At 41.6% G+C, this 144179-nt stretch overlaps 3 protein-coding genes, 2 long non-coding RNA genes and 3 pseudogenes across 16 annotated transcripts; 2 read left to right on the top strand and 6 right to left on the bottom strand.

Moving 5' to 3' along the window:
* The first annotated feature begins 13130 nt into the window (after positions 1–13130).
* Positions 13131–14054, top strand: VN1R4 (vomeronasal 1 receptor 4). The gene has a single exon (NM_001167544.2). The coding sequence runs from the start codon at positions 13131–13133 to the stop codon at positions 14052–14054; it is 924 nt and encodes a 307-aa protein (NP_001161016.2).
* Positions 14055–15186: 1132 nt separating this feature from the next.
* On the bottom strand, positions 15187–16108 carry LOC104002585 (serine/threonine-protein phosphatase 2A catalytic subunit beta isoform-like; annotated as a pseudogene).
* On the top strand, positions 19464–20339 carry PANTROV1R-PS254 (vomeronasal 1 receptor panTroV1R-ps254 pseudogene; annotated as a pseudogene).
* KRBOX5 (KRAB box domain containing 5) lies at positions 56120–105830 on the bottom strand. Of its 12 annotated transcripts, XR_010152587.1 has the most exons (6): positions 104728–104862; positions 96262–96388; positions 95661–95756; positions 65130–65264; positions 58791–59670; positions 57467–58166 (listed from the first exon to the last, which is right to left on the bottom strand). XR_010152587.1 is itself a non-coding variant. In XM_063797794.1 (5 exons), exons 1-5 carry the CDS (start codon positions 105594–105596, stop codon positions 59651–59653), a joined length of 387 nt encoding a protein of 128 aa, XP_063653864.1. In that variant the 5' UTR covers positions 105597–105830; the 3' UTR covers positions 56120–59650. The 12 variants fall into 12 exon arrangements, 11 of the variants coding, with proteins under 11 accessions (XP_063653864.1, XP_003315127.1, XP_063653865.1 ...); XM_063797794.1 differs by lacking the exon at positions 104728–104862 and adding an exon at positions 105588–105830 and having other exon boundaries at positions 56120–59670; XM_003315079.5 differs by lacking the exon at positions 104728–104862 and adding an exon at positions 105601–105827 and having other exon boundaries at positions 57467–59670.
* On the bottom strand, positions 103489–104877 carry LOC134808804 (uncharacterized). The gene is made up of 3 exons (XR_010152589.1): positions 104760–104877; positions 104601–104651; positions 103489–104520 (listed from the first exon to the last, which is right to left on the bottom strand). It is a non-coding gene; the product is annotated as an uncharacterized LOC134808804 (long non-coding RNA).
* A 1215-nt stretch (positions 105831–107045) lies between the features above and the next one.
* LOC134808802 (clustered mitochondria protein homolog) lies at positions 107046–113542 on the bottom strand. Its single transcript, XM_063797797.1, has 5 exons — positions 113527–113542; positions 112965–113109; positions 112545–112578; positions 112000–112108; positions 107046–111098 (listed from the first exon to the last, which is right to left on the bottom strand). The coding sequence occupies exons 4-5, from the start codon at positions 112079–112081 to the stop codon at positions 110728–110730; spliced, it is 453 nt and encodes a 150-aa protein (XP_063653867.1). The 5' UTR covers positions 112082–112108; positions 112545–112578; positions 112965–113109; positions 113527–113542; the 3' UTR covers positions 107046–110727.
* Positions 113543–113733: 191 nt separating this feature from the next.
* LOC134808803 (uncharacterized) lies at positions 113734–118500 on the bottom strand. The gene is made up of 3 exons (XR_010152588.1): positions 118326–118500; positions 115697–115908; positions 113734–114844 (listed from the first exon to the last, which is right to left on the bottom strand). It is a non-coding gene; the product is annotated as an uncharacterized LOC134808803 (long non-coding RNA).
* A 615-nt stretch (positions 118501–119115) lies between these two features.
* Positions 119116–138268, bottom strand: LOC129137293 (pre-mRNA-splicing factor RBM22-like; annotated as a pseudogene).
* Between the last annotated feature and the right edge of the window lie 5911 nt (positions 138269–144179).

The following is a 144179-nucleotide window of genomic DNA, read 5'->3' as shown; positions in this document are numbered from 1 at the left end:
CTAAACGAGGAAATACCATGTTAAGAAAAAAAACAATGCTCTGGTTGCAGTAAGGAATCAGATTGTAGATGAAGATAGCATCAGGGTACCAGTAGAGAGGCTGTTGTGGTACACAAGAGGAGTATAAATAATCACATGGAATTCTCTCCTGGAGCTCCCACAGCTATCAAGTTCCACTTAAGAAGTAGACAATGTAGACCAGGCGTGGTGGCTCACACCTGTAATCCTAGCACTTTGGGAGGCTGAGGCTGGCAGACCACCTGAGGTCGGGAGTTCAAGACCAGCATGGACAACATGGTAAAACCCTGTCTCTACTAAAAATACAAAAATTAGCTGGGCGTGGTGGCAGGCGCCTGTAATCCCAGCTTCTTGGGAGGCTGAGGCAGGAGAATTGAACCTGGAAAACGGAGGTTGTAGTGAGCCAAGATCGTGCCACTGCACTCCAGCCTGGGCGACAGAGCAAGACTCTGTCAAAAAAAAAAAAAAGTAGAAATATGTCACTGATCGTTTAGAGATCATCGTCCTTGAATTTACCTAAGAGAAGGCAAAACCTTCAAATGTCTGTGTAGCTATCATTGGTAGGAACAATCATACTCTAGAGCCAAAACACTGAGAGTGGGGACCTGCCCTTCTAGGCTATGTTTTACTTATAGGACTCCACAGAACGAGCAGGGAGAAGTCGTATTAATTTTTTTCCCCAACAAGGTTTAAAAGTAAGTCCTGTGTGACATCATCGAGCCATGGAAATTCTGTAATTAAAATCCGAGCCTCGCCGGGTGTGGTGGCTCACGCCCGTAATCCTAGCACTTTGTGGGGCAGAGGCGTGTGGATCACTTGAGATCAGGAGTTTGAGACAAGCCTGACCAACATGGTGGAACCCTGTCTCTACTAAAAATACAAAAATTAGCTAGGCATGGTGGCATTTGCCTATAATCCCAGTTTCTCCGGAGGCTGAGGCAAAAGAATCGCTTAAGCACGGGAGGCAGAGGTTGCAGTGAGCCGAGATCGCACCAGTGCACTCCAGCCTGGGTGACAGAGCGCGACTCCATCTCAAAAAAAAAAAAAAAAACAATCTGAGCCTTAAAGTCTACAAGGAGGAGGACTTTGCTTCTCAGTATCATTTTTCTTTCTTTCTTTTTTTTTTTTGAGACGGAGTCTCGCCCTTTCGCCAGGCTGGAGTGCAGTGGCGTGATCTCTGCTCACTGCAACCTCAACCTCCTGGGTTCAAGCGATTCCCCTGCCTCAGCCTCCCAAGTAGCTGGGACTACAGTCGCGCGCCACCAGGCCCATCTAATTTTTGTATGTTTAGTAGAGACGGGGTTTCACCATGTTGGCCAGGATGGTCTCAATCTCCTGGCCTCGTGATCCACCTGCCTCAGCCTCCCAAAGTGCTGGGATTATAGGCGTGAGCTACCGCGCCTGGCCCTCAGTATCATTTTTCTAAAGGGAGCCAGGAGCCAGGTGCATGACTTCCTTCCCGTGGTTGCCCGCGGTCCTGAGCGGTTAGTGAGCCTGGCCAGGAGTGACTCAGGTGCGCACATCCTCTTCTAAACACAGCCAGAAGTCCATTAGGGTTGAGAATTATCATGTCATTTTCCATCACAAGATTTTTATCAAATCTATTTAAGAATATTTTTGTTTGATTAAAAAAAAAAAACCCTTTTAAGTCCAAAAACGAGAGTTTCAAAATTGTAGTTGGTAAAATACAACGACGTCACGAGTGCAGTGGTAGGGGAAGTCCCAGGATTTGAGCGCAGGAGCCACTCACAGCGCGTTCCTGGCCTGCGGTCCTGTCCTCGGGCTGTGGCCTTTCAGGGCTCCCAAGGCTGCACAAAGGCTGTCTTCCCAAGACAAGGTGGGGGCTGCGGGGCCGCTCCTGGACGGAAGCGCGGCCTCCCTAGGCCTTGTTTTCTGTTCCTAGATGTGAGTTCAATCCCACTAGAAAGGTCGGGTTCAAAAGGTTTGCCAAAGCAAAGCTGCAAACTCTTCCACTTCAGAAGCACACCCCTAAATAAGAAAAACAAAAGTCGGGGGGTATCCTTTTGAGAGCAAAGGAGCGAAGACGTGACGTTATGTGACAATTTAGGGTGGTCTGTACAATTCACCCACCTCGATGCCGCCGAGCGCCCTTTAACTCACCTGTGGGAACTCCAGCATGTCCCGGGCGGCACCCAAGGGCGCCCCCATAGCCCATTGCCCCAAAGTCCCCCAGCCAGGACGCTGTCACCAGGGCCCGCCCCTCTCGGGAGTTCCCGCTCCGCGACTCCCTGGCCGGAGCCCAGGAGCAGCCAGGCCCAGGCTGCGTCCCCTGCGCGTCCCCGCGGAGGTCCAAGGGTCCCCAAGGCCCAGGCCCCGTCCCCGGACAGCCCCGGTGCCCCAGGACCCCCGGCCGCAGCTCACCTGGGACCAGCCGCCCGTGGAGCCACCCCTCGCTCAGCCGCCCCCAAGTTCCCGCAGGAGGAACTGGCCACAGACACGTCCGGCCGGCAGCCGCCGGGCTCCTGGGACGCGCCCCGGGGCCTCGCTGGCTGGGACCCGCCCAGAACCTGCTGCTCCACCGCCGCCCCTCGGGCCCCCGGCGCGCTGCCCTCCCTCGCTGCGTGCCCCCGGCTGCGCTTCCCCGGAGGGCCGCACACCGCCAGAGCCCAGTGCAAATTAAGGAGATTCCGATTCCGGAGCCTGAGGACGCCGCTGGGGGTCATGGGAAGGTCACGCTGTTGATTCTGGTGATGGCTTCAAGAGGTATTCAACTTCATCACATTTTGCACGTTGAATATATGCGGTTATTGGTATTCCATTTTACCTCAATAAAGCTGCTTTAAAAAAATTCTGTGCATGTTGTTTGGCAGACTTTAGGAAATACAGGACTGTACATTCCTAGCCATTAGTATATTGGGTCAGAGGACAAGTCCATGTAAAATAGTTAGGTATATTTCCAAATTATCACCTTAAGTGTTTGAGCTAATTTTTTTTCTTTCTCCAGTAAGAATTTTTTTCTTTCTCATTTTTTCCATGGACTGGCTCAAGGTTATTAACTGTTTTTTAACAAAAAATGTTTAATTAATGCTAACCTAGTTGGCAAAAAAGAAAAAAAAAAGATGATCTAGTTTTTTCCATTACTTTCATGGTAAATGAGGGTGAACATCTTTCCATATCTGTGGTGTGGTTTCCCACGACTGTCATTACAAATGACCGCAAACTTGGTAGCTCAAAACATCATCAATTTATTATCTTATGGTCTGGGCGCAGTGGCTCATGCCTGTAGTCCCAGCACTTTGGGAGGCCAAAGCAGGCAGATCACCTGAGGCCAGGAGTTCAAGACCAGCCTGGCCAACATGGTGAAACACCGTCTCTGCTAAAAATACAAAAATTAGCCAGGTGTGGTGGTGGGCGCCTGTAGTCCCAGCTACTAGAGAGTTGGAGGTGGGAAAGTCGCTGGAACCTTGGAGGCAGAGGTTGCAGTGAGCCAAGATCATGCCACTGCACTCCAGCCTGGGCGACAGAGCAAGACCTTGTCTCAAAATAAATAAATAAATAAATAAGCAAACAAATTTATGATCTTATGGACTTACAGGTCAGAAATCTGAAATGAGACTCACTAGGCTAAAATTAAGTTGTCCTCTAGGCTGTGTTCCCCTTGGAGTCTCTGGAAAAGAGTTCTTTCTCTTTCCTCTTGCATTCTATAGAAGAACCCACATTCTTTCACTCCTGGTCCCTTTCCAGCTTGAAAGCCAGCAATGACCACCAGGTCCAGTCTTTCTCACATCACACCAGGCCGACTCTCTCCTGCATCCTTTCACTTCTAAGGACCCTTGTGATTTTGCTGCACCCACCAGGATAGTCAAGGATAATCTCTCCATCTCACAGTCAGCTGAATAGAACCATAATTTAACCTGTAATGACATGGACAATTAACAAGCACTTTAAGTTGTGAGAACTTTTAATTAGAGGGATATTACTCACTTGGAAACTGAGGCTCACAAAGTTGCCAAACCGCATGGCCAGTGTGTAGGTATTTATTTCTTACACTTACTGTTTCTTAAAAAATAATTCATTACCAGATGGGAAAGATCAAGATTCCAATGCCCTTTCAAAGCTCATTAAGGAAAAGTTTTATGAAGGCCTCTGGTACATGCCAGGAAACTCACAGGAGATAGTGCTGCCTCAGATGCCTTAGAAGACAATGCTGCCAAGAACACGTCTAGCATTGAAGCCACACACAGTGGCTCATGCCTGTAATTCCAGCACTTTGGAAGGCAGAGACTAGAGGATCCTTTGAGCCCAGAAGTTCAAGACCAGCCTGGGCAACATAGTGAGACCCCATCTCTTAAAAAAAGAAAAGAAAAAACATCTAATTTTGTTGATTCCTCAAAACTTCCTGGCACAATTTGAACTAATCCAACTACCTGGACTATAATGAATTTCAGGGTAACATTAGTGAGACGTAGTGAAGAACTGAAGTCTTTTCTCTCAACCCAGTGTCTTGAGAATAGCAGGGGAAACTGATTCCTGTTTAGCATGCTAGATGAGTCAATGAAGGAAGGGTTGACTGTGAGATTACAAAAACACATTTTCTAAAGAATTGTAGAAAACCAGGATCACAAACTCATTCTGTAACAGAAAAATGAAGCACTACTGATTTACAGAGGAATTCACAACTGGTGATGTCTCTTAAATTAAGAAACTTAATAGGAACTCCCTCATCGAGGCACGCTCTGCTTCAGCTGAGGAATAAATTAGCCAGAGCCAGATGGAGGAAAAGAGAACTGATGTGGTAACTGTTTGGACTTCCAGGAAGGCCAAAAGCTCTCATGTTTCTTCCACCAAGAGGACTACAATGAAGAACTCAACCATCAGTGAAAGAAGAGTCTTCTCCAGAAATCTGATTGGAAATGATGACACAAATACCACCATCAGTCAAAGTGGGACCCTGACTTGCTCATGGTGGTACCAGGTTAGAATCATGGCAAAAAGCAGGTTGTAGGTTTCACATTACATAGTTTGGCCCATGGTTTCCACTGCCAATACTTTGGGAGAGAGGTAAACTGGTTAGGTGGGAATGAGTTAGGTGCTGAACTGGTTAGGTGGAACCTTGGTCTTATTTCCTGGAGATGTGACATTTTGGGGGCCTGTTCCTGCTGTGACTGGCACAGCAATCAGGACTTGCAGCCACCAGAGGGTCCCAGGGCTGAGGAGGAGACAGGGGCCTTGCGTATCTGAAGGTCAGCGTCTCGGCAGCGTGGCTACTTGCAGGAGGGAGGAGCTTGCTCTGGATCCATTCGAGAGAGACTTGTCCCTTCCCCCTCTTCTGCCCCACCCCTGGGCCACTTTCCTGTCCCCTGACTCCCACTTGACTTTGTTTTCACTAATTGGAGCTTAGCTCAGAAAATGGAGGGGGCTGAAGTTATAGGTTATGGGAGGGGAAATTTAAGTTTGGGAAGACAGAGGCTCCCTTGATTGGCACTACCAGCCACATCTGCAGCCACATGAGGGTCTCAATGCTGGGGCAGGGGGCAGTGAGACTGGCCGGGAACCTGAGTCCCCCGGGGACTCGCAGACACCTGCCCCACACAGCCTGAGTGTGCTGAGGGAGACCCAGCCGAGATCAGCTGTGCTCCTGGGTAGGTGAGAGCAGGCCCTGCAGGGGGCCCAGTCCACCCAGGAAGGATGCCCAGAGTGGCTGAGTGTGCACCTCCCTCTTCTGCCTCTCCTTTTCCGCTGCAAGCAAGACCGGGGGTCAGGAGTTACAGGTGCCAGAGTCCAGAACGGGCCCCTCCTCCCCAGCAATGTGGGTGGGGTCAGGGGCTCAGGTCAAATTCAAGGAAAATCTTCAAGCCACATGGTATAGAGCCAAAGCTAAAGAGGCCGCCCTAATAATAGACAGCAGCAGCCCCTTACAGATATGCTCAGACTCATAGGGTCTCAGAATGCAATTCTCCACAGTAGAAAGGACATCTGCCCTGACAGAAGACTGCACTCCTTTAAGCAAATACAGGTATATCCCAGTAGATAAACTGGGGTCATCTGGCCCATTATTTAAAGGTAGACCTGTATGTTCAGATTATGTTAGTGAAATAAAATTCATGACATGAACATTTTCCTTGGAAAGAAACATCCTGTAAGTGGCTCCTGGAGCCTAAAACATCCTCTGGAACTTCCTTGAGGCCATGTAGGTCATGACTGCTAAAATTATGATGAGAACCAAGTCTTATTTTCCTACAGGAAAATGGAACAAATGGAGACAAAGCCCTGGGCAGCCCCATTGCATGTTTCAGGAGGAAAAGTAACATCAGCTAGGGATTAGACTTTCAGATATTCTTTCCTTTAAACTAATTGTCTTCAAATTCTTTGTCCCATCCCCCTAAAGAATCTTTGTGTATACTCCCACACAGGTTTTGTAGACACTTATTTTTGCATCATACACTTAAATCATAGCAAAGGATTTTAATTGTGGCGGGATTCAAACACATTAAAACACCGCACGGCCAGGCACGGTGGCTCACGCCTGTAATCCCAGTACTTTGGGAGGCCGAGGCGGGCAGATCGTGAGGTCAGGAGATTGAGACCATCCTGGCCAACATAGTGAAACCCCGTCTCTACTGTAAAAAGTAAAGTAGAGGTTCCTCTTCAAAGACTTTCCTCCCCATCTAATTAGGAATAAATAGTAACTTCTCTTAGAAGCAAAATGTATTCAAAGACTTGTGCTAACATTCTTAAATATCTGCTAGCTGTAATAAGGAAATCAATGTACTTTATGTTCTTAGCTCCCACAATTTGCCTAAATATTTGCCCTGGCATGCTTATACTGGTCCAAGCAAGCATTAGGTCATATCCTGTTCCTCTTCCTTATTTGAAGGTGTTTTTACCTTTCTCAGCATTCCACAAGTTACCTCCTCCTTCCTTTGTTCTCCTCTGCCTTTGCCTCTTTTTAAAAGTTCTAAGTTTCTAGCCAATTGGGACAAATACAGAATGTGAGGTCCCATTCCAGCCAGTGAAAACCGGACACAGCAGTAGGGTGGACGCGTCAGGTTATAAATGACTTTGTCTCCTTTGTTCAGTGTACTCTCGTGGCAAAACTGCCGGCGAGTGTACTTTTTCTGCAATAAATAAAAATGGCCTTACTAAATAAATTAAATTTATGTTCAAGTGCTATTTCTTTACGGCACTGGGGAACAAGCATTTCAAACACTACTAAAAATACAAAAATTAGCCGGGCATGGTGACGTGTTCCTGTAATCCCACCTACTTGGGAGGCTGAGGCAGGAGAATCACTTGAACCCAGGAGGCGGAGATTGCAGTGAGCTGAGATCATGCCACTGTACTCCAGCCTGGGGACAGAGCAAGACTCCGTCTCAAAAAAAAACAAAAACAAAAAACAAAACTGCATATCACTCTTTTCAATGTGTCCAACACAATATTAATGGGGTGGTGATTTGGCCCTGACCACCATACATATATAAATATATATACATACACATATATATGTGGGTGTATATATACACACATATATATACACACACACACACACACACACACACACACATATATATATATATATATATTTTTTTTTTTTTCTGAGGCAGAGTCTCGCTCTGTCGCCCAGGCTGGAGTGCAGTGGTGTGATCTCTGCTCACTGCAAGCTGCGCCTCCCAGGTTCACACCATTCTCCTGCCTCAGCCTCTGGAGTAGCTGGGACTACAGGCGCCCACCACCACACCTGGCTAATTTTTTTGTATTTTTAGTAGAGAAGGGGTTTCACCGTGTTAGTCAGGATGGTCTTGATCTCCTGACCTCCTGATACCCCTGCCTCAGCCTCCCAAGGTGCTGGGATTATAGGCATGAGCCACCACACCCGGCCAACCACTATATATTTTTAAAAAAACCAAACAATTGCCACAATTTCAGAGCCTGTTATTGGTCTATTCAGAGATTCAACTTCTGCCTGGTTTAGTCTTGGGAGGGTGTATGTGTCCAGGAATTTATCCATTTCTTCTAGATTTTCTAGTTTATTTGCGTAGAGGTGTTTGTAGTATTCTCTGATGGTAGTTTGTATTTCTGTGGGATCAGTGGTGACATCCCCTTTATCAATTTTTATTGCGTCTGTTTGATTCTTGTCTCTTTTCTTCTTTATTAGTCTTGCTAGCGGTCTAACAATTTTGTTGATCTTTTCAAAAAACCAGCTCCTGGATTCATTAATTTTTTGAAGGGTTTTTTGTGTCTCTATTTCCTTCAGTTCTGCTCTGATTTTAGTTATTTCTTGCCTTCTGCTAGCTTTTGAATGTGTTTGCTCTTGCTTTTCTAGTTCTTTTAATTGTGATGTTAGGGTGTCAATTCTGGATCTTTCCTGCTTTCTCTTGTGGGCATTCAGTGCTATAAATTTCCCTCTACACACTGCTTTGAATGTGTCCTTACCAACCAAAAAGAGTCCAGGACCAGATGGATTCACAGCCGAATTCTACCAGAGGTACAAGGAGGAACTGGTACCATTCCTTCTGAAACTATTCCAATCAATAGAAAAAGAGGGAATCCCTCCCTAACTCATTTTATGAGGCCAGCATCATCCTGATACCTAAGCCGGGCAGAGACACAACCAAAAAAGATAATTTTAGACCAATATCCTTGATGAACATTGATGCAAAAATCCTCAATAAAACACTGGCAAACTGAATCCAGCAGCACATCAAAAAGCTTATCCACCATGATCAAGTGGGCTTCATCCCTGGGATGCAAGGCTGGTTCAATATACGCAAATCAATAAATGTAATCCAGCATATAAACAGAACCAAAGACAAAAACCACATGATTATCTCAATAGATGCAGAAAAGGCCTTTGACAAAATTCAACAACCCTTCATGCTAAAACCTCTCAATAAATTAGGTACTGATGGGGCGTATCTCAAAATAATAAGAGCTATCTATGACAAACCCACAGCCAATATCATACTGAATGGACAAAAACTGGAAGCATTCCCTTTGAAAACCGGCACAAGACAGGGATGCCCTCTCTCACCACTCCTATTCAACATAGTGTTGGAAGTTCTGGCCAGGGCAATTAGGCAGGAGAAGGAAATAAAGGGTATTCAATTAGGAAAAGAGGAAGTCAAATCGTGTCCCTGTTTGCAGATGACATGATTGTATATCTAGAAAACCCCATTGTCTCAGCCCAAAATCTCCCTACTCCTGTTAACCTCAGCCTCCCGATTAGCTGGGACTATAGGCATGTGCCATTACACCTGGCTAATTTTTTATTTTTAGTAGAGATGGGGTTTCACCATGTTGGACAGGCTGGTCTTGAACTCCTGACCTCATGTGATCTGCCCACCTCAGCCTCCCAAAATGCTGGGATTATAGGCATGAGCCACCACCCCTGGCCTTTTTCTTTTTTCATTTCAAATTGTTCATGGATTTTTTTGTTTATTTTTCATAGCAATACATTTTTAAGATCTTCAGAACACAAGCACATGGTATTATATTGGGGTCAAACTCACCATATACATTTCTTTAAAGATTATTGACTTCCCAATACTGTTGAATTCTCCTACCCAAACATTTGGTGGCATTATTTTTCATTTGTATAAATCTATTTTCATGTTTTTCAGAAATCTTTCCACCAATTTCTTACTAAATTAAACACAATTTTCTGTAGAATTCTGCCAATTTTTTTTGCATTGATGAACATAGTCACATGACATTCTCATTCAATTAATGTGATTAATTTCATCAATGAATTTCTTAATATTGAATCATACTTCCCTTTATAAGATAAAGGGCAATTGATTATGCATCAATATACTGATGCAATGGTTTCTAATATTTAATATTTTCACTCTTAAATTTGCATGTTCTATTTGTCTATAGTATTCCATATGGCTAAATCTAGGCAAGGTTCGAGTATCACCTTTATAAACCCTTCCTAAAAACTATTTCAGGAAAGATTGACCACACTATAACTCTTGAGAAGTTTAAGTAGCATTGGTTTATGGATTACTTTATCGGTAGAATTTCCCTTTCAACTACATAAACTTGGTGTTTGTGTGTGTGTGAGGAAATTCCTTATTAAATGTCTTTGTTTCTTCTATGAATATTGCTCAGTTTAGAGTCTATCTCTATTGAGTTACATTTTGATAAAACATATATTCCAAACACACACACACACACACACACACACGTACATATGCAGTCTACATGTGTGTATCAACTTGCATTGAATTACACAGATGTCTCTATTTTCTTGGTCAATATTGAACCTCACATTCTTCCTGGCACTGTAATCTGTTGACAAATACTTCTCAAGTTACTTGTGTGATCCCATTTCTCTATTTATAATTCAATGATTGTTCATTTAAAGAATTTGGGGAGTAACAGAAAATGAGAGTTTCAGCAAAAACACATCCCAGGAGGCACAGAATCCAGCACCCACCGCGCTTCATTGTCATCCCCTTCTGTCTCAGATTCCGCATTTTCTGCTTCCTCCAAGATAGCCCCTGTCTGCCTCAAAGGATCATGGAAAAGCAGAGCCTCTCCAGGCACTGCCATCTCTCTGGAAGTGCTGCAGAGAAGTTGTCATTGTTTTTGGTAATTGTAACTGGGACAAAGGTTTTCAAAAATATTTTCAGTTCCCCAAGTGTGTACTGTCATTGCTGCCACAGGTAAAGTATAATTGCAGTGCGGTGGGGAGGTGAGGTCGCAGGGTCCCGAGCCCATATCTCAGACCTGGTCGCCTCCCTCCACACACTCCCTGGCCGTCCTGACAGTCACTGGGTTCCACAGCCCAGCAGCAGGGAGGTGCCTGGTGGGTGTGTTACATTTTGATCTGTGAGAGAGCACCTGTAAGGCTAGGAAGTTGTCAGGAGGTGGGGTAAATGCTCTGGTGTGGAAAGAGGACTCCACTGGGCCAGAAACTGACCAGTGTCAAGGCCATGTGGGGAAAGGAAATAATGGCTGGGTCATGGGCTAAGTTGTGGAGAGGGAGCAAAGTTCTAAGAGCATGAGCCAGTCCCCAGCTGCACCTCACTTAACAAAATCCTCATGCTTGTCATTGTCGGTTTTTGATGGAAGAAGACAAAAATCTGTTTTTAATTTTTTTTTTTTTAAATTTGAGATGGAGTCTTGCACTGTCACCCAGGCTGGAATGCAATGGTGCAATCTCAGCTCACTGCAACCTCTGCCTCCCAAGTTCAAGCAATTCTCCTGCCTCAGACTGCTGAATAGCTGGGATTACAGGCGCTTGCCACCACGCCCGGCTAATTTTTTGTATTTCTAGTAGAGATGGGGTTTTGCCATGTTGGTCAGGATGGTCTTGAAGCCCTGATCTCAGGTGATCCGCCAGCCTCGGCCTCCCAAAGTGTGGGGATTACAGGCCTGAGCCACCGTGCCTGGGCCCCAAAATCTGTTTTTGTTGATCCTTCTTGTCTAAGATCTCCTTACCTGTTAAATGGGAAGAATGCATTTTTTAAAAAAGTTTCCTAGAATAATTTGGAAACTAATCCGCTAGTTGTTCTATCAATTCCACAAGAATCAGAAAGATTTCTAGGATGAGTGGAAGCATTTCTACAATTCCTTCATGCCTGTGATAATGTATAAGATGTAGCTGATTAAATTATCTTATTCTTCTCAAAAGTATTAAACATAGGGCTTTAACCTACTCTGGACATATAAAGTACCTAATGGAGACTGTGATGTGTGGTGACAGGAAACATCTGGTCTCTGAGAATGACGAAAAGACCATATTCTTTCGTGAAGTCAGGGGAGGAGCGGTCAAGGAAAGGTATCTTGATGACCTTAGGTTTTCATATTAGAACAAAAATCATGGACTTCAGTCGTTTTCTGAAGTAAATTATTTGGTAATATTTACTCTGTCTTCAAAAATGTTCTAAAGCCATTCTTAGGCTCAATACTCATCTTAGTAACACTTAATTCAGTGAATAATTTTCCCTACCTCGAGTTTTCTTTTTACATAATAGACTTATATTTTAATATATCTAACAATTCTGACATTGAAATAATTTTTTTTTTGAGAAGGAATCTTTCTCTGTCACCCACGCTGGAGTACAGTGGTGGGATCTCAGCTCACTGCAGCCTCCGCCTCCGGGGTTCAAGCGATTCTCCTGCCTCAGCCTCCCAAGTAGCTGGGACCACAGGTGCATGCACCACCACGCCCAGCTAATTTTTGTATTTTTAGTAGAGATGGAGTTTCATCATGTTGGCCAGGCTGGTCTCGAACTCCTGACCTCAAATGATTTGCCCACCTTGGCCTCCCAAAGTGCTGGGATTATAGATGAGAGCCATGGTGCCCAGCCTGAAATAATTTCATTTGATATTTTTGTATTCATAAACAAATACTAAATTTATCTGTAATTCATGACAACCTGTTTCTCCTTTGCACTGTTTTATCTCCTACTCATGTCCCTTGACCCCTTGCTTAGCAACAGTCATTTCTGTATCCTTCTTGGTTAAGATGAGAAAGAATCTTCTTTTTTAATTTCAACATGAAATCATTTAAGCATTCAATAAATATCATTTGGTCTTGTATGATTATTCTTTTAGGATTATACTAAATCAGTGCATCTATATTCTACTTGGATTTCTGAATCATTATAGGTGATATTTGCTCATGAAATAAGCACTTAGATTTAAATGAGAAATTGCCACAATCAAAAATTAAGAAAAAACTACATCCAGGTTTAAAGAAAGTGACAATATATACAACATGAAATGTGTGAAGCATTAAAAAAACATACTATGTCCAAGGGTGAGACACACAGTGATTAAACACATTGTCCAATTTTGATTCTGCCTCTTACAAAGCAGTTACTTTAGAAAATTCATTAAGCTTCCTTGTGTAAGATCTTCTTACCTGTAAAATGGAAATAGTAAAGCACTTATACCACAGAATTATTGTAAAAGTTATATGCAAAACACTAATATAGTACTCTTCTCATGGGGATGCATATGTTCTTCTTTTTAGAGCAAAACTCTTATTTAAAAAACAGGGTCTAATAAGAAAATGTCTAAGTTGGAAACAATGGTAAGTGGACAATAGTGGATTTTATTTGCAAAAGTGAAACTTTATGTTTCCACACAGGGTTCTCTCACTTTGAATGTAATTATCAGTCACTGAAAAATGACAAATGGCCTCCAAGGATTTTGCAATAGGCATGATCTTATCTCAGATCATGGTTGGATTCCTGGGGAATTTCTTTCTTCTTTACCACTATAGTTTCCTTCATTTCACCAGAGGTATGTTACAGTCCACAGATCTGATTCTCAAGCATCTGACCATAGCCAACTCCTTGGTTATACTCTCTAAAGGAATCCCGCAAACAATGGCTGCTTTTGGGTTGAAAGATTCCCTCAGTGATATTGGATGCAAATTTGTGTTTTATGTTCACAGAGTGGGCAGGGCTGTGTGCACTGGCAATGCCTGCCTCCTGAGTGTCTTCCAGGTCATCACCATCAGCCCCAGTGAATTCAGGTGGGCAGAGCTGAAGCTACATGCTCACAAATACATCAGGTCTTTTATCCTGGTCCTGTGCTGGATTCTGAACATGCTGGTAAATATTACTGTTCCTCTACATGTGACTGGCAAGTGGAACAGCATAAATAGCACAAAGACAAATGATTATGGATATTGTTCTGGAGGAAGTAGGAGCAGAATTCCACATTCATTACATATTGTCTTGTTATCATCCCTTGATGTTTTGTGTTTGGGGCTCATGACCTTGGCCAGTGGCTCCATGGTTTTTATCCTGCACAGGCTCAAGCAGCAGGTCCAGCACATTCATGGGACCAACCTCTCCCCCAGATCCTCCCCTGAGTCCAGAGTCGCCCAAAGCATCCTGGTCCTGGTGAGCACCTTGTGTTACTTTACTCGCTCTCCTCCATCTTTACATATGTCTCTTTTTCCTAATCCCAGTTGGTGGCCGTTGAACGCCTCTGCACTGATCACTGCCTGTTTTCCCACGGTCAGCCCCTTTGTGCTCATGAGCCGCCATCCCAGGCTGGGCTCTGCCTGCTGTGGAAGGAATCCACAGTTTCCTAAGCTGGTCAGATAGTTCTCCGATTTATGTGGATTGTCTTCTTTTTGTATAATGAATGGCCGTTTGTTGATTTCTTCCTGCAGGTTAAGGACCACAATGGGCAGTCAATTGCAGTGTATGTAAGACTCAGAATCCGTCTTTGCCCTTCAAGGATTTTTCATGTATCATAAACAACAGTTACAGATGAAATGTTTTTGCAAAGTGCTTTCATAATTTTCATTTTGTTTGTAATTTCATAATTTTCATTTTGTTAATGTTGCAATGGAGAAGTTAAGAGGCAAATTATTAATTAAAAATGGGCCTCTAATAAGTTGGAACAATGCAACTTTAAACCAATTAATAAAAAATGTCATAGAATTAACTGGGCACAGCAGTGTAAGAAAAGTTTGATGAAATAAAGAAGCTTAAGTAATGATCAATGAAGAAAGTGAGAAGAAAGTCATAGTTCATGTCCTTTTTTGTTTTGAATTAATCTTCATTTTTTCCTATTTTCAAGTTGTAAAATTTTCTTTTTGTCCTTGATAATTATACTTTAATGAGACTAGTTTTGGTTATTTTTTAAAAATTCTGTCCCTCTATGATTTTTCTGATGTGTAGATCCTGTGTTCATGCTTCTTATATTTGTTCGTTTGAAATGAAAAGTTTATTTGCTGACTACACCAAATAGGATGCAAGCACTGTCATGACAGAAATATGCAGCAGATCAACATACAACAGTAATTTAGTTTAAATGAAGGGAAATCTCTAAATGTTACGACAACGTACTCCCAAGAAGAACCCTTTCTTCAGTTAAGTTAATTATACATTTCAATAAAATAAAGGGTAATGGATTAGTGGAAGTTAGCTTGTGAATTTTTCTTAAAAATAAAACTCCAACTCTATTAATCCATGCTAGTTAAACACTGTAACTAAAATTTCCAAATAAGCACAAAAGGAGATGAAGCAATTAGTTACCTTTTCTGCTTGAACAGTCCAGAGGAAAATGGTTACTATAAATACAGCAGGCAAACTGTTAGAGTGACCTATCTAGAACATAGTGTACTAAATTTCAGTCTCAAATTGTACTAAATGCTCATCATTAGTATGGCACATTTGGTCCATGATGTGGTTTAACGCCAAGACAGATCCCAATTTGTTACAGAAACACATAGATTACTGTTGCTTTTTGTTTTTAAATACATATATTTTAATAAGCCAGGTATACTTCCACATACAAAGGCAGGTTTCCCAGGAGAAATTTATAGGAAGTAGTCTGGGGTGTGCTGTGTAACATGAGGCTCGCCACAACAAGGTGCTGGGTCAAACTGAAGGAAGGAATATCTTAAAGCGTCATCTAATTCCATGATCGCAGCCTGGTTACCACAACAATAACAGTAATTGGGTGCACTGAAAATAGTAACCACATTCTGATCATGACACCAATGGTATCCCTCCATTACAAGCTGGTGGGCACGAGAAACCAGTGTGAGACCATTGGCATGGTTAAAGGTTTCAGAAATGTCTTGTCCAAATGTGTAGCCAGCACACAGGGTGAAATACCCCATCCACCACGATCATCTGGATCTGACCGTAATAGATCATACATTGGGCCCTCATGAGGAACTTCCTGTAAACGACCCAGGGCTCTTATATGATCCAGTGTGTATATGGATGGAGACAGGCCACCATGGAGGCAGAATATCTGTCCATCTACTAAAGTTGTAAGTGGAAGATAATCAAAGAGATCTGTAAAGTATTTTCAAACATTGGCATTCCCATACTTTCGCGGACATTCATCATAAAAGCCATATACTTGGGTAATTTGTTGGCTTTTGTGATTTCCTCTCAATATTGTAATGCGTTCTGGATAACGAATGCTACAAGAAGAGTCACAGTCTCCACTGAATAATATCCTCTGTCTACATAGTCACCCATTAATAAGTAGTTTGTATCTGGTGATTTTCCACCAATTCTAAAGAGTTCCATAAGATCATGTAATTGACCATGCACATCTCCACAGACAGTAACAGGGTAACGAACCTCTTGCACATCTGATCCTTTTGTTAAAATTTCCTTTGCCTTCTCGCACAATTTTTTGTGGGAGGAGAGTCGTCCATTTCAAATATTTTAAGGTAAAAATGGACGCAGTGGTCTGGGTGGAGTGAAATGAGCACAGGACTGTAGAAAGAGGTTTTCGTTAGAATTTGACTCACAGCCGAGGAATATGAGACTCATCAAGAAAACTGCCTAATTTTCGGGACCCTGTGAGGGTAGAATATGCTGTATTAGCAATAATCCCAATTAGCCTGTTCAGAAGAAATAGGCATCAGGGTGGCCTCTGGGAAGTGAATCTGGTGGAACCAGTCACTGTCCCTGGAGGAGACGACGCCAGGGACTCTGGGGAGGCTTATGCTTCCCTTTTTCTAGGGAGTTGGTGGTAATTGCTGCCTTGAAATATTCAAGGAAGCCAATTTGAAAGAATCATAAAACAAATGGGGTAATCATGTAGGTGAAGTGAAAAATTTCCACAGACATTTTCTTATTATTGTTAGGTAAAGCAGGTAAAATGTCTTGAAAATTCAAATATTTGAAAAATACAATGCATAAGTTTGGCCTAATGGACATATATCGAAACTGGGCTATGTGTTGCATTACTCAGCAATATAGAACGATTGAAATAATGCAATCACAAAGGGAGATTTAATGAATGTAAAATATTTTAATCATAGAGATTAACCTTGCCACTATTAAATATTTTTAAATAGCTTATGAAGCAATTTTAAATACTAAACCTAAAAACTGAGCAATATTCCTAATTAATATTTAGAACTTTTCAGATGAAAAGACAATAAAAATTCTTCATATTCAAGTTGTACACTGTATTTGTTCAAAAGTAGTTAGAGAAAATTCAATGGCTGCAAATTCAAATACTGCAATAGACGATGCCTGACAATATGTGTTTTTGATGTCAAACTCTGAAATTAAATTATAAAAAGAAGCTTAACCTTGGCCAGGCGAGGTGGCTCATGCCTGTAATCCCACCAGTTTTGGAGGCTGAGGTGGGCGGATTACCTGAGGTCAGGGGTTTGAGACCAGCCTGGCTAACAGGGTGCAACCCCATCTCTACTAAAAATACAAAAATTAGCCAGGCGTGGTGGTGGGCACCTGTAATCCCAGCCACTTGGGAGGCTGAGGAGAATCGCTTGAACCTGGGAAGCGGAGGTTGCAGTAAGCCTAAATTGTGCCACTGCTCTCCAGTCTGGCCAACAGAGCAAGACACTGTCTCAAAAAAATAAAAGAAGCTTAGCCTAAATAATGTGTTATCATAAAGTATAATGTAAGTAAAAAATTTAGAATAAGTATTACATGGAATAGAATAAAATAAAATTAATGATAAAATAGAGCTTACTGCAATGTTAATAAAAATGTGAAAAGATATACTTAATATTAAAAAATAAACAGTATTTAAAACATCATGGAGATTTTTAAAAAGTCTACATTCTAAGACAAACAACTTTATGCTAATAAATTAGAAAACTTAGAGGAAAAAGTGATTTCTGTCAAATAATAAGATTCATAATACATACATTATGTCAAAACTTAAAACTAAGCAAGCGTAAGTCATGGATTTGCATGTATAATTAATATACAGGTATACAAAATGATTGAAAAGAGTTCATTTCAGAAATACAGGACATGCCAATGAGAGAATCAGCTCATATTATGACATATGACATGAAAAATTAAATGGGATAACAGCATTCATTGAGTAAATCACTTCATGCCTTTGTAATTTTTATAAGTAAATTAACTTAGAAAAATACTTTACCAGAGAATGTTTTAATTATTGGTGATAACAATGCATGAGGATATTGCAATAAAACATAAATGGCCAATGAGCACATGAAAAGATGCTCAGAATTCTTATTCATTAGGGAAATTCAAATCAAAACCACAATGAAGTGTTAATTCACACCCACTAAGATGGCTATACTCAAGAAGACAGAGAAACAGAACTAATAGAATGAATATCTACATCTGTATATCAAGGTTTACATACTTTTTCACCCACGTGTGTGTGTGTGTGTGTGTGTGTACAGAATGAAGCCATTTACAGTAGTGTCTCAGTAGAAGGCCTTCCCCAGCCCCCTCCAGGTTCTGGATTAGATAACTTTTTTTTTTTTTGAGACAGAGTTTCTTTCTTGTTGTCCAGGCTGGAGTGCAATGATGTGGTCTCGGCTCTCTGCCTCCCAGGTTTAAGCAATTCTGCTTCAGGCTCGCAAGTAGCTGGGATTACAGGCACCCACCACCAGGCCTGGCTAATTTTTTTTTGTATTTTTAGTAGAGACAGGGTTTCACCATGTTAACCAAGCTGGTCTCGAACTCCTGACCTCAGGTGACCCCCCACCTTGGCCTCCCAAAGTGCTGGGATTACAGGCGTGAGCCACCGTGCCCACCTTAGAGAACGTTTTGCTCCTGCACTCATTCCAGTCCAGCACTGGTCCTTGTTCACAGTGTGGTGCACCTGCCTTTCACCTAGGGAAATGGAATACATTACCTCATCAACACCTCTTTGTCAATCTCTTGTCTCTGCTCTGCAGACTTTTGAGCCATGATCTGAGGAGTGAATGTGATGGGTCACTTGGTATCTGACAACCCAACACCTGGGTCTGCTCAGGACAGGCCAGATCCACATGACATCACCCCACTGTGTGAACACACAAAGGGAGGTGGGGTGTGACTGTTCAGGTGGGATTAGGGTGGTGGCCAGACATTGATTGGCCTGCTCTCAGCTGCCAGTGTTACCTTTGAGTACCTCCTGAACATGGCTAGAGGTGATGATATTGAGGGCTGACCCGATGTCAGCAGCTTCAGAAAAACCTATCATTCAGGGTTTTCTGGTGCCAGAAACATAGGAAATTGGGATCAGCAGGATAACATCTAGTTCTCTTTAGTGTCTTCAGCCAAGTGAGCTGGGGAGAGATTGTTTCTAGAATGTGGGTGCCTGGTTTCCAGTGTTCCAAGTTCTGTTGGGGTCTATTGTCAAGGAAGTGTTGTCACTCTTTGGGGTTCCTTACCTGGGGCTACTCCTGAAGGGATCTTCTACTGCCCTCAGCACTCCTGGTTCTCGAACCTTCAAGTGACACCGCTGAGTGTCCTGGGTTTCTGACTTGAAGGCAGCAGATAATGGGAATTCTCAGCCTCTATAGTTACATGAGCCAATTTCTTAAAATGAATAAACATTTATTAAATATTAATATGTATAAATACATTGCATGTATTTATTTTAAGTAAATTAGAATAATTTATTAATTCAATGATTTGAGTTATTTAAACAATTTAAATTGGTTTTGTTTCTCTGGAATACCCTGTCCAAGAGGTCATGTCATAATCACCTGAATAATCTGCAGGTGCAGGAATCACTTTGTTCAACGATACTCAACCATGATGGATTGTTTAGCAGAAGACAGACTGACACATTTGACTCTGTAAATTCTGGGAAACTCTCTTCTTTATCATTATGTCTCCCTTTTCCTCACTGGGTGCAGGTTAAGGTGCACAGATTTGATTCTCATGCACCTGATCATAGCCAACTCCTTGGTCATTCCCTCTAAAGAAATCTGGCAGACAATGACATCTTTGGTTTGAACACCTTCAACGATTTTTCATGTGAACTTCTATTCTTCCTTCAGAGACTGGGCAGGGGTGTTCCTCCTGGCAGCACTTGCTGCCTGAGTGTCTTCCAGGCCATCGCTATTTCCCCAGGGACTCCAGTAGGGCAGAGCTCAGAATAATAGTTCCCGAGCTCATTGGACACTTGATTCTCTCATGCTGGATCCTAAACACACTAGTAAATAATTTTCCTCTTTATGCGTCTGGCTATAACTCAATGCAGCCATCACAAGGAAAATAGATAATGGATACTGTTATGCCATGATTCGTGTCAAAATCTCACACTCCCTGTGTGCAGTGCTGTTCTGATTCCCTGATGTTTTGGATTTGGGAATTATGGCTTGGGCCAGAGGCTCCATGGTTTTCATCCTGCGCCGGCACAAGCTGCAGGTCCAACACACTCATGGGACGCACCTGCCGCCCAGGTCCTCCCCTGAGTCCAGAGTCACCTAAACCATACTGGTCCTGGGGAGCATTTATGTATGCTTTTACATCGTCTTTTCCTTTTGTCAGTTTTTGGCTCCTTTTATTCCTCTTAGGCGGTGGCTGGTGAGCATTTCTGCTCACAATGGTGTGTGTTCCCCAACTCTCAGCCTTTTTGTTTCCATCAGCTGTGACGCTGGTGTCTCCAGGCTCTGCTTTGCCTGACACAGAATACAAAATCTGCTGATTTTATCATTTATATGCATATTGTGTACTTTTGCACAATGTCCAGTTGTTTACTCATCCCCCACAGAATTATAAGCACAGTTGTGAAACTGACGTTACAAGGGATTGGTGATACATGCAGAAAAACACCTACATATGTCTAACTGTGTGGGGATAATCAGACTATGTTTGCTATTCATCAAGCAATAATATTGGAAGATTATACTTTAAGAAATGTAAAAATAATATTAATTACAATGATGTTAAACTACTTTAACTGTATTGTCTTTTTTATCTGATATATCACCATCTTCACTGATTAATTGGTTAAAATCACATATAATGTATCTTTACTTCTTCTACTTTAATTTTAATTGGTTAAAATTACATATAATGTATCTTCTAATTTTTCTACTCCGAGAGATATATAACTAAAACATAAATACATATAAAGATTATGTTTATGTTTTAGTTGTATCTCTTGGAGGAATATCTGATTGAATATAGTCAAATAATATTTGACTTTGACAGGCATAATTTAGCTATTTATGTTTAATATTTTAAAGGTCATATTTGGCATTGGATATACCAACTTTCTGTATTCTTCAGAATACCCATCGTCTTTTCTGATTCTTCCTATTTTAACATCTTCTATGTTATACATATATTTTAAAAATTCATAGTTAACTCTGTTATTTGGGGGTTATATCAGTAGATCTTACTTTTTAACAGAGGTTACAACAAACTTTAAAATATTAATCATGGTATAAAGTTATTTAATACTTTCAACCTCCACTTTGACAACATTAAGGCATTAAATTACTAATCCAGCCAGGTGAGGTGGCTCACGCTTGTAATCCCAGCACTTTGGGAGCCCAAGGCAGGAGGATCGCTTGAGCTCAGGAGTTTGAGACCGGCCTGGGCAACACAGTGAGACCCAGTCTCTACAAAAAATTAAAAACTTAGCCAGGCATGGTGCCACATGCCTGAAGTCCCAGCTACTCAGGAGGAGGCCAAGGCCATGTGTTTCACTGTCTTGCCTAGGCTGGAGTCAAATGGTCACACCACTTGACTCCAGCCTAGGCGACAGAGTGAAACCCTATCTCAAACAACAACAACAACAACAACAAAAATCACTAATCCATTTATGTTCCCTCTTTGTGTTTTAATTGATGGTATGTATTTTTTTTAAAAAGTTGGAATAGTTGCACAGGCCATGAGTGCACAACTAAATGAAATTTCAACAAAGTGAACCCACCTCTGTGTGCATGCCTTAGGTTGCAAAACAGAACTTCATCAGACCCCAGCCACCTCCTTGTGCCCTTCCCAGTCACTACCCCAGGAGTAACCATGACTCTGACTCCTAACAGTATAATTTATGTGTACTTTCAACTATTTGTATCTTATATACATGGAATCATATAGCATGACTTATTTTCTATGTAGATTTTGAATTCCACATGTTTGGAAACTTATCTGCCTGATCGCATGTTATTGTGGTTCATTCATTAGAGTGGGTGATAGAATTTTTAGGTTGGTTGTGGTTTTTGCCCTCTAAAGTAATGGCATCATGTGAACATCAAGCAATGAATTTAATCATGCCTTTATAAATGTACATGAGTAGTATTCATGATGGGGCTATTAGGAATACTGGTTGTTTTTTGTCTTCCACGTTGGAAATAGCAAAATAGTGCATAGAGAGGCACACTGAGCTTTTATTCAAGCAGAAATATGAGAGTTCACCAGAGAAGCATAGCTAACTTCAAATCCTGAGGAAGGGAAGGTGGGCAAGCAGCTTGGGTGGTGGCATTCATCTGAGAAAAGTGAGTGAATCCCTAGTATGTGAAAGGGACAGAGAGTCTCTCTGAGTGACTCACATTTTTCACTGGGGATATGTGGAACTCAGGACATGGAAAATATTTTTTTTCACTTTCAGTTTGAGGAAGAGTGTCAGAAACTTCAGGAAAAATATCATAGGAGGGAACGCTGGGGCCCTGACAATCCTCAGAAACCTCAAAGTTCCTTGTACAATCCGTTAGCATTGTAACCTTATCAAAACTTATTTATTTTTTTTTTTTGCTATACAGATTTACCTTTTATTGGAGCTTTATTTTGTTACAGGTTGTAAGAAATACATTGTTGTTTTAGCCTTTGTGATAGGAACATCATATTCCCAAACCCCAAGTATTAATGATGTTATCTCTACTGTAATTTTTACTGCTTTTTAACCCTCTGCTGTAGTCTGAATATTTGTGTGCCCCAATCTCCAAATTAATATGTGGAAACTTAATCCCCCCATGTAATAGTATGAGGTATGGGATCTTTGGGGAAGTGAATAAGCCAGGAGGGCACCATCCTCATGAATGGAATTAGTGCCCTTGTGAAGGAGGTTGAAGGGAGTGCCCTTGCCCCTTCTGCCATGTGAGGACACACCATCTATGAGAAATAGGGCTCTCATCAGACACCAAATTTGCTGATGCATTGATCTTGAACTTTACAGCCTCAATAGCTGTGAGGCTCTCTTAACTGTGAGGCTCAAATTTCTGTTGTTTAACTTTGGTCTGTGTCTGAATTTTTAGCTACAATGGTCTATCAGTCTTTTCATCAATCAAGATGTCTCATAGGGATGGCCAATCTTATTTTTTTTTCCTTAGAGTTTTCTTGGCTTATTTGTGTTTGCATCTGCAAGATTTTTTCCCCAATAACATGCCTACCTCTAATACCTAATGGTATCTGTATTGGAACAAAATTAAATTAATAAATTAGCTGAAGCACAACTGATGTTCATAATATTTTTTCGACCTAAAAATGTGGTGTAATTTTCCATTTGCTTATGTCCATATTTATATATTTTAGGTACTTTCTATGGCTTTTCTTATATGCTGCTGAATGACTTTTGGGTGAATAATGAAATTAAGGCAGAAATCAAGAAGTTCTTTGAAACTAGTAAGAACAAAGATGCAACATATCAGAATCTCTGGGACACAGCTAAGGTAGTGTTAAGTGGGAAATTCATAGCACTAAATAGCCACATTAAAAAGTTCAAAAGATCTCAAGTTAACAACCTAACATCACGACTGAAAGAGAGAAGCAAGAACAAATCAGCCCTAAAGCTAGCAGAAGATAAGAAATAACCAAATTCAAAGCTGAACTGAAGGAAATGAAGACATGAAAAAGCCATTTAAAAGATCAACAAATCCAGGAGTTGCTTTGCTGAAAAAATTAATAAGATAGGTCACTAGCTAGACTAATAAAGAAGAAAAGAGAGAAGATCCAAATAAACATATATTGGAAATAATGAAAGAGATGTTACCACTGACCCTACAGAAATAAAAATAAACATCAGAAATGCCTACAAATACCTCTATGCACACAAACTAGAAAACCTAAAAAAGATGGATCAATTCCTGGACGTATACACCCTCTCAAGACAGAACCAAGAAGAAATTAATTCCCTGAACAGACCAATAATGAGCTCCAAAATTAAGTCAGTAATAAATAGCCTACCAACCAAAAAAAGCCCAGGACCAGATGGATTCACAGCCAAATTCTACCAGATGTACAAAGGAGAGCTGGTACTATTCCTACTGAAACTATTCCAAAAAATTGAGGAGGGAGGCCTCCCCAACTCATTCTATGAGGCCAAAACCTGGCAGAGACACAACAAAAAAGAAACCTTTAGGATCAATATCTTTGATAAATACTGATGCAAAAATCCTCAACAAATAGTTGCAAACCAAACCCAGCAACACATCAAACAGCTAATCCACTGGAATTGCTGGAACCCAGGAGGCGGACATTGGTACAACATACATAAATTAATAAATGTGATTCATCACATAAACATAACCAAAGACAAAAACATCATTATTATCTCAATAGATGCAGAAAAGGCTTTTGATAAAATTCAACACTGCTTCACGTTAAAAATTCTCCATAAACTAGGTATCAAAGGAACATACTTCAAAACAATTAGAGCCATCCATGAAAAACCCACAGCCAACATTATAGTTAATGGGCAAATGCTGGAAGCATTCCCTTGGAAAACAAGCAAGAAACAAAGATGCCCACTTTCACCACTTTCACCAGTGGGGAAGACATAGGCCATCTGGGCGGCCATGGCACAGGTTTGTACCATAGCACAGAGTCCCCCTGGAGCCAGGGTGAGCTCAGACAGCTGCTCCCAGGTCAGCAGAGAATAGGCCTACTGTTCCCACACCTGGGCTGTGTTGTGATAAATGGCTTCAGATGGAGTGTGCAGAGAGGTCACCAGGCTTTTCTGAAGTGGCAGTGGGTGGTCTCCTAGAGACTGAGATCTGGGCCGCTTGCTGTGCCCGGTGTGGGCCTCTGGGGGTCCCCCACAGCAGGCATCATGGGTCTCCTCATTTCACTGATGTGTACAGTGTCAGAGAGGCCTTTGATTTCTTTTCCAAAGTCAAGCAGTCCTTTTGCACTTTCGGCTCATGTCCTTGATGCTGTCCTGAAGAGGAAGCATGTGACTTACCACAACAGCTCCCATGGATGCTCATTCCCAGAATGTCCCCATGCACCTTCAGGTTAACCCCACTTGTCTTTCCTCCTCCTTCCCTGCCCCCTCTGTCTCCCTAAGGAAGGGAGGCTAAACCCCTCCTGGGACCCCAAATGCTTTCTGGATGTCAGGATCTCTAAAATCCTCTCAGCCACTGAGAAATCCCTTTCCTGCTCAATCTCTGTATAAGTAACCTGCTTCTCTGCCCTTTGGAACAAAAAAGGAAGATCCTACCTGCTCTATCTTGGCAGCTGTCCATGGAATGGATTTCTCTCTTCCTAGAGTTCCCCCATCTGAGCTGGACTCTGATTCTGTGGATAAAATGGGAGTTTGAGTGACTGCCTCCAACTGAACACCTTAGGCGCTCTAGTCCATCCTGGACACACCAGAGCTGAGGTAGCCACCAAAACTTGGTTCTTCTCTGTTCTCCAGAGTCCAAGATTTATAAGAACCTGGATGCCAAAGAGCTCCCAGTTCCCTTCCCAGAGGAGTCTGTGTTTACCCATCCACTATCTCTTCTCACCTTGGAAGAATCACATCTTACATAATTTAGCAGTGCTGCTTCTGACTTTGAGTTTAGTTTCCTTGGAATTCTCCTCATTTGAATTGGGCTCTGATCTCAGTGCAAAAGAAAGTTTAGGTGACTCATCTCTTCCTAGGCACAGAGCTGCAAAGTCTGTACTTGACCCATATTTGTGGGTCATTCTCTCAATCAAGGCTGTTCACCAGTGTCAAGTGTGAATGGGAAGCATAGAATTCCAGGGGATGATAGCCATATTTCTGAAATCTCTCTGATGACTATAAGTCATTTTCCATTTCTAATCTCAAAATGAAACCCCACCAAAGACACAGATCAGTATCCCTAATTCTACCCCTCTTGCCAACCTCCATAGGAATAGCCAAAGGCCTTACCTTGCCTTGCATGTGGCTCTTACTGGAATGAGAAGAGAGTGTCTTATCTTTTCTTCTGATGGTCTTTCCTCCTTATCCAAGCCCCTTTCTGTAAAGGAGACCTGTTGGAAAGAAGGTGGGTCAATGGGGCATTGGATGGAGGGGCAGTGGGAGTCTGGTCTTCAGTTCCCCATCCTATGGTGAAGCTCCAGTGAAAGGTGCTTGCTCTCTCTCTCACATGCCCAGAATCAGGTGCAGGTTGTTCTTGTGAACCTGCTTTTCTAAGCCCTTAAGCTGGACATGGGTCAGTCCTATTGGCTGAAGAGACTGCTACCTCCTGCCACTCATCATGACCTCAGTAAGAAGTTTTTCCATCAGTGAATGCCCTGGGGACCTAGATACAGATAAGGGGGAGACTTGCAGAGCCCCATCATCATGTTAATAAGCAGGAATTCAAAGCTGGGGACACAGGAACAGGAATGCAAGGAACTTATGCTTATCTGATTTGTGCTCCAATACCCACCTAGAAGTATTTAAGACCCTGCCCAGATTTCAAGATGCAGAATTAGACAGACCACATATTGACATGTGTATATATATTTTGCACATGAAGAAAATTATATGTAGTGTTAAAATTGTACACACAGATGTTATAATTTCTCAAATGCTTGGAAATGACAAATATCAAATTGTAGTTCATTATACTAGATGTAGGCATATGTGATAAGATAATAATGCAGAGAAAAAATAAACATCAAATAAAATATCCTTTCCTAGCTTGAAAGTGGGGGAGATGATTAGATCAAATGCGACTGCATTGGACTGATTAGATCATATGTAAAGCTAACCCAATCAACTGAATTTTTGAGGCAGCAAAAAGTCCAGCTGAAGAGGGAAACTCTCCCTCTACCTCATTCCCCTTCAGTCACCCTGGGAGCCCCACTATGCTCTGTAGAGTCTGCTCAGCATGCATGATCTAAGCTGATCCATTCAGCTGGATTATCATCATTAACCTTGCATGCTCTGGTTCTTTCTCTTTGTGTTTCTGTTTACAATAAGTTGTGGATATGACTTTGCATTATGAATTGCAAGACACCTAATTGGCCACTTGTCTGTTTCTGTCCTGAAAAACCAGTACTGAAATCCAAAAATATATCCTCACAAGAACCTCTGAAAGCCACCTGTGATTGCTGCTGACTCACTGACCTCCCTGCTCCTCAACCCACAGAGAACATGCAAGAACTGACAGATTTTAGGACACATGGCCAGGATCAGGAGGTGCCCAGTGAAGTGCTGTGGTGGGACCCTGTTCCCAAACCCATGGGCTTAAATAAAAAGTAGACGCTGAAAGCAAGAAAGCCCCAGCAACTTCTGACTCCAGGACCCTTTACTAAGACTGACAGAAGGAACAAAGCAAAAATGAGATATCTGAAGGGTTCAAATAATCCTTGAACACTGGAATCTTTGGACATCAGGATTCCAGTGTCCCCTCCTTTACTTTTTGTCCACAGCCTTCTCCTGGCATAAATAGAGAAACTTAATAAAAATACACAAAGGGCTCAGTATACTCCCAAGTTCCTCAACTCAGAAACCCATTCTATTCCTGAAGGATCATTGCAGGCAGGTGTATGGGGCTATCTTGAAACTGCATATACAGGTCAAATAGCAATAGAGTCCAAATCAAAGTACATCTTGATTATACATTAAAAAAAAAAACCACAGAGGCTGCCTGTAGTTGGAAGTTGGATCTGAAATGAGACCAGGAGAATCCTTGGTAAAGTTTACAAGACCTTTAATGCTTCTTTCACTCCAAAACACAGGCAAGGACCATGCCCTTTTTCCCATCCCCCAGGTGCAGACGGGAAGTTGAGACACATACAGACACTAAACATGGTTTGTTCTGCAGCAAGAAGGTTTTCAGAGAGAGATGCTTTGCATAACTTACCCAGGAAACCTGAAGCATCAGCAAAACTTAAGTGTAATGAGATAATCTTATTACTCTGAGGGTATTTTCCCCCCTCGTTTCCTGCTCAGTTGTTCTTCATTTGACTTGCTTTGCTTCTATGAACATTATCTTAGAAACCCAGGATAACCAAAAAGATTCCTCACATATATGTACTTTTCTTTTTGTTTTGTTTTGTTTTTCTATTATTTATATGTCCACCACCAACATGCTAGTGTGGGCATTTCTATGCACATTTTCAAGTAGTGTCATCAGATGCATTCCAGGAGGTAGAATCCTGCATGCAAGAACATGTTTCTTTCAACTCAATATATACTTGTTAATTGTGCCTTAAAAGGCCATTTACAGTCCCTATACACTTGTAAAAAACAGTGTGTATATATGTATGTACGTATGTTCATTCACTCATTTATTTATTTAGTTAGAAACGGGTCTCACTCTCTGTTAACCATGCTAGAGGGCATGATCATAGCTCACTGTAGCCTCAAACTCCTGAGCTTAAGAGATCCTCATGCCTCAGCATCCCAAAGTGCTGAGATTACAGGCATGAGACACTATGCCTGGCTAGTATGTTTTTACTTACCATGAAAAGATTAGTAGGAAGCATTCTATTTTCCTAACTGATGGTCACACAAAACTTCTTTTTTTTTGTAATTTATTTTCCTGTGACCGCCACTGAGGTTGGATGCCTCTTTATATGGGAAATGACCATTTGTATTTCTTTTACCATAAAATGTTTTCATAGGTCCTGTGCCTTTTAAAATTGAGTTTGTGTTTTACTCTTCATTGTCAGAGGTTCTTAACATATTTGGATGTCACCTGTTCCATATGATGTCAGTAGGCTGATGCCTGTCCACAATCCAAGAATAGATCTGTCCTAGATCTGTTCTCAAAAGTCATCCAGTTGTCAAGGAACCTGAGATGTGATCCTTCCACATGGCAGAGCTTCCCATCAAGACATGAACAAGGCTGCCAATTACCTCATGGCCAGGAAAAGCATGGGGGATGGATTTATTGATTGGCTCCATGTTGCATCCAAGCACTTTGGCTAGGATCCAACACTTATTGCCAAGATGACAGTCAACAGGCCCGAAGTTTCCTCTCATGATGTTCTCCAGCCTGCCATCAAAATACTTTTCCTGGCCACCTCTTCAACCTCTGACACATCATATTCCCATGTGATTCATAATGCACATTAATGGTTGTGAAGTGGGGAATTTTATTCTTTTTTTTTTTCTGTTTTTGAGACAGAGTCTCACTCTGTCACCCAGGCTGGAGTGCAGTGGCATGATCTCAGCTCACTGCAGCCTCCACCTCCTGGGTTCCAGCGATTCTCCTGCCTCAGCCTCCCAGGTAGGTGAGCTACAGGCAGGCACCACCACACCAGGCTAACTTTTGTATTTTTAGTGGCAACAGGGTTTCATCATGTTGGCCAGGCTAGTCTCGAATTCCTGACCTCAGGTGATCCGCCTGCCTCGGCCTCTCAAAGTGCTGGGGTTACAGGCATAAGCCATCATACCCGGCTGGGAATTTTATTCTTAGAAGGAGGAAGTTTATATGGGTACATTGTTTTCTCAAAAGGATACAGTTAAGATTCTACTTTTTAATGTAAATACATTGTTTCACAAAAAAAACCCCAAATAATAATACAGTTGGGGGCGTGAGGAGTGGGTTGAAATATAGATGAAACAAAAATGGCACATGATTAGTACCTGTGGAGGCTGGGTGACAGGTTTATTACATTACTTGATATATTTTCTATATGCTTAAAATGTTATTTGTCAGCCAAAAATTTTGTATCCTGCCAGGATAAGCTTCATAAATGAAGAAGAAAGTTCTTCCCAGACAAGCAAATGCTGAGTGAATTTGTCAACACTAAATCAGCACAACAGGAAATGCTCAAAGTGGTCTTAAACATGGAAATGAAATCTCAATATTCACCATCACAAAAACACAGGTAAATATAAAACTCACTTCGTGTGTTTATACAAAACAATCACACAAAGCAGGAAGAGAAAGGAATCAAATGTCAATGCAACAGAATTTCATCAAACCACAATGACAGAAAAAGAAAAATAAAGAAACAAAGAATTCATAAAACAGCTTGAAAACAATCAATAATATGACAGGAACAAAGACTCATGTATCAATATTAACCTTAAATGTAAATGGACTAAATCCCCCACTTAAAAAATGCAGATTGGCAGAATTGATTAAAAACATTATCCAACTATATGCTGCCTATAAGAAACCCACCTGTAAAGACACATACATTGATTGCAAAGAGATGGAAAAAGATATTCCATGCAAATAAAAACCAAAAACAAGCAGACATAGATATATTTATATCAGATAAAATAGACTTTAAATCAAAAAAGGTAGTAAAAGACAAAGAAGGTCATTATATAATGATAAAGGGACCATTTGAGAGCCAGAAGATTAACAGTTGTCAGCAAGAGAATATAACAATTCTAAATATATATGCACCCAACTTTGGAGTACCCAAAACAAATACTACTAGACCTAAAGAAAGAATTTGACAGCAATACGATAATAGTAGGGATTTTAACACCTTACTCAGAGCACTAGACAGATCACCAAGACAGAAAATTAATAGAAACATTGAACTTATACTGGACTTTAGACCAAAGGAAATTCACAGACTTACAGAACATTCTATCCAACAACCATAAAATATACATCCTTTTCATCAGCACATGGAACATTTTCCAAGATAGACAACATGTTAGGCCACAAAACAAGTCCTAAAAGATTTAAAACAATCAAAATTATATCATTTTGAAACAATCCAATTATTTCAGATCAAAGTGGAATAAAGCTAGAAATCAATGTCAAGAGGAACTTTGGAAGCTACATAAATATATGAAAACTAAAGAGCATGCTCCTGACTAATCACTGGGTTGATAACAAAAATTAAGTCAGAAATTATTTTTTCTGAAATGAATGAAAAGAAAAACATAACACACCAAAACCTGTGAGATATAGCAAAAACAGTGCTAAGAGGGAAGTTTATAGCATTAAACATCTACATCAAAAAGGGAGAAAGATCACAAATTAACATCCTACCATTACAACCTCAGTGACTATTAATAGAAAAAGAATAAACCAAACCTAAAGTTAGCAGAAGAAAAGAAATAACAAAGATCAGGGCAGAACTAAAGGAAATAGAGACCAAAAAGTACAAAGGACCAATGAAACAAAAAGTTGGTTCTTAAAAAGAAAATTGATAAACCACTAGCTAGACTAACCAGAAAAGACCCAAATAAACATAATAAGAAGTGAAAAAAGGAGGCATTACAACTGATACCACAGAAATGCAAGAGATCCTCAGAGACTATCATGAAAAACTGTACATGTACAAACTGAGAGGAAATTGATAAATTCCTGGAAATGCTCAACCTATCAAGATTGAACTAGAAAGAAGTACAACGCCTGAACAACAAATAATGAGTAGCAAGACTTAATTAGTAAAAACAAACGAACAAAAAGCCCCAAAACCAAAAAAACAAAACAACCTCCCAACCAAACTTCCAATACCAACAACAAAAAGCTCACGACTAGATGGCTTCACAGCAGAATTCTACCAAACACACAAAGAAGAATTAATACCAATCCTCCTGAAGCTATTCCAAAAAATCAAGGAGAAGGGAATTCTCCCCAACTCATTCTACAAGGCCAGTGTCACCCTGATACCAAAATCAGACACGGACACACAAACTACAGACCAGTATACTTCAACAGATGCAAAAACCCTCAACAAAAAAACTAGAAAATTAAATCCAATAGAGCATAAAAAAGATAATGCATTATGATCAGGTGGGACTCATACCAGAGATGCAAGGATAGTTTGATATACACGAATCAATAAACGTGATACATCACATAAACAGAATTAAGGACAAAAATGATATGATTATCCCAACAGATGCAGAAAAAGCCTTTGATAAAATTCAGCATCGTTTCATTAAAAAACCCACCACAAACCAGCTATAAAAGCAACATACCTCAACATAATAAAGCCCATATACAACAAACACGTCAACATCGTACTTACTGGGGAAAAGCTGAAAGCATTTCCTGTAAGAACTGGAACATGACAAAGATGCCCACTGTCACCACTGTTATTCAACACAGTACTGGAAATCCTTGCCAGCACAATCAGGCAAGAGAAAGAAATAAAAGGCATGTAAATTGAAAAAGAGGAAGTAAAATTATTCTTATTCACTGATGATATGATCTTATATTAAGGAAACCCTAAAGACTCCACCACAAAACTCTCAGATTTGATCAATAAATTCAGTAAAATTTCAGGATATGAAATTAATGTACAGAAATCAATACTGATTCTATACACCAATAGTGATCTAGCTGAGGAACAAAACAAGAAGGCAACCCCATTTACAATTGCTTCAAAAAATAAAATATGCAGAAGTATATTTAACTGAGGAGGTAAGAGATCTCTATAAGGAGAACTACAAAACACTAGTGAAAAAAATCATAGATTCCATAAACAAAGAAAAAATAGCATATGCTCATGAATTGGAAGAATCAATATTTTCACAATGGCCATACTGGCCAAAACAACCTACAGATCTAATGCAATCCCTATCCAGTTACCAATGTCCTTTTTTTCAGAATTAGAAAAGAAGTCCTAAAATTCATATGGAACCAAAAAAAGATCCTGATATGGAACCAAAATAGCCAAAGAAGTTCTAAGCAAAAAGAACCATGCCAGAGGCTTCACATTATCCAACTTCAAATTATGCTATGAGGCTATAGTAATTAAAACAATGTAGTACTGGTATAAAAATAGACATAGGTCAATGGAACAGAAGAAAGAGCTATGAAACAAAGTCGCATCCAATCAACCATCCAAACAACCAATTTTTGACAAAGTCAGCAAACATGTCCACTGGGGAAATGACACTCTCCCTATTCAATAATGGTGCTGGGAAAATTGGATAGCCATATGCAGAAGAATAAAACTGGACCTAGACCTCTGACCATATAGAAAAATTAACTCAAGATGGATTAAAGATCTAAACATAAGACCTGAAACTATAAAAATTCTGGAAGAAAGAAAACTTAGGAAAAACTCTTCTAGACATTGGCCTAGGCAAAGAATTTATGACAAAGTCCTCAAAAGCAAACACAAGAAAAACAGAAGTAGACTCAATTAAACTAAAAAGCTTCTGTACAGCAAAAGAAATAACAGAGTAAACAGACAACCTACAGAACAGAAGAAAATATTTGCAAACTATGCATATGACAAAGGGCTGACATCCAGAATTTACAAGGAACTCAAAACAACTCAGTAAGAGGAAAACAAGTGACCCCATTAAAAAGTGGGCAAAGAACATAACAGAGAGACATTTTCCAAAACAACATATGCCAGTGGCCAATAAACACATGAAAAGATCCTAAACATCATTAATCATCAGAGAAATACAAATGAAAACCACAATGAGATACCAACTTACATGAGTCAGAATGGCTATTATCAAAACGTCTAAAAGCAACAGATGTTGGTGAGGCTACAGGGATAAGGGAACGCTTATACCCTGTTGGTGGGAATGTAAATTAGTACCTTTATGGAAAACAGTATGGAGAGTTCTTAAAGAACTAAAAATAGAACTACCATTAGCTGCAGCAATCCCACTATTAGGTATATACCCAAAGAGAGATAAATCACTATATTAAAACAAAATCTGCATTCTTATGTTTATTTACAGTGCTATTCACAATAGTCAAGATATGAAAGCAACCTAAGTGTTCATCAACAGATGAATGTATAAATAATGTGGGACATGTACACAATGGACTATTCAGCTGTAAAAAAGAATAAGATTCTGTCATTTGCAACAATATGTATGGAACCGGAAGTCATCATATTAGGCAAAATAAGCCACGTGCCGAAAGACAAACTTTGCAGGTTCTCACTTATTTGTGGCAGCTAAAAATTAAAGCAATTGAACTCATGGAGATAGAGTAGAATGGTGTTTACCAGAGGCTGAGAACGATATGCACCCCTAGCCCATAATCCACTGATGGTTACCAGTGGGTGAGAGAGTGGGAATAATTGATGCATACAAAAAAATAGAAAGAATTAAGATATAGTATTTGCTAGCACAAGAGGGTGATTGTAGTCAAAATTAATGTAATTGTACATTTAAAAATAACTACAAGAGTATAAATGAATTGTTTATAACACAAGGAAGAAATGCTTGAGGTGATGAATCCCCATTAACCCTGATGTGATTATTACACATTGTGTGTCAGTATCAAAATATTTCGTATACCTCACAGACACATAACACCTACTATGTTACCCAAAAAATTAAAAATAAAAAAATTAAAATGTGGTACACATGTACCACAAAATACTCAGCAATAAAAAATAGAAATCATGTATTTCGCAGCAACATGGATGAAACTGGAAGCCATTTTCCTTAGTGAAATAACTCAGGAAGAGAACATTCAATACTGTTTGATCTCATAAGTAGGAGCTAAACAATGGGCACTTATTGACTTATAGAGTGAAATAACAGTCCCTGGAGTCCACGAAAGGTTGGAGGGTGGAAGGAGGGTGAGGGGTGAAAAACGATTCAGCAGAAATTTCACTGTTCAGGTGATGAGTATGCTAAAAGCCCAGACATCACCACTATGCAATGTATGCATGTAAGAAACTGGCACTTGTGGCTGGGCCCGGTGGCTCATGCCTGTAATCCCAGCACTTTGGGAGGCCATGGTGGGTGGATCACCTGAGGTCAGAAGTTCGAGACCAGCCTGACCAATATGATGAAACCCCATCTCTGCTAAAAATACAAAAATTAGCCAGGCATGGTGGCATGTGCCTGTAGTCCCAGGCTGAGACAAGAGAATCGCTTGAACCCGGGAGGCGAAGGTTGCGGTAAGCCGAGATCGCACCACTGCACTCCAGCCTTGGTGACAGAGTGAGACTCCATCTCAACAAAAAAAAACAAAAAAACACAAAAAACTAAACCTCTGCTAGGGCAATATGGGAGGAAAATGTGGAATCGGAGCCTTCAAACAGAGTCCCCACTGGGGCATTGCCTAATGGAGCTGTGAGAATAGTGCCACCATCCTCAAGATCCCAGAAATGGTAGATCCATGAACAGCTTGCACCCTACACCTGGAAAAGCCACAGGCGCTCAATGACGGCTTGTGAAAGCAGCCAGGAGGGGGGCTATACCCTGCAAAGCCAAAGGGGTGGAGCTGCCCAAAGCCATGGGAACTCACCTCTTGCATTAGTGTGACCTGGATGAGAGACATGGAGTAAGAGGAGATCATTTTGGAGCTTTAAGATTTCACTGCCCTGCTGGATTTCAGACTTGCATGGGGCCTGTAGCCTCTTCATTTTGGCCAATTTCATTCACTTGAAATGGGTGTATTTACCCAATGCCCGTACCCCCGCTGTATCTAGGAAGTAACTAACTTGTTTTTGAATTTACAGGCTCATGGGTGAAAGGGACTTGCCTTGTCCCAGATGAGACTTTGGACTTGGACTTTTGCATTAATGCTGGAATCAGTTAAAACTGTGGGGAACTGCTGGGAAGGCATGATTGTGTTTTGAAATGTGAGGACATGAGATTTGGGAGAGGCCAAGGGCATAATGATATGGTTTGGCTGTGTCCCCACCCAAATCTCAGCTTGATTGTAGTTCCCATAATCCCCATGTGTTATGGGAGCGACCCAGTGGGAGGTAATTGAATCATGGGGTCGGTTACCTCCATGCTCTTCTCATGATAGAGAGTGAGTTCTCACAAGATCTGATGGTTTTGTAAGGAGCTTCCCCCCTTCATTCCGCACTTCTCTATCCTGCCATTGTGTGTAGAAGGACGTGTTTGCTTTTTCTTCCACTATGATTTTAAGTATCATGAGGCCTCCCCAGCCCTGTGGAACTGAATCAATTAAACCTCTTTCCTTTATAAATTAACCAGTCTTGGGAATTTCTTCATAGCAGCATGAGAATTGACTAATATATTTTATTTATTTATTTATTTATTTTTTTATTATACTTTAAGTTTTAGGGTACATGTGCACATTGTGCAGGTTAGTTACATATGTATACATGTGCCATGCTGGTGCGCTGCACCCACTAACTCGTCATCTAGCATTAGGTATATCTCCCAATGCTATCCCTCCCCCCTCCCCCCTCCCCACCACAGTCCCCAGAGTGTGATATTCCCCTTCCTATGTCCATGTGATCTCATTGTTCAATTCCCACCTATGAGTGAGAATATGCGGTGTTTGGTTTTTTGTTCTTGCGATAGTTTACTGAGAATGATGGTTTCCAATTTCATCCATGTCCCTACAAAGGACGTGAACTCATCATTTTTTATGGCTGCATAGTATTCCATGGTGTATATGTGCCACATTTTCTTAATCCAGTCTATCATTGTTGGACATTTGGGTTGGTTCCAAGTCTTTGCTATTGTGAATAATGCCGCAATAAACATAGTGTTGGAAGTTCTGGCCAGGGCAATCAGGCAGGAGAAGGAAATAAAGGGTATTCAATTAGGAAAAGAGGAAGTCAAATTGTCCCTGTTTGCAGACGACATGATTGTTTATCTAGAAAACCCCATCGTCTCAGCCCAAAATCTCCTTAAGCTGATAAGCAACTTCAGCAAAGTCTCAGGATACAAAATCAATGTACAAAAATCACAAGCATTCCTATACACCAACAACAGACAAACAGAGAGCCAAATCGTGAGTGAACTCCCATTCACAATTGCTTCAAAGAGAATAAAATACCTAGGAATCCAACTTACAAGGGATGTGAAGGACCTCTTCAAGGAGAACTACAAACCACTGCTCAAGGAAATAAAAGAGGATACAAACAAATGGAAGAACATTCCATGCTCATGGGTAGGAAGAATCAATATCGTGAAAACGGCCATACTGCCCAAGGTAATTTACAGATTCAATGCCATCCCCATCAAGCTACCAATGACTTTCTTCACAGAATTGGAAAAAACTACTTTAAAGTTCATATGGAACCAAAAAAGAGCCCGCATCGCCAAGGCAATCCTAAGCCAAAAGAACAAAGCTGGAGGCATCACACTACCTGACTTCAAACTATACTACAAGGCTACAGTAACCAAAACAGCATGGTACTGGTACCAAAACAGAGATATAGATCAATGGAACAGAACAGAGCCCTCAGAAATAACGCCGCTTACCTACAACTATCTGATCTTTGACAAACCTGAGAAAAACAAGCAATGGGGAAAGGATTCCCTATTTAATAAATGGTGCTGGGAAAACTGACTAATATATTTTAATAGATACTTTCTATTGTAACTTAGAGTGTTCAGAAAATATGACATTACATTCCTATCATTAATTCAATAAAAATTTTCCGGCCTAAAGCATACCTTTGTCAGATTTTCCTTTTAAAAATGCACATCCTCTGTTTACTGGTTGAAATGCTGCTGGTTTATTTCTATGACAACTTAGTCAAATTTCTAACAAAATTATGTAACATTCTTTATATTCATTTATTAATTGTACACCAAAAGTCAACTTTTATGATTGTCTTACTGTCACCTGGTATGACTAAAAATGTGCCAATCTGTCATTTCCAATGAATCTTTCAATTATTTATTTTTAAACTTTGGGTGTTATGCCTATAAATGTGCCACAGCTTAGTACAGTGTCTAAAACACTGTATGTGGTAAGTAAGTGCTAATCACTTTGAGTCATCAAGTAATCTTTTTTCATGCCATTCCTCAATTACAATAATTTTTTTTGTTCTTATTAAAAATTATGTTTCTGTTCTATCTAAATATAGGTGAAAAAATATGAGGTAGTCTCTATGAGAACCCTCTTCATCAAATCCAAAGTCAAATTTCACAAACAGCTTATATATTCAGTTACGTATTTGTCACAGACAGTAAATATGACTATTTAGGTATGATAATTGTAGTAATAATCTCCATCCTACAACAGAGAAAGCTTTGGGTCATTCACTGATGGGCATAAAGTTTCATTCTTTTTTATTATTCTCAGAAAATCCATTGGCATGGAATAAAACAAATTAGAAATAAAAATTATGATAGGCACACATTTTGAAAGTAAACTTAAAAAGTAGATGATATAAAGTCATATAAATGAAAACTAGAATACAGTCATGTGCTGCATAACAATGTTTTAGTAAACTATGTACCACATATATGACAATGGTCCCATAAGAATATAATAGAGCTGAAAAATGCCTATCAACTAGTAATATAGCCATTTTAACATTGTAGCACAATGCATTACTCATACATTTCTGGTAATGTTGGTGTATTAGTCCATTTTCATGCTGCTGATAAAGACATACCAGAGACTGGGAAATTCACAAAAGAAAGAAATTTAATGGACTCACAGTTCCACATGGCTGGGGAGGCCTCACAATCATGGTGGAAGGCAAAGAGGAGCAAGTCACATCTTACGTGGATGACAGCAGACAAACAGAGAGAACTTGTGCAGGAAAACTCCCATTTTTCAAACCATCAGACCTTATGAGACCATTCACTATCACAAAAACAGCAGGGGAAAGACCTGTCCCCATGATTCAATAATCTCCCATTGGGTCCCTCCCACAACTCCTGGGAATTATGGGAGCTACAAGATGAGATTTGGGTAGGAACACAGAGCCAAACCATATCATTCCACCCCTGGCCCCTCCCAAATCTCATGTCTTCACATTTCAAATCCAATCATGCTTTCCCAACAGTCCCCCAAAGTCTTAACTCATTTCAGCATTAACTAAAAAGTCCGAAGTCTCATCCAAGACAAGTCAAGCACCTTCTGCCCATAAGCCTGTAAAATCAAAAGCCAATTAGTTATTTCCTAGATACAATGGGGGTAACGGCAAGTAAATACAGTCATTCAAAATGGGAGAAATTGACAAAAACAAAGGGGCTGCCAGTCCCATGCAAGTTCAAAATCTAGCAGGGCAGTCAAATTTTAAAGTTTGAAAATGATCTCTTTTGACTCCATGTCTCACATTCAGGTCATACTGACGCAAAAAGTGAGTTTCCATGGTCTTGGGCAGCTCTGCCCCTGTGGCTTTGCAGGGTACAGCCTTCCTCCCAGCTGCTTTCACAGGCTAGTGTTGAGTGTCTGCAGCTTTTCTAGGTGAAGAGTGCAAGCTGTTAGTGGTTCTACCATTCAGGGGTCTGGAGGGCAGTGGCCCTCTTCTCACAGCTCCACTGGGTGGGCCCTAGTAGGGACTCAGTGTGGGGGCTCTGACCCCTTCAGCACTGCCGTAGCAGAGATTCTCCATGAGGGCCACACCCCTGCAGCAAACTTCTGCCTGGACATCCAGGCATTTCTATACATCCTCTGAAATCTAGGCAGAGGTTCTCAAACCTCAATTCTTGACTTCTGTGCACCTGCAGCTCAACACCGGGTGGAAGCTGCCATGGATTGGGGCTTGCAACCTCTGAAGCCATGGTCTGAGCTATACCGTGGCCCCTTTTAGTCATTCAAGTGGCTGGGACTCAGGGCACCAACTGCCTAGATTCCCCACAGTAGGGGGGCCTTGGGCCCAGCTTACAAAACCATTTTTTCTTCCTGGGCCTCCAGGCCTGTGATGGGAGGAGCTGCCGTGAATACCTCTGAAATGCTCTGGAGATATTTTCACCATTGTCTTGGGGATTAACATACACCTCCTTGTTACTTAGGAAAATTTCTGCAGCTGGCTTGAATTTCTTCTCAGAAAATGGGATTTTCTTTTCTATTGCATTTTCAGGCTGCAATTTTCCAAGATTTTATGGTCCCCTTTCCTCATAAAACTGAATGCCTTTAAAAGCACCCAAGTCACATCTTGAATGCTTCGCTGCTTAGGAATGTCTTCCACCAGATACCCTAACTCATCTCTCTCAAATTTAAAGTTCCAGAGATCTCCACAGCAGGAGCAAAATGTCACCAGTCCCTTTGGTAAAACATAACAAGAGTCACCTTTGCTTCAGTTCCCAAAAAGTTCCTTATTTCCATGTGAGACCACCTCAGCCTGGACTTTATCGTCCATATCACTACCAGCATTTTGAGCAAAGCCATTCAATAAGTCTCTAGGAAGTTCCAAACTTTCCCACATTTTCCTGTCTTCTTCTGAGCCCTCCAAATTGTTCCAACCTCTGCCTGTTACCCAGTTCCAAAGTTGCTTTTATATTCTTGGGTGTCTTTTCAGCAGTGCCCCACTCCTGGTACCAATTTACTGTATTAGTCCATTTTCGCACTGCTGATGAAGACATACTCAAGACTTGGCAATTTACAAGAGAATGAGGTTTAATGGACTTAAATGGTTGAACTAATTTGCATTCCCACCAACAGTGTAAAAGCATTCCTATTTTTGACAGCCTTGCCAGCATCTGTTGTTCCTTGACTTTTTAATAATCGCCATTCTGACTGGCATGACATGGTATCTCATTGTGGTTTTGATTTGCATTTCTCTAATGATCAGTGATGTTGAGCTTTCTAAAATGTTTGTTGGCTGAAAAGTCATCTTTTGAGAAGTATCTGTTCGTGTCTTTTGCCTACTTCTTAATGGGATTGCTCTTTTCTTCTAAATTTGTTTAACTTCCTTGTAGATCCTGGCTACTAGACCTTCTCAGATGGATAGATTGCAAAAATTTTCTCCCATTCTGTAGGTTGTCTGTTCAATCTGATGATAGTTTCTTTTTCTGTGCATAAACTCCTTAGTGTAATGAGACCCCATTTGTCAAGTTTTGCTTTTGTTGCAATTTCTTTTGATATTTTCATCAAAAAATCTTTGCCGTGCCTATGTTCTGAATGATATTGCCTAGATTTTCCTCTAGGGTTTTTATACTTTTGGGTTTATATTTAAGTCTTTAATCCATCTTGAGTTAATTTTTGTATAAAGGTGTAAGGAAGAGGTCCAGTTTCAATTTTCTGCATGTGGCTAGCCAGTTTTCCCAGCACTATTTATTAAATAGGGAATCCTATTCCCATTGCTTATTTTTGTCAGGTTTGTCAAAGAACAGATGGTCATAGATGTGGGGTCAATTTCTAACGTCTCTATTCTGTTCCACTGGTCTATACGTCTGTTTTTGTATCAGTATCATGCTGTTTTGGTTTCTGTAACCTTGTTGTATAGTTTTAAATCTGGTAACATGACTCCAGCTTTGTTCTTTTTGCTTAGGATCATCTTGGCTATACAGGCTCTTTTTTGGTTCCATGTGAATTTTATTTTATTTTATTGAGATGGCGTCTCGTTCTGTCGTCCAGGCTGGAGTGCAGTGGCACGATCTTGGCTCACTGCAACCTACACCTCCTGGGTTCACGTGATTCTCCTGCCTCAGCCTCCTGAGTAGCTGGGATTATAGGCACACACCACCACACCCGGCTAATTTTTTGTGTATTTTTAGTAGAGACAAGGTTTCACTATGCTGGCCAGACTGGTCTTGAACTCCTGACCTCATGATCTGCTCACCTCGGCCTCCCAAAGTGCTGAGATTACAGGCATGAGCCACCCCACCTGGCCAAGGTTCCATGTGGATTTTAAAGCAGTTTTTTTTCTAATTCTGTGAAGAATGTCAATGGTAGTTTAATGGGAATAGTGTTGAATCTATAAATTACTTCAGGCAGAATGGCCTTTTTCACTATACTGATTCTTTCTATCCATGAGCATGGAAAGTTTTTCCATTTCCTTGTGTCCTCTCTGATTTCTTTGAGCAGTGGTTTGTAGTTCTCCTTGAAGAGTTCATTCACTTCCCTTGTTAGCTGTATTCCTAAGTATTTTATTCTCTTTGTAGCAATTGTGAACAGGAGTTAATTCATGATTTGGCTCTCTACTTGTCTATCGTTGGTGTATAGGAATGCTTGTAATTTTTGCACATTGATTTTGTATCCTGAGACTTTGCTGAAGTTGCTTATCAGCTTAAGAAGCTTTTGGGCTGAGATGATGGGGTTTTCTAGATATAGGATCATGTCATCAGCAAACAGAGATGGCTTGACTTCCTCTCTTTTTATTCAAATACCCTTTATTTCCTTATCTTGCCTGATTGGCCTGGCCAGAACTTCCAATACTATGTTGAATAGGAGTTGTGAGAGAGGGCATCCTTCTCTTGTGCTGGTTTTCAAGGGGAATGCTTCCAGCTTTTGCCCATTCAGTATGATCTTAGCTGTGTGTTTGTCATAAATGGCTCTTATTATTTTGAGGTATGCTTCATCAATACCTACTTTACTGAGAGTTTTTAACATGAAAAGATGTTGAATGTTATTGAAGGCCTTTTCTGCATCTATTGAGGTCATCATGTGGTTTTTGTCTTTAGTTCTGTTTATGTGATGAATTACATTTATTGATTTGCATATGTTGAACCAGCCTTGCGTCCTAGGGATGAAGCTGACTTGATCATGGTGAATAAGCTTTTTGATGTGTGGCTGAATTCGGTTTGCCATATTTTATTAAGGATTTTTGCAACAATATTCATCAGGGATATTGGCCTGAAGTTTCTTTCTTTTTTGTTTTTCCATTGTATCTCTGCCAGGTTTTGGTATCCAGATGATGCTAGCCTCATAAAATGAGTTAGATAAAAGTCCATCCTTTTCAAGCTTTTGGAATAGTTTCAGAAGAAATGGTATGAGCTCCTTTTTGTACCTCTGATAGAATTCAGCTGTAAATCCAACTGGTTCTGGGCTTTTTTTGGTTGGTAGGCTATTTATTACTGCCTCAATTTCAGAACTTGTTATTGGTCTATTCAGAAATTCAACTTCTACCAGGTTCAGTCTTGGGAAGCTGTATGTGTCCAGGAATTTATTTATCTATTTCTTCTAAATTTTCTAGTTTATTTGCATAGAAGTGTTTATAGCATTCTCTGATCGTTGTTTGTATTTCTGTGGGGTCAGTGGTAATATCCACTTTATCATTTTTTATTGTGTCTATTGGACTTTTCTCTTTTCTTCTTTATTAGTCTAGTTAGTGGTTTGTCTATTTTATTTATTTATTTATTTTTTCGAAAAGCCAGCTCCTGGATTCATTGATTTTTTAGAGTTTTTCATGTCTCTATCTCCTTCAGATCCACTCTGATCTTGGTTATTTCTTGTCTCCTGCTAGCTTTGGGTTTGTTCGCTCATATATCTCTAGATCTTTTTGTTGTGATGTTAAGCTGTCGATTTGAGATCTTTCTAGCTTTTTGATGTGGGCATTTAGTGCTATAAAATTTTCTATTAACACTGTTTTAGCTGCATCCCAGAGATTCTGTTACCTTGTCTCTTTTTTCTCATTAGTTTCAAAGAATTTGTTGATTTCTGCTTTAACTTCATTATTTACCCAGGAGTCATTTGGGAGCAGGTTGTTCAATTTCCATATAGGTGTGTGAGGTTCTTAATCTTGAGTTCTAATTTGGTTGTGCTGTGGTCTGAGAGACTATTTCTTGTGAGTTCAGTTATTTTGCATTTGATAAGGAGTGTTTTACTTCCAATTATGTAATTGATTTTAGAGTAAGTATCATGTGGCACTAAGAAGAATGTATATTCTATTGTTTTGGGGTGGAAAGTTCTGTAAATATCTATCAGGTCCACTTGATCCAAAGCTGAGTTCAAGTCCTGAATATTCTTGTCAATTTTCTGTCTTGATCTGTCTAATATTGACAGTGGGGTGCTAAAGTCTCCAACAATTATTGTGTGGGAGTTTACATCTCTTTGTAAGTCTCTTAAGAGCTTGTTTTATAAATCTAGGTGCTCCCGTATTGGGTGCATATATATTTCGGATTCTTAGCTCTTCTTGCTGAATTGATTCCTTTATGATTATGTAATGTCCTTCTTTGTCTTCTTTGATCTTTGTTGGTTTGAGGTCTGTTTTGTCAGAAACTAGGATTGCAACCCCTGCTTTTTTCTGCTTTCCATTTGCTTGGTAAATTTTCCTCTATCCCTTTATTTTGAGCCTATATGTGTCTTTGCAGGTGAGATGGGTGTCTTGAATACAGCCCACTGATGGATCTTGATTGACTCTATCCAGCTTGCCATTGTGTGTCTTTTAATTGGGGCATTCAGCCCCTTTACACTTAAGGTTAATATTGTTATGTGTGTATTTGATCCTGTCAAATGATGTCAGCTGGTTACTTTGAAGACTTGTTGATATAGGTGCTTCTTAGTGCCACTGGTCTTTGTACTTCTGTGTGTTTTTGCAGTGGCTAGTAATAGTTTTTCCTTTCCATATTTAGTGCTTCCTTCAGGAGCTCTTGCAAGACAGGCCTAGTGGTGACAAATTCCCTCAGCATTTGCTTGTCAAAAAAAGATTTTATTTCTCCTTTGCTTATGAAGCTTAGTTTGGCTGGATATGAAATTCTCAGTTGAAAATTCTTTTCCTTAAGAATGTTGAATATTGGCCCCCAATCTCTTATGACCTGTGGTGTTTTTGCTGAGATGTTTGCTGTTATTCCAATGGCCTTTCCTTTGTAGGTGACCTGGCCTTTTTCTCTGGCTGCCCTTAACATTTTTTCCTTCATTTTGACCTTGGAGAATCTGATGAGTATGTGTCTTGGGATTGATCTTCTCATAAACGATCTTACTGAGGTTCTCTGGATTTCTTGAATTTGAATGTTGGCTTGTCTTGTTCAGTTGGGGAAGTTCCCCTGGATGATATCTTGAATTATATTTTGCAACTTGGTTCCATTCTCCCTGTCTCTTTCAGGTGTCCCAATTAGTCGTAGGTTTGTTCTTTTTACATGATCCCATAGTTCCTGGAGGTTTTGTTCATCCTTCTCATTCTTTCTTCTCTAACCTTATCTTATTTCAGCAAGACAGTTTTCAAGTTCTGAAATTCTTCCCTGTGCCTGGTCTATTTGGTTAGTGATACTGGTGATACTAGTGATAAATTTTGACATTCTCATGTTGTCCATCAGGTCTTTTATGTTCCTCTCTAAACTGGCTGCTCTGGTTAAGTTCCTTATGTTTTATCATCGTTCTTAGCTTGTTTGCACTGGGTTAGAACATGCTCCTTTATCTCAGCGAAGTTCACTATTACCCACCTTCTGACGCCTACTTCTGTCAATTCATCCATCTCAGCCTTCTCCCTCTTATTGGAGAGGTATTGTGATCATTTGGAGGAGAAGAGGCCCTCTGGCTTTTTGAGTTTTTAGAGCTTTTTCATTGATTCCTTCTCATCTTCATGAATTTATCTGTCTTCAAACTTTGAAGGTGCTGACATTTGGATGGGGTTTTTGTGGGGACTTTTTTGTTGATGCTATTGTTGTTGTTGCTTTCTGTTTGTTTTTCTTTTAACAGTCAGGGCCTTCTTCTATAGGGCTGCTGTGGTTTGCTGGGGGTCCACTCCAGACACTATTTGCCTGGATTCTTCCCACACATGGAGGTGTCACCTGTGGAGGCTGCAGAACAGCAAAGATAGCTGCCTGCTCCTTTCTCTGGGATCTCTGTCCCAGAGGGGCACTGATCTGATGCCAGAAGGAACTCTCCTGTATAAGCTGTCTGGCAATTTTTGTTTGGGGGTGTCTCACCCAGTCAGGAGGCATGGGACCTGGGACCCACTTAATGAAGCATTCTGGCTGCCCCTTGGCAGAGTCAGTGTGCTGCACTGAGGGGAATCCCACTCATCTGGACTGCCCGAATTCCTCAGAGCAAGCAGGAGAATATGGCTGATCCAAAGAGACTGTGGCTGCCCCTCCCCTCAGGGCTTCAGTCCCAGGGGGATCAGAGTTCTGTCCCTAAACCCCTGGCTGGAGTTCCTAAAATTCCTTTAGGGAGGCCCCTCACCCTCAGTGAGGAGGGTTGGGTCAGGGTCTGGCCTAAAGAGGCAGTCTGGCCACAATCTGCAACAGCTGCTGTGCTGCGCTGTGGGGAATTCCTTCTGGGTCCAAACTGTCCAATCTTCCTGGCACCAGCAGGGGAAAAATGGCAGCCTGGAACCCCTCCCCCCGGGAGCTCAGTCATCTTAGGCAGCAGGCAGCTGCAGTGATAATGGCCACCCCTCTCCTGAGAATTAGGTAGTCTTAGGTAGTCTCCAGCCAAGTGGCTGCTGAAAATCTGTACAGCTCTGTGCTTGGGACCCAAGGCCCTGGTGGTGTGGGCTCATGAGGGGGATCTTTTGATCTGTAGGTTGTACAGATCCATGGAAAAAGCAATGGTTTCCCAGGCAGGGTAGAAGGATCAGTCACTGCCTCCCTTGGATGGGGTTGGGCGCTCCCCTTGCCCTGTGTGGTTTCCAGGTAAGCCATCGCATCACCCTCCTTTTCCTACACAGTTGGTCATGCCAGCTGTGTAGTCAGTCCCATTGAGAGAACCTGGATACCTCAGTTGCTGGTGCAGGATTCACTTGCCGTTTTCATTCTTTTCACTGGGAACCTTCAACTGCAGCTGTTTCTAGTCGGCTATCTTGGTCCCTTCCTCCCATGGATAAATTTAATGAAAGAAATGCAAGGACTTTACACTGGAAGATTATCTTATGCTAAAATAAATCCAAGAGCAGAATAAATGAAAAAAATCCAATATTAAATGATAATATTGTAAAGAATACAATACCCCAGAAATTGACCTACAAATTAAATGGAGTCTCTTCAAATTTAAACTATAGCTTCTACAGTTTTTATAGAAATTGACAAAGTTTCTCAAATTTTCCTATATTTCCATAGTTTTTATAGAAATTGACAAGCTTTCTCAAAATCCACATATATATGCAACGTAAACCAAAGACATAAACACAATCCTTAAAAGGAATAACAAAATTCATCCAGGCATGGTGGCTCATGTCTGTAATCCCAGCACTTTGGGAGGCCGAGGTGGGTGGATCACCTGAGGTCAGGAGTTCAAGACCAGCCTGATCAACATGAAGAAACCCCATCTCTATTAGAAATATAAAATTAGCCTGGCATGACCGCCCATGCCTGTAATCCCAGCTACTCAGGAGGCTGAGGCAGGAGACTTGCTTAAACCTGCGAGGCGGAGGTTGCAGTGAGCCGAGATCACGCCATTGCACTCCAGCCTGGGCAAGAGCAGCAAAACTCCAACTCAAAAAAAAAAAAAAAAAAAGGAATAACAAAATTCTATAACTTAAACTCAATAAAACTAATTTTTATTCACTACAAAGTAAAATAATCAAGCCTGTGGTGGTAGCACAGGGATAGATTCATATAGAACAATGAAATAGACAGGAAGTTTCATTAATAAACTTGCATTTATGGTAAAGTGATTTTAACAAAGGGGCCAAGAAATTTCTGAGGAAAGAAAAGTCTTTTCAACAAATGATACTGGAAAATTGGATATTGGCCTGCAAAATAATGACACTGCACTCCTAACTCAAATCACACATCAAAAAACAAAAAACAAGCCAATCAACCAACAAACAAAAGTTAAAAAGATCATACACTTAAATGTAAGTGCTGAAACTAAAAAATTCCTAGGAGGAATACTAAAGTTTTGCAACCTTGCATTAGGCAATGATATTTTAGATTTTACACCAAAGGACAATCAAAAAGGGAAAACTATACTTCACCAAATTTAAAATGTTTTAAATATAAAACATGAAAATATAAAAATGGAAGTCACTGAATCAGACAAATCACCCTAGCTGACACTTTGATACAGGATTTTTAGTCTCCATAATTGAGTAGTACATTTTTGTTTCTAAAGCCACCCAGCATGTGATAATCTGGTAATGTGGTATGGCAGCCCCAGCAAACTGATAGTCTATTAAAACACACACAGGATGTCCACTACGGTGTATCTGAGATGACCACAGAATTGAATCATGTCAATCTTCACCAGCACAGAAAGGCTGCACCACTGTGGGAAACAGCCTCCCTCATGGAATATTATGAAGACAAGTGAGGGCACAGGTTCTGACCTGGCAGGGTTATGATGATATGTTTTATAAGATTAAAAGTTATAGACAAATGTTAGAATAGCCCAAACCCCTCCCTTTCCTATATAAACCACCCAATTTAGAGTGATGGTTAAGTTGGAGGTCTGGAAGAATAGTGGAGCTGCCTGCTACATGGAATACTTGGGGCAAGTTGTGAAAACAATAAAAACAGCAACAACATGCAAAGATACTCATGGCCTATTTTAAAGTAAAAACAATGCAAAAGTGTTTTCTCTGATATTTCTGAAGTATGTGAACAGGGACTTTGCACCTAGCCAAGTTGCCACTGGGGACTAGTGGAGGCCAGTTTCCTTTGGGAATGGGACTATCGGCCAGTAAATTGGCAAAAGTATAGGACAGAGCCCAGGGAAGTCTGTATATTCAGGTTTAGGCCCTGGGCCCACCCTGGTCATCTCAGGTCCTTGTCTGCGATGAACCTTTTGTGCTCACTCTCATGCTTGCCCAGCAGTGACCATGGTTGGTGATGTGGCGCAAGTATCTTTCTTCCAAGGAGATACAGTTGGACCTATCAAACAGCTCTTCACTGATCTCCTGCATGCAATTCTGCAAATAGAGTACCCAGCAAATTGACTGAGAGGTGTTAGTAGCCTGCTTGGCTGTTCCCACAAGGAGATACTCTGATTAAAGTTCTGCATTCTAGATTAGGCACAGAGGAGCATCTCCATGAACCTCCAGCCAGGGCAAAAGCCACATGACAGCTTGAGGTCTCAAAATCAAATCTGAGTAAATAAGCTTAATCCCTAACACTCACCTTCCCATCCTGCCAGCCATGACCTGGGGTATGAACGCAGTAGAGTTCCAGCACCTAACAACCTGCTCCTTCCCAGGAAGAGCCTCACCTCACCTTCTGCTCCCCACCCCTACACACATATATGGTGATGAGGAGAGGGTATGAGGTTGTCCAGATGGGATCTCAAGTGAGGATTGGTCTGGAAAGGGCTACCCTGTGGTTACTTTGGGGTACCTTTTGCCAAATGACCTGAAGCATGGAGGTTGGGGATTGAGAGCTAAGCCAAATTCTGCATCTTTAGAAAAGGCTCTCACTGAAGCAAGAGCTTTCAAAAGTTGGGATACAGCAGAACATCTTGCTCTCTTGACAGTCTCTGGCTAACTAAACTTGATAGGAGACTGTCTTCAGAAATATGAGTGCCTGGTTACCAAAGTTCTAAGTTCTGTTGGGGTCTTTCACCAAGGAAGTGAGGTCACTTCTTCAAGGTTTCATCCTTTTACTAAGACCTACCCATAGGCTCCTCTAGGATGCTGACTGCTCATCTTCCTGCTCCATGTTATTTTATTACCTGCACACAATTATGCAAACACAGACCCCTCTCCCCTAGATTCTGAGAAGACTCAGTGAAGCCAGGATGACAGGTTGAGGAGAGCTAGGTCAGAACCTCCTTTTAATAAATTTATGAGTTATGTCATCCTAGATATGTCATTGTGCTTCTTGGGGGCTCCACAGTCTCCCAACCTGCACAATAGAGATCATGCTAGTTACCCAATTCTAAGAGAACTCATCAGGAGTTACCTAATTCTAAGGGAACTCATCAGGAGCATGTGAAATAATACAATGGTCGTGAGTTGGTATCACATGTAACTAATATAAAAAGAGATGGAAGAATTACATGGGTGGAACAACTCAAACATGCCTGGGTTTTATAAGTTGCATGTTGGGAAAGTCACTTCCCCTCCTGGTCTCATTTCCCAAGATCCACCATAAGGGAACTGAAATTAAATAAAATTTTGACAATGTCATCCTGAGGCTATAGACCTTCCAACGTCTTCTCATTCTATTTAGGATCAGGTCCTTTTGTCTCACCTTGGCCTCTGTGGTAAGCAGCCTCCATGATGGTTCACGAAGATCCCCATTTCCCAGTATACACATCCTAGTGTAACCAGTAAGTGGTTAGCGACTCACCTCTTGGGAAAAGAATACAACTGAAGCTATGGAATGTCACTTCCTTACTAAAATATTGTCTTTTACCTTTTACTTTCTCTCTCTGGTGCCCTTAATTCCTTCCTTCCTTCCCCTACCCCCTGTGGTGTAGAAGATTGGTCAGGGTGGTGGGGAAAATTATAAGGAAAGATGAAAACCTTCTTGGAAGGCTGGGAGACTTTGCAAAAGCTTCTAAATAAAATTTGGCTGAAGGCAGCCAAATTCCCTTCTCTGGAGCCTGAGAGCAAAGGGTAGATAAAAAGGGAATGTAAATGAACTTATCTAGATAAATTTGTTTACTCCTGTCTCCAGAAACCAACCTTTGATAATTCTTGCACAGGATTGCTCTCTACTCTTGGGTTTGACAATGTTTATTACCCACAAATTGTGTTTGCTCCAAGCCTTTGTCATTAAATCTGTGCTAAATAAATGTGAGCATCACTGGCTTATAGGGCGATAAGCACTCTTGGCTGAGCTGCACTCTCATCAGTGGTTCTAAGGGGTATAGTCCCCCTAGTTGCGCTGTCAGGCAAAATACCTGTGTCAGCATACTTCTTTCATCCGTCGCTCAGCCAGAGTCTGAAGGACAAACTCGGCAGGTTGTGCCCCATGTGAGGAATGCTACAATGCATCATGATAGAACCCTCAAAAATGAAGGTGAAGAGACTGCGCAGTAAGTCATTGGTGCCCCCTTGGGATTTCCAAGTTCGAGGGAATTGTTTAGGCTACGGTTTCATCATGTGACAACAGTTATCAGCTCAACAGCAACAGTATATAAAAGTATTGAAACAGCTGCTTAAAGCTAGTGGAGCCTCAGTTTTGCAGGCTCAATTAAGGGACCTAATGCAACCTGTTGTTTCCCATAACCCATGGTTCCTGGAAGAAGGTATGCTAGACGTACAGCTCGGGAACAAGTGGGTAAAAGTCTTAAACAACATCATGAACAAGGGCAACGGGTCCCAGTAACATCTCTAACATTATGTGCTTTAATTAGGGCTGCTTTGGTCCTGCTCTACACAGAAGAGCCTAAAAGGTAAGGGAGGAGGAACTGTCACCTACCTTACCACCACCTCCTTCTCCCTCAGCCCTGCCATTAACAGGCAAAAATACCAAAGAGGAAACGGAGGTTTTTCCTGAGCCCCCTCCTCCAATAAATTGGAAAAAGACAAGGGATACACTACAGCTATGGGACCCTGTCTTGGGCAAGTGACATTAGAAGGGGAGCTCTTAACCTGCCCAGTAATGCAAGATCAACAGGCAATCAAGTATCTGAACCCATTTTTTTTGACGCTTATAAAGAGATAAGAAAAAGCACTAAAGAAAATGGAGCTGCTAGCCCATTTATGAAAGGATTAATTGAAGCCATAGCAGACAACTTCTGTATGAGTCCGTGGGACTGGTCAGTGCTAGCTAAAAAACCTTTAGAGCCCAGCCAATACCTCCTCTGGAAGGCAGAATATGATGAGTTATGTCAACAACAAGCCAACCAGAATCAGTTGGCCAGGCAAGACATAACAACTGCTATGCTCCAGGGTAGGGGTCCCCATGCCAATGTACAACTACATTTCGATACCCAGGCGTATGTACAAATGTCTTTGTGTGCTCTCAGGGCTTGGGACCAAATTCCTGAAAGCAGTGTTCAACAGGGACTTTCATAATTGTTCCACAAGGGCCTCAGGAGCCATTTGTTGAATTTATCAATCAGTTAACCCAGGCAATTAAGAGATAAATTAGTCATGCCCAGGCCGCTGATCTTATTGCTGCAATTGGCTTATGAAAATGCTAACGTCGACTGCCAGCAAGCAATGCAGGCAATCAGAGGAAAGGCAGCCACAGTCAGGGAACTTATACAAGCATATAAACTGGTGGGGACTGAAACACACAAAGCCAAAATATTGGCTATGGCATTAAGGCCTCCTAAAGTGAAAAGGGAGAAAAACCCAAATTGTTTTCTATGTGGAAAGCCAGGTCGTATTAAGAGGGAATGCCCCAATAATAGAGACCAAGGTAACTCAGGAAAAGAACCCCCTTTTATATGCCCCCAATGTAAAAAGGGGAAACATTGGGCAAATCAATGCAGGTCCAAATTTTAATGCCAGCAGCTTTCCTCGGTCAATGGAAAGCCCACAGTCCTCTCTCTCAGAGCAGCCACCACTGGGAGCACAGGACTGGACTTACTCTGCCCCAACGAATTAGTGCTAAAAGGAGAAGACCCTAAAAGGGTTGCAACCAAGATCTGGGGCCCACTGCCTCTGGGAACAGTGGGAGTAGTCCTAGGGCGATCAAGCCTATCCAGTAAAGGAATTAATGTGCTCACCAGGGTAATTGATAGTGATTATCAAGGTGAGATATTAGTTATGATGGAATGTAAAGGTCTGCATATTCTTCCTCCTGGATCAAAGATAGCTCAGTTACTACTCTTACCATACTGGGTCCCCAACAGCCAGGGAAAGGAAAGGGGAAAGGGAAGTTTTGGAAGCATGGGAGCCACAGGAGTATATGAGAACCAATTAATCACTGATTAGAGACCCATGATTACCTTAAAAATTGGAAATAAAAATTTTACTGGCTTATTGGACACAGGGATGGATATTTCAATCATTAGTGATCAAAACTGGCCAGAAACTTGGGCTTGGGTCACTCAGAAACAAAAAATTGTCATCATCGGGGAAGTGCACACAGCCAAGTAGAGCACACGCCCCCTAACATGTTGCAATTTGGAGGGGAGAAAGGCAGTTATACAGCCTCTAGTCATGCCCATCCCTGTTAATCTTTGGGGATAGGACCTATTAGCCCAATGGGGGGGTCAATCTGCAGACCCCTTTCTAATAATGGCCACTGTTATTATCCCTCCCCTACCCCTGATGTGGCTCTCTCAAGATCCAATTGGGGTAGAACAGTGGCCTTTAAAGGGAGAGAAATTACAATGAGCCCATGAATTAGTTGAGGAGCAATTAAAAGCCGGCCATACAGAACCATCAAACAGCTCTTGGAATTCACCCATTTTCGTCCTTCCCAAAAGTTCTGGCAAATGAAGACTTTTGCATGGCTTACAGGCTATCAGTGCTAATTTACAACCTATGGGGCCCCTTCAACAGGGCCTCCCTTCCCCCGTGGCGATTCCTCAAGATTGACCTATAGTCATTATTGACTTAAAAGACTGCTTTTATACTATTCTCCTGGTAGAACACGAGAGGGGAAAATTTGTGTTTACAATACCAGCTATCAATAACGAAAGGCCAGCTCACCAATTTCATTGGAAAGTACTTCCTCAAGGAATGCTGAACAGTCCTACCCTGTGTCAGTATCATGTAAATCAGGCTTTGCTCTCCAGTAGAAACAAATTTCTTAATTGCAAGGTTATTCATTTTATGGATGATATTTTACTAGCAGCCCCAACAGAGCCAGTCCTTTTAAGTTTATATGCCTCTGTCATAAAGAATACACAGTTAAGAGGTTTAATCCCTGAAAAGGCACAATTGTCTTCCCTTGGAAATATCTTGGATACATACTAACTTCCCAGTCAGTAAGATCTCAAAAGGTTAAATTAAATACTAGTGACTTACACACCCTAAATGATTATCAAAAATTACTGGGTGATATTAATTGGCTTCATCCCACCTTGGGCATAACTACTGATAAGTTACAAAACCTGTTTTCTTTATTTATTTATTTATTTAATTTTTTATTATTATACTTTAAGTTTTAGGGTACATGTGCACATTGTGCAGGTTAGTTACATACGTATACATGTGCTATGCTGGTGTGCTTCACCCACTAACTCGTCATCTAGCATTAGGTATATCTCCCAATGCTATCCCTCCCCCCTCCCCCCACCCCACAACAGTCCCCAGAGTGTGATGTTCCCCTTCCTATGTCCATGTGATCTCATTGTTCAATTCCCACCTATGAGTGAGAATATGCGGTGTTTGGTTTTTTGTTCTTGCAATAGTTTACTGAGAATGATGATTTCCAATTTCATCCATGTCCCTACAAAGGACATGAACCCATCCTTTTCTATGGCTGCATAGTATTCCATGGTGTATATGTGCCACATTTTCTTAATCCAGTCTATCATTGTTGGACATTTGGGTTGGTTCCAAGTCTTTGCTATTGTGAATAATGCTGCAATAAACATACGTGTGCATGTGTCTTTACAGCAGCATGATTTATAGTCCTTTGGGTATATACCCAGTAATGGGATGGCTGGGTCAAATGGTATTTCTAGTTCTAGATCCCTGAGGAATCGCCACACCGACTTCCACAATGGTTGAACTAGTTTACAGTCCCACCAACAGTGTAAAAGTGTTCCTATTTCTCCACATCCTCTCCAGCACCTGTTGTTTCCTGAATTTTCAATGATTGCCATTCTAACTGGTGTGAGATGGTATCTCATTGTGGTTTTGATTTGCATTTCTCTGATGGCCAGTGATGGTGAGCATTTTTTCATGTGTTTTTTGGCTGCATAAATGTCTTCTTTTGAGAAGTGTCTGTTCATGTCCTTTGCCCACTTTTTGATGGGGTTGTTTGTTTTTTTCTTGTAAATTTGTTTGAGTTCATTGTAGATTCTGGATATTAGCCCTTTGTCAGATGAGTAGGTTGCAAAAATTTTCTCCCATTTTTTAGGTTGCCTGTTCACTCTGATGGTAGTTTCTTTTGCTGTGCAGAAGCTCTTTAGTTTAATTAGATCCCATTTGTCAATTTTGTCTTTTGTTGCCATTGCTTTTGGTATTTTAGACATGAAGTTCTTGCCTATGCCTATGTCCTTAATCGTAATGCCTAGGTTTTCTTCTAGGGTTTTTATGGTTTTAGGTCTAACCTTTAAGTCTTTAATCCATCTTGAATTGATTTTTGTATAAGGTGTAAGGAAGGGATCCAGCAAAACCTGTTTTCTATCCTAAAGGGCAATACAGCCCTAGACTCTCCCAGGTATTTAACTCCTGCAGCAAAAAGGGAAATTGAGGAAATAGGCAAGCTATTTCTCAGAGGCAACTAGATTGCACAGACCCAAAACATTCAGTTAAATTGTTTGTTTTTCCTACTAAACATTCCCCAACAGGATAGCTCCAGGGCTATGCTTCCTAGAATGGATTTTTTGCTCACATACTGGGACTAAAACACTATCTCCCTATATCCAGCTAGTTAGTAAAGTCATCTATACATGCCATAGATGATGCAATCAGTTGCTTGGTTATGACCCTGATGCCATAAGAATTCCTTTGAGTAAAAAGCAATTCGAGGGAGTATTGCCCCTATCTCTAGATCTTCAGATAGCACTCTCTGATTATGCAGGTCATATAGAGCATGGCCTTCCTGCTGACAAACTACTTCAATTCTTATCTCATACTCCAGTAATTGTGCCTACAAAAGTAGTTCACTCCCCCCATAACTAACACTTTAACGCTTTTTACTGACAGCTCTGGTAAAAATGGGAAAGCGGCTATGTGGTGGAGACCATATAATTCCCTAACTCGTTCTGGATTTACTAGCACTCAGAGAGCTGAGGTTGCAGCCATAATACTGGCCCTGGAGACCTTTTCTGCTCAGCCCATGAATATTGTTACTGACTCTGCTTACTCTATTGCAGAACCTTGAAACAGCCCTCATTAAGTCTACTCTCAAGTCCACCCTGTGTGCACATTTTCTTTGACTTCAGCAATTGCTGGATCAACGTACACATCCTATTTTTATCACACATATTCGAGCCCACAGCTCACTGCCTGACCCACTGGTTTATGGCAATAATCAGTCATGACCTGCAAGTCATGATGTCACTGCTTGACCAAGCCACCAAATCACATCAATTGTTCCACCAAAGTTGGAGGAAGTTAACTAAACAATTTCAACTTACTCAAAGACTAGCTAAACATATTACCCTGCAATGCCCAGATTGCCAGCTCACAGGCATGTCCTCTCCTTCAACAGGTGTTAACCCTAGAAAACTAGAACCTAATCAGTTATGGCAAACAGATGTTACACACATCCCCGAATGTGGAAAACTAACATATGTACTTGTATCCATTGATACCAATTCTCAGCTAATTAGCGCACATGCTCTTCCTGGAGACTCCATCCAATATGTTATTAAACCTCTTCTGTTAGCTTTTGCATTTATGGGGCGGCTCACAAAAATTAAAACTGATAATGGTCTGGCTTATGCCAGCTCACAATTTCAACAATTTTCTCACACATGGAACATCCAACATTCCACAGGCATCCCGTATAACCCCCAAGGGCAGGCCATAGTAGAATGTGTCCATTCCACTCTCAAAAATATGCTCAGAAAACAAAAAAGGGGAATATGAGTAAAGACCCTGCAACACTACTAGCATAAGCTAAAGGGTAAAATTCTTTACCCATAATTTTTTAAATTTAAATGATAAATTTCAATCAGCTATAGAAAAGCTTCCTCTGTTTTAGGGTTGAGAATATGACTAAAACTTCATTGAGTCAAAAAAGCTATTATATCTAACGAAAAACAATGAAGCATACCATTTGACATTGAATTTTATCAACATGACACATTAGCCTACCTTATCTTTTTAATAAATATTTAGAGAGGACAGAAAAATAAATGTGAATAACATACACAAAATAATTTAGTAAATGAAGAATGGTATGAACAAATAGAAATTTGAGGAAGCAGAGTGGTTAGTATGTATTAGCCCCTACAATGTGTTAGGGATTATTCTAAGCCAATTACACGTGGACTTAATACCTGAAATGTATAATACAGAAATTCATGAAAAATGACAAACTAAGCCATTTACAATCCTGTTAGGTAAAATTAAGACCATCACAGAAATAAAATGTTTTGGTATATAGTAACTAAATGAACATAAACACGCTAAATATAGTTTCACTAATTAGGTAGAGACAAATGTGTAGCATTTTTCACCAGTAAAGAGAAGATACACATTATATTCTAGTACCAGAGGTGAAAAAAACTGAATGGCAAAGTGTAGGCCTAACAATGACATGAATTTTATGATAGCAGAAATTCAAGAGGTCACTATTTTCAAGGCAACTAAAATGACACTAGAAATTATAAATTGTAACCAACAAGTACTATCTGGCCACACACAAATTTCCCTTGTCTCTTTTAATTAGTTTATAGAACAAGTAGAAATCCAAACAGATTCTTTTGTAAATTCAGAAACATGCTAAAAAGGAAGCAGAGTGATTAAAGCCAAAAGACCTGAATTCAGGTACATAATTTTATCAATATTATTTTAATATTATAGAGAAACAGTAATTCTGGCTGTATCTAGATCAGTTCTGTTCATTGGCATGAAGTATATAGTTTCAGAAATGTGCAAAAAACAAAATTTTAAGTATCAAAAAACTACTGTTTACAAATTACTATTACCACATGGTATATTCGAGAGGAATGTTCTGAATGAAGAAATGGGATATCTCATAAGATTCTGCTGTATGCTGCACAATGTCTATTGAAATATTTTACTCATGTACACTGTGGATATTTGTGCTTTTAAGAAAAATGCTATATATTATTAAATATTTTAATATAGACAACTAAAAAAATCCTCAAGAAGTTACAAGAACCTTTAAGTTGCTGAATGGAGTTAAAGGAAAATATAAGAACTTCACAGGAGCAGAAGTAAATCAAGATAATGATCCAGAGTAGTCAAACTAAGAAAAAAATGCTCCCTTCAGATACTGACTCATCACAAGGATGTCAAACCTATGTGTGTTTTTCATCTTGTTCCCAGGGAAAATGAAAGAAACACTGGAAATATATGACTATAGACACCCCAAATATGGTATCTCCCAAAAGTGAGAACCAAAGGAAAAACGGAGTGACATAACAAGGAAGAAATGTCTGAAGAAAAAATATGCAACAGCTTTGCACATTGGAATTATATTTAAAATGTTTAAATGAATACAATGAAAAGTAGAAAATCAATGTTTATTTTTGTAGAAAGAACAAGTAACTAAAGTTTAAAAGCCACATTTGAATGACAGCCCAATAGAATATGAATAATACAAAATTAAGTTACTAGACAATGTATAGGTTCACCACTAAATTAAACAGAGATGATAAGAGGACTAGTGAATTAGAATATTGAGCAGAATGAATATAGCCAAATACAGTAGAAATACAATTTCATAAAATCTTATTTTAAAGACTAGAATGAGGAGCAAAACATGCCTAATTGTTTCACCAAAACAATGAGTACGAATTGGCCACAGCAAATAAGGCCAGTCAGATCCAAGGATTGGATAAACAGAATCTTTCCCTCCATGGGAGTAGCTAAAAACATGCATTGCAAAGGGCATGGATACAGAGAGGAATGAATTGTTCCCATTACTGCAATCAGTATCATTGTGCTTTGTCTTGCATAACTGTTCCAAGTCAAGTAACTAGTCTATTAAGAGGCTGGGATTGGACTCAGGGTCAACTCTGCCTGACTCCAAAGCCCATGAACTCCATGGGCCCCTGAGGTTCTGGAGAGTGCCGCTTCTGCGACAGAAGTAGGATTCCTTAGACATTCTCATCCATCTATTATTCTTCACTATTGGAAATAATCTCCTTTGGACAACGCTTCTGAAGCAACTTGGAAGGTCTTCAAATAATTTGAGAAAGTAACTGAGGGCTGAGTTTAGGAAATCAAGGCCCAACATTACTCATTTCTTATCATCAGAGAAACTGGAAAGCACATAAGAACACACTCCACATGTTTGCAAATTCTCACATTTGCAAATTCTTTTCATTTTAGTATTTTCAGATTTAGTATTTGAAAACAGATTAAATCAAATTACTGTGCCTGAAATAACCTCTTACTCTAAAAGCAAGTGACATAAAAAATAGATCTGTAGAGAGACACTTCTTCCTTATGCAATTTCCAAGACTCCAAATGCAGGAATGTTCACAGAGCAAATACTTGCAGCACACATGGAAATCACACACAGCTAATGCATCCCTCACCCTGAAACAGTGGGTCTCACCCCTGGCTCCACATTACAGTCACATGCAGAGGCCCTACAATTCCCAAAACCCAAACTGCAACAGACCAATAAAATCAAAATCCCTGGAGTGGGGCCCAGACATCAGTATTGTTTAAAGTTCTCCAGGTGATTACAGAGTTTAGCCAAGCCCCCAAAGTACTGCTTTCAGCCAAAATTTTTTGGTGTACTAGTTGCAAATTGTCTCTTGAATGAATGTAAAATGTTTACTCCTGAGTTGCAGCCTTTCAGTCATACCTGTATTATCTACTCACCTTTGCAGGAGCTGACCTTTGCTACTCCTTTTGTTCCTGATCAACATGCTCCACATGTACTGAGTGCATACTATGCCCAGGGTCCTGTGCTAGGTGTCCTGGCTTTCAGAGCATCACTGTGGGGAAAAGACTTTGCTGGGAAAAAGTTTCATCTCAAAAAATCAAAAGCATGCCACTTACCAAATGAAGGCAAAAATGGAAAGACCCAAGAGGTGCCCATGAGATTAGGACGTTGATACTTTAGAATATTCAAACCCATCTGCTAATGCCATGAGATTGTGTTCCACTTTACAACAAAAGAAAATGCTGCTAACATTCTGAGATAGTGAGTTAGGATTTTGGTGCAAATATGTAATATTTAATTTTTTATTGATATACAACATTACATACAGAAACATTCATGTAAAGCTTTTTGGATTATAACAGATAATTTACATAACTGAGGAATAGAACCAGCTTTACTCCTACCCAGAAAATAAATTTCTCCCTCCCTCCCTGTCCAAAGGTAAACAAGATCCTGAGCTAACATTGTAAATGAATATTGTACATTTATACAAATGCTATTAAAGACATAAAAATAAAATATATAGACCTGCCCCCAGCTTCAACTACTAATCATGTACCACTTCTGCTTCATCTATACTTCAACCCTTTCCCTATCCCCACCCATTTAATTTTTTTAAGATTTTTTGTGAAGATGTACATACATTGCAAGGCATAAACCTTAACTGTACATGTTAGACAAATAAATAGACCCATATAAACTTCACCCCTTTTCGAAGCAACACTTTCATCACCCTCAGAAAATTCACTTGTCTTTGGTCCTTTTTCTCAAGCAGAGATTATCTTGTTGATTTTTTTCACCATAGGATTATTTTGCCTGGAATAAAATACAAAATACATAAAGTACAATTTTGTGTCCAACTTTTCTCTCATTGAGCAGGTTTATGAATTTTATCCAGGATGTGTGCTTGGTTTTTCATATTCCTGAGCTGTATTTTGTTCTAAAAGCTATACAATTAGTTCATTTTCTTATTGATGGACATTTTGGTTGTTTCCTGTTTTGGGCTATTATGACTAAAAGATACATAAATATTGTGCAAATAAATATTTTATATTTAACTCCTTTTTTAGCATTTACATTACACTTCTTTGCATTTTTTAGTGGTTGCTGCAGGGAATACAATATGAATCTTTAACATATCCACCATACTTTTAGAGTTAATACTATACTGTCTTAAATATAAAACATGAAAAATTTGCTACAGAACAGTTCCATTTATCTTCTTATTCCATGTGTTATAAATTTTACAACTACAAATTATAAATCCTACAATACAGTGTTATAATTTGTTTCAAATAGTCACAGTCTAAGAAATTAAGAAAAAATTGTATTAATAAATATTAGATGGTAGATACTTAAAATATGCAAATACACTTTTCTTTTCTTTTTTTTTTTTTTTTGAGACAGAGTTCCGCTCTTGTCGCCCAGGCTGGAGTGCAATGGCATGATCTTGGCTCAAAACAACTTCTGCTTCCCAGGTTCAAGTGACTCTCCTGCTTCAGCCTTCCAAGTAGCTGGGATTATAGGTACCCACCACCATGCCCGACTAATTTTTGCATTTTTAATAGAGACGGGGTTTCACCATGTTGGCTAGGCTGGTCTTGAACTCCTGACCTCAGGTGATCCACCCGCAGAGGTCTCCCAAAGTGCTAGGATTACAGGCATGTGCCACCGAGACTGGCCCAAATACACTCTTTAGTGTTTAAGTTTTTCCTGAAATTTTTGAATTCCTCGGGGAATCTTCCCTATGGTAATTATTACTGTGATGTTCTAGTGTTGATTTATTTTGCATTATCCAACTACATTGATCTGTATTTTAAATATTGTAGATTTCATTCCTTCTTTCCTTATTTAATCTCTTTTATTCACACAGTAGAGATGAGTATTATTTTATTCTGTGGGCCATAATCCAAAGCTATCATAACTTATTGCTCATATTGTTGGAGCTTGGACCATTGGGAGGTCTTTCAGGTTGGCTCCCTTTGAAAAGTCCCCATCATTTTTATTAAGCACTTTTTTCTTTGTGGCTTTACAAGATACTCTAGCTCAACTTGTATTTTCTAACTTCAACCCTTGGGTCCTTTTAATGAATGTTGTTTAGAAACCAAGATTGTAGACCTAGATGTGTTGATACAAGATGTCACCGGTTCTTGGCCCTCAAGAGTTTGGAACATTATCTATCTCTGAATCGTCTATCTATCTATCTATCTATCTATCTATCTATCTATCTAACTATCCATCCATCCATCCATCCTTCCAGATATCTTAGACATCGCTTCATCCATCTATCTATCTATCTATCTATCTATCTATCTATCTATCTATCTACCTACCTACCTACCTACCTACCTACCTATCTATCTTTATATCTATTCATCCATCCATCCACCCAGATGCATTAGTCATGGGTTCATCCTGACATTTCCAACTTTGGGCTAGGACCATAAGATTCATGCTAGCATTCACCATTTAACTTTTGTGAACTACACTGAGAAACAGCCTCCATATATTATATAATAACATGTAAAACTGTTTCAGAATTGCTAATGCATATCCTTGTAGGAAAATAAAATATTACTCAGTAGAATACAGCATTTGTGTAGTCTTACAGCATTCAATCAAAATACTGTTTTTCAAAGTGACTTAGATGCAGACCTTTTATCCCCATCCTCCTCAGTAGGGTTATGTCTATAGGTAGATGACAGATAATTTGTTTGTTTATAGACAGAGTCTCACTCTGTTACCCAGGCTGGAGTGTGAGGCACAAACTTGGCTCACTGTAACCTTCATCTCCTCAGTTCAAGCAATTCTCCTGCCTTTGCCTCCTGAGTAACTGGGATTACAGGTGTGTGCCACCACATCCAGCTACTTTTTGTATTTTCAGTAGAGACGAGGTATCACCATGTTGGCCAGGCTGGTCTCAAACTCCTGACCTCAAATGATCCTCCTGCCTCAGCCTCCCGAAATGCTGGGATTACCGGCGTGAGCCACCACACCTGGACAGCACCATTAAATTTTACAAAAACAGTCTTAAAATCCATGAGAAATTATAAGTAATAGTTTATAAGCTTTGAAATAAGAAAATTATATAATTCTTCTCACATGAATCACAGGCAAGAAAAAAGGATTTGTACGGGATAAAGTCTGAACCCAGAAGACATTAGATTTATCAGAGAAAAATTCAGTGTGCAATGAAAAGCTAATTTAGCTTTAAGAATTTGGGAGGTTTCTAGTTTGGTAATAAATCAACAGTTCTCCAGTTTCCTGTTGTGATCCATCATTTTCTTTTCCATTTGAAGACAGGTACACACACATGCATTTCTGCCTGTATAGTTCTCTTTCACCTTTTTCTTTCTATCTTAGTACATCTGTATATTCCATTTAATGCAAGTGAAAGCAAAGAAAAATCTCTAAGTGTTCAATTGGACTGAAAAAGGGCATGTGCAAAGAAAAATATTGAATAAAACTTTATAAACAATGATTCAGGATTTTAAAAGTATGGCATTTAAGTATACCCCCATATAATCTTTATTATAACTGTCATAGTACACCAGTAGCTACAAAAAGCAGGAAAGAATATAAAATAGTAACCATGAGAATATTACCAATATTATTAGAAGTTTAAGTTCTCTGGAAAATTGATATAAAGTATATTTATAATCTTTCAGATATGAGTTTTCACTTTTCTCTGATATCTGTGAAGATGTTTTTATTTTTAACACATCAAATAATATTCAAGATTACTACTTCATTGTACTATAAAGGTATGCCAGTATTTTAAATAACTGACCAGTGTTTTTCTACTTAAGGAGCAATTGATGTAATAAATAAATTCAGAATATTCCTCTTTTACTTTAGTATAGAATACTAATGCCCTAAATATGTACTATATGTTTACACATATTACTGTTTAATGATTCAAACACAAAGAGCCTCTTTTAGATTTTCTTCATGTATTTTACATTTGCCATTAAACTTCCATGAAAATAAGTTGATATTAATGATGTTCACCTACTATAGAACGACCTCTTATAGCTCTGATGCAGAAAAAATTGACTATATGTTTTTATATAAACACTAGGCATTAAGGTATAACAACTAATCTGAGAATTAAATTATGATTTGCTTTATACAAATTTCAAATGTTTTCAATACAAATAACGTGCTCACTGAATAATTACTTGTCCAAACATCAATGCTTTGGTCATTTGAAACACATAACAAAATAAGTAACTGCTTTGGCTTTAGAGTAATCCTCCATAACAAATACTCTTATTTAATTTTAAAGTGGGGATCTGTGCTTTAGTCCTTTTTTGTGTAAGTCCTGACACATTCAGATTTGAGTTCTGATTAAATACTTCCTCCCATTTATTCAATCTGTAAAGTCGGTTTCCCTATAAACTCTATGGTGATTTTTAAGTTCTAAATTTTGGATAAAACTCTTTTCACATTTACTACAACTATAGAAATTCTCTAGTATGAATACTTTTATGTCGAGTAAGGGTTGAGCATCGATTAAATAATTTGCCACATTCTTTACATTTGTAGGGTTTCTCTCCAGTATGAATCATCTGATGTCGTCTAAGGTTTGAAGACCGGTTAAAGGAGACGCCACAATCCTTACATATATATGGTTTCATTCCAGTATGAGTTATCTGATGCACAGAAAGACATGAGGAATGAGAGAAAGATTTGCTACATGCTTTACATTTGTAAAGTTTTACTCCAGTATGAATTCTCTGATGTTTAGTAAGGGATGAACTACAGTTAAAGGCTTTGCCACATTCTTTACATATGTAGGGTTTCTCTCCAGTATGAATTCTTTGATGTTGAGTAAGGCGTGAACTACAATTAAAGGCTTTGCCACATTCTTTGCATTTATAGGGTTTTTCTCCAGTATGAATTCTCTGGTGGACAATAAGACTTGAGGAACGAGAAAAAGATTTGCTACATGATTTACATTTGTAAAGTTTTTCTCCGGTATGAATTCTCTGATGTTTAGTTAGGTATGACCTACAGTTAAAGGCTTTGCTGCATTCCTTACATTTATAGGGTTTCTCTCCAGTATGAATTCTCTCATGCTGAGTAAGGGCTGAAGACACTTTAAATGATTTACCACATTCTTTACATTTGTAAGGTTTCTCTCCAGTATGAATTCTCTGATGCACAAGAAGATTTGAAGAATGAGTAAAACATTTGCTACACGCTTTGCATTTGTAAAGTTTTTCTCCAGTGTGAATTCTCTGATGTCTAGTAAAATATGAACTAGAATTGAAGGCTTTGCCACATTCTTTACATTTGTATGGTTTCTCTCCAGTATGAATTATTTGATGTTGAGTAAGGTGGGAACGATGGTTAAAGGCTTTGTCACATTCTTTACATTTGTAAGGTTTCTCTTCATTATGGATTATCTTATGTTTTCTTAGACTTGACAATTTACTAAGGATTTTCTCACCATTATTACATCTGTGTGACTTTTCTCCAATATGGATTCTCTGAGGCTGAGTATGTTTTGATGACTGGATAAAAGTTTCTACACACCTATTACATTTGGCAGACTTCTCTTGAATAAAGATACTCTGATGGACATGGTTGGTGCATTCATGAAAGGCTTTCTCACATTTTTTACGTTTGCAATGGTTATGTAGAAAATGAGTTTTCTGATGTCTTCTGGGGCTTATGCCTTGGCTTAATGTTGTATCAGATTTATTGTACTGATTTTTCTCTGCAACACAAATATACTGGTAATTATTTAGGGTAGAGTCCTGCCTAAAGGCTGTCAAAGTTTTATTATGTGTGTGATATTTTCCCAAATTATCTATTCCTTGACATTGATTAAGCAATGATGAATGAATGAAGACCTTTCTATATTGATCACAGGCAGAACGAGGTGTTATTTGTTGGTGAAACAAACTTTTAACAAAGACCCATCAAATTGATCATATTTAGAAATCACCTCCTCATTTTTAAATCTCTCCTTTTCAGAAATATTTGACTGAACATTTACTCCAGTTCTATATTTTAATTGGTTTAAATGATTATTTGAAACATGGACTAAGTCACTATTCGGATTATCCAAATTTCCTTTTAAAGAAAAGGTAAGTTTCAAAAATTGATGTCGACACTTACAGAAACACATGGTTTAGAAAAAGCAACTGACATAAATTGAGTTTTTTCATGTTTTTGACCTCCTGTAACAGTGATGTTTTTGTTATAGGTAGTTGTCTTACATTTTGTATGTCCATCATAATATCCATTGTGACCTTCACACTTACCCTCACTTTCCCACTCTTTCCTTAAGTTTAAATTCTGAGGGCCACAGCTCCCATATCCATCCAATATCGCTTTTTGGAATGATGCTTCTATAAGCTTCTTTCTTAAGAGGCCTTGAGTATCATGAGAAAAGATATCTGAAAGATACCAAAAGTTTTCAAAATTCCAATTACTAAATTCAGGTGAAAATACTTTATAAATCTAATACACAAATTATACCACATTGAGAACACCATGATAGTTGAATAAAAAACTTGAGGCCCCTTTGTTTTCTCAATTGATATATGAACTTAAATGTAATAGGGTGACTAAAGCCAGGTGAGTTTGCAGCACCTAGGTGAACACAAAGCCAAGAATGGTCACATATAGAAGGAAGAAAGTTTGTTGTATTTGTGCACCACAGCACAGTGCAGTTACACAAAAATTTTTCGCATTCTGTTTCGCTCTCAGGAAAGAAAAATAAAAGGAGTAAAACATATGTCCAAAGTTCTGGGTTATTCTGGGGCTATCTAAAGACTGGCCATTGCTTCCTTTAATATGTGGTGCTGAAGAAAATGGTGATATAGTTGAAATGATATGTCGGGTCAACTGAGAACAAACATGAATGCTTGTTACAAGAGCAGAGAGACAGTAGTGCCTATGACACTCAACAAAGGGGGAGATTAAAAGCTCCTAAGAGAAAAAGAAAAAAGCAAACCTTTTTAATAGGAAAATACACACAGTAGTCCAGAGAAGAAACATCCTGACAACAGTATGAAGAATCTCCCAGAATGACTAGAGTACCTGATGGGTATCAGTTTTCACATGTACAAATTCATTCCATAATAGATGGAATAGGTAGCTGTCTCTTACTTGATCAAAATATCAACAAAATCACAAGACATCAAAGTAACCAAAACACATGGCTCAATAAAAGGACCAAAATGAAAGTGAATCTAAAGAAGCAGAAATCTATTAACTAACATATTAATATCCAAGTGAAGCTAGAGAAGTAGAAATCTATTAACTAATTTTAAAATAATTTAAAATATCTATCTTTGTCTTATAGACAAGGTCTTGCACTGTCACCAGGCCAGAGTACAATCATAGCTCACTGGAACCTCGAATTCCTGGCCTAAAGCAGTCACCCTACCTCACTTCCCCAAGTGGCTATGACTACAAAAACACACCATCACATCTGAATAATTTTTTAAGTTCTTTGTACAACCAGGGTCTTGCTAGGTCATTTAGGCTGGTCAAAAATTCCTGGCCTCAAGGAATACTATAGCCTCAGATTCTCAAAGTGCTGGGATGAAACCAGCAACTGAACCTGGCATTTTGTGACTTCTTTAAGAAATGAGAATATTAACCCAACAACCATACAAAAGGACAAGGATGTATTCCATAATGATAAAGGGTTCAATTCAACAAGAATACCTACACATGCTAAACACCTATGCACCAAACTTTGGAGCACCGAGATTCATAAAACAAGTGCTTCTAGTCCTGAGAAAAGAATTAGTCACATAATAACAGTGAGGTATTTCAACATCCCATGGACATCATTAGATCCCTGAGGCAGAAAATTCACAAAGAAATTTTAGACATCAATTCCACATAACCTAATAGGCATCTACAGAATAGACCAACTGGACCTAATAGACATCTGCAGAATATTCCACCCATCAACCACAGAACACATACATCCTTCATATGCACACAGGACATACTTGAAGATTGCGCTCAGCCAGAAAGCAAGTCTCAATAAATTAAAAAGAAAAAAATCATACCAGTCATACTCTTGGACTAAAATAGAATAAAAACAGAAAATAATACCAAGAAGATCTCTCAAAACCACAGAAATGCATAGAAATTAAACAACTGGCTCCTCAACAACTTTTGAGTAAACAATGATATCAAGGCAGAAATTTAAAAGTTCTTTGAAATAAGTGAAAACAGAGAAAACACATACCAAAATCTTTGGGACACAGCTAAAGCCACATTAAAAGAAGCTTATAACACGAAATGCCTATTTCAAGAAGTCAGATCTCAAATTAATGATATAACATCACTTGTAAAGAAACTAGAAAAAGAAAAATAAGCTGAGCACAAATGTAGAAGAATAGAAATAACTAAAATCAGATAACTGAATTAATTGAGACCCCAAATTCCATACAAAGCATCAGCAAAACCAAAAGTTGGTTCTTTGAAAGGGTAAACGAGATTGATAGACCACTAGCTAGGTTAACAAAGAAAAACAGAAGATCCTAAGCACAATCAGAAACAACAAAGGGGACATTGCAATCGATCCCACAGGTACACAAAAGATTCTCAGAGACTTCTATGCACATAAATTAGAACATCTAGAGGAAATGGATAAATTCCTAGAAACACAAAGTTTCCAAAGATTGAATAGGGAAGAAACTGAAACCCTGAACAAACCAGTATCAAGTTCTGATACTGAATCAGTAATAAAAAATTTACCAACCAAAAAAGCCCTGGACAAGATGGATTCACAGCTGAATTATATCAGAAGTACAAGGAAGAGCTGGTATCAGTTCTACTGAAACTATTCCAAAATATAAGAAGGGACTCCTCCCCTCTCATTCTATGAGGCCAACATCACTCTGTTACCAAAATCTGGCAAAGACACAATGAACAAATAAAACTACAGGACATTATCTCTAATGAACATAGACACAAAAATCTTCAACAAAATAGTAGCAAGCCAAATCCAGCAGCATACTCAAAGTTAATTTACTACAATTAACTAGGCTTTATTCCTAGAATGCAAGGTTAGTCTAACATATAGAAATTTAAAAATGTGATTCACCATATAGAATCAAAATTTAAAAGCTAGGCGCAGTGGCTCACACCTGTAATCCCAGCACTCTGGAAGGCCGAGGCCGGTGGATCACCTGAGGCCAGGAGTTCGAGACCGGCTTGGCCAACATGGCGAAACCCTGTCTCTACTAAAAATACAAAAATTAGCTGGGTGTGGTGGCACATTCCTGTAGTCACAGGTACTCTGGCGACTGAGGCATGAGAATAATTTGAACCCAGGAGGCGGAGGTTGCAGTGAGCACTCCAGCCTGGGGGATAGAGTGGGACTCCGGCTCCAAAAAAAATCACCATTTCAATATATATGAGATAAGCTTTTGATAAAACTTAACATCCCTTAATGATAAAAAAAAAAACCCCTCAACAAACTAAGCATTGAAGAAACATACCTCTAAATGAGAGCCATCTATGAGAAACCCACAGCCAACACACTGACAAAGCAAAAGCTGGAGGCATTACCCTTAAAAACAAGAATGAGAGAAGAACGCCCTCTCTCAACACTTCTATTCAACATAGTAATGGAAGTACTAGCCAGAAAGATCAGTCAAGAGAATGAAATAAAAGGCATCCAAAGAGGAAAAGAAGAAAGTAACATCATCTCTGCTCATATGATTCTACACCTGGAAAGACTGTGCCAAAACGCTCCTGAAACTGATAAGGAACTCCAGTAAAGTTTTAAGATACAAAATCAAAGTACAAAAATCAGTAGCATTTCTATACACCAATAACATGCAAGCTGAGAGCCAAATCAAGAACATAATTCCATTTACAATAGCCACACACACAAAGAAAAAACCGAATACCTAGGAATAGATCTAACCAATGAGGTTAAAGATCTCTACAAGAGGAACTATAAAACACTGTTGAAAAAAATGATAGACAACACAAACAATTGGAAAAACATTCCATGCTCAAAGAATCAACATCATTAAAATGGCCATACTGCCCAAAGCAATCTAGAGATTCCACACTATTCCTATCAAACTACCAACGTCATTTTTCACAGAATTAGAAAAAAACTATTCTAAAATTCATATGGAACCAAGTAAGAGTCCAAATAGCCAAAGCAATCCTAAACAAAAGAACAAAACCAAAGGCTTCACATTATCCAACTTCAAACTATACTATAAGCCTACAGTCACCAAAACAGCATGGTACTGGCATAAAAATACACACGGGGCGGGGCCAATACGGCTCACTAGAAACAGTAGCATTCGGAGGCTCCCATCGAAAAGAATAATAAGTGTGTGAATCTTTCACCAGCAACCAAGGTATCCAGATTCTCCCATCAGAACTGACTAGGAGGCTGGCATGATCCACAGAGAAAGTAATAACAGTGTGGTGTGGCTTTGAGAGCCACATAGGGGAGGAGAGCCCTGTCCTGCCAGCCAGAGGAGTCAGTGAGTGAGTGTGCTACTCAGCCAGGAAAACCATGCTTCTTCCAGGGAACTGTGCAACTCATGGATCGGAAGATCCCATTCGTGAACTCATGCCACTGAGTCTTAGCATCCCAACCCTGTGGCTGCACAGATTCTCAACAGCCTCTCAGCTGGAATCTGCTTAAGCCTACAGAGCACCTGCAGGGAGGGGCGACAAGCACCACAGCTGCATCTGCCTGCTGTCTAAGCCATTTGAGCTCCTTGGCAGAGGGGCAGCAGCCAGCACTGGGGCTCACAACTGCATAACATGCTAAGCTCCCAGGGTGAGGGAAGGGCAACATCTACCTCTATAGCTCCAGGCTGTGCTTTTCCCCTTCTGGAGTCAGGGAGGCTGCATGGCTTGGTCCCAAGATGTGTCCCTGACAACCCAACACACTGGCTGTGGCAGACTGCAGCCAGAGTGCCTCTTCAGGCCTGACCCGGGCCATCCTTTCTCACTGTGCACGGCTTCCCTGCAGGAACTCCATTAACTCCAGCCAGAGGTTCAGGGAAAGAACCCAGATCTCACTGGGCCTGAGCCCCTAGCAGGAGGGGTGACAGCAGTCTCTGTGGACCAACAGACTTAGCCTTTCCTCCTGGTAGTTCTGAGGAATCCAGGCAGCCCAGACAAGTGGGTTTTTCCCCAGCAAAGCACACTACCTCCACCAAGGGACAAAGTGCTTCATTAAATGGGTCCTATTCCATGTGCCACCCAACAGGGTGAGACCCTCAACAGGGGTTGTCAGACACCCTATACAAGGGCAATCCTACTGGCATCAGGTTGGTGCCCCCCCCCGAGTTCAAAGTGGGACTTGACCATTGAAAGAAAAACAAACAGAAAGCAACAACAACAGCATCAACAACAACAAAAACTCCCACAAAAACCCCATCCAAGGGTCAGCAGCCTTAAAGATCGAAACTAGACAAACTCACAGAGATGAGAAAGAATCAACTAAAAAAAGCTGAAAACCCAAAAAGCCAGAGTGCCTCTTCTCCAAATGATTGCAAGATCTCTCCATCAAGGGCATAGAACTGGACAGAAGATGAGACGGAAGAATTGACAGAAGTAGGCCTCACAAAATGGGTAATAAAAAACTACACTGAGCTAAAGGAGCATGTTCTAACTCAATGCAAAAAAGCTGAAAACCTTGATAAAAGGTTAGAGGAGCTGCTAACTAGAATAAACAGTTTAGAGAGGAACATAAGCCAAAAGAACAAAGCTGGAGGCATCACACTACCTGACTTCAAACTATACTACAAGGCTACGGTAACCAAAACAGCATGGTTCTGGTACCAAACAGAGATATAGACCAATGGAACAGAACAGAGCCCTCAGAAATAATGCTGCATATCTACAACTATCTGATCTTTGACAAACCTGACAAAAACTAGAAATGGGGAAAGGATTCCCTATTTAATAAATGGTGCTGGGAAAACTGGCTAGCCATATGTAGAAAGCTGAAACTGGATCCCTTCCTTACACCTTATACAAAAATTAATTCAAGATGGATTAAAGACTTACATGTTAGACCTAAAACCATAAAAACCCTAGAAGAAAACCTAGGCAATACCATTCAGGACATAGGCATGGGCGAGGACTTCATGTCTAAAACACCAAAAGCAATGGCAACAAAAGCCAAAATTGACAAATGGGATCTAATTAAACTAAAGAGCTTCTGCACAGCAAAAGAAACTACCATCAGAGGGAAGAGGCAACATCCAGAATGGTAGAAAATTTTTGCAATCTACTCATCTGACAAAGGGCTAATATCCAGAATCTACAATGAACTCAAACAAATTTACAAGAAAAAAACAAACAACCCCATCAAAAAGTGGGCAAAGGACCTGAACAGACGCTTCTCAAAAGAAGACATTTATGCCGCCAAAAGACACATGAAAAAATGCTCATCATCACTGGCCATCAGAGAAATGCAAATCAAAACCACAATGAGATACCATCTCACACCAGTTACAATGGCGATCATTAAAAAGTCAGGAAACAACAGGTGCTGGAGAGGATGTGGAGAAATAGGAACACTTTTACACTGTTGGTGGGACTGTAAACTAGTTCAACCATTGTGGAAGTCGGTGTGGCGATTCCTCAGGGATCTAGAACTAGAAATACCATTTGATCCAGCCATCCCATTACTGGGTATATACCCAAAGGATTATAAATCATGCTTCTATAAAGACACATGCACATGTATGTTTATTGCGGCAGTATTCACAATAGCAAAGACTTGAAACCAACCCAAATGTCCAACAATGATAGACTGGATTAAGAAAATGTGGCACATATACACCATGGAATGCTATGCAGCCATAAAAAAGGATGAGTTCATGTCCTTTGTAGGGACATGGATGAAGCTGGAAACCATCATTCTCAGCAAACTATCGCAAGGACAAAAAACCAAACACCACATGTTCTCACTCATAGGTGGGAATTGCACAATGAGAACACATGGACACAGGAAGGGGAACATCACACACTGGGGCCTGTTGTGGGGTGGGGGGAGGGGGGGAGGGATAGCATTAAGAGATATACCTAATGCTAAATGACGAGTTAATGGGTGCAGCACACCAGCATGGCACATGTATACATGTGTAACAAACCTGCACATTGTGCACATGTACCCTAAAACTTAAAGTATAATAATAATAAAAAAAAAACAGAGAAACATAAATGACCTGATGGAGCTGAGAAACACAGCATGAGAACTTCATGAAGCACACACAAGTATCAATGGTCAAACGAACCAGGCAGAAGAAAGGACATCAGCATTTGAAGACCACCTTGCTGAAATAAGGCATGCAGACAAGACTAGAGAAAAAAATAATAAACAGGAATGAACAAAGCCTCCAAGAAATACGTGACTTCACAAAAAGACTGAACCTACGATTGATTGGAGTACCTGAAAAAGATGAGGAGAATGGAAACAAGCCGGAAAACATAATTAAGGATATTATCCAGGTGAACTTCCCTAACCTAGAAGTCAGGCCACTATGCAAATTCAGGAAATACAGAGACCACTACTAAGATACTCCATGAGAACATTAACCGCAAGACACATACTCATCAGATTCTCCAAGGTCGAAATGAAGGAAACAATGTTAAGGGCAGCCAGAAAGAAAGGCCAGGTCACCTAAAAAGGGAAATCTATCAGACTAACAGTAGGCCTCTCAGCAGAAATTCTGTAAGTCAGAAGAGACTGGGGGCCAATATTCAACATTCTTAAAGAAAAGAATTTCCAACCCAGAATTTCATATCCAGCCAAACTAAGCTACAAAAGCGAAGGAGAAATAAAATCTTTTCCAGACAAGCAAATGCTGAGGGATTTCATTACCACCATGCCTGCCTTGCAAGAGCTACTGAAAGAAGTACTAAAAATGGAAAGGAAAAACTGGTACCAGCCACTGGAAAAACATAAAAACATAAAGACTAATGACACTGTGAAGAAACCGCATCAACTAGTGCACAAAACAACGAAATAGCATCATGATGACGGGATCAAATTCACACATAACGATACTAACCTTAAATATAAATGGGCTAAATGTCTCAATTAAAAGACACAGACTTGCAAATTGGATAAAGAGTCAAGACCAATTGGTTTGCTGTCAGGACACCCATCTCACGTGCAAAGACACATATAGGCTCTAAATAAAGGGATAAAGGAAAATTTACCAAGCAAATGGAAAGAAAAAAAAAAGCAGGGGTTGCAATCCTAGTTTCTGACAAAATAGACTTTAAACCAACAAATATCAAAACAGGCAAAGAAGAGTATTACATAATGGTAAAGGGAACAACTCAACAAGAAGAGCTAACTATTCTAAATATATATGCACCCAATACAGGAACACCCATATTCATAAAACAAGTTCTTAGAGACTTACAGAGACGTAGACTCCCATACAATAACAGTGGAAGACTTTAACACTCCACTGTCAATATTAGACAGATCAACAAGACAGAAAATTAACAAGGATATTCAAGACTTAAACTCAGCCCTGGATCAAGTGGACCTAATAGACATCTACAGAACTCTCCATTCCAAATCAACAGAATATACATTCTTCTCGGTGCCAGATGGCACTTATTCTAAAATCAACCACATAATTGGAAGTATAACACTCTTCAGCAAATATAAAATAACTGAAATAACAAACAGTCTCACAGACCACACTGCAACCAAATTAGAAATCACCATTAAGAAACTCACTCAAAACCATACAATTACATGGAAATTGAAGAACCTGCTCCTGCATGATTCCTGGGAAAATAATGAAATTAAGGCAGAAATCAAGAAGTTCTTTGACACCAATGAGAACAAAGAGACAACGTACCAGAATCTCTGGGATGCAGGTAAAGCAGTGTTAAGAGGGAAATTTATAGCACTAAATGCCCACAACAGAAAGCTAGAAAAATCTCAAATCAACACCCTAACATTACAATTAAAAGAGCTAGAGAGGCAAGAGCAAACTAATCCAAGAGTTAGCAGAAGACAAGAAATAACCAAGATCAGAGCAGACTTGAAGGAGATAGAGACATGAAAAACCCTCCAAAAAATAAATGAACCAAGGAGCTAGTTTTTTGAAAAAGCTAACAAAATAGATTGACCACTAGCTAGACTAATAAAGAAGAGAAAAGAATCAAATAGACACAATAAAAAGTGATAAAGGGGATACCACCGCTGACCTCACAGAAACACAAACTACCACCAGAGAATACCATAAATATCTCTACACAAGTAAACTAGAAAATCCAGAAGAAATGGATAAATTCCTGGACACATACACCCTCCCAATACTAAACCAGGAAGAAGTCGAATCCCTGAATAGACCAATAACAAGTTCTGAAATTGAGGCAATAATAGCCTACCAACCAAAAAATGCCCAGGACCAGATGGATTCACAGCCGAATTCTACCAGAAGTACAATGAGGAGCTGGTAACATTCCTTCTGAAACTATTCCAAACAATTGAAAAGGAGGGACTCCTCAATAACTCAGTTTATGAAGCCAGCATCATCCTGGTACCAAAACTGGGAAGAGAGACAACAAAAAAAGAAAACTTCAGGCTAATACCCCAATGAACATTGATGTGAAAACCCTCAATAAAATACTAGCAAACTGAATCCAGCAGCACATCAAAAAACTTATCCACCACGATCAAGTTGGCTTCATCCCTGGGATGTGAGGTTGGTTCAATATATGCAAATCAATAAACGTAATCCATCATATAAACAGAACCAAAGACAAAAACCACATGATTATCTCAATAGATACAGAAAAGGCCTTTGATAAAATTTATCATTCCTTCATGTTAAAAACTCTCAATAAACTAGGTATTGATGGAACATATCTGAAAATAATAAGAGCTATTTATGACAAACTCATAGCCAATATCATATTGAATGAGCAAAAGCTGGAAGTATTCCCTTTGAAAATCAGTACAAGACAAGAATGCCATTTCTCACCACTCCTATTCAACACAGTATTGAAAGTTCTGGCCAGGGCAATCAGGCAAGAGAAAGAAATAAAGGGTATTCAAATAGGAAGAGAGGAAGTCAATTTGTCTCTGTTTGCAGATGACATAATTTTATATTTAGAAAACCAGTCATCTCAGCCAAAAAAACTCCTTAAACTGATAAGCAACTTCAGGAAAGTCTCAGGATACAAAATCAATGTGCAAAAATCACAAGCATTCCTTTACAACAAGAATAGACAAGCAGAGAGTTAAATCATGAATAAACTCCCATTCACAATTGCTACAAACAGAATAAAATACCTAGGAATACAGCTAATAAGGGATGTGAAGGAACTCTTCAAGAAGAACTTCAAACCACTGCTCAAGAAAATAAGAGAGGACACAAGCAAATGGAAAAATATTCCATCCTCATGGATAGGAAGAATCAACATTGTGAAAATGGTCATACTGCCCAAAGTAATTTATAGATTAAATACTATTCCCATCAAACTACCATTGACATTCTTCACAGAATTAGAAAAACACTACTTTTATTTCATGTGGAATCAAAGAAGACCCCATATAGCCAAGACAGTCCTAAGCAAAAAGAACAAAGCTGGAGGCATCACGCTACCTGACTTCAAATTACACTAAAAGGCCACAGTAACCAAAACAGCACGGTACTGGTACCAAAACAGATATATAGACCAATGGAACAGAATAGAGACCTCAGAAATAACACCATACATCTACAACCATCTGATTTTCAACAAACCTGACAAAAACAAGCAATGGGGAAAGGATTCCCTATTTAATAAATGGTGCTGGGAAAACTGACTAGCCATATGCAGAAAACAGAAACTAGACCCTTTTCTTGCACCTTATACAAAAACTAACTCGAGATGGACTAAAGACTTAAATGTAAAACCCAAAACCATAAAAACCCTAGAAGAAAATCTTGGCAATACTATTGAGGACATAGACATGGGCAAAGACTTCATGACTAAAACACCAAAAGCAATTGCAACGAAAACCAAAATTGACAAATGGGATCTAATTAAACTAAAAGCCTGGTTACCTACAGAATGGGAAAAATGTTTACAATCCACCCATCTGACAAAGGTCTAATATCCAGAATTTATAAGAAACTTAAACAAATTTACAAGAAAAAAACAACCTCATCAAAAAGTGGGCAAAGGATATGAGCAGACACTTCTTAAAAGAAGACATTTATGCAACCAACAAACATAAGAAAAACATCTCAACATGACTGATCATCAGATAAATGCAAATCAAAACCATAATGAGACACCATCTCATGCCAGTCAGAATGGCAATCATTAAAAAGTCAAGAAACAACAGATGCTGGCCAGGCTGTGGAGAAATGGAAACGTTTTTACAATGTTAGTGGGAATGTAAATTAGTTCAGCCACTGTGGAAGACAGTGTGGTGATTCCTCAAGGATCAAGAATCAGAAACACTATTTGACCCAGCAATCCCATTACTGGGTATATACCCAAAGGAATATAAATCATTCTACTATAAAGACACATGCACACGTATGTTTGCTGCAGAACTATTTACAATAGCAAAGACAGGGAACCAACCCAAATACCCATCAATGATAGACTGGATAAAGAAACTGTGGTACATAAACACCATGGAATACTATGAAGCCATAAAAAGGAATGAGATCATGTCCTTTGCAGGGACGTGAATGAAGCTGGAAGTCATCATCCTCAGCAAACTAACACAGGGACAGAAAACCAAAACACTGCATGTTCTCGCTTATAAGTGGGAGTTGAACAATGAGAACACATGGACACAGAGAGGAGAACAACACACACCAGGGCCTGGTGGGGGCTGGGTGGGTGGGTGAGGGGAAGGAACATAGACGATGGGTCAACAGGTGCAGCAAACCACCATGGCACACATATACCTATGTAACAAACCTGCATGTTCTGCAAATGTATCCCCCATCTTTTTTTTTTTTGAGGAAATAAAGAAAAACAAAAAACTTTTTTAAAAAAAGGACACACAGACCGATGGAACAGAATAGAGCACCCAGAAATAAATAGAGGCACACACTTACAATCATCTGATGTTCCACAAAGTCAACAAAAATAAGCAATAGTGAAAGGACTCCCTATTTAATAAATGGTTCTAGGATGACTGACTAACCTCATGCAAACGAATGAACATAGACTCCTACATTTCACCATATATAAAAATTAACTCAAGATGATTAAAGATTTAAATTCAGAAACTTAATAAAAATACTAGAAGAAAATCTGGCAAATACCATTCTAGACATTGACTTTGGCAAAGAATTTATGGCTAAATTCTCAAAAGCAATTGTAACAAAAACAAAAATTGACAAATGGGACCTAATTAAAGAGTTTCTGCACAGCAAAAGAAACTGTGAGAAGAATCAATAACCTACAGAACAGGAGAAGATATTCACAAACTATCTACCTGACAAAGGCCTAATTCCAGAATCCATATGAAATTTAAATTAACAAGAAAAAAAATAACCCCATTAAAAAGTGGGCAAAGGGCAAGAGCAGACACTTCTCAAAAGAAGACATACAAGCAGCCAACAAGCATACGAAAAAATGTTACACATCACTACCCATCAGAAAAATGCAAATCAAAACCACACGGAGATACTATTTACACCACTCAGAATAGTGATTACTGAAAAGTCAAAAAACAGATGCTGGCAAGTGCCAGCAGTAAAGATAATACTTATACACTGATGATGGGAATGTAATTAAATTAGCTCAGTCACTGTGAAAAACAGTTTGGAGATTTCTGAAAGAACTCAGAACTACCATTTGACCCAACAATTCTATTACTCAGTATATACCCAATGGAAAATGAATTGTTCTACCAAAAAGTCACATGCACTCATATGTTCATCACAGCACTATTCACAATAGCAAAAACATGGAATCAGCCTAGATGCCCATCAATGGTGGACTGGCTAAAGAAAATGTGGTACATATACACCGTGGAATACTATGCAGCCATAAAAAAAATAAAATCATGTCCTTTGCAACAACATGGATGCAGCTGTTATCCTAAGTAAATTAACACACAGGAACAGAAAACCAAAGACCATGTTCTTATAAGTGGGAACTAAACATTGGGTACATATGGACATAAAGATGGGGAAAAGAGACAATGGGGACTCATGGGGGCAGTAAAGGAAGGAAGCAAGGGCTGAAAAACTATCTATTAGGCACTATGCTCATTATCTGGATGATGGGATCATTCAGACATCAAACCAGTGTAATGCAATATACCCATGTAATGAACCAACACATGTACACCTTGAATCTAAAATAAAAGTCAAAAGTATATTAAGAGAAAAAAGAAACAGAAAAAAATGGGGTCTTACTCTGTCACTCAGACTGGAGTACACTGGTACAATCATAGCTCAATGTAGCCTAGCCTCAAATTCCTGGGGTAAAGCAATCCTCCTGACACAGCCTCCTGAGTCACTGGGACTACAGGCACATGCCACAACAACTAATTAAAAAAAAAAAAATCTTAGACACAGGGTCTTGCAATACTGCCCAGGCTGGCCTCAAGTGATCCTCCTGCCTTAGCCTCCAAAGTAGCTAGGATTACATGCACACACCACTCTGCCTAGCAAAATATCTATTTTAAAGATGCTTAACCAGTTAAAGGAGAACACAGACAAATTAACAAAAGAAGACAAAAATGCATGAAGAAAATGAGGTTATGAACAGAGATTAAAACTATAAAAACACAAAGTATGGAGCTGAAAAATAACTAAATTTAAGGATTCACTAGAGGGTTCAACAGCAGACTTGATCTAGCAGAAAAATAACCCAACAAGCTTGATAACAGGTTATTTGAAAGTATATGGTCAGGACAGCAAAAAGAAAAAAACAGAGTGTCTAAGGGACTAATGGGGTACTATCAAGTAGGCCAATGCTGAGACCAGCTCGGTCATGGAGACCTAACCCAGCAGCGCTAGAGGAATTAAAGACACACACACAGAAATATAGCATGTGGAGTGGGAAATCAGGGGTCTCACAGCCTTCAGAGCTAAGAGCCCCCGAACAGAGATTTACCCACATATTTATTGACAGCAAGCCAGTGATAAGCATTGTTTCTATAGATTATAGACTAACTAAAAGTATTCCTTACAGGAAACAAAGGGATGGGCCAAAATAAAGGGATGGGCCAAAATAAAGGGATGGGCTCTGGCTAGTTATCTGTAGCAGCAGCATGTCCTTAAGGCACAGATGGCTCATGCTACTGTTTGTGGTTTAAGAATGCCTTTAAGCGGCTTTCCACCCTGGGTGGGCCAGGTGTTCCTTGCCCTCATTCCGGTAAACACACAACCTTCAGCATGGGCGTTATGGCCATCACGAACATGTCACAGTGCTGCCGAGATTTTGTTTATGGTCAGTTTTGGGACCAGTTTATGGCCAGATTTGGGGGCCTGTTCCCAATAGGCCAATTTACTAAAAATGGGAATTCTAAAATGCAAAGAGAGAGGAAAGAGTAGAAACTTTATTTTAAGAAATGATGGCTGAGAATTTTCCAAATTTGAGGGAGAAAATGGCCTAAAATTTAATGAAACTCTACCAACTCTAATTAGTAGCAACACAAAGAGATCCACAACAAGACACATTATAATCAGAGATTCAAAAGTTACGAACAAAGAGAATTTAGAAGCCAGAAAAAAAAAAAAACGTGACTTGGCATATGCAAGGCCCATTCCTAGGATGACCAGCAGGTGTCTCAGCAAAAAATCTCACAGGTCAGAAAGTTGAAGAATGATATATTCAAAGTGCTGAATAATGACAACTACCAATCAAGAAAATGTTTTCTGCCAAAACTATCCTTTAACAATTTTGAAATAAGGAATATTCAAAATCCACAAAAGCTGAATGAATTCATATCCACTAGATCTGTTCTAAAAGAACTGCTAAATAGAGGCAGTTCTTCACATTGAAAAATAAAATGATGGTGAGTAGTAACACAAAATTATATAAAAATAGAAAGTGTTCTGGTAACAGTAATTATATACACAATAAAATATTCTGTATTATGACGACAGTGCAGAGAATACTTTTAATTCTGCTATAGATTTGAAGTCAAACACTTAAAAATAACCACAAATCTGTGCTAATGGATTCACAATATAAAGTGATATAATTTGTGATATCAATAAAATACAATGGAGAGTTCATAAAGAGGCAGGATTTTTGTATGCAATTAAGGTTAGCAGCTTGAGGTAAATTGTTGTAACTTTAAGATGTTTTACATAATATCTATGGTCACCACAAAGCAAGTACCTATAATAGATACACAGAGAGAAGTGGGAAAGGAATTAAAACGTGTCATTACAAAAATCAACAGAACACTACGGAAGATAGCAAGAAAACGGGACCAAAATAGATACAAGACCCAAAACAAAAAATTGAACAAAATGCAATGGTGAGTCATACCTTTCAGTAATTACTTTATACATAAATGAATAAATTCAAAAGACATAATTTGGCTGAATAAATTCAAGAAACAAGATCTAACTCCATGCTTTCTAGGGAAAACCAACTTTAGATCTAAGAACACATATGAGCTGAACATGAAAGAATGGAAAAAAAATAATGTGCAAAGTAAAATACTGTCATATTAGTTAAAATACATGTTACATCAAAACATGTTACAAGAGACAAGAAAGAGCATTATATAATTATAAACGGGTTCACTGTCTAGGAAGCTATAATAAATATTAACATATATGCACCTAACATCACACCTCTCAAATATATGCAGCAACTAGCAAACTTTTACAGAATTGAAGCAATAAGTAGCCAGCAGTACAATAGTAGTAGGAGACTTCCATACTCCACTTTCAGTAATGGAAAGAATAAGAGACAAAAGATCAATAAGGAAACAGAGGACCTGAACAACACTATAGACCATTAGACCTAATAGTCATATACAGAACTAACCATTCAACAGCAGAATACACAATATCCATAACCATATATGGCACATGATCACCAATAGACAACCTGTTAAGCTGCAAAAAAAGTTTTACCAAATTTAAGCAGATGACAATCACACAAAGCATCACTTCTTACTACAACAGAATAAAACTAGAAATTAAAAACAGAAAGAAAAATGGCATGTCCATGACTATGTGGAAATTAAATAAACTCTCAAACACACTCTTGTTCAAGATTTTGAAGACAATACTGTTGTCAATACTACCTAAAGTGATCTACAGATTCAATGTACTCTCCATCAAAATATTAATGGAACTTTTTGCACAAGTATTAACATAGTCTAAAATGTCTACGGAATCTCAAGAGACCACAGATGGATAAATAATCTTCCACAGATGGATAAACAATCTTGGCAAAGAAAAACAAAGAGGCATCATACTTTCTGATTTCAAAATATACTACAAAGCTACTGTACTCAAAACAGTCTGCTACTGACATAAAGATAAATAAAAGATGAAACAGATTGGAGAGTCCAGAAATAAACACTCATGTATATAGTAAACTTATATTCAACAAGGGTTCCAAGAATTCACAATGAGAAAAGGGACAGTCTCTTCAACAAATAGGATTGGGCATATTGGATATCCACAAGGGAAAAAATAAAGTTGGACCTTACCTTGCACATTTACAAACATGAACTCAAAATGGACTGACTTATTTTTTGTAGCTACTGTAACTCACATTTTTTATTTTCTTTTTCAGATGGTTTTCTATCAGCACACAGAGATGCCACTGAAATTTCTATGTTGATTTTGTATCCTGCGACTTCACAGAACTTGTTCATTAGTTCTAAGAGGTTTTTTGTGTCATGTTTATGTTTTTATTATATACAAGGTCATATTGTCTGTAAACAAGGACGATTTCATTTTTCCATTCCAATTTGGATGCCTTTTATTTCTTTCTCTTGACTAATTGCTCTGGCTACAACTTCTAGTACTATGTTGAATAGGAGTGGTGAAAATTGGTATCCTTATCATGTTACACATCTCAGAGAAAAAGCTTTCATCTTTTCCCTGTTTGATATATTAACACTGTCATATTTACTGTGTTGAGATACATACCTTCCATACATAATTTGCTTAGAGTTTTCACTATAAAGAAAGTTAAATTTTGTCAAGTACTTTTTCTGTGTATACAAATAACTATAAAAAATTAACATACCCAGCAATAAACTTAAATAAAAAAGTGAAAGATCTCTACACTGAAAATCATAAAACATGGATGAAAAAATGAAATACATGTGAATAGATGAAAATATATTGTGTTTATATATTGGAAGAATATTATTAAAATGGGCCAGGCGCAGTGGCTCACGCCTGTAATCCCAGCACTTTGGGAAGCTGAGACGGGTGGATCACCTGAGGTCAGGTGTTCAAGACCAGCCTGGTCAACATGGTGAAACCCCGTCTCTATCAAAAAAATACAAAAATTAGCTGGGCGTGGTGGTGGGTGCCTGTAATCCCAGCTACTTGGGAGGCTGAGGCAGGACAATCATTTGAATCCAGGAAGCGGAGGTTGCAGTAAGCCAAAATCGCGCCATTGCACTCCAACCTGGGTGACAAGAGCAAGACTCCATCTTAAAAAAAAAAAAAAAAAAAGAATATTATTAAAATGGGCATGTTACCCAAAGTGACCTATAGATTTAACGCAATTTCGATCAGAATACCAATGACATTCTTCACAAAAATAGAAAAAAAAAAAAAAAAACTAAATGTACATGGAACCACAAAATACCCTGAATAGCCAAAGCAATCCTGAGCAAAAGGAACAAAGCAGGCTCAAGGCATCACACTACCTGACTTCAAAATTTATTACAAAGCTACAGTATCCCAAACAGCATTATACTGGCATTAAAACAAACACATAGACCAATATGCCCAATGAGTCCATAAATAAATTCATGCTCCTAAAGCTGACTGATTTTCAACAAAGATGCCAAGAACACACTTTGGGGAAAAGACAATCTCTTTAATAAATGGTGCAGGAAAAATTGAATATCCATCTACAGAAGAGTAAGACTAGACCCCTAACCCTCATCATATACAAAAACCAACTCAAAATGGATTTTAGACTTAAATGTAATGCCCTAAACTATGAAACTATTAGATGAAAACAGGGCAAATACTTTACAACATCGGACTTGGAAATTCCGACTTCAAAGCAAAGGCAACCTAAGCAAAAATAGGCAAATGAGATTACATCAACCTAAAAGACTTTTGCATATGAAATGAAATAACAGAGTGAAGAGACAACCTAGACAATGGGAGAAAACATTTGCAAACTATACATATGACAAGAGGTTAATATTGAGTATATAAGAAATTTGAAATCTCAAAATAAAACAAACATACAATCCAATTTAAAAATGTGCCACAGACCTTCATAGACATTAGTGAAAAGAAGACATACAAATGGCCAAAAGGTGCATAAACAGATGCTCAACATCACTAATCATCAAGGGAGTGCAAATATAAACCACAATGAGATACCACCACACTCCAGTTAAAATGACTATAATCAAAAAGACAAAAAATATAACTAAAACAAGTATTGGTGAGGATGTGAAGAAAAACGAACACATATATACTGTTGATGGGATTGTAAAGTAGTATGGCCACTATAAAAGAGTATGGAGGTTCCTGAAAAATTAAAAATACAGCTGTCATATGATTCAGCAATTCCACTATTGGGTATATATCCAAAAGAAAGGAAATCAATGTGTCAAAAACATAGCTGCATTCCCATGTTTACTGCAGCACTCTTTATAACAGCCAAGATATGAAATCAATCCAAATGTACACCAAGAGATAAATGGATAAAGAAAATGTGGTGTAAATGCACAATGAATTACTATTCAGCCATTCAAAAAGAATAAAATCCTGTCCTTTGCAATAACATGGATGAACCATGAGATATCATGTTAAGTGAATAAGCCATATACAGAAAGATAAACCCTTCATGATCTTACTCAAATGAGTAACCTGAAAAGAAAGAAAGAAAAAAAGAAAGAGAGAGAGAGAGAAAGAAAAGAAAAGAGAAAAGAAAAGAGAAAAGAAAGGGCAGGCAGGCGGGCAGGGCACAGTGGCTCACACCTCTAATCCCAGCACTTTGCGAGGCCAAGAGGGGTGGATCATTTTAGTTCAAGAGTTCAAGACCAGTCTGGCCAATATGTTGAAACCCCGTCTCTACTAAAAATACAAAAAAATTAGCTGGGCATGGTGGTGCATGCCTGTAATCACAGCTACTCAGGAGGCTGAGGCAGGAGAATACCTTGAACCCAGGAGGCAGAGGTTGCAGTGAGCTGAGATCACGCCACTGCACTCCAGCCTGGGCAACAGAGCAAGACTCTGTCTTAAAAAAAAAAAAAAAAAAAAAAAAAAGAAAAGGAAAAAAAGCTGATATAAGCAGAGTATAACAGTGGTTACCAGAGACTGAAGGGGGAGGAATAGAAAGAGGTTGGTTAACAGGTATAAAGTTACAATTACATAGGAGAAGTAAGTTCTGGTGTTCTATTACACAGTACAGTAACAATGGTTAATAGAAGGTTATTGCATATTACAAAATAGCTATAAAAGGCCAGTCACAGTGTAACATGCCTATAATCCCTGTACTTTGGGAGGCGGAAGCAGGAGCACCACTTAAGGTCAGGAGTTCAAGGCCAGCCTGGACAATGTAGTGAGACCCTATCTCTGCAAAAATTTTTTTAAATTAGCCAGGCACGGTGGCATATGCCTGTAGTCCTAACGACTTGGGGAGCTGAGGCAGGAGGATCACTTGAGCCCAAGAGTTTGAAGCTATGGTGAACTACAATTGTGCCACTGCACTTCAGCCTGGGTAACAGAGTGAGATCCTGTCTCTACAAACAATAAAAGTTAAAAAAAAAAAAAAAAAGCTAGAAGAGAGACTTTTGAATGTTCTCACCACTAAGAATTACCAAATACATGAGGTAATGCACTAAACATCCTGATATGATCATTATACAACACACACACATATATATAATTGTACTCCGTAAATATGTACAATTAACATTGTATCAATTTAAAAAGCAAACTAAAACTTAAACATAAAACCTATAAATATAAAACTCCTAGAAAAATACAGAAGTGGAAAGCTTGGTCATGAAAATTGGTCTTGGCAATGATTTTTTGGATATAATATCAAAGGGTGAGACAACAAAAAGCAAGAACATACACATGGTACTACATCCGTGTATCCGAAATATTCCAAACATATTCAAAACAGAACGCGGAATAGATGTTTGCACACCCATGTACCCTGCAGCATTACTCCCAAAAGACAATACCTGGAAGCAATCAAAATGTCCCTTTATGGATAAGCAGATTAAACAAATGTGGCACACATACACAACAGAACATTACTGAGCCTTAAAAATCAGAGACATTTTGACAAGTATTAATAAGGACAAACCTTGAGGACATTATGTCAGGTGAAATAAGATAGTCAAAAAGAAAGAGACACTGTTTAATTACACTTACATAAAGTATCTACAGTAGCCAAACTCATAGAAACATTAGGCAGAATGGTGCTCTTCAGGAGCTGGAGAGAAGTGTGGAAAGGACAATTTGTTGTTTAATGGGTATTCACTTTGACTTCCGTAAAATAAAAATGATCTACAAACCTGTAAAACAATATGACTATACTTAACACTAATAAACTGTACACTTAAAAATGTTTGAGATGACAATTATATGTTTTCACCATTAAAAATGTGACTACCTAAAAGAGATAGTTATAAAATGTTTCAAAAATCACCTTCAAAGAACAAAAGTGTTCCTCTCACATAATTATATAGATCCAAACAATAGATTGTGAATTTAAGATTATTTCCTTAACTACTCATCTAGACAGAATAAAGCAATCATTAACAGCTAAGAAAAAAAAATATACAAGATAAGTCATGAACAAAGTAGAGGCAATATTTATACAGATGAATAACACGTAGTATTTTATAAGCAACAGGCATATAGCTAATTCATATCTAAACATCATATTGTCTTAAAGTGTACAGAGTTGAAAATTATCATCCAATTCATAATATCAAGGTTGAAAAGCAAAAATACAATTAACTGATCTAAGGAAACCTATCTGAAAAAAAAGAAACACAATCATACGGAATCAATAACAAGAATAAGAGAAATTTTAGTGCATAAAATAATAAATACATCATATTCTATTAAAAAATAATGCTTTAGATATTTACAACTATCAACTGTGTGCACCCATGAAGAACAGGCATTTTGAATCAATGCCATTCAATGAATGGCAGTAAAATGTCACAGGAAATGCATTACAATCATTAATAATTAGCTCTAATGAGAAAATTTTAATGAGTAAATATTCAAAAGACACTAGGAAGACTTCTTTATCATGTTATCAATATATTGGTGCTATTCTTACTAAAATATAATGGCTATAATAAAGTCTTTAGAAGCTAAAAAAAAAAGCTTTCTATTTCCAAATACAGGAACAACGTAAATGTTGCAAACTACGGTGAGAATTACTGAAATGTAAAGTCAGTATTTGGGATTACATTATACATCATTTAAATACAGGCTAAAAAAATATATAAATCTTAACAATTCTTTTTTGCTTGCAGTAAACTTAAACTTATAATCAAACATATTAATAAATATGTGGTACCCACTAGTAATCTAATTTACATCTTATACAATGCGTACATTTCAGCATTTTATTTCAGAACTTTTGAATCTAAAAATCAGACAAATTTGATATATATTTCAGAAAGGGAAACATACAAGATTAGAAACATAAGCAAGATGACAGAATAGGAGGCCCCCATGCATATTTCTCACAACATAATGTGGCAGCCATGCCAAACACAACTGCCTTTATGGGAGCTTTGCAATCCAGGTCACAATTTCTGACACCCAGCTGGAGCCCAAGATCAAGGAGGACAATTTGAGGACAAGTCCTTAGCCGAAGGGTAGGCTTATTGATCATGGTTCTGGATACAAAACAAAAAAATTGCTATATCTGACTGTAGATTTAGCTATGGCTCACTTGGTCTTGGTCCTGCCACTCAAAAAATCTTCCAAGAATCCAGGAGGATTCATTCCCACTTGAGATTCAGGTGACAGGCCTGAAGATCCTGGTCTTGTCTGTGCTCCCTGAATAAGGCAAAATCTATCTCTGTCAACTCTCAGTCATGGTCTGGAAAAAATCCTGCCCACACAGAGACCCTCAGGAAAAAATATCCATCTGTGCCCCTGGATGTAGAACTGTCAACACTGACCCAAATGGGAATCCTGAAGTGGCACTGAAACTTTGCTCAAGTTTCATGCAGCCACAGGTCAGGAGTTTTGCTCAACCTGGGACCTGCCTGAAAGCACACACATCTGTGCCCCTGGAGCTAGACTTGCTGACATTAGTCTCACTGTGAATCTTAAAGTAGCCCTGTAAGTTTGGCTCTACTTTCTGTCAGCCAGGGTCTGGGAGCAGTTCTGCTCAATGAGAAACCTGGAAGGAGACAAGCCATGGGCCCAGGGCCCATATCCTGCAGCACCCCTGTGAATCAGTTCCAGACCCTCTCAGCTGTGACCAGGGGTCAGTCATGTCCATCAGTGACTTGTTCAATGACTGGATGAAACCACTCCCAGAGACTCAGCAGGAGCCACACCTGTCCACATCTATTCTATCAGCACCCCCATTCTGCAGAAACAACTACAATTCCTTATCTTAGAACCAGCCCCAATGCTCAAGATCCTGAAGAAAGTTGTCTTCCCAGAGAAGAGATGGGATCCATGACTATCTATGCCCTGCTAGTAGGTCTGTCAACCATAAAACCCACTGCAGACCCAGTAGCAGTCATGTGACATGGCTCCAACACACTCAGGTGCAATTAGTCAAAATCTCATCAGCTCAGGATCTGAAAGAAGAAAGTATTTATTTCCCCAAACTGTCTATAATGACTGGAAGAGAGGTTTGCTCCTTCACATTCAGGGACATAAACATAAGCCTACACAGATTATAAAAAATCAGGCAAACTACCACCACCAAAGGAAACTAAAAAGCCATAGTAATCATCTCCAAAGAAATGGAGATCTGAAAGTTGGCTGACAAAGAATTCAAAATAATCATCTTAAAGAATTTCAACGAGATGCAAAAGAACACAGATAGATAACTAAAAAGTTTTATAATACAATACTTGAACAAAATGGGAGTTTTAACAGAGAAATAGAAACCATTAAAAGGAACCAGATAGAAATCTTGGAACTAAAGTGAACAATGAAAGAACTGAAAAAATGTAACAGTTTTAACAAGAGACTCAATCATGAAAGAAGAAAAAAATCAGCAAACTTAAAGACAGGTCATTTGAAAGTAATCAATTAGAAAAAAATATGAAAGCATGAAGGAAGCATATAGCCTGTATAGCATATCATAAAGTGAACAAATATACATATTTTAGGATTTTCAGAAGAAGAAAGAAAGAAGAAAAAAGATTAAAGATATAATGTCTTAAAACTCCCCAAATCTGGAAAAGGATATGAACAAGAAGTTTCATAAAGCTCAAAATACCCATGGCAAGAAGAACCTAATGAAGATTCCCCTGGGGCATATCATAATTAAATTGTCAAAATTCAAAGACAAAGCAAGAATCATGAAAGCAGCATGAAATAAGAGATTCTTCACATACAAGGGAAACTTTATAACGTTATCAGTAGATTTTTTAGCAGAAACCTTACAAGCCAAATGGGAGTGATACCATATATTAAAAGTGCTGAAAGAAGGAAAATTAAACAAACAAACAAACAAAAAAGACAACTAAGTAGGCTATACACAACAAAGCATCTTTTAGAAATAAAAGAGAGATGAAGACATTTCAAGACCCCCCCACCAAAAAAAAAAGTTAAAGGAATTCATCACCACTAGACCTGTCTAGAAATGCTAAACGACTAAAGGGAATTACTCAAGTTGAAGTGATGAAATGCTAACTAAATATGAAAACATTAAATCTACAAACATCACTGGAAATGGTAAATAGTGAAATTCAGAATACTCGAATATTGTAATGGTGGTACATAAGTCACTTTTAATTCTAGTATAAGAACTATAAAACAAAACTATTTTTTAAAAGTATAGCTATGATAATTTGTTAATGAATACAAAATATAAAAAGTTTTAAAATGTGACATATATAGTATAAAATGTGTGAAGGGGAGGAAAAGTATAGAGTTTTTCTATGCATAAAAGTTGGATAATTATCATCTTAAACTAGGCTGTTATATGATGTTTTATGTAAGTCTTATAACCACTGGAGAAAAAAAAAACTGTAGTAGATACAAGAAAAAAAGAAAGTAATCAAAGTATATAAAAACAACCAAAACAAGACAAAAAATTAACATGACCAAAGCATAAGAGGAAAAAAGAAACAAAGTATAAAATAGAAAACAAACTTATAATAGTTACCTATCAATAATTACATATAAAGAGATTAAATTATCCAATAAACAGACATTGATAAAGACTGAATGTCACTTCCAAAATTTAGGTTAAAATTTAATAGCCACTGTGATAGAATTAAGAAGTGGGACTTTTAAGAAGTGATTAGGCCATGAGAGCTCTGCCTGCATGAATGTATTAATGTCCTTATCACAGCAGTGGGTTAATTATCACAAGTGTGCATTTGTTATAAAAGGGAGCTCTCTCCCCCTCGTGCCTTTGGCCATGTTATTATGCAGCAAAAAGGTCTTCACCAGATGCCAGTGTCATGCTCTCTGCCTTCCCTGCCTCCAGAATCACAGGCTAAATTAATTTGTATTCCTTATAAATCACCCATTTCATTATAAAATACCCTGTGAATATTCTGATATAGCAGCACAAAATGGATTTAAAACAGACAGTGGCTGAATGAATTTTTAAAAATCCAGTGACAGGTTGCTTACAAGAGACTCACTTTTGATTTAAGGACAAACATAAGCTAACAGTGAAAGAACTGGAAAGGATATTCCATACAAATGATAAACAAAAGAGTGCAGGCAGGGGTAGCTATACTTACATTAGACAAAACAGGCTGTCTGACAAAATCTGTCACAAGAGACAAAGGAGTTAACTATATAATAATAGAGAGGTTAATTTGTCTAGAGGATAGAGCAATTAAATAGATATATGCACCCAACACTGGAATACTTAAATATATAAAGCATACATTAACAGAACTGGAAGGAGAAATATACAGAAATACAACAAAAGAGAACATTAGTACCCTACTTAAAATGGATAGATCATTCAGGCACAAAATTAAGAAAGCAGTGCACTACTATAACACTATAGACTAAATGTACATATAACATCCCATCCAACAATATGAGAATACAGTCTTCTAAGAATACATGAAATATTCTCCAGGACAGATCACATGTTAAACCAAAAGTAAAAAGCAGTAAGTCTTTTCAAATGTATAAAGATTAAAATTATATCAAGTTTTTTTTTCTGATTGCACTGATATAAAACTGAAAATCAATAGTAGAAAGAAAACTGGAAATTCACAAATATGTAAATATTAAACAACATACTCCTGAAAAATCAATAGGATAAAGAAGAAATCAAAAGAAAAATCTAAACATATCCTGAGACAAATGAAATTGGAAACACAAGAAACCAAAACTTCTGTGATGCAACCAAAACAGTTCTAGTACAGAAGTTTATAATAATAAAGTTCTACATTAAGAAAAAAAAAGATGTTGAATAAGCAATCTAACTCAATTCCTCAAGAAACTTGAACATGAACAAAATAATCCCAATGTTAGCATAATTATGAAAATAGTAAGAATTAGAACAAAAAGAGACTAAATAAAGACTAGAAAGGCAATAGAAAAGATCAAAGAAACTGAATTGAGTTTTTCAAAGAAAACAAAATTGAGAAACTTTTGGCCAGATTAAGCAAAGGATCAAAAAGAGAGAGGACTCAAAAAATTATAAGTGGGCTGGGTGCACTTCCTCATGCTTGTAATCCCAGTGCTTTTGGAGGCCATGGCAGGTAAATCACTTGAGCCCAGGATTTGGAGGCCAGCCTGGGCAACATAATGAAACCCCTCTCTCTAAAAAACACAAAAATTAGCTGAGCATGGTGGTACACCCCTGTAGTCCCAGCTACTTGGGAGATGGGAGAATAACCTGAGCCTGGGAGGTTGAGGCTGCAGTGAGTTATGATCATGCCACTGCACTTTGGTTTGGACATCAGAGTGAGAGACCCTGTCTCAAATAAACAAATACATAAAAGAAAGAAGGATGAGTCATTACAACTGACAACACACAAAGAATAATAAGAGGCTACTATGAACAATTATATGACAACAAATTGGATAACTTAGAAGAAATAGATTCTTAGAAATGAATGACTCACCAAGATTAAATCACAAAGAAACAGAAACACTGAACAGACCAATAATAAGAAAGGAGATTGAAGCAGTTATAAAAAAATCCAATGAGAAAAAGCCCATGACCAAATGACTTCATGGGTGAATTGTATCACACAGTTAAAGATGAATTAATGTCCATCCTTCTCAAATTCTTCCAAAAAATTGAAGGGAAAAAACACTGCCCCTTAGTTTGCATGTAATGAAAAGTGGGTATATAAGTACATGACTGCAGAACTGCTCCTCTCAGCACACTGCCTACAGGGTAGCCTCGCTCCACAGGAGCAGTCATAGAGCTGCAACACTGCCAGCTCAATAAAGCTGTTTTCTTCTACCACTATCTTGCACTTGAATTCTTCCTGAGTGAAGCCGTGAACCTTCCCAGGATAAGCCCCAATCTGGGGGCTCACCTGCCCTGCAACAAGAGCAATTAGGTAAAAAAAAAGAAATAAAAGGCACTCATATCAGCAATGAAGAATTGTAATTTTCTCTGCTTGCAGATTAGGTGATTTTATATACAGAAAACCCTAAAGAGTATACAAAAAGAGTTAGAGCTAATACTCATTCAGTAAAGCTGAGGTCACATAATTACCATACAAAAATTAGTTGCATTTCTATATACTAACAATTAACGATCTGAGAAAAAAAGTTAAGCAAACAATCCAATTTATAATAGCATCAAAAGTATAAAATTCTTATGATTCCATTTAACAAAGGAGGTGAAAGATCTGCTCAGTAAAATCTGTAAGACAGTGATGAATACAATTGAAAAAGACACAAATAAATGGAAAGATATCCCTTGTTCATGGACTGGAAAAATTAATACTGATAAAATGTCCACACTACACAAAGTGATCTACAGATACAGTGTAATCCCTATTAAAATTCCAATGTCAGTTTTCAGAGAAATAGAAATAAATTCTAACATTTATTTTATTTTATTTTATTTTATATATATTTTTTGAGGCAGAGTCTCGCTGTTGCTCAGGATGGAGTGCAGTGGCGTGATTTTGGCTCACTGCAACCTCCGCTCCTGGGTTCAAGCAATTCTCTTGCCTCAGCCTCCTCAACAGCTGACATTACAGGTATGCACCACCACACCTGGCTAATTTTTGTATTTTTAGTAGAGACGGGGTTTTGCCATGTTGGCCAGGCTGGTCTTGAACTCCTGGCCTCAAGTGATCCACCTGCTTCGGTCTCCCAAAGTGCTGGGATTACAGGTGTGAGCCACTGCATCTGGCCTCCAAATTTCTATAAAACCACAAATGACCACAAATAGCCAACACAATCATAAGAAATAAGAATGAAGGTGAAGGCATCACACTTCTTCATTCCAAACTATTACAAAGCTATACTAATAGTGAGTATTATATTGACCTAAAAAGACATATAGACCAATGGGACAGAACAAGGAAACCAAAAATAACCCCATGTGTATAGAGTTAGCACTCTTTGACAAGGGCACCAAGATACACAAAGGGAAAAGGATGGTCTCTTCAATAAATGATGCTGGAAAAGGTGGATATTTATGAGCAAAAGGATGAAATTGAACATTTATACCATATACAAAAATGAACTCAAAAAGAATTAACACTTAAATGTAAAACCAGAAACTGGATAACTTTCAGAAGAAACACAGGGAACAAACTCTTTGACATCAGCCTTGGTACTAATTTTTTAGATTTCACACCAAAAAAGCACAATCAACAAAATCAAAAAACAGAAACAAAAACAAAAACAAAAACAAGCGGGACTACATCAAACTAAAAATTGTCTGCACAGCAAAGGAAACAAAGAACAACATGAAAAGGCAACCTAAGGACTGGCCTAAGGACTGGGAGAAAATATATCTGATACGAGTTTCATATCCAAAAGATGTAAGAATCTCACACAACTCAGTTGCCAGTAAAAGTAAATCTGACTTAAAAATATGCAAAGGACCTGACTAGAAATTTTTCCAGGGATTACATAAAAGTAGCAAACAGGTTTAAGAAAAGGTGCTGAATATAATTAATCATCAGGGAAATGAACATCAAACCTCAATGAGCCATCACCTCACATTTACAGAGAGATAACACAATGAGATATCAGATCATGAGATATCACCTCATACCGTTAGAATGGCTACTATCAAAGAGACAAGCGATCACAAATGTTGGTGACAGTGTGGAGAAAAGGAAACGTTGTACGCCATTGGTGGAAATGTAAATTGATCCAGCCATTATGGGAAAAAGCATAGAGGCTCCTCAAAATATTAAAAATAGAAGTACCATATGAACCTCAATTCCACTTCTAAGTATATACCTAAAAGAAATACAGTCTGGCAGGAGCAGTGGCTCACGCCTGTAATCCCAGCACTTTGGGAGGACGAGGTGTGTGGATCACTTGAGGCCAGGAATTCGAGACCAGCCTGGCCAACATGGCGAAACCCCGTCTCTACTAAAAATACGAAAAAATTAGCCAGGCAGGGTGGCACAAGCATGTAATCCCAGCTACTTGGGAGGCTGAGGCGGCAGAATAGCTTCAACCCAGGAAGCGGAGGTTGTAGTGAGCCAAGGTGGCGCCACTGCACTCCAGCCTGGGCAACAAAGTGAGACTCCATCTCAAAAATAAATAAATAAATAAATAAAATCAGTATGTTAAAGAGATATCTGCACCCCTATGTTCACAGCTGATTATTCAAAATATATAGTGGAATATTATTCAGCATAATGAAGAAGGTAATTCTACCATTTCTGACAACATGGATGAATGAACCAGGTGGAACTATGGTAATTGAATAAGATAGAGAAATACAAATACTGTATAATATCAGTTATTTGTGGAATCTAAAAAAAGGTGAGCTCATAGAAGTAAAGTGTAGAACGGGTCCCAACAGCTGACAGGTGGTAAAACTGGGGAGATACTGGTCAAAGAGTACAAACTTTCATTTAAAAGATAAATTCTGGGGATCTAATGTAAAGCATTATGAATATAGTTTACAATACTCATATATACTTGAGATTTGCTAACACAGTAGATCTTTTTTTTTTGAGACAGAGTCTTGCTCTCTGTCACCCAGGCTGGAGTGCAGTGGCGCGATCTCGGCTCACTGCAAGCTCCGCCTCCCAGGTTCACGCCATTCTCCTGCCTCAGACTCCAGAGTAGCTGGGACTACAGGCGCCCGCCACCACGCCCGGCTAATTTTTTTTTTTGTATTTTTTAGTAGAGACGGGGTTTCATCGTGTTAGCCAGGATGGTCTCAATCTCCTGACCTCATGATCCGCCTGCGTCGGCCTCCCAAAGTGCTGGGATTACAGGCGTGAGCCACCGCGCCCGGCCCACAGTAGATCTTTAATGTTCTCTCCACAAAAAACCTGGCAACTATGTGAGATGATTAATATGTTAATTAATTTATTTGTATTAATCAATACACAATGTATACATATGTAAAATCAAATGATCAGGATGCACCTCTTAAATATATATAATTTACAAGTGTGGGGAAAAAATCCACATGAAAGAAGGAAGGAAAAGAAAAAAGAAAAGGAAAAGAAAGAAAACGAACATAAAGAACACATTCTCGTTAAGCTTCACAGTTAACCAGACAAAATTATAAAATGTTATGAATATATAAGGTAAGAGTTGAAAGTTTACTATATACTGGACAATGTTGTAAGCTTCCCATAGACATTCATTTAGTTAAGAATTCTACATAGTAAGTAATATATTAAATGATTTTAAATCTGTGGAATTTGTGCATACAGAGATTATATTTCTAATCTTAGTTTAGGCTAGGAAAGATGAAAAGTTGAAGTGAAATACAGAATCAGATTTTTTTTTATATTTAGGAAGATGTTTTGCACTCTGATGAATTACTGAGTCTCAATTTTTGTAGGATCATCTGGGAAACCACCATAGGATTAGAAATTAATATACCAGAAAATATGTGACATCTATCCACAGAATTCCTGGGACTTCTGAAAAAAAATCCTACTGTCCATCACTCGCCTCACACACTTCTGATATGAGGCAAAACCAGAACTTTAGAAGTGGTTTCACATAGAGGTAGAAACATGCACAGACTTTCCCAGAGCCCCCAAATCAATGGAAGAACAGTCAGATCACGCAGGCCCTCACAGGCCAAGGGGAGCACTTTGGCTGTCACTGTGAATTTGATGGTGGATCACAGAAGGGTAAGGAGAACAATCAGATAATTTAAGAATATGAGACAGAAGATGTCCCTCTGTGACAGCAGCAAGAGAAAGAAATAAACCCAGGTGTCTCAAAAATCATTTCCACTGGAGAACTTCCCAATCCACACTTCAAGGTCTGGTTCTTTCTTAACCTCTGGACCTCTCGCCCATGTCATCTACTTCATTCACTCCCACCTACCTGGCTGGATGGCTACTGTCTCTGCACTCTTCACATTCCAGGGCTCTTTCCTTTGCTCCAAAAAGGTGATCAGGTCCGGCTTAGAGACAGCGAGACCTGTTTTATTAGAAAAAGTCACATGACTCTTGCTGGGAGTTCTTTAATTGCCAGCTCAGTAGGATACTCAGTAAAGAGGGAACATTATAGAGGATCCTAGAAAATTACTTCCCCAAATACTGTTTCCTGTCAGCTTCTTTAGAATATTCAGGAAGCATTTTAAACACAGGAATCCTGAGCTTCACTTCCAAGTATGACTAAATCAAAAATAAGGAGAAGGAATTAGATTTTAAAGTGTGGGCAATGATAGTTTATGTCACTCAATTTTCTAGAATCACTACTAAACTAGAGTGAAGCTTCTACATCACCTCAAGAAAGAAGGCAAATGTCAAGATCAAACATTAGGAAGTCTTTTCTACAACAAACCCACAATTTTTTTTTCCTGGAAACAGGAATCTGAATTCATTCACATAAAGCATAAGCTCCCAAGTGACATTCTACAAAGGAAAGAAATAAAACCCTTAGTTATTAGATATTAGATATTCCAAAGGCAAGTTATCCTCACCCAGAGAGACCAGGTTTCCGTAGTTCTCTAACATCACATCCCCATATAAAAGCTTCTGATCTGAGTCCAGGTGTTCCCACTCCTCCCGAGAGAATTCTATGGCCACATCCCTGAATGTCAACAGTCCCTGAAATAAAAATAAATAGCACATTGACCATGTGGCCATGGGCAGAGTTCATCACTTGACAAACCAAGATGAAATAAGAGAGCTAAGAAAACTGACTGATTTATATGAGTGACCTGAAATATTCAATAAGATACTTTTAAACACAATAATATTTTCTATGTATTCTCTAACTCTGTGGGAAGAGAATGATACAAAATCCACAAAACCAGTGTAGATACTATGCCTATACGGAATATAAAGTATAAAACTAAGGCATCGAGGCCGGGCGCGGTAGCTCATACCTGTAATCTCAGCACTTTGGGATGCCGAGATGGGTGGATCACCTAAGTTTGAGACTAGCCTGGCCAACATGATGAAACCCCATCTCTACTAAAAATACAAAAAATTAGCTGGGCGTGGTGGCACATGCCTGTAATCCCAGCTACTCAGGAACCTGAGGCAGGAGAATCACTTGAACCAGGAAGTGGAGGTTGCAGTGAGCCAAGATTGCACCACTGAACTCCAGCCTGAGCAACAAGAGCGAAATTCCGTCTCAAAAAACAAAAACAAAAAAACAAAAAACAAAAAACTAACGCATCAAGATAGGAGTACACATTTTTTAGTCTATATTTACATCATCCACAATCAGTTGTATATAATTCTCAGGTGGAAAAGTCATGGTGACTTAGAGGCATACTTCTGAAATTTTATTGTGTTCAGCAATAAACTGCAGAACTGGTTCAAATGCAGATTCTGATTCAGGAGATCTGGGGCTGGGGCTGGGGCTGCGTTTCCGCATTTTTAACAAGCTTACCAGTGACACCAATGCCTCAGGTCCAGAGGCCACACTTTTGAATAGCAGAGAGGTAGAACACTGAAGGAAGAATTCAGGGATGATGTGGAATTGAGAGTTTTATGAAATTTACAGGTTATAACATAATAGCAAGAATAGTAGAATCCTTTTTGAACACTTACTATTTACTAGATGTCATCCTAGCAGTTTTTCATGTATTGATAAAAACCATAAAAATCTATATGAGAAATACTATTCTTCCTCTTTAATAAAAATATTTTGCCGACCCTTCCCCTCTCTGTCTCAAGCCTGAAAAAATTTTTTTTGCCAAATATCTAGTATATAGTAGAGCTTATTTTATTATTTATTTATTTATATTTATTTATTTTTTTATTTATTATTTTACCCCAGTATCTAACTTAGAATTCATTTTAAAGGGACATACAGGCCAATATGCAGAGATAAGTAAAAAAGAATGTTCAGAGCAGGTGTCACAACTGAGAAGAAGATGAAAACAGGAAGGCAGCAACACAAAACTGATCAAATGATGCTTATGTCACACGCACATATGTACATAGAAATGGTAACTATACATACATGAAAAGTGACAGAACATTTCTTAATTAAGAAATATTTTAAATTGTGTTAAAACTATAAAACTCTTTATGGATGATGGCTTTTTCTGTTTTTTAACAAACTATGAAGACTAACACATTCAATGACATAAACTAAAATAAGAGCTTGTGTTTCTGAGTCTAGTTCTTTTCCCCAAGTTTTTATTTATTCTAAGTGCTGTTATATTTTAGAATTTTAAGACAGTAGATATATTAATTATATGTTAATTGTTATCTTTCTCTGAAAATACAGAGAATAAAGGAGTGTATGCTTGTGAAATTAGTAAATTAAAATGGAAACCTACAGAAGTGAGGCTTGTTTCAGAATTTCCAGTTTCAAAAACCAGTATTTACGGTCAACAAATGTGAGAGCCTTCACTCTCCAAAGCAACCCACAAGCAAAGGGAAACTAAAGAGAAATGGCAGTCTCTGGATTAAACATGATGGTTTACACGCATCACTCAGTAAATCCTCCCTCCTAGAAACCCATTAACAACAAAGAGAAAAATAACTAGTGAAGGAATCTGGCAGAGAGCACCTGAACCAGGTGAATGAAGTTAGCATCGACTGTAATGAGACGAATTGGTATCAGTGCTCACGCACTGATGGACCCATAATCGTTGTATATTAGTGGGGGAAAAAAGTAAATCATAATCTGGGTATAATAATAAACAGAATATGTGGAGGAACATACAGGTGGCCATATTTCTTAAAACTGGCCATGTGACTCTACTTAGAAGCCTGAGCTGAGAATCACTTAACTAAGCATTCCCTCTCAAGCTTCAATATGCATACACATCATTTGGTATTCTGGGGCCCGTGCTAAGTACTGTGATTCTGCAGGTTTGGAAAAGTTCCATGAATTGGCTTAAGGCCCATAATCAGTAGCACACAGCTAGAGGAAGTGGGCACAAAACACAGGGTCCCTTACACACAATACTCTAATCACAACGCAAATACTTTTCATTCACAGCAAGGACCATCAACCACTGTCCTGAAAAATCACATCCTTTGCCAGCCATTTAAAGTCTACAGAGGCTGGAGAGGACAGTAACATCTAAGTCAGCATTTGGAAAACAGCATGGATACATGCATTAAAGCAGTGTTTACTGAGCTTGTACTATGTGCTCACAGTATGCACTGTGCTGGCAACATCACATGGTGTGAGTTAAGCCATATAAACCCCTGGGATGTGGGTCCTGAGTATCCCATAATTCCCAGCAGGATTTAGATAATGGCCTAGCCTTTCTCTCTCTTCTTCTGTTTCCCTGTCACTATAAAAGCTAACTATAGACAGATGGGAGGGATACGGAAAAGAAGGGTGAAGTTTAGTTCATAAGGATTTCTCACTGTAGTCTTTACATTGACTTTGTTACTACTTGTGAAGCAACTACTGGGTCTGCAGGAATGGAAAAAGGTTGCCAGGTGGGATGTCTCTAGAAACACCGTTCTCAATGAAGAAAAAAATTCAGGCCCCCATATTGTCCTTTGCTCCCATTTAACTGCTTTTGGGTTTGGGGAAATTGTGAGCACTAGCTCTGGAGAACCAGCAAGAGCAACCACTCAGAAGTCTGATCTCCAACAAACAGTTCTGTGAGGGTAGGCTCCAAGGTGGGGCCAGACCTGAACCAAGCTCAGAAGAGGGTGCATTTGGGCAGGGTTGGGGCAGAGCAAGGCTAGGGACACGGGGCAGGTCCTAGGCTTCCCATCTCTATGTTGCTGATTTAAGTCCTGTCTTTCCTAAGCCTGGCCACAAGAACTTGACTCCCAGAGTTTTTCTGATTTTTGACCACAAGAACTTGACTCCCAGAGTTTTTCTGATTTTAACTGTTTGTTTCATCCTTAAGTATTTTGTAAATCCATTAACAAGCAATTTAATCAAAACATGTAGGGCCTTCTGGGAAAATTATATTAAAAAGCTAATCAAGAGAAAATCAATAGAAATAATAATAACAACTCTTCTGTCCATGGGTGGCCCTCCAGATCGTGACATCAGAACTCACAAGGTCAAATAAGGACAGTGTCCCAAATCAAGCCCAAGTTCCCTGTATACCTCCGTGCTTGCACCAGATCACATGATGCTGAATTTGGCCATTATCCATCTGCTCTAGACTGAAAGTTCCCGGATGGTAGGGACTATGGCTGCTACAAATGTTTTTCTAATGGCCATATGAAATGGAAGCAATTGGTTTACCTATCAGTAGGAGTCTCCAGAACTCCTCTTTGTTCTTCGTCCACGTATTAGAAAACTGGAGCAAATCCCATTTGGATACCAAATAAAGAGATTCCTTCTGTGAGTGGAGGAACAAATCCTGGATGATGCATTCCTTTCCTTCTGAGATGGAAAGAAATTAGACCCTGTTGTCAGCCTGACCTCAGTCTGCATGGGACATCACCAAATGTCCCAAGGACTCCAAGGTGCTGGTGAGGGAGTTCCTGGTGATCCTGTGCTGATGCCCCAGTAGTGATTTGGGCAGGAGAGACTCAGGCTGACTCTGTGGGGCCAGGATACAAAGTGGAACTGCCCCAGTGGAGCCACAGATTCTGGATCCATGTGTAGTATTACCTATACCTGATCAGCTAACTCTTGGGTACAAGAAAGGACAAGATTACCCTACTCCAGTAACACAGCTCACAGGTAGGTATAGCTTCACTCACGGCTCTGGACAGTTGTGGCCCTGCCCTCCCTCTGCTAAGGTGCTGCTTTACACTTACAGATTCTGCCACCATGTTCTGCTTAGACCAGAAGGCCCTCACAGAACTGCAGCAGCTCACTGGACAAGATCTAGAAAACTTGAAAGACCCCACACAAAAAGTAGGGCTTTACAAGGTCTATGTCAATCTCTCATAATGCAGAAAATGTCCCCTGGATTTTCTATACGTCCTCAGTCCAAAGTCTGGCCCTGTCTTGTGGATCCCAGGTGGAGACCAGCCTTTATGTGCAGACTCCAGGTGGAATCAACCTGGCTCTGCATTCTTGGGTGTTACTGTGAAGAAAACTAGAGGAGACAGCCCCTCAGGAATTCTGCTCTCACACATCCTGGAGAACCCCAGGACCTGGGTTCAACATTTGGAGCTACAGATTTAGGTGCTGGAGGGGCAGAGAAGTGGCACGCACCTTCTGCACATTCATGGGCATTTGGGCAAGAGGATGAGGGGAATGTTGAGATTCTCAGGCCTACTCAATGCATGTGTGTGCCTGGTTGGTTTCCAGCCCCCATGGTCGTCTCTGAATCGGTTTCAGGTCTGAAGATGCCAGGGGCACGGAAAGACAGAGCTGGAATGGCTAACTGATGCCCTGTGAACTTATTTTTGTAGAAATCTGGCCAAACTCTTCTAGAAGGGATTAAAGATTCCAAACAAGCAGAAAGACCATTCTGCCTGCAGATTTTCGGGGCAACAGGCACTTTGCTGCACAACTGTGGGTTGTGACAGGAAGTCTTAGAGGGAATATCCCCTCTAGAGTGAGGCCTGGTGGGCACCTTACATTTCTCAGTGTTTGGGAAATATAATTAAAAACAGAATCACGAGAAAAACGATGCACAATGGTAGAAAAGAAAGAAAACTGTTCTATGACACAATGAGACCAGAATGTGAAGGACATTACAGGCAATCTGCTAAGAGATTGGAAAAACACTCACTCATGAAAAGTCACCATAATTAGTCCTCAATAGAAGACCTGACAGCACCATTTGTCAGATAAGAGTTCATCCTAAATTCACCTGGGAATTGGGAGGCCATCTGTGGTTTTTATTTGGCTATAGTTAAAGGAAAAATAAACTTCATGTCTTCGAGACAGGTAGGTACATTTACAACTTAGAGCCAGGGGCCTGAAGGTAGATGCCTGCTCTCCTAAAGAAACTGTAAGATACGGCTCTATCTTCTTTGCTACCTATAGTTCAAATCAATGATTCCCAGTTCCTAGAGAAAGAATGTTCCGAATCAAAGACTGACAGCCAGGCACAGTGGCTCACGCCTGTAATCCCAGCACTTTGGGAGGCCGAGGCAGGCAGATCACCTGAAGTCAGGAGTTTGAGACCAGCCTGGACAACATGGTGAAACCCCATCTCTACTACAAATACAAAAACTAGCCCTGCGTGGTGGCAGGCACCTATAATCCCAGCTACATGGGAGGCTAGGCAGGAGAATCGCTTGAACCCAAGAGGCAGAGGTTGCAGTGAGCCAAGAACGCACCACTGCACTCCAGCCTGGGCAACACAGCAAGACTCAAAAAAAAAAAAAAAAACAAAGACTGACAAAAGACAAAAGATCTGTTTAGCTGTTACAATGATTTAGACATATTTCCAAAAGGCAGAAAAAAACTTACATACAAAAATTCTCTAAAGTAAATGATTCAAGAAAAGGAAGGAGAGAAATATGTCTTCCCTTATTTTCAAGAAGGGTTAAGTCTCATATTTTTAATTTGTATTTGTTCTCACAACTGGGAGATGTAGGGCCATAATCTTGAATTAATGGACATCTGAATTCCAGCAGGCGCTAGATTCAGGCACCTGAGGATTTGCCTTGGACACACCGCATGCACATAAAAAGGGGTTTGTAGGCCAGGCATGGTGGCTCACGCCTGTAATCCCAGCACTTTGGGAGGCAGAGGCAGGTGGATCACTTGAGCCCAGGAGTTCGTGATGAGCCTGGGAAACATATTGAGACCCTCCCTGTCTCTACAAAAATTGCAAAAATTAGCCAGGTGTGGGGGGCACACGCCTCTAGTCCCAGTGATTGGGGAGGCTGAGGTGGGAAGATCACCTGAGCCCGGGGAGGTCAAGACTGCATGATCATGCCACTGCACTCCAGCCTGGGCGACACAGTGAGAGACCCTGTCAGGGTTTGTGGGGAAGTTAAAAGGCAGAAGGGAAGGTGCTACTAAGAACTCTCACATGGGGGGCAGTGCAGAACTGGTGGAAGGACTGGTTTGTGCTACAGATACTGGCCCAGGCAAGGCTATGCTCTGACTTACTCCTGTGTCCATGCAGGCAGATGAGACTATGACTGGGTGGTCCACAAGCCTAGGTTGATGGACGGACTGCGTTGCTGCTGCAGTTTCAGGGTCTGGGGGCAAGGATAAGCCAGGAGTCCTCTAGGCACCTGTATGGGAATTTTGGCAGGAAACTCTAGGAGCAAAGGTGCTATGGGCACAATTCCTGAGGGTCATGTCTTGTCCTGAAAGGGGCATGGCGACGCCAGTGCCTAGTGGGTGTGTTCAGAGTGGGTGGGAATTATGTGGTGGCAGCACAGTGGGGGCAGGGGTCTGTTCTCAGAACTTCTTCCCTTTCTGTCCTCAGTCGCTTCTCACCCTGGGAGGAGACATGGAATCACAGGACAATGTGTAGGGTGACAGTCTGTGTGCAGGGGAATACAGCCTCCCTTCCTGGAGACACCCAGAGTCTCTCTCCAGCCCAGGTCCCTGTGCTATCTTTTTTAAGGCACTAACTGTGTGGAGTTTGCTGAACACCAGCCAATTCTCCAACACCAACTGGTTGTCCAACAACTCAATTCTGACAGCACCCAGAGGCAGCACAGACCCCACAAGTTCAGAGTTCAGTGCCACAACACTGCCCCTCTACAGATGCCAGTCAAATTCCCCAGGGGCCATCTATACTTCTGAGCTACTGCCTATAAGTTAGGGCCTCCCATAATACCCTACTCAAGTTCATTAATTTTATACAAGGATTCACAGAACTCAGCAAAGACTGTAATTGCATTGACCAGTTTATTATAAAAGATACAACTCAGCCTAATGGAAGAGATGTGTAGGGCAAGAGAAAGGAGTGGGGAAAAGATGGAGTAGGTAGTTAACCCTGAGAAGCAGCTGTGATGAAAGAAATCCCCCTTCCTTTTTGTTCTTCAAGAGCAGCTTACTGCAAAGAATCTTCTTCCTGTTATGACTTAGATGATGCTCCCTGTTTTAGGTATCACAAAGCCACAAACTCTCCTATTTCCTTTTTTTTCCCCCTCATAAGCAATTAAATAAAGAGTTTTATCTTCGATGGTCAAAACAAAATATGTGTTAACCAAAGTTGCTTAAATTTCTCCCCTTCTCCAAGGTGCCTGAGGTTTGTCCCACCCACAGCCTGAGTCAACATTCAACCCCTCTTTATGCCCCTCCTAAGAACAGGCTGACTTCAGGGTGAAACATTCTCTGATCAGGGATCGGATTTAGCCCAGGAGTCGTGCCCTTCCCCTCCCACCTTGAATCATGTTTGCTCCTCCCTATGAAAGAAAGGCCTTTTCTGCTTCAACTGTGAGATCCACAAATATCTTACAGTTGGTGCTTTCCTCCTCTTGCAATACTCCTTTACAATTAAGGCACTTCTTACCTATATCCAGATGTTTTATTTGACCAAGTCAAGAAACAGCCCCAGGACACTAACAATTCCACCCTCAGAAAGAGCTTCCCAATCTCCCTTCCAGCCCAACCTCGACCACATCCGCCTGTGAATCCCCTGCTTTCCAGAACTCTGCAGCTTCTCCCAGTAACAAAGGGCTCCCTCCATGGCTGCTGTGAACCTCAGGGACACCTGAAGGGGGCGCTCCCCAAGAAGAACTAACTGGGCCTTCAATGACCTCCTTTTGCAGGCTCAAATAAGACGGAGGTCTTCTATGCCTAGTCAGGGTTATTCCACACACCCGCTTCTCAGTTCGCAGGCTCTGTCTTTCAGGTCCATCGAGGTGGGGTGCCTTCTTCCCATCTCATCAGCTCTCCACAAGCATCTAGCGAGCTCTAAAACCTACCCCAGGATAGCAAACGTCAGACCTTCCTCCACTCTCCTGGCACTGCACGCCTTCTGGAGAGGGCTGCCAATCCTACCTCAACTGAAGGAACAAGAGCAGGTGCCCAGCCAATCAGATGTTCAGTGACCTAACAGGTTTCAGGAAAATAGCAAAATCACTCAAAACAGTTTTTATAGAAAGGAAGGAAACTGTAAGGCACTTACACTTTATACTTCAACAGGTAAGGCCAAAATACCTCTTTCGAGCAAGAAACATGTCATTTAATGATTTCCATAATAGCAGATCATTTAGTATATGTGAACACTTCTAGGAGGTGCCAAGTCCTGTCTCATAACATTTGGCATTAAAGTCGGACATCCAGATAGCAGTAGAATATGGAACACAGATATCCACTGTCACAAATCCTCCACTGCAAAAGAGAGGACCTGATATTTTAATGAATGTTTGTAATTGACCAATTAATCTAGCACACTTTCTGTGGAAATGTATTCGTTTTCTACAGCCATAGTGGAAGAGAGATTGTCCCTATTTCTTTTCCCCAGCAGCATTCCTAAGCTAAGCCCTGGGATTTTGAAATCGCTGCTCCAGAGGACCCTAAACCACAAACCACGGCGGCAGGCTTCCCATTTCACCAATCGCTGTTTACCTAAATCAACCCTTTAACGCTTTAAGGGTGACTCCCCTTAGTTTGTAAGAGGAAAAAGGAGACTGGGACACCACGGGGCACAGTATCTTCCCACACACGAATCACACGCCGACCCGGGGTTTCCCGAGACCCTCACGTTCTCACCGCACAATCTGGGGAGACGCCGGGCTGCGGCGACCCAAAGACGGCTCCGGCCAGGGCGGAGGTCGCTCTGCGGGGTCGGGAGAGGACCGGACGCGCGGGGTCCCGGCTGCCGGCCCGGCCGCCATCTTGCGGCGGAGGGGACCAAGGGCCGAGTTGCGTCCGCGGGGACTCAGGGCCCAGACCCCGGAGCTAACCTCTGGGAGGCCCGAGTGCCCCCAAAGAGGGTTCCCGCCGCTTCCGACCGCCCCTCTCCCTCTTCTGGGGAACCCCGACCTGGCACATTCACCATTTCCCAGCTTCCGGGATGTCCTGGCGTCTGAGCTACGGATCTCCCAGTGCCTGCCGGTCACAGAGTAACAGAGGTTCCGTCTATTCTCAGAACGCGAAGCCGCCTTGGCCTCCCAGATGGAAGGACTGGGAGACCCTGGTGAAGAGACTGAGCTCTTACTGCAGCCAACAAAGGCCACCGCCAAATCCCGGAAGCCGCCCCTGCTCTCCGGCTGCTCCCGATTGGACGATTTCCACTCCGACGCCACTGATTGGGTAAACCTCCAGGCCCCGCCCTCTCATTCGTTCTGCTTTTTGAATGGGAGACAGGCTCATTGAGGTGGGGCCACCTGCTGAGGGTATTACAGCTAATTTAAGGGGTGAGCTTGGACTTGAAATGCACTTGCTTTCCCGTACCTGGTTTTGCTTGTATAAGGCATCTTATTAGCTAATTAAGTTTAAGAAGGAGGGCATTTGGGCACCTTTAAAACAACTTTTTAACCGTTCTAATAACACAGGAAAGACCCTCATCCCATCCTTAGCACCTCTCATCACAGGGTACCCCACTGCTCGGGACATAACTGTGGGACTGCAGAGGAAACTGCTGGGGTTTTTGGGGAGCATGCAGGAGGCTTCAATGGCCAAGGTAACGGTGGCTTCCCTTGGGTGTCACTTAAAATCTTGGGGTCAGGGACATCTTTTATCCAGTTGGCTCAGGGAAACTAACAGACAGGAGGATTGTAATTTTTTTTTTCTTTTCTGAATTTCAAAGACATAAAGGACTATCCATGCATCCCAAAAGGCATTCAATTATACATAAGGCTGAGGGCCTCCCTGCTCTGGAGAGGGATGGCCTGGCAGCCACCAGCTGCAGTGAGCTGAGATAGTGCCACTGCAATGAGACTTAAACTTGCCCTCTTGTAGACAGGCCACCTCCACACACCCGCTTCTCACATCGCAGGCTCTAACCCTCCAGTCCATCAAGGTGGGCTGCCTTCTTCCCATGTCATTAACTCTCCACAAGCATCTAGTTAGCTCTAAAACCTACCACAGGATGGCAAACGTCAGACCCTCCTCCACTTTCCCGGCACTGCACGCCTTCTGGGGAGTGCTGCCAATCCCACCTCAACTGAAGGGACAGGGGCAGGTGCCCAGTCAGATGTTCAGTGACCTAACAGGTCCAGCATGCCCAGGGCCTGACCCCACAGCCTAGCACCCCTCCCCCACCTGGCCTTCAATCCAGCCTTTTTCCTCCAATGACGGGATGTTCACCTGTGCCACAATCCCATTAGTCTAGTGACGGGGCCAGGTAATTCCCAGCTGAGTGCCTGTGACTCCACCCTCTTACTTCCCACTCAGGTGACATTACAAGCATAACCTTGAATTTGAGCTAATTTATACATATTCCTCTCCTAGTAACCTGTTTGACAACAGCCCTCACAATCCAGAGACTGGGGCAGCAGGTTTCAAAACCTCACTTTATTCCAATGTGAAATAAAGACATGATGGTTTAAAAATGAGAAAAAGTTCCTGATAAGCTGTGGGGGTGCTTCACTTGCCAGCTCATGCCCATTCCCTCTGAAACAAGGTGTCTGTTACCCATAAGCAGCTCTCTGTAAAGCCCCAGGTAGAGGTCACAGCTGGACGTGGCTCCCTCAGGCTCACAGGGTAGCAATCTCCTCCCCCAGTCCAGGCTTCCACAGCAGGCATGGACAGGTGCAGAGAGGGAGTGGCCATGGCCTGTGGGGTCCCCTGCCACCCTCAGAGCTAGTCTCTGCAGAAGGTGCTGTGTGGCAAGCAGCAGGGCTCCACAGAGAGGTGACAACCCTTCCTGTGTCTGCAACCTTTCCCCAGGATCCATGATTCAACCCTGGCTCCCTAGGCCCCTTACCCAGCACACCCTCCGTGTGTCAGGCAGCTCAGGTTAAAATGGGGAGAATGATATATTCTGACTGTAGACCCGAAGGTTCTGTCCATCTGGGGTACAGGGAGTAGGGACGCCAGTCAGAGCCTGTGGCAGCGCCTCCTCCTGGGCCTGAGGGCAGACAGGCCAGGGCTGGGCACAGGGACATCTGGGGGACCACCACTGACAAACCTGTCCCTCTCAGCCTGGAGCTACGGCCAGGCCAATCATGATTAATAAAACCACTGCAGCCTTCATCCTGCCACAAAACTAAAGTGGACCCCAACCCCCAGCCCTGCCACAAAGCTCTGCTCCCCATCTTTTTTGGCTTAAAACTTAGACATTAAGCCAGGTTGGGCCTGGGAGTTGTGGCAGTAAAACCAGCAGCCATAACGTCAACCACGCAAATGAGCTGAGGAATCCCATCTGCACATCATCCACTCAGAACTGCCTCGGAGCAATGCACAGGCTGGGACAGATCAATACTCATGGCCATGGATGCACTCCACACCCCTGCTGGAAGATGGAGAGGCTGAGGGGAATATGGGGAGCCCGAGTGGCCCCTCAGCTGGAAACTGAGGACCGTACATGCCATTCACAGGTCTTCAATTAGGCCTTTGCATCTTTAGGCTTTGATGAATCAGTGCAAAAGCATCTTTTGGGGGGCATGCAGGCTGGGGACCCAGGAGGATGGTGGGAGTGGAACGTGGAAGAGGGGCCCCCTTCTCCTGGAGTCTGCATCGCTAACATCAGGGCCACTGACTGTCTCTCTCTCTCAATCCCTGCAAGCTCAAGGAAAAAGGATCCTTGGCAGCCACAGGGCTGGGAGCTCAGTTCCTCTGGCCCCATGGGCTCAGATTCAGTGGCCATAGGGGTCCCCAGCCCTAGCTGTTTTTTTGGTTTTGTTTTTTTGAGACAGGGTCTCACTCTATCACCCAGGCTGGAGTGCAGTGGCACAATCATGGCTCACTGCAGCCTGGACCTCTCAGGCTCAAGCTATCCTCCACCTCAGCCTGCTGAGTAGCTGGGACTACAGGTCGCGCCACCACACCAGGCTAATTTTTGCTTTGTGCAGATGGGGTTTCGTCGTGTTTCCTAGACTGGTCTCCAACTCTTGAGCTCAAGTGATCCACCCACTTCAACCTCCCAGAATGCCCTATCCCTGTTTTTCTGGATTCCTGGAGCTAGTGACGCTGCACCACCTCTGCTTTCAGATTCTCCTAGTCTTCTGGGTGAGTAGAAGGTGGGAGAGGAGGTAGGTGTCAGACTGGGCCAGGGCCCTGGGCCCCCGCTAGCTTGGTTAAACTCCCACTTGGGACAGATCAGGTTCCGTGCCATATTCAGTGAGACGCGTGGAACAAGTACTTCCCTCCCAAAAGCATAAAGATCCCTAATTGCTGACAGTCAGGATTCCATGCACTTGACTTGGCCTAGGGCCCAGTTGCCTCTAACCCTCTCACCCAGTTCCAATCGCTGCACTCTGTGGCCTCCCTGCCACCAGATTAGGTGTAGACAATGGGTGTGGGACAGGGCTGCTGACACCCCTGGCTGACCAAACCCCTTTCCCACACTGAGGAGAGAAAAAGCAGGAGGTTAGGGGCTCCCAAAGGCAGCACTGCTTGTGACAGCACCGCGGGAGTCCTCAGGGCCTGCTCCTAAGGCACATTTTGCACTGGAACCACAGGCAGCCTAGGAAGGAATAAAGCCACTCCTTAGGAACTGAAATGGAAGATCACCAAGATACATTGTTAAATGAAGTAAACAATAATAACCTTCATCCGTGGCATGCCACAATTCCAAAGAAAAAAAAGAGGGGGATAAAGATCACATGGAGTATTTCTGGAAGGATTCACAAGGAAGTTCTCATCACTGGCTACACTTTTCAATTTTGAGCCATGTCAGCCTATTACATATCTTAAAAAACTAAAGGCCAACTTCTAAATAGGGAGCCATGGAGGGGCCTCAGCTGAGAAGAATGAAGAGGACATCACCGATGACCTGGAGCTGCTCCAAGACGCTGGCCATACTGGGGGCTGTGAACTGAGGGGCCGTGGGGGGATGAGCTGTGAGTGAGGCTCATCCTACCCAGGCCGGGTGGGGGCCCAGCTCCACCCAGGGATATAGCTGGAGGGGCAGGATGCTGGCACTGCAGCCGACCAGTATCTCCCATTCACAATGTGCTGCTGGGCCATGGCCTGCTGGGCCGGGCACTTGAGGATCTCGGAGCTTTCCTTCTCTTGGTTCTCACCAAAAAACAGGGGAGAGAGCACAGGCAGGAAAGGATTAGCTGCCCACAGCCTACAGGCGCAGCTCAACCCACCGGCCCTGCCACAGCCCACCTGGGCCTTATAGATGGTGTCAAATTCCTTCTTCTGCTACAAGCCGGACCAGAACTCAGCTTTGCTCTCACAGACCCAGGCAACAAGGTGGTGGCTGCCAGATCTCCCCAGACAGGAAGAAGACAGCCAGAGTATAGAGGTCGGGGAGAGAGGGTCCACATTCAGACCAGGACTTCCAACAGAGACAGGAATGCCACTGGCTTCTGGAAAAGAGTTACTTGTGGTGTGGGAAATTTAACATGGCCAACTCCTAAGCACTAAAAACCAGCAGCACCAACACTCAGGGACTGTGACCTTCACAACCCAGCCAGTGACTTCCAAATGCTCCTTAGGAGAACAGCACAGCTCAGCTGGGTCACTGGTTTGACTGCTTGCTGGCTTGCAACCAACACAAAGCTCCAGATTCTGCATCTGGGAGCCTGATGGCAGGTGGGTGGGGGATGGGAAAGGGGCTCTAGTGAGTGTGGCCAAAATGAGCTCTTCTTCACTGTCCAGAGCTTCTCTCTTCAATGATCCAGCCCCAGAACAACCCAGGGTGCCCGTGCCCGCAGCAGAGTGCAGCTGGCTGCAGCCTCAGCCTCACAGGGCTGCTCCTCAACTGTGCTCCACAAAGACATCCACCAGCTCCTGGCACAAGCGACAGAACCTGTGCCTGTGGGTGCAGGGGAAGCTGGCATGGGAGCACTCCTCTGGCAGCTCCTTGTGGGGCACAGGCAGGAAGCTGAGGTCAGGGGGAGGGGGCTCAGCAGGTAGTATCTGTCATTGCCAGTGACACCCTTGCCCTCAACCGAGAAGAGCTCCGCCTCATCGTTGCAGTGGTTGAGCATGCAGTGGCACAGGGTCTTGAGCAGTTAACTCATGCTCCAGCAGATCCAGGCAACACGATGGGGGCCACACCACCATCTTACAAAGTCAGTGGAGCCATAGATGACACTCTGCTCCTGGTCCCACTCCAGGATGCCAGGGATGAGGACTGGAACCTGACCCAGTAGCTGCGGTCATCCACCTCTGCTGTGTCCAGCGTGTACAGACCCTCCATGTCCACTGCCTTGTGCGGGTGCTCACCGTTCAGGTCATTGGTGAATGCTATGGAGGCTGCCACATCCCTGGCAAAGTCCTTGTAGTGGCCACTAATGACAAAGCCCAGGCTGAAGATGATGCGGCTCCACATGAACATCTGCAGCTTGGTCTCCTCACTGGGACTGATGGCCATGACGATGCCTCCCTGACTACCATGGCGCCCCATGTGGCTGCCATTCTGAAGTTGCTGTGTACCTGGGAGGGACCAAGGCTGGGAGGGTGAGAGGCCATGCCCACAAAAGCCTCAGGCTACATCCACCTGGTCCAGCTCGCCAAGATGGGAGAGGCAACCAGGCCTGCCTTGGGAGCCAGAGACCCTTGCCTCAGTTTCCTTATATTTAGAGAAGGGCAAGAAAATCATTTCTACAAAAAACTAAACACTTATGCTTAAAGAGGCACAGAGTTTAGTGGCTACCAAGGAGTATGAGGGCTGCGGCAGGTTTGGGATCCACCAGCTATGTGCCAGGCAAACCAGGGCAGGTAACTTCAGACCCAGTTTCTTGTCTATGCAACGATGATGATGGAAAGTATTGACATTTACAAGGGGTCCAAAAGATTATAGGAAATAATGCTTATAAAGCACTTGGACTCATCCTGGTAAAGTTAGTACCCAAGAAATTTTGGCTGTTACTTCTTCCATGTTACAGAGTAAGTTTAGGAGAGATTTTTTTTTTTTAACAATTATTTTTTCCTCATTTCTCTCAGTAACCGCACTAATGACTGTTAAGTGCCAGCAAGCTGCAAGTGCTGCCAATGAGCCCCTGCCCTAGAAGGGCTACAGTTGGGCACCATGTGCTCAGGGGAGGGCCCCATGGCAGTCAGTGGAGGGTGGGAAGCTGGATGGCCCTGGCCACTCAGCCCAGGTAGCAAGGAGGGCCTTCTCCTCCCAAGGACTCAAAGTCTCAGAGGCCGGAGAAAGGTGGGGGATGGTCTCCCAGGAAGCAGAATGCTAGGCCTTGCAGGGCAAACCTGACGGGCCTTCAGGGCACCTGACAGGGCTGGGACTGCTGGCTTCCCTCACTTCTCTCCCGAGCACAAGAAAACCTTCCAGCAGGAGCCAGGTGGGCCTGAGGCTGTGAGGCTGTCACTCACTCACCAGGGGATTCAGGCACCTTGAACATGGCTTTTTCTTGAAGCAGCTGCTCAGGTTGGTTCTTGTTGGGTAGGTCCCTCATCATCTGCAGCTCCTCGTTCCAGTACTGGGGCTGCAGAGGGACCAGGGAGGGAGACATGGGCTCAGCCTGTGCACTGCAACCTGCTCTGGGAAGTCCCTTCTCCTCTCTCCCCACAGACAGCCCCAGACTCCCCAATGAACAGACCTGTGGGGAGCCTCAGGGAAGTGCACAGAACCCCACCTGGCACCCAGGAAGGAAGGGGGTTCCCACTGAGGACCAGGCCAGGTTACAGGCCCCTATGCAGGAATGTGCTCCTCACAGCCCAGCCTTGAGGTGCAGATGCCTCTCCACACTGCAGTCCACAGTGTACTCCGTCACAGGGGCCATCCAGCTGCACACCTGGAATGAGGTGGCCCCCTCTCGAATGGGTGGTACTGGACCTCAAGGCAGGCAGGGGAAAGGCAGATGGGGCCACCCACCAATCTCAGGACGCTGCCACAGGCTCCTTCTTCATCGAGGCCCTCACCTGCTCTGGGTTCTCCTGGCCCTGAGATGCTGCCCTGAAAGGCGAGTCAGAAGCACATGGGCGCTGCTTCAGGGCTGCTCTAGCCAGAGCTGGCTCACAGCTCCCTAGAGGGAGACTTGGGCACTGGGGGCCCGGGGACAATTTCTTTGGGCAGAAGCACTGAGTTTGGGCTAGCCAAATCATCCCAGACCCCTGTGTGACATGAAGCGGGGCAGGAGCAGACGGGGCAAAGGCACTCCCCTTCCCCTGACGCAGGGCACAATGTTCTGTAAAAGGCAGTCAGATCTGGCAGAGCAGCTCCCCTGCGAATTGCTTAGGAAGCGGGGGCTGCTGGGCTTGGGGTTGAAGTGACAGGCTGGAGACCTACAAGGAGAGGGTGGTCCCTGAGTGGGTGCCCCTGGTAGGCTGGCAGGGACTCACTGGTTATGGTAAAATCCCTGTGTGGATGTGGTAATGCTACCTCGCTGGTCCTCGGCTGTGATCACAAACAGGTACACAAGGTCCTGTGCATCTTGCAGTTCCCAGGGGACAGGTACCAGCCGCTCACGGCGAGCACTTTCAGGGGCTGCAGGAATGGCCAAGCATGAATGGGCCAGGCCTCCTGGTGTGTGGTCCTCCACCCACCCGGGGACCCTCTTCCTTGCTCCTCCCTGGAGTCCCACCTTTTAGTCACTGTTCTGGGGCTGCAGGGGACACAGTGGCTGTTCCAGGGTCCCTAGCAGGATGTACTTGGGTGGTGTGCAGTCGGTGGGGTCCATCTCCAAGTCTTTCTGCTCCTGCCGTCTGTGGGACCCAAGGCTGGTGGTCAGCACACGGGCACCCAGGGCCAGCTGCCTCTAACTGTGGCCCTGGTCTGGGTTCCTCAGGCCCAGGTCCCTCCAGGTGGAAAGGCCTGGCCTTAAGCCCCCTTCGTCAGCCTCTGGCCTCCTTGTTCCCTGCCCCTCTGCCCCCTGCCCAATCTCTGGCCCCAATGCCTCCACACCTCTCAGGCCACTGTCAGTGAAGACGCTCAGGAAGGACAAGGAGCTGCATCACCTGGGTCCAGGCTCCTGAGCAGTCTCAAATGTGGCACTCATCACCGTGGGCCTTGTGCATTGTGCAGGGCTCTGTCAGGAACAGGAGAGAGGAGGGTGTTACCAGGGCCCTGCACCCTGGAACAACCCACCCAGCTTAGAAAATAGTTGGCAAGGAAACTTCATGGATAATTTTAATTTTCAACTTTAGGCTTCCATTTTCAAATTCCACTATGGACACATAGGCTAGAGTTTGGTTTCAATACACACGTGTGCACACGCGCATCTACACACACACACAAACACACACACAACACACCCTGGCTTGCTAAGGGCAAGAATCCTTGATTGCAAAGAACCTCCTGCCAGTTGCTTCTGAAGCACACATAGGCCTTGGGGAGCCCACAAAAGGCCTCCTGCTTTTTGTGCGCTAGTGTCTCGGGTGAGCAGGGCCTTCAGCGCTGCGGGGCCTCTGCAAGGCTGCAGAGCAGGGTGAGGCCACCCTGCTCTCCTGGGGCAGCCTTCATGCAGGGGTGGCCTGACAACTTTCTAGGGCTGCCAAATTTAACGCCCCCATTGAGTTTCATGGGATTTTAATGGTCATTGTTTTGGAGGAAGGGAGAAATTGTGATGAACTGTGGGCCCCCTTGAGCTACAGACCTTTTCCACAATTGCTCTCAGTAAGTAGTCAGGCCCTGGGAACCTGAGTGCTTCGCCCAGAGAACTTGAGTCTACGGAAGCTTTTATTTGACAACCAAGCCAGGCTCACTACACCAGCTGATGGTGCTGCTTGGAGCCGACTTCCCCACTCAAGGACTGTGAAACTTTAGTTTCTTTAGGAAACTAAGCACTCATCTTTTCATAATTTAATAGGGCGGATTCCAAGCCCTAGCTTCATACTGCCTGACTTTCTTTTCAGAATTTCAACTGTTTTTTCACCCCTGGGCCATGAAGTTAGAGAGTGCAGGTATGATACCCTGAAAAGCAGACTTGTGCTCCAATCCCACCTCCATATGCTCGTCTGCAAAATAGAGACACCAGCTGGGGCAGTGCAGTGTTGCCTGGCCCTGCTTACAGGGGCCCTCCCTGGGCAGGCTGCCCAACTTCCGGACCAACCTTCCACCACGTGGAGCAGCAAGCCCGCCTGCAGCCCTGCCATGCTGCGCAGCTCTGAGACGTGGTCCAGTGTGCTGCCACCCAGGTGCAGTGAGAAGTGATGTGGTGACATGGGTATTCATGGTCCATGAACAGCTGGTGGATCTCCAGCACCATCTCCTGCGGGAACACCTGCCAGGGAGAAGGCCCGGACCAGCCCGGTCAGAGGCTACATGGTAGGGAGCAAGGACATACCCCTTCCCCAGCCCAAAACACCTGGGTCCTGAGAATAAGTGTCTCAAATACTCAGTTTCCCACTTTTGGGCTTTTACATTCCAGGCCCTGTCCATATACAGCATGCCCATCGGCACCTGTGTGCCTAAGTGCAGGACAGAGCCTGGCCCCACTGACTCTTCCTGCAGCCTAAGAGCAACCCCCGAGCCAAGGAGAGGGAGATGGAAGAAAGGGGGGAGCGGGAACGGCAGGCTTGCTCTTGCCCTTGCCTAGTGCCAAGGGCTGAGTGCCCCAGGGCAAATGGCCTTTTCCTTCCTGAAGGGGTGCTCCAGGGCCCAAGCCTGTGAGTAGAGAGGACATGAGAGGGCCTTGCCGGGCTCCCCACCAAGTTACCAGCTTGCAAGTCCTCCGGGTTGGCTCTGTCCTTGGAGAACACCCAATACCACCCTCCAGGCCCCGGTGACAGATGGTAAGGTCATGGCCCATAGAGAGGTGACTTGCCTGAGGGCACAGAGCCAAGAGGCTGGGGCATCCTGGGACCTGACACTACCCACCCACTCCCACTCCTCTCCCTGAACAGGGCTGGTAGGCCCAGCTGGTAGCTGTCCTCTAGCAATAAGGCAGTAACTGAACCCGGACTCCATTCCCAGGTCCACCACATTAGCAGAGTGACCCCGGGCAGGGCCCAGGGCCCTCCATTTCCTGCCTATAGCACAGGGCCAGAAAGAGCCAGGGCAAGGCTGAGTTTTCCAGCATCATCTTCCCCAGCAGGCTCAAGCCCTGGTCCCCAGATCCCCTCCTCCATCATACCTACAGGGAGAAGGGTTCGATCTCGGGGCCAGGATCTCCACAGAAAAGTCCAAATCCTGAATGGTGACTTCTATTTGGTGGTGTCATCTCCTGGCTTGGCCTCATCCAGCCCATGTTCCCGGGATGGCTCAGCCTCCTCCTTCCTCCTTCAGGCTCCTTCTTCTTCAGGGTCTCCAGGCAGTTCCCATTCAAGAACATGAGTGATGGTGGCTCTGGGGGTGACAAGAAAGGCACTGAGTTGGTTGGGCCTTGCTGGTGAGGGAGGGCTGTCCACCTCACCCCACTTGGATGGACACAAGTCATATGGAACGGTGTCCGCGTGCTCTCCCGAGCTTTGACTCCACAGTCCCAGCTCACCCTCGGCACACCTGCAAGCCGCACCTTCTCCCTTTCACATCCTGTGCCTCCCTCCTCAACTGCTCCTTAGCCCACCACAGTCTGGCTTCCACCTGAGCTCGCTGTCCAAACCACTCTCCCCACATCACCAAGGCCACCCTCAGGGCCAAGCCCCAGGGGCTTCTCCAGTCCAGGTACATCTGTCCACTCAGCAGCACCCAGGCCACCGCTCATTTCCTTTCCTCCTCCCTGACCAATGCCACACCCTCGTCCCTCCCTCTCCAGCTCCATCCTCTTCCTCCAGTCCTGAGCTGGGAGTGTTGGGCCCCCCAGCCTCTCCTCATTCTCACCTCACCCTCTCCCATGGCTTCAAAGATAGTCCCATTTCCCAGCTCTCATAGCCAATCCTGGCCTCGATCAGGCCTTTCAGACCAAGGAGGCAGCTGGTCCTGGGCATCAACATGTGGCTCTCCCTTCAGTATCATGGAAGACCCATCCTGCAGGGATGAAATTCATCTTCCTCCACAAACTGGTCTCAGCGTGTGAAGGCCCCCCACCACTTATCTAGTCACCCAACCTCAATTTCCCATCTCCTATTTCAAGAATGCCCCTTGGAACCCTTCTAAGAAGCACACTGCTCACAAAACCAAGCTGCTTTTTTTTTTTGAGATGGAGTCTTGCTCTGTTGCCTAGGCTGGAGTGTAGTGGTGTGATCTTGGCTCACTGAAACCTCCGCCTCCTGGGTTCAAGAGAGTCTCCTGTCTCAGCCTCCCAAGTAGGTGGGACAGGCATGTGCCACCACGCCCAGCTAATTTTTGTATTTTTAGTAGAGACCGGGCCATGTTGGCCAGGCTGGTCCTAAGCTCAGGTGATCCGCCTGCCTCAGCCTCCCAAAGTGCTGGGATCACAGGCATGAGCCACCACACCCAGCCAAAATCAAGCTTCTTAAGCCGGTGTTCTCAGGCACCAGCCTAAAGGCAACCCCAGCTCCTGCCGGCTCCTGCACTTAGGTCTACATTCCCCAAACCACAGAGGACTGAGAATACCTGAAACCTGCCCTCCCACCTCTCTGCTTTTCCATGCTGCCCCTGACATCTCAGTCTGTCGGGCAAACACTGACTCATCCTTCAAGGCCTAGGTGAAAGTGTCTACAGGTAGACTATTGCTGCCTACCTGCCACCCATCCTCCTACCCAGAGATCAGTGAATGAAGGATGTGGAGCCCCAGAAGGAGGGAACTATGTCTTCTGATCTGTCCACAGCCTTGACTTCCAAAGTTTAGACGTGGATGGAGTAGAATAAAGGCAAACTTCTTTTTTTTTTTGCAATTTGGCCTTGGCCCTAATGGTCAGGCTGCATCTGCTTGAAATCTACAATAAAGAGCAAATAGTTGATAACGTTGTGAATTGCAGAGGGGAAGCTGGCAGTTGAGAATCAGGAGAAGGAAGTGAAAATTTAGAATTTTACTGAAAGCCTTAGAAGAATTAGGTTGGGGGAACAGGGTGGTGGATTTGAGACCCTCCTTGCCATAGATTTGGAAAATGCAGGGAAAATCAGTCCCCCTGTGGGGTGTTAAAATAATTAAATGGGAGGCAATTTGACTGAAGTGGCTGTAGCGCCCTGGGTTTCTACCTAAGAAAACCAAAACGTAACTCATGCATTTCTTAGAAATAACTTAAAGGAAAAGAAAACACTCTTAACCAACCACAAACCACCAATTAACCTTTGATTACATAATCAGGGAATTTCCGCCTGGACAGTTCAAATAAGGGGACTACGTAATTGTAGCCAATCAATTACTGAATTGGCTTTGCTTCCTCATGCATCTTATTAAACCCTTTCCTTCAAGCCCCTCCGGTGGACCCCAAACCACAATCCATGGTTGTGGCTTCCTGATTCACGGGTCGTTATTTGCTCAAATAAAATCTTTAACGTTTTAACCAAACCTCAGTTTAATTTTTAACAAAAGAAAGAAAGGACTACGGACCCCACGGACCACAGCTCCTCCCACGCCCGAACCCCGAGCCGGGGTTCTCCCCTAAGGCCCCTCCCGTCATCACCGCACAACGCGGGGAGACACCGGGCTGCGGGCGCGAAACTGCCCAGAGAGGGCTCAGGGCAGGGCCAAGGTCGTCGCGCAGGGACGGGACGAGGCGCCCGGGGTCCCAGCTGCCGGCCAAGCCGCACCGTGCGACCGAGGAGACTCCGGGCCCCGACCCCGGAGCCGCCAGGGGGAGGCCCGGTTCCCAGCCGACCCCTGCCGCGTCTCGGGAAGCTCAGCCCCGCAGACTCACCATCTCGCGGCTTCAGGAGCGTCCCGGTATCCTCTCTAGGGACCGTCCAGTACCTGCAGGTCACAGGGCAAAGGAGGCTGCGGAATGAAGGAGAAAGAGCAGGGTACACAGATCAAGCAGGGAAGAGCACCTGGGCGAGGAAAAGGCCAGCCCAGAACACAGGAAGTGCGCCCCCTTTTTCGGCTGCGCGCCTGATTGGACAGGCTCGACAACGGCGCCGCTGAATGGATAGGGCTCCAGGTCCCGCCCCCTTACCCCCGAGTGACAGGAGATGCGATCACAGGTGTGGCTGAATGAGGCCTGAATGAATGATTGTCTGCAGCCCTTTTCAGGCAGGGCTGACTCCCTGTGCTGGGACCTGGGGCTGCTCCGGACATTGGTATTTAACTTTGCTCATAAGATTATATCAATTTATGAGTAATATAGGTAATATGTAAAATTGAAAATTATATAATAACGATTCTTTTAAAATTTCAGATTTCATAACCTTCATGGCCTCTGGTCCCTTGTGGAGGCAGCATGAGATTTGCAAATGGAGGGAGTCCTCTAAGTCAGAAATGTCCAATAGGAATAAAATTGAGCCGCATGTGTCATTTACAGTAGCCTAGTGGCATCATGAAAGGAAAACAGGTAAAATTGACGGTAATATCTTAACCCGATATATCCAAAATATTATCACTCAAATATGTGAGCAATATGAAATTATTGATGAAGACCACCAGAGAATGCTTCTTAAGTTTGGGGTACTAAATCTTGTAAAGTCACTCTGTATTTAAACTTCTAGCACATCTCAGTTCCAACCAGCTCTATCCAAAGAGCTCAGCAGCCCCACGTGGGCAGTGGCTTCCTCATTGAAGAGCAGATCTGAGGGCACTTGCGCGTCTAACCTCAGGGAAGTCGAGGGCCTGGACCCCCTTTCCTGCCAGACGAGAGCGAACACCCTTATCCTGCCCATCTCTTTCCTCACGCCCAAGGGTGGGAGAGGCAGTGCCCAGTGAGAGAGCCAGGGCTGCAGGCAGGAGGTGTCCACAGGTCGACCACTGCTGCCCACCTGCTTCTGGGCAGGGCTCCCTCAGCCTTCCAAAGGTCAGACAGTGAATGAAGAGTGTCAGGCTTCAGGAGGAAACCCCTGACTTCAGATCTGTCTACAGCCTTGACCTCCAAAGTTTGGATGTGGAGGGAATAAAAGCAAATTTTTATTTTGCAATTTGCCCTTGGCCCTGATGGTTAGGCTATGGCGGGCTGTTTCCTCCTATGATGTGGGGACTGTGTGAGTTTAAGCACCAAGCATGTCAACATGCATTTCTGTATAATTTATCCCTATCCAACAAGAGGCCCCACTTTAAATAAAGGGAAAAGCAAATCAATACCTTATACAGTGCCTTCTGTTTGCCGGGTAACAACAAGTAGTGACCAACCTGTCATTTGAATCCTGGCAACCTGACTGCAGGTGTATGTATCAGTTAGCTATTGCTGCATTAAAAACCACCCTAAACCTTATTAGCTCATGATTGGGATGGTCAGTCATTTAGGCTGGACTCAACTGGGCCATTCTTCTGGTCTCAGCTGGGCTCCTTCAGGCGTGTGTGGTCAGCTGCTGGTTGACTAAGTGGCTCTGCTTCTGGGTGTCAGCTGGGGCACCTTGGTTTTCCTCCCCAGTGGGATCTCATCCTCCAGCAGGCTAACATGTGCTTGTTCTCATGGAGATGGCAGGGTTCTAAAAGAAAAAGCAGAAGCATTCAAGGCCTTATGTCCCTAGACCCCAAACTGTCACATTGCCATATTGATAGCTTTCTATTGCCCAGAGCAAATAAGGCCAGCCCAGATCCAAGCGTCAGGAAACAGATTCTGCCTCTATGTTGGAGCAGCTGTAAAAGCATATTCCAAAGGGCATGGACACCAGAGCCATTTTGCAATCAGTATCATTCTGCCTTTTCCTACAGCAAGGTTTATATAACTGTTCCAAGTCAAGGAACATGTCCAAAGCACTACACCTACTAAGTGGCTGGACTAGGACTCTGGATCAACTTTGCCTGACTCCAAAGCCCATGTACCTCCATAGACCTCACAACTCAAGCAGCTTCCCTGGGCCTTTGAGATCCTGAAGACTGACTCTTCTGCAATAGAATAAAGGTTCTTTTGAGATGCTCATCCTTCTAGTAGGATTCTTCACAATTAGGAGTAATCCCTACCAGAGAATGCTTCTGAAATGTCTTGGAAACATTTAGATTAACTTGGGAAAATGGCTGATGGCTGAGTTTAAAAAATCAAGGCATAACTTTTTCATTTCTTACCATAGGAGATATCTGAAAACACATACAATGCACGAACATGTGTGCAAATTATTTTCATCCCCATGCGTTATTTGTAGGCTGATTATGATTTTTAACACAGACTAAATTAAACTACTGTTCCTGAAACAACCTTTTACTCTGAAAGCAAGAGACACAAAGGTAGATCTGCCGAGAAGACATTTCCTCCTGCCTCAATTTAGCCAAACAGCTGAGTACGTCTTAAAGTCAGCCTTCGATTTCTAACAAGTCAAGCTGTTTGCCAAGACCTCAATCAGATCATAAGAGTGCTTCAGCTACTTCATCATCCTAAAAGGTTGACCAGACAGATCGAAGCTCTGGGGGTGGAGTGGTGAGAGAACCCGCACTAGCAGGTGGGCAGTCATAGGTCCATAGATGAGAGTCATTCATTAGGTGGGGTGTTTTGGGGTCCTGACATTTATGACACAATTAATGTCTATATTACTAAATGTAAATTTTAAAACATTACAAATAATAAATCTACATATAAACTGAATATGTCAGCAATTACAATTATTGTTATTCATCATTATTCTAAGTGTGATCATTATTATTACCACAATTAGAAATAGTGGTTGTGATTGTTGTTGCTGCTGCTGCTGCTGTTGCTGCAGGGATGGTGATAAAAACACCGGGTAAGGCTCTGCTGCCTCCTCCACTTGTGGCATCGGGAGCTGCTGGCTCACTAGTTTGGTGCACACTCTGGACCTCTTTGATGAAGCTGCAGCTGAAGAGCCTTCAGGCTCTGCTATGGCAGAGAAAGAGCCTGAGTCAAGGCCGAGAGCAGAATCCTGTGAATTTGAAAGTGGCAGGTAGGATGGTCCCGGGGTGCAGTTGATGGTGAAGAGGCGCACACCACTTAGTGAATGAGTAGAAGCCTTTGGTGAAAGGCAGAGTTTGTCCATGACACAGATCAGATTCCACTTTGACTGGGGCCAATCAGTGAAACAGACACATCTGCAGAACTGGAAACAGAGGACAAAGATTCAGTTGATGTGTTCCAGAAGCAGACTGCAGTGTCTACTGAGAACACACTCACGGCTTTACCCCAGAACTCTGTTCCTACAGACATTCTCATGTGGAAAACTGCAATATGGTTCCACCACGTCTGATTGGTCCAGTATCCCTTTCTCTATTCTTCACTTTCTTCTTCCTTATTCCTTTACTGTACATAAATTATCAAGTGTAGCTGCACAAGCATATTGATGATTTTGTTTCCTTGCTTGTTTGATTGTACCGAATGGCCACCAGTTTGTGTTGAGTGATTGCCAATGGACACAAGGCGAGGGAAAACACTGATTCTGGAAAAAGATTCCCTTTCTCCACCAGGGGATGCTCACTTACCTCTTATCTCTATGTTCCAGGACTTTAACAACATAACAAACATAATGATCCTTAACGCTTGTTGCAGGGAGAAGAAAAAACCATAATAATCTTTGCATACATTGTTCGATTGGAGAATTTTGTTTTTGAAATATTCCATTGTGAAACTAAGGACAATTTCATAACTTTCTTAAATGTAGCTGTTACACATAGGGCAAATCTGTCCTCGCACAGGACTAAGTGGCACTTACAACAACAGAATGAATCCCATATATGTTCCTCTTCAAATCTGGCCTCTGGTTGTTTAAACATACATCTCGTGTAAAATATATATATTTAAAAATGTGTATAAATAGAAACATGAAGTTCCTCTAGCCACCAAGTAGGTTGGTTGGACTCAGAATGAGGTAGAAGGAGTTTCCATCTGCAGTACATTTGAAGTCCTCCTAGGAACCAGGGAACTGTCCACACCCTCTGAAGCTAGTCCCCTCCTCTTCTGCCTGGGGCAGGGTGCCCTGTGAGATTCCCATGTCCTGGCCCAGGAGGTATATGGAGGGTGGGAGGTTGTCGGTCTCACACCCAGGCAGACATCCCTAGCCCAGGACTCTCTGGAAGGTATTACCAGAGTCCCCATAAGCTGCCAGGGTGACACCCTTCCAGAAAAGTTATACAGGTGAATTGTGCTTGGGGCCCAGTCCATGGGTGATACCAAGCCACTTTGCACCCTAGATAGAGGGCAACACATCTAATGCAACTGCAAACTATAGTAAAGCTTTGTGTGTTCGTGTGTGTGTGTGTGCGCCCGTGCATGTGTGTGTGTGTGACAGAGTCTCACTCTGCTGCCCAGGCTGGAGTGCAGTGGTGTGACCTCAGCTCACTGCAACCTCCACCTCCCAGGTTTAAGCGATTTTCCTGCCTCAACCTCCCGAGTAGCTGGGATTACAGGCACCCACCATGATGTCCAGCTAATTTTTGTATTTTTAGTAGAGATGGGATTTCACCATGTTGGCCAGGCTGGTCTTGAACTCCTGACCTCAGGTGATCCACCCACCTCGGCCTCCCAAAGTGCTGGGATTACGGGCCTGAGCCACCGCGCCCAGCCCAAACTACATTAAAGCTCTATCTGCTGACAAAATCTGAGAGCCAGGAAATGGGACGTCCTCTTTATGCTTCAAAGGAAATGAGAACAGGCTAGAAGTGGTTTGTGCATGTGTTCATGACTGCCATTGTCAGGGTGAGTTGAGAAGTGCATGAGCTCAGAAAAGGATTGTGCCGCATGACAAGCTGGAGTGGGTGTGACAGGGGAAGACTATAAACAAAATGTGTAAAGTAAAATGGAAGTTCCACTCAGTAAAGAAAACAGAATGAAAAAAGAAACCTGAAAACTCACTTTATTTTAAGAAGAAAAAAATCTATAATCAAACCCTAATTATGCTGTGGATGGCATATCTCTGCTTTCATGCAATGATCGGATGAAACCTGCAAGCTTGTCCAACCCACAGCCCATGGACCACATGGGACCCAGGATGGCTTTCAATGTGGCCCAATACAAATTCATAAACTTCCTTAAAACATTATGAGATTTTTTTTGCAACTTTTATTTTTAGCTCACTAGGTATTATCAGTATTAGTATATTTTATGTGTGGCCCAAGACAATTCTTCTTCCAACATGGCCCAGGGAAGCCAAAACATTAGATATCCCTGTACTACAGGGTTCTAGAAAAATAAGTGATATGATTTGGCTCTGTGTCCCTACCCAAGTCTCATCTCGAATTGTAATCCCCACTTGTCAAGGGAAGGACCTGGTGGGAGGTGATTGGATCATGGGGGCATTTTCCCCCATGCTGGTCTCACGATAGTGAGTGAGTTCTCAGCAGAGTTGATAGTTTTAAAGTGTGGTGCTTCCTGTCTCTCTCTCTCCTGCTGCCTTGTGAAAAAGGTGCTTGCTTCTCCTTCACCTTCCACCATGATTGTAAGTTTCCTGAGGCCTCCCCAGGAAACAGTTAATTGAACTGTGAGTCAATTAAACCTCTTTTATTTATAAATTATCCAGTCTCAGGTAGTATCTTTATAGCCATGTGGAAATGGACTAATAAAAAAATACATAGTGTGTACTCTTGCCACACTTATGAAACTCAATTTCCATGAATTACCATGAGAAAAAAACAAATTAACCAGATTGAATCAGGGTTGGAACTGATCACTACTGGGATGAAATACACTCAAATAGATTAAAATGTTGCTTGCAGTGTGTGTGTGTGTATGTGTGCATGCTTGTGTGTGTTGGTGTGTGTGTATTTGTGGTGTGCGTGTGTGTAGTGTGTGCATGCATGTGTGTGTAGTGTGTATATAGTGTGTGTGTTGTTTGTGTGGTGCAGGTGATGTGTATACTCTGGTGTGTGTGGTGTTTGTGGTGTGTCTGCATGTGTGGTGTGTGTGTAGTGTAGGGTTGTGTGCTGTGTGTGTACGTGTGCTGTGTGTGGTGTGCATGCATGCGCATGTGGTGTGTGTAGTGTGTTTGTTGTGTATGTGTGTAGTGTGTGTGGTGTGCATGTGTACTGTGGTGTATGTGGTATGCATGTTTTGTGCGTGCATGTGTGTGCTGTGTGCATGTGTGTGTAGTGTAAGTATGTAATATATGTGTAGTATATGTATGTCGTGTGTGGTATACGTGTGTGTGGTGTGTGTGTATGTGGGGTGTGTGTGTGGTTTTTTGTGTGTGTGTGACAGAGTCTAGCCCTGTGACCCAGGTTGGAGTGCAATGGCACGATACTGGCTCACTGCAACCTCTGGCTCCCGGGCTCAAACGATTCTCCTGCCTCAGCCTCCCGAGTAGCTGGGATTATAGGCATCCACCACCACACCCAGCTAATTTTTTATTTTTAATAGAGATGGGGTTTTACCATGTTGGCCAGGCTGGTCTTGAACTCCTGACCTCGTGATCCACCCTCCTCGGCCTCCCAAAGTGCTGGGATTACAGGCGTGAGGTGTGTGGTGTTTTTCAGTGTGTAGTGTCTGTGCGTCTGTGTGCACATACGTGTGTGGTGTGTGTGTATGTGTGTGTGGTGTGTGTGTGTGTGGCGTACGTGTGTTTGTGCATGCATGTGTGGTGTGTGTGTGTATGTGGTGTGTGTGTATGTTTGTGTGCATATGTGTGTGATCTGTGGTGCGTTTGTGTGCATATGTGTGTGGTGTGTGTGGGGTGTGTGTGGTGTGTGGTTTGTGTGGGGGGTGTGTGTGGGGGTGTGCGTGTGTGTGTGTGTGGTGTGTATGGTGTTTGTGTATGTGTAATGTGTGTATATGGTGTTTGTGTACGTGTAAGGTGTGTGCATGTGTGTGCTGTGGTGTGTTTGCCCCTGAGTACCAGAAACGCTTCCTGCTTGAACTAAAGAAAATGCTCTGAGTTTTTTAAAAAAGTACTACCCTATGGAACCCAGAATCCTGCCACCTAGTAGGTGACTCTTCAACCTCAGGTTTCAGTGTCAGCTCCTTTGAGAGCAGCCACCCAGCAGACCAAGTGCAGTGGGTGGGGAACATGGTGGGGGAAGCCAGGGGATTTTCTAGAGGGCGAGGCCCTAATTTGGGAGAATTCTGTGAAAGAATACATTCCCACCCACAGCCAGGAGCTAAGTCCTCATTTGGGCTCCAGAGGCAAAGTGATAGCTTCTCACCCCCCTGTTTTCTCCCCCACTCTGAAGGTGATCACCAGGTGGCGGCTGAAGATCAAAGATAAATATCACTAGACAGAACAGGCTGTCTTTCTTTTCTTTTTTTTTAATCATACTTTAAGTTTTAGGGTACATGTGCACAACGTACAGGTTTGTTACATATGTATACATGTGCCATGCTAGTGTGCTGCACCCATTAACTCGTCTTTTAGCTTTACATATATCTCCTAATGCTATCCGTCCCCCTTCCCCCACCCCACAACAGGCCCTGGTGTGTGATGTTCCCCTTCTTGTGTCCATGTGTTCTCATTGTTCGATTCCCATCTATGAGTGAGAATATGCGGTGTTTGGTTTTTTGTCCTTGTGATAGTTTGCTGAGAATGATGGTTTCCAGCTTCATCCATGTCCCTACAAAGGACATGAACTCATCCTTTTTTATGGCTACATAGTATTCCATGGTGTATATGTGCCACATTTTCTTAATCCAGTCTATCATTGTTGGACATTTGGGTTGGTTCCAAGTCTTTGCTATTGTGAATAGTGCCCCAATAAACATATGTGGGCATGTGTCTTTATAGCAGCATGATTTATAATCCTTTGGGTATATACCCAGTAATGGGATGGCTGGGTCAAATGGTATTTCTAGTTCTAGATCCCTGAGGAATCGCCACACTGACTTCCACAATGGTTGAACTAGTTTACAGTCCCACCAACAGTGTAAAAGTGTTCCTATTTCTCCACATCCTCTCCAGCACCTGTTGTTTACTGACTTTTTAATGATTGCCATTCTAACTGGTGTGAGATGGTATCTCATTGTGGTTTTGACTTGCATTTCTCTGATGGCCAGTGATGATGAGCATTTTTTCATGTGTCTTTTGGCTGCATAAATGTCTTCTTTTGAGAAGTGTCTGTTCATGTCCTTTGCCCACTTTTCGATGGGGTTTTTTTTTTCTTGTAAATTTGTTTGAGTTCATTGTAGATTCTGGATATTAGCCCTTTGTCAGATGAGTAGATTGCAAAAATTTTCTCCCATTCTGTAGGTTGCCTGCTCACTCTGATGGTAGTTTCCTTTGCTGTGCAGAAGCTCTTTAGTTTAATTAGATCCCATTTGTCAATTTTGGCTTTTGTTGCCATTGCTTTTGGTGTTTTAGACATGAAGTCCTCACCCATGCCTATGTCCTGAATGGTATTGCCTAGATTTTCTTCTAGGGTTTTTATGGTTTTAGGTCTAACATTTAAGTTTTTAATCCTTCTTGAATTAATTTTTGTATAAGGTGTAAGGAAGGGATCCAGTTTCAACTATCTCCATATGGCTAGCCAGTTTTCCCAGCACCATTTATTAAATAGGGAATCCTTTCCCCATTGCTTGTTTTTCTCAGGTTTGTCAAAGATCACATAGTTGTAGATATGCGGCATTATTTCTGAGGGCTCTGTTCTGTTCCATTGATCTATATCTCTGTTTTGGTACCAGTACCATGCTGTTTTGGTTACTGTAGGCTTGTAGTAAGTATAGTTTGAAGTCAGGTAGCTTGATGCCTCCAGCTTTGTTCTTTTGGCTTAGGATTGACTTGGCAATGCGAGCTCTTTTTGGTTCCATGTGAACTTTACAGTAGTTTTTTCCAATTCTGTGAAGAAAGTCATTGGTAGCTTGATGGGGATGGCATTGAATCTACAAATTACCTTGGGCAGTATGGCCATTTTCACGACATTGATTCTTCCTACCCATGAGCATGGAATGTTCTTCCATTTGTTTGTATCCTTTTTTATTTCATCGAGCAGTGGTTTGTAGTTCTCCTTGAAGAGGTCCTTCACATCCCTTGTAAGTTGGATTCCTAGGTATTTCATTCCCTTTGAAGCAATTGTGAATGGGAGTTCACTCATGATTTGGCTCTCTGTCTGTTATTGGTGTATAAGAATGCTTGTGATTTTTGCTCATTGATTTCGTATCCCGAGACTTTGCTGAAGTTGCCTATCAGCTTAAGGAGATTTTGCGCTGAGATGATGGGGTTTTCTAGATATACAGTCATGTCGTCTGCAAACAGGCACAATTTGACTTCCTCTTTTCCTAATTGAATACCCTTTATTTCCTTCTCCTGCCTGATTGCCCTGGCCACTATGTTGAATAGGAGTGGTGAGAGAGGGCATCCCTGTCTTCTGCCAGTTTTCAAAGGGAATGCTTCCAGTTTTTGCCCCTTCAGTATGATATTGGCTGTGGGTTTGTCACAGACAGCTCCTATTATTTTGAGATATGTCCCATCAGTACCTAATTTATTGAGAATTTTTAGCATGAAGGGTTGTGGAATTTTGTCAAAGGCCTTTTCTGCACCTGTTGAGATAATCATGTGGTTTTTGTCTTTGGTTCTGTTTATATGCTAGATTACATTTATTGATTTGGATATGTTGAACCAGACTTGCATCCCAGGGATAAAGCCCACTTGATCATGGTGGATAAGCTTCTTGATGTGCTGCTGGATTCGGTTTGCCAGTATTTTATTGAGGATTTTTGCATCGATGTTCATCAGGGATATTGGTCTAAAATTCTCTTTTTTTGTTGTGTCTCTGCCATGTTTTGGTATCAGGATGATGCTGGCCTCATAAAATGAGTTAGGGAGCGATTCCCTCTTTTTCTATTGATTGGAATAGTTTCAGAAAGAGTGGTACCAACTCCTCCTTGTACCTCTGGTAGAATTTGGCTGTGAATCCATCTGGTCCTGGACTTTTTTGGTTGGTAAGCTATTAATTATTGCCTCAATTTCAGAGCCTGTTATTGGTCTATTCAGAGATTCAACTTCTTCCTGGTTTAGTCTTGGGACGGTGTATGTGTCAAGGAATTTATCCATTTCTTTTAGATTTTCTAGTTTACTTGCGTAGAGGTGTTTGTAGTATTCTCTGATGGTAGTTTGTATTTCTGTGGGATCGGTGGTGATATCCCCTTTATCATTTTTTATTGCATCTATTTGATTCTTCTCTCTTTTCTTCTTTATTAGTCTTGCTAGGGGTCTCTCAATTTTGTTGATCCTTTCAAAAAATCAGCTCCTGGATTCATTAATTTTTTGAAGGGTTTTTTGTGTCTCTATTTCCTTCAGTTCTGCTCTGATTTTAGTTATTTCTTGCCTTCTGCTAGCTTTTGCATGTGTTTGCTCTTGCTTCCCTAGTTCTTTTAATTGTGATGTTAGGGTGTCAATTTTGGATCTTTCCTGCTTTCTCTTGTGGGCATTTAGTGCTATAAATTTCCCTCTACACATTGCTTTAAATCTGTCCCAGAGATTCTGGTATGTTGTGTCTTTGTTCTCATTGGTTTCAAAGAACATCTTTATTTCTGCCTTCATTTCGTTATGTACCCAGTAGTCATTCAGGAGCATGTTGTTCAGTTTCCATGTAGTTGAGCGGTTTTGAGTGAGTTTCTTAACCCTGAGTTCTAGTTTAATTGCACTGCGGTCTGAGAGACAGTTTGTTATCATTTCTGATCTTTTACGTTTGCTGAGGAGTGCTTTACTTCCAACTATGTGGTCAATTTTGGAACAGGTGTGGTATGGTGCTGAAAAGAATGTACATTCTGTTGATTTAGGGTGGAGAGTTCTGTAGATGTCTATTAGGTCTGCTTGGTGCAGAGCTGAGTTCCATTCCTGGATATCCTTGTTAATTTTCTGTCTCATTGATCTGTCTAATGTTGACAGTGGGGTGTTAAAGTTTCCCATTATTATTGTGTGGTAGTCTAAGTCTCTTTGTAGGTCTCTAAGGACTTGCTTTATGAATCTGGGTGCTCCTGTATTGGGTGCATATATGTTTAGGATAGTAAGCTCTTCTTGTTGAATTGATCCCTTTACCATTATGTAATGGCCTTCTTTGTCTCTTTGGATCTTTGTTGGTTTAAAGTCTGTTTTATCAGAGACTAGGATTGCAACACCTGCCTTTTTTTGTTTTCCATTTGCTTGATAGATCTTCCTCCATCCCTTTATTTTGAGCCTATGTGTGTCTCTGCACGTGAGATGGGTTTCCTGAATACAGCACACTGATGGGTCTTGACTCCTTATCCGATTTGCCAGTCTGTGTCTTTTAATTGGAGCATTTAGCCCATTTACATTGAAGGTTAATATTGTTATGTGTGAATTTGATCCTGTCATTATGATGTTAGCTGGTTATTGCTCGTTAGTTGATGCAGTTTCTTCCTAGCCTCCATGGTCTTTACAATTTGGCATGTTTTTGCAGTGGCTACTACTGGTTGTTCCTTTCCATGTTTAGTGCTTCCTTCAGGAGCTCTTTTAGGGCAGGACTGGTGGTGACAAAATCTCTCAGCATTTGCTTGTCTGTAAAGGATTTTATTTCTCCTTCACTTATGAAGCTTAGTTTGGCTGGATATGAAATTCTGGGTTGAAAATTCTTTCCTTTAAGAATGTTGAATATTGGCCCCCACTCTCCTCTGGCTTGTAGAGTTTCTGCTGAGAGATCAGCTGTTAGTCTGATAGGCTTCCCTTTGTGGGTAACCTGACCTTTCTCTCTGGCTGCCTTTAACATTTTTTCATTGATTTCAACTTTGGTGAATCTGACTATTATGTGTCTTGGAGTTGCTCTTCTCCAGGAGTAACTTTGTGGCATTCTCTGTATTTCCTGAATTTGAATGTTGGCCTGCCTTGCTAGATTGGGGAAGTTCTCCTGGATAATATCCTGCAGAGTGTTTTCCAACTTGGTTCCATTCTCCCTGTCACTTTCAGGTACACCAATCAGACGTAGATTTGGTCTTTTCACATAGTCCCATATTTCTTGGAGGCTGTGTTCATTTCTTTTTATTCTTTTTTCTCTAAACTTGTCTTCTCGCTTCATTTCATTCATTTGATCTTCCATCGCTGATACCCTTTCTTCCAGTTGATCGAATTGGCTACTGAGGCTTGTGCATTCGTCACGTAGTTCTCATGCCATGGTTTTCAGCTCCATCAGGTCCTTTGAGGACTTCTCTGCATTGGTTATTCTACTCAGCCATTCGTCTAATTTTTTTCAAGGTTTTTAACTTCTTTGCCATGGGTTCAAACGTCCTCCTTTAGCTCAGGTTTGATCGTCTGAAGCCTTCTTCTCTCATCAAAGTCATTCTCCGTCCAGCTTTGTTCCATTGCTGGTGAGGAGCTGCATTCCTTTGGAAGAGGAGAGGCCCTCTGATTTTTAGAGTTTCCAGTTTTTCTGCTCTGTTTTTTCCCCATCTTTGTGGTTTTATCTACCTTTGGTCTTTGATGATGGTGACGTACAGATGGGTTTTTGGTGTGGATGTCCTGTTTGTTAGTTTTCCTTCTAACAGTCAGGACCCTCAGCTGCAGGTCTGTTGGAGTTTCCTGGAGGTCCACTCCAGACCCTGTTTGCCTGAGTATCAGCAGCGGAGGCTGCAGAACAGTGGATATTGGTGAACAGCAAATGTTGCTGCCTATTCGTTCCTCTGGAAGTTTTGTCTCAGAGGAGTATCCGGCCTTGTGAGGTGTCAGTCTGCCCCTACTGGGGGGTGCCTCCCAGTTAGGCTACTAGGGGGTCAGGGACCCACTTGAGGAGGCAGTCTGTCCGTTCTCAGATCCAAGCTGCATGCTGGGAGAACCACTACTCTCTTCAAAGCTGTCAGACAGGGGCATTTAAGTCTGCAGAGGTTTCTGCTGCCTTTTGTTTGGCTATGCCCTGCCCCCAGAGGTGGAGTCTACAGAGACAAGAAGGCCTCCTTGAGCTGCGGTGGGCTCCACCCAGATCGAGCTTCCCAGCTGTTTCCTTTACCTACTCAAGCCTCAGCAATGGCGGGTGCCCCTCCCCCAGCCTCACTGCCACCTTGCAGTTTGATCTCAGACTGCTGTGCTAGCAATAAGTGAGGCTCCGTGGGCATAGGACCCTCCAAGCCAGGCGCAAGATATAATCTCCTGGTGTGCCATTTGCTAAGACTGTTGGAAAAAGTGCAGTATCAGGGTGGGAGTGACCCGATTTTCCAGGTGCCATCTGTCACCCCTTTCTTTGACTAGGAAAGGGAATTCCCTGACCCCTTGCGCTTCCCGGGTGAGGCGATGCCTCACCCTGCTTCGGCGCACACTCAGTGCAGTGCACCCACTGTCTGACACTCCCCAGTGAGATGAACCCAGTACCTCAGTTGGAAATGCAGAAATCACCCGTCTTCTGTGTCACTCACGCTGGGAGCTGTAGACTGGAGCTGTTCATATTTGGCCATCTTGGCTCCACCCTTTTCTTTTCAATTAAAAAAATATTATTATATATTTATGAGATACAATGTGATGTTTGATATATGTATACAGTATGGAAAGATTCAATCGAGCCAATTAACATAGCCATCCACTCACCAATTTAGCATCTTTTTTGTTGTGAGAATATTAAAAATTGAATATTGTGATTTAAATGTACAATTCATTATTAACTGTGTTCACCATGCAGTACAATAGAACACACTTATTCCTCCAGTCTAAATAAAAGTTTGTATCCTTCCGTAAACATCTTCTTTTTCCGTATTCTTCCCGTCCCCCTGACCCAGCCTCTGGTTGCCACCTTTCTAGTCTCTTTTCTCTGTTTCTGTGAGATCAACCTTTTTGATTCCACGTATAGGTGAGATCATATAGTATTTGTCTTTCTATGCCTGGTTTACTTCACATAGCAGAATATCCTCTGGTTAAATCCAAGATATCACAGATGACATAATTTCCCTCTTTTTTGTGGAAAAATAGTTCTCCAATATATATATATACACCACATTTTCTTTTCTATTCTTTCTTTCTTTTTTCTTTTGCTTTTTTTTTTTTTTTTTTTGAGACAGGGTCTTGCTCTGTTGCCCAGGCTGGAGTGCAATGGCATGATTTCAGCTCACTGCAACCTCCTCCTCCTGGGTTCAGGCGATTCTTCTGACTCAACCTCCTGGGTAGCTGGGATTACAGGTCCCCACCACCATGCCCAGCCAATTTTTGTATTTTTAGTAGACATGGGCATGTTGGCCAGGCTGGTCCTGAACTCCTGACTTCAAGCCATCTGCCAGCTTTGTCTTCCCAAAGTGTGGGATTACAGGCGTGAGCCACCATGCTCAGCCCACAGTTTCTTCATTCATCCATTGATGGACACTTGGGTTGCTTCCATATCTTGATTATTGTCAGTAATGCCAAAATAACCATGAGGGTAAATATCTCTCTTCAATATACTAATTTAAATTCTTTTTGATATATACCACAAAAGTGGAATTGCTAGATCATAGGATACCTTTTTTTTTTGATGGAGTCTCACTCTGTCACCAGGCTAGAGTGCTGTGGCGCATTCTCGACTCAGTGCAACCTCCGCCTCCCAGGTTCAAGGGATTCTTCTGCCTCCGTCTCCCAAGTAGTTGGGATTACAGGCATGCGCCACCATGCCTGGCTAATTTTTGTATTTTTAGCAGAGATGGGGTTTCACTATGTTGGCCAGGATGGTCTCGATCTCCTGACCTCGTGACCTGCCCGCCTCAGCCTCCCAAAGTGCTGGGATTACATGCGTGAGCCACTGCGCCTGGCCAGGATACTTTTATTTCTAGTTTTTTGAAGAACGTCCATACCGTTTTCAGAATGGCTGTACTACTTTACATTCCCACCAATAGGGTACAAGGGTTTTCTTTTCTCCACATCTTTGCCAACACTTGAAATCATTAGTCTTTTTGATAAGAACCGTTCTAACAGGCCTGAGGTGATATCATTAACATTGCTTTCCTTTTTTCTCAATTAAGTGGTCAGAATTTTGTATTTAATGTCTTTAAATGGCCTCACACCTATAATCCCAGCATTTTGGGAGGCTGAGGCAGGCGGATCACCTGAGGTCAGGAGTTCGAGACCAGCCTCACCAACATGGTGAAACCAAGTCTCTACTAAAAATACAAAATTAGTTGGGCGTGATGGCGCTCACCTGTAATCCCAGCTACTCGGGAGGCTGAGGCAGGAGAATTACTTGAACCTGGGAAGTGGAGGTTGCAGTGAGCCAAGATCACACCACTGCACTCCAGTCTGGGCAGCAAGAGCGAAATTCTGTCTCAAAAAAAAAAAAAAATGGCCTCAAACTCCCACTGAAAATGATTTCTCACGGCATTAGCATAATTTCAGACTACTCATCAGAATGATGAAGTCCCATGTGAAATGACCTGGAGTGGGGAGGGCAGGGAGGAAGCTGCAGCCAGAACAGACAAAGGAGAAGGGCTGGGATGCCTGTGGAACTAGTGGTGAAACTTGTGAACCCCAAGTACCTGAGATGGGTCTCAGTCAATTTACAAAGTTAATTTTGCCAAGGTTAAGGATGCATGCCTGTGACACAGCTTCAGGAGGTCCTGATGACATGTGCTCAAGGTGGTCAGGGCAGAGCTTGGTTTTATACATTTTTAGGGAGAAATGGGATATTAACCAATCTATGTAAGATGAACATTGGTTCAGTCCTGAAAGGCAGGACAACTCAAAGCAAAGGCATGACAAACGGTTACATTCTTTTTTTTTTTTTTTTTTTTAAGATGAAGTCTTGCTCTTGTCACCCAGGCTGGAGTGCAATGGCACCATCTCAGTTCATTGCAACCTCCACCTCCCGGGTTCAAGCGATTCTCCTGCCTCAGCCACCCAAGTAGCTGGGATTACAGATGCCTGCCACCACGCCCAGCTAATTTTCATATTTTTAGTAGAAAATATGAAAATAACTTTCAGCCTCTCTCCCTCCTCAGAGGTTGGGGTGGGGCTAAGAAATGGTCTGTTACAGTGAAATTGTATCTACAGTCAAGAGACTGTATCATCCAGGTGAAGAAGTGGCATTGCTTCTACATGTGGAGAGAGGATGCCTGTTCCCAGGCTGCAACACTGATTCTGTGGTGCAAGAATTCTGCTGGCTTCATTTTTGAATTCTTTCCAGTTCCTGTCTGCCTGTTAAATCAGTGAAAGGTAAATAAATATTGGAACCCCAAAATCACTCATCTAAAGGGAAAAGTCAAGTTGGGAACTGCTTAGGGCAAACCTGCCTTCCATTCTATTCAAAGTCATCCCTCTGCTCACTGAGAAAAATGTGTATCTTGTTGCCTCCTTTGGAAAGGCTAATTAGAAACAAAACAATGCAACCTTGGTGAGGCGTGGTGGCTCACGCCTGTAATCTCAGCACTTTGGGAGGCCGAGGTGGGCGGATCACCTGAGGTCAGGAATTCGAGGCCAGCCTGGCCAACACGAAACCCCGTCTCTACTAAAAATACAAAAATTAGCCAGGCGTGGTGGCGGGCACCTGTAATCCCAGCTATTCGGGAGACTGAGACAGGAGAATCACTTGAACCCGGGAGGCGGAGGTTGCAGTGAGCCAAGACCGCGCCATTGCACTCCAGCCTGGGCAACAGAGAGAGACTCCATCTCAAAAAAAGGAAAAAAAAGAAAAAGAAAAAAGAACTGAATTATACAACTCCCAGGCTATTGATTCAGAGAAATCTCCATACATTTTGGTGACAGAAGACACAGAAGTATTCTGTATTGATTGTCGAGTGAGGAAAAAGGAAAAACACTTTGGTTGATTTATTTTTTCTATATCTCTCTGAGTTAGAAAAGTGAAAAATAAGGTGGGGATGTGTATATATTAATGACAAAAGTTGTTCAAGAGAAAGATGTATCAAACTGGCATCTACAAAGGCGAAGTAAAATGGTTTTGATAAACTTATCCCAAGAAATGTGGAGAAACAGGTCTAAGAAACACATTCTATTGGAGGAGACCATCGTGTTTGTGAAAATCTCCCTGGGCAGTTCTCACACGCAGCCTGGGTTGAGATCTGCATCCCTAGAAGAAGAGGGTTATCTTTGTCATGCACTGTTCTGAGGAGAGGGGTGACCTTAGTGCTTCCTCATCTTGTTTTTTTTGAGACAGAGTCTCGCTCTGTCACCCAGGCTGGAGTGCAGTGGCACGACCTCAGCTCACTGCAACCTCTGCCTTCTGGGTTCAAGCGATTCTCCTGCCTCAGCCTCCTGAGTCGCTGGGACTACAGGCACATGCCACCACATCCCGCTAAGTTTTGTATTTTTAGCAGAGATGGGGTTTCACCATGTTGGCCAGGCTGGTCTCCAACTCCTGACCTTGTGATCCACCTGCCTCAGCCTCCCGAAGTGCTGGGATTATAGGCATGAGCCACCGTGCCCGGCCTGTCCTTACTCATCTTAATGTGCCACAGGGACGCGAAGACTTCAGTAACTGGGAGTCACACCCAGGTGCAGATTAGAACTCTCTGCTGAGGGTTTTACCATCCTGTGAGGTCTCATCCCAGAGATTCTGATAGAATGATCCAGCTTAGGGCCCTGGCATCAGCAGGCCTGAAGCTCCCAGGAGGCCCTGATGCACTGCCAGGGCTGGGCCACTGACCCCCAGAGGGCCCCAATGCCCAGGGAGCTTTTTCCCCTGAGGTAATGAGGAGAGCTTCCTGGACATCTTGGGGCCTGGGGCAGAGGACTAGGGTGTGACCGAGGAGCTCTTCTTGAGATAGACTCTGGAGGGATGTGTGGGTTCTATACTAATGTGTTTTTCAAATCTGTTTAAGGCTGTTTCTCTTCTTGAGGATATGTCAGGAAATGCTTGTGTTCAGCTTTTGAGCTTGGGGAAACTCGTCAAACCTAAGGAAAATTGTTTCCATAATTTTTGGGTAAATGAAAATAATTTCTGATCCCATGATACAAAGCTCCATGAAGTTCATGTTTTCATCTGACTCATAGAAATACAAAAACATTTTATTTTTGCCTTCTTTTTGGTGGGTACAGATTTCTTTGGTGATAAATGACAAAAAGAGAGGAAGGAAAATATCTGGGCTGTGATGGGGACTGGTCTCTACCTGTTTTTCTGAGGGTGTGGCTTCAAAAGAGTTAAATCACACACACCACTACAAAAATTAGGAATACCAATCCCTTTCTTTTAAGATAATAAAATGGAAAATACCCAATGGACACAAACATGTTCAAAAGGTTTTTTTTTCCTCTCAAGCCAATTTCCGCCCTCATAAAAAGAGACAAATGATTATATGATTGGATGCTAACTCCATTGGACATTCTATAACTCACTCAGCTGCTCGTCCCCCATAGAGGTGAGAGGAACAGGCAGTATGTTTTATTAGTCATGTTATAGTAGTAAACATGTTTTAATGAAAGCTTATTTGATTTCCATTGATCCTTTGAATCCATATGAAAAAGCATGGCTGTCATTTCCTGCCCATATCTGACCACATTCAGATGCTCTGGGAACCATAAATAAAGAAAAAAAATATTTACTCCAATGTTCATTAATTGGGATTTTAAATTGATGTTCCTTCCATAGAGCCTGAGGGTGGTGAAAATGTGACAGGGGCTGCTGTGGTTTCCAGAACGAGCTCCCATCCTCTGGGGGTCCTGAGATGGATTGATCCTGGAGTCCAACACAGGATCCAACACAATGGATTGATCCTAGAGTCCTCTCAAAAGACAATGGTCCCATTGGATGGAACATGGGTGGCTGAAATCCTGGGGGGAGCAGCAGGACACGCCAGGGGCTGGTGGCCAGGCAATGCTCACCACAGCTGGAGGAGCACGTGGGGGTATGTTGCTGTGGTTGGCAGATACATCTGCTGCTGCTGCTGCAGGAGGAGGAAGAGTTCCTGTTCCTGGCAGTGCTGGAATAGGCGTTAGCTGGATCCCAGCCTGCGGTTCTGTCCTTTTTCTTTTCCTCTGACTGCTTGGGATCCTCTCCATTTTCTACGGAGTCTGCAGCCCTTGACAATCAACTTATTAAAGGATTTCTCTGCAGCCACTTCTGTAGCCTGCCCTGTGGAAACCTGGACGAAAGCACACTACTTTCTGGTCTGCACAACAGTGATCACTCAGATCTTCAAATAACTAGAAATGATTATTTAGATCTGTCTCAGTAATGGCATCACCCAGATCACCAACACAGAGTCTGGTGATAACCTTGTCCTCTGGTGGATCTGGACAAGACATGGTGAAGCCTGCTTTAGAAGCTTATCTGCTCCGGAGTCATTGATTCCATATCAGTCTTTAATATTCTTATCAGCAAGGGGGTCATCTGGATCTGTAGGCTTCCCATGTCTGTGTGGGCCCTCCTTTTCTCCCTCACACTCTCCTTTCACCCAGAAGGAGCAAATGTGCTTATTCCTTTGGTAGTAGGGTGTGGTCTGTGCCAGTTTGTACAGCACGTCACTGGTGTATGTGACTCTCCCAGCCGGCCAACTGGCTGTGTTCTGTCTGTTATATTCTGCATATAGTACTCTTCATTGATGTCTGACTTTGCCAAGTCATCTTTTAAAGACAATTCTGTATCATGAACCTGAATGGACAGGCCATACTCAAGGACTAACAGGCAGGCCTGGCAGATGTTCCTCAATGTCCTGCAGGCTTGGCACACTTCAGTCTTCTTGAAATGCATGTGGATCCCAGGGTACCAACAAAACACTGTGTATGGCCTGGAATAGATTTTCCATTTTGTCTCATACTTTTCTTTGGTCATTCAGATATACGGGTTTTCTCCAAGACATGTCTGGCACAGAATGGAGAAGTTTACATCTTCCCAGTTTTGCTTATTTTAGGTATTGGAACCAAGAAATGTCACCCTCTTGAGAGGGTCTAGAGGCAGTGGTAGCATTCGAGGTGGTAGCCAGGACCGCCACACACCCATCAGCCCAACTCTTCTTCATGCCCCTGTTCTTGAGACCCTGGGCAATTGCCTTTGACACCATGATTCCTCTTTTTTGTCCCAAGGTGAAACTCTTCCAAGGAATCCCCATTCTTGTAGGAAGCTCTGGATTTCCTGATCTCTCCAAGGACTGGCCTGGAAGGGACAGAGAAATGCGAATGCCCTTTGAAACTACTCACAGCATATAGTTGAGTGGTTTCCAAAGACCCCCTCTATGCTGCCAAGCCCTAAGCATGCTCTCGTATCTGTTGTTGGGAGATAATAAAACCTTAAATGAGAAGAGCAAGAAGCAGGATCCCTGGGAGAAGTAACGTCTAATCCTTAAACTCATGGACATGTCAGGAAGCACCTGTCTGGATATTTATCATGCTCAATAATGGATAAAGACACCTGAAAAGTGAATGAATGAAAGGATTTTCAGGCTAAGTATTTCTGCCCTGGAAGGGTTCTTCTTTTGTTTCAGGCATAGTGATCTGCCCTGAGAAGAGAGCTTGGGTCACCTTCTGGTCACCAGGTGTTGCTTGGCAAGAGCCCCATATATAATGAGCCATAGACCCATCATCTATTGAGCTGCCTTTGTTGCCCAGAATAAAAACTCAGGGCTACCAAAAGTGACTGAGGCTAGAACAGAGAGATTGTGGGTTGGTGTGGGAAGAGAGCTAATTCAAAAAATTAAAGAAAAAGGTATTCTAACATAAGACAATCTCTATTCATGCCTTGCCTACGAGTTGATTAAATATGGGAAATCATAGTACTGAAAATAATTATCTAAAATTCTAACTACCAGGAACTGAGCTACAATATTTGTGTCACTGTAAAGTAATAGAGAATTTATCTCAGTCCAAAATTAATAACAAAGAATTTCAAAATCAATTTAGAGCTTTGTTTTCTGTGTATGTGAAAGAACAAGGTCCAGACTCCCTCCAGCATCAAACAAATAGAAAGTCAGATCCACTATGTGACCCAAATATGTCCAGACCCTGGAAAGTGTCTGACAGGAGCACAGGATAGTGGTCTGGAGGCTGAATCCAAGGGAGGGGACCCCCTGGCTACCCCAGCTCAGAGCCTGCAAAGAGCATCCAGGAGGGAGTGCAGGCAGGCAGGATCCGGGCAGAGCATGGAGATCCCTGAGTTTAGGAAACAGGGTTGAGAATATAAGGAGAAAGGCAGCTCTGCAAGACACAGGGCTGAGTACCAGAGAGTAGGAGGCAGTGGCTGAACTAGAGGTAAGACTGGAGAGTAGAAGGTGGAAGTCATTGAACCATTGGCGGATACAAGGGTAATTACCAATGAAACAAATTTGTCCCAGTGAAAAAGGGAATAGGAACCCTGATTTTTTCTTTCTGAGCATTTTTTTAAAGAAAAATTATCCTTATGAGTTTCTTCTCCGTCCCTTTGTGATATATGGAAGTCTCTTCAAAAGTTAAGTAACCTCTTGCCAGCTTCCAACCAGGACTATCTTTCTCAAGGGCCTGGGAGCCATCTCTGAAATGGAATCATTAAGGGAGAGAGTTCCTGTGAGAGGGTAGGAGCCCAACTTCCGCCAGTGCCTGGCTCTAACTTACTAACCTACTCTTGCCATAAATTGTGAGACACTGGTCTTTTCTTGTCATAAATCCGATTAGCGAGCACTGTGGCTACCCTCGAGGGACATATAAAAATAGTGCTGTCAAGTCACTTCCTTGAGGACTGGTTGCTGTTTATCTCGGGAACACGCATGCACTGGTTGTAGCTGCCTGCCTATACACAAAGGTGAGATTTCCTTCTTTCTTGCCATGTGCTAAGTTATTGTCTGTTTTGTGCATCACAATGTGGTTTAATGATTCTTCAATGAAACTGTTTTCTTTCTCCTCTGTCTTTCTGGAGAGATTTCCTGGGTTTGCAGGAGACTTTGTTGTTAATCATATTCTTCACCACAGACAGTGACATCACTATGCTAGAGCGGAGCTCAAGACCTGAGTGGCAGCATCTCTCCTTGCTGATGCAGCCAAGGCCCCAGGGCCCAGGAAGGGATGCCACCACCTGGAGAAGAGCCTCAGATGGGAACTAATATCAGTAACTTGATATTTCTGCTTGGATAATGGACAAACTAGAGATAGCTCAGTTTAATCTATTCACAACCAAGCATTTCAGTTCTGGAGAAGACAAGACTAGACATATATGTCTCTATTCTTCCCAATAAGTACAACTAAAATCCCTGGACATTATACATAAAACAAAATGGAGAAAGCTCTAAAAGGTACATTATTGGCCCTGCCAGGTGAAGAAAAAGAGGTCCTATGGCTTTGGGTCTAAGGATATGCTGCAGAACGTTTACTAAATTCAGGACAGTATGACATGGCCCTGAACAAGTAGTCAGTTTTTCAAATATTTGAGCCATACTTGTAAGGGCAGCACATATGGCCAAAGTCACCCTATTCAGTTGCTGATAATCAACTTTCATTCTCCAGTTCCCTTCATGTTTTGGCACCAACCACACCAGGCTATTTTGTGGGCTATGTGCAGACACACAAATCCCACTCTCTCCAGTTTCTGAATAGTAGCTATTATCTTGTGTGCCCTCCTGAGAGGCAATATTGTTTGATACACACCAACCCTCTTGGGTGGAATAACATCACCAGCTTCCCTTTGGCTTCCCCTCAGAGCATCCTCACCGGGAGACAGAACTTGCCTAAGCCTGCTTCAAGGACAACTCCCAGGAGAGTTTCAATACCCAACATGTGCTGTGGGATTGGGGCTCACTAGAGCCAAATTCCAAGCAGTTCCAAAGCAGACAAATGAATCGTTCTTCCCACATGAGCCTCTAGTCTCCCTCAGTGGCCTTACACTGAAGGGAACCTTGGACTTTATGTCACATCTGGGGCTGCGGTTCTCTTTTAACTCTCTGTCTCTTTGCTTCCAACAGTTGGAACCCAGAGCTCCTGCTGCCCAAAGCTTCCCTAGTGCCAGGACTGGAGGCCATGGGCTCCCCACATGCCTCTCCACAGAGCCCCTCTTTTTTCACCTTACCCTCCATGTGGGCAGCTAACAGAGTGGCCCATGGTGGAAGAGTACAGGTCTTTCTGGAGTTGCAATTCCTTCTGTAACTCATGACCTTGCTCTCAGCCACCAGCTGAGCAGGCTGCCCATGGCACAGAACAGCCTATCCCTTTCCTCCCCACCAACCACTGGGCTTCCTTACTGCTGACCCATCGCAAACCCTCCATGAGGCTCCCTCAAGCCTGTAGAGCTTTGCGGCATCTTGGCCTTCCCGGGGCAGCCCACAGGCATCAGAAAGATGGGTGACAGAGCCCCACATAGTCCCTTGTAGGCACTCTGAGATCTTTCTGGTAGGATTCTGTTTTCCCCAGTTCATTTCTTGGAATCCTATTGATCACACCAAGGCTCAAATTTCCTCCAAAGTGGTAGCGGCAGAGTTTCCACAGGGACTGCCCCAAACCATTCTGAAATGGGGCCAGTTGGTATTCCAAAGAAAGAAGCACTAAACCTCAGGGTGATAAGTTCAAAGTATGTATTAGAACATACACACAGGGGGGCTATGGCATATCCTCCTGAGGGACAATGAGCTAGAGATATTCTTCCTGCGTATGTCCACAATGAGGAGTCTGGTTATGGAGTTTGTATGAGGGCTTAAGAAATTTGGCTTAGGACCAGGGCTGGTATCTTTCAGGGTTTTGAGCAACCACCTAAACACCTTTGTCAGTCCTGAGAATGTTCAAGGCCCCAGCTTGGGTTTAAATCATCAGGGGAAAACATGCAGCTGGCCACCTCAAAGAGTGGTCAAGTTACTCTGTAGTTCTCAATCAGGACAGAGAAAAAATGAGAGAAAATGGGGGAATCAATGTTATCCTTGGTAGTAAGAATTAATCTTGAGAAGTGTGAGTCATTCAGTTTCACTTTTCTTTTTTAAGATTGTTTTGTGAATTTGGTTTCCTGTGCATATCCATATTGTTTTGTTTTATTTTGTTTTTGGAGAGGGGACTTGTCAATTTTTTTTTCTTTTTTTTTTTTTTTTAATTATACTTTAAGTTTTAGGGTACATGTGCACATTGTGCAGGTTAGTTACATATGTATACATGTGCCATGCTGGTGCGCTGCACCCACTAACTCGTCATCTAGCATTAGGTATATCTCCCAGTGCTATCCCTCCCCCCTCCCCCCTCCCCACCACAGTCCCCAGAGTATGATATTCCCCTTCCTGTGTCCATGTGATCTCATTGTTCAATTCCCACCTATGAGTGAGAATATGCGGTGTTTGGTTTTTTGTTCTTGCGATAGTTTACTGAGAATGATGGTTTCCAATTTCATCCATGTCCCTACAAAGGATATGAACTCATCATTTTTTATGGCTGCATAGTATTCCATGGTGTATATGTGCCACATTTTCTTAATCCAGTCTATCATTGTTGGACATTTGGGTTGGTTCCAAGTCTTTGCTATTGTGAATAATGGACTTGTCAATTTTTACAAAAAAAACATAACTGGGAATTGGAAGGTATTACATTGAATCTGTAGATTAATCTGTAAAGTATTGTTATCTTAGTATTAAGTATTTTTATCCTTGAAAATTGGACATCTTTTAATTATTTCAGATCTTCTGTGACTTATTTCAGCATTTTAAAAAGTGAGTGTAAAAACTTTGCACTTCTATTGTTAACTTTTTTCTAGATATTTATTTTTTTGATGCTATTATAAATGAAATTGTATTCTTCATTTTATTATATTTTCATTGTTGGTTGCATTCATTCAAAGTACAATTGAATTTTGTATGTGGATCTTGTATCCTGTGACATTGATCAATTTGTTTATTAATTCTAGTGGTATTTTAGTGAATATCTCCACATTTTTATAGAGAAGATTCTGTCATCTGTAATAAAGACACTTCTACTTTTCATTTTCCAATCTGGAAGATGTTATTTATTTCTATTGTACTATTTCTCTGGCTAATACCTCTAGTACAATGCTGAATAGAGTGGTAAAATTGGAATTCTTGTCTTGTTCCCAATCTTAAAGGTAAAGCATCCAGCTTTTCACTATTAAGTGTGATATTAGCAGCAGGTTTTTCATAGATGTCTTTTAGCAAGTCTTACAATTCCCTTCTATTAGTAGTCTGACTAATAACTACTAATTCCCTTCTATTAGTAGTTTGCTGGAGGTTTTGTCGTAAATGGGTGTTTGATTTTTGACATTTTCTTTGTGCATTTAAACTATCACTTTTTGTCCTTTATTTTAGTAATATCGGGCATTAGCTTGTTTGACTTTTGGATATTAAGTCATGGTTGCATTTGTAAACAAACAATTATTCTTGGTCTTGGTGTATATTCATTTATTATGTTGTTCGATTTAGTTTTCTAGTGTTTTCTGAGGGTTTACGAGCCTATATTTATATGGCATGTTGGTCCATAGTTTTCTTTCCCTGTCATGCTTTTGTCTGGCTCTGGTATCATGGTAATACTGGCTTCATGAAATAAATACAAAAACGTTCCTTCTTCTTCAATTGTTGAAAGGTTTTGTGAAGGATTGGTATTAATTATTCATTAAACACTGATAGAATTTTTCATTTTTTTTTATCCTGGAATTTTTTTTGTAAAAGTATTTTAACCAATTTTTTACTTGTTAAATGACCACTCACATATTATATATATTCATATATTACTATATTCTTATGTATTTCTTATGTTTGCTTTTATAATTTGTACCTACCAAAATATTAATTTTCCATTTATACCTTTTCATATGTAATGGATTTAATAGTTAGTTAATATGAGATGATAATATAGAATGAGGCCTTAACCCAATTAAGGAATGACCTAAATGTTCTTCTGTTGTAGGATAGAGACTATGAATATAAATGTTATCCTTAATAATAATCTTTATATTGTGAGGTAAATAA

This window comes from Pan troglodytes, chromosome 18, assembly GCF_028858775.2.
Source record: "Pan troglodytes isolate AG18354 chromosome 18, NHGRI_mPanTro3-v2.0_pri, whole genome shotgun sequence".
NCBI lineage: Eukaryota > Metazoa > Chordata > Mammalia > Primates > Hominidae > Pan > Pan troglodytes.
This window is presented reverse-complemented; position numbering and strand designations above follow the sequence as displayed.

What these genes read in the sequence shown, in the direction of transcription:
- VN1R4 (NM_001167544.2), top strand. Translation starts at nt 13,131, where the DNA reads ATGGCCTCCAAGGATTTTGCAATAGGCATGATCTTATCTCAGATCATG.
- LOC134808802 (XM_063797797.1), bottom strand. Translation starts at nt 112,081, where the DNA reads ATGATGAGGGACCTACCCAACAAGAACCAACCTGAGCAGCTGCTTCAA. An exon ending in CAAGGTGCCTGAATCCCCTG is followed by an intron (nt 111,099 to 111,999) that starts GTGAGTGAGTGA and finishes GGTCCCTCCCAG; the next exon opens with GTACACAGCAACTTCAGAAT.
- KRBOX5 (XM_016929760.4), bottom strand. An exon ending in CGGAAACCTGGTCTCTCTGG is followed by an intron (nt 95,757 to 96,261) that starts GTGAGGATAACT and finishes CTAATAAAACAG; the next exon opens with GTCTCGCTGTCTCTAAGCCG. An exon ending in GAAAGAGTGGGAAAGTGAGG is followed by an intron (nt 64,580 to 65,129) that starts GTAAGTGTGAAG and finishes TTTGTGTTGCAG; the next exon opens with AGAAAAATCAGTACAATAAA.